At 37.7% G+C, this 144,179-nt stretch overlaps 1 long non-coding RNA gene across 1 annotated transcript; it reads right to left on the bottom strand.

The window, feature by feature from the left end:
- Positions 1–40,088: 40,088 nt before the first annotated feature.
- Positions 40,089–132,783, bottom strand: LOC134479379 (uncharacterized). The gene is made up of 4 exons (XR_010052654.1): positions 132,698–132,783; positions 56,777–56,903; positions 47,681–47,838; positions 40,089–40,532 (listed from the first exon to the last, which is right to left on the bottom strand). It is a non-coding gene; the product is annotated as an uncharacterized LOC134479379 (long non-coding RNA).
- Between the last annotated feature and the right edge of the window lie 11,396 nt (positions 132,784–144,179).

Raw genomic sequence — 144,179 nt, 5'->3', positions numbered from 1 at the left:
TGAAGGAACACCCATTCAGAGCCTGCCCCACATGTGGCCCATACATATACAGCCACCAAACAAGATAAGATGGATGAAGCAAAGAAGTGCAGGCTGACAGGAACCAGATGTAGATCTCTCCTGAGAGACACAGCCAGAATATGGCAAATACATAGGCGAATGCCAGCAGCAAACCACTGAACTGAGAACGGGACCCCAGTTGAAGGAATCAGAGAAAGGACTGAAAGAGCTGAAGGTGCTCGAGACCCCTTATGAACAACAATGCCAAGCAACCAGAGCTTCCAGGCACTAAGCCACTACCCAAAGACTATACATGGACTGACCCTAGGCTCCAACTGCATAGGTACTAATGAATAGCCTAGTAAGAGCACCAGTGGAAGGGGAAGCCCTTGGTCCTGCCAAGGCTGGACCCCCAGTGAATGAGATTCTTGGGGGGAGGAGAGCAATGGGGGGAGGATTGGGAGGGGAACACCCATATAGAAGGGGAGGGGGAGGGGCTAGGGGGATGATGGCATGGAAACTGGGAAAGAGAATAACATTTGAATGTAAATAAGAAATACCCAATTTAATAAAGATGGAAAAAAACTGTGGCTTACATATGAAAACACATACGATGAAAATAAGAAAAGTCCTATTTAGCTATAATATAAATAATAAAACAAATGGAAAGTAAAAAAAGAAGGAAGACAGACCGTGATAGGTAAAGGTACTGATCACCAGGGTCTTTACTTGTTAGGAGTCAATGAAACACAAAAAACTTTAATAAAAAAAAACCAAAACGACAACCCCAAAAAATAACCCCAAAAGTAATATATTTCAAAAGTATTTTGCACACTACCAAAAGAGAAAGGTATCACCAACCCAAACACAAACCCTGCTATCAGCAATGGTAAGATTCCTGCTTGATACAATACTGCGATAGTAGTACAAACATTGTGGATGTTACCAACCACCATAAACATTCATCCACTAGCATTTTACTCATTCAGGGTTTTCTATACTAGCTAAAAAAGTGGACATATTAAATTAAAGTTCATTTTCCTGGATGAATAGAGAAGATTATCAATGTACTAGCTCACATGATTTTGCTTTCTCTAAATCTTTGAGGAACAGGGTTTCCAATAGTTTTTCAACTACTCCAAAACATGCCATTAATCATGCTTAAGGCATCAGGAAGATATTATTCAATATACTAAAATTATGTCTGAGGAAAAACAGGATAATTGAAGTACTTAAAACATACATAGGGGAAATAAAAATTATTTTTGTTGACATGTCCAAGGTGTACAGTGATGATGTGGTTAAAACCTGTCATCTTAGCAAAAAGACAATTCCTTTGTTGCTCCTTTTGACTAGGATAAGAGAAAGTTTGCAGTGTTTCTCACATGTGGACCATACCTTAGAACTTGCAAAGAAAGCAGCTGTTGTTGGAGTGGCTAGAATTAAGTGTATTATAATCTGAATCCCTTTTCAAAAGTTCATTTGTCTTCTTTTTATAACTGATGACACTAGAGTTCTCACTTCTGTATATTAAAATTTTATTGTTGATGATAATCTTGTCAGTTTTATGAACAGTTAACTTTTGGTTTACTTCTGGCATGTGTTAGCCCACGAGCCTGAAAGTCCATGTCAGAATGTTACTAGTCTATTTCAATTGTTTATGCATGGACAAAGAAAGTAACAATGGGCAATAAAAGACATCACAAGGTAAATGCAGTTCAAAGCTCTACATATTACATTGTTTCCATTTTCAGTTAATGAATCATGGTAGCATTCTTATTCTTACAACATCCTAAATACAAGATCATTGATTAATGAAGACATTTAACACCACAGGTATCCTATCCAAACTATCCTTGCCAAGCCAGAGGGGCATATCTTATGGCTGTTCTTTCTTTTTGCCGGTTTTATTGACTGTGTTCACAGTAGGCCTAAACAGGTTGCTATTTTAACTACTCCAAAGAATACATGTAGCAGAGTGCTTTTTTAGTATCTGCTAGGCCCTTCAATTCCCAGTACTGTGAGACAAAACTAAAATGTTTTGGCATTTGGACATTGCACTTTATATCATGTACTTTTCATTGAAAGAAGGCTATTAAAGTCAGTGGGATACAAAAGCTGTTGTATTTCTGTGGAATATGGTCTGCTAGCTGGGCTGCCTTGTCTGGTCTCAGTGGGGAAAAATGCACTTGGCCCCACAAAGACTTGATGTGCCAGGGTGGGAGAATACAGTGGGGAAAAATATATATATATATGTGTATATATGTATACATATATATGAATGAATATGATCAGTAGGGTAGACTTTACTAGGTCTCTAGTCTGCATAAGTCACTAAGACCTCAGGTATATGGGTTCTCTTTGGCCAATGCATACTTCATTGCCTCAAGAAATGAAGTCATCTGGGCCTTCTTGAAACAGTGTCAAATATGAAAGGTTATACATAATAAAATTCTTTTCACTGTGTTAGGGAATTTTCATTAAACAAATCAGTCTATTTTCAAGTGTTTGAAGTAAAACACCAAAAAAAAAAAAAAAACCACAAAAACACTGTATTTCCACCGACTTAAGTAAGTATACCCAGAGTAAAACATTCATCTTGAGAACAATGCTATATTCTGTTTTCATTGGCTTAGTATCTTTTCATTCAATTCTTATGTATTCTCTAGATGTTACCTGATGCAACTTTGTGAAATCTTGGAAATATTTTAAAGTTTTAATAAGTCTCTTCTTGGGTCATTGTTTTCAATGGAAAAGCACAATCTGATTGCCAATCCTTCTGTAAGGCAGATGTTATAATAGGATCAGTTGAAAGAAGAGGCTGTAATATGACACCAAGTAATTGAATACTACTCCCTTTATTGGCCAGGAAAGCACATGTTTCAGATTCTTCTTGGAACACAGAAACATTTCTTTCTCTTTTTTGCAGTTTGTTTATTCATTTTTACATTCCAGATTTTATTCCCCTCTAGATCCACCCTCTGACTGTTCCACATCCCAAACCTCCTCTCCCCAGCCTGTCTCCATGAGGATGCCCTCATCCCTGTGGCCTCCAGTCTCTTGAGGGTTAGGTGCATCTTCCCTGACTGATTCCAAGCCTGGGAGTCTTCTGTTGCATATATGTTGGTGGCCTCATATCAGCTGATATATGCTCCCTGCTTGGTGATCCAATATCTGAGAGATTTTAGGAGTCCATGTTAATTGAGACTGCTGGTCCTCCTACAGAGTTGCCCTTCTCTTCAGCTTCGTCCACCTTTTATACCAAGCCTCAAGGACAGCATTCTTTCCTGACAATATCTTATGTTCAAATAGCATGTTTACAGATGGTATATCCTCAATGTATATTGTAAAATACCATCTAGAAAAACCAGATTATTTTAATCCTATGTTTTAGCCATGTTCACCATGTATTGAAGCTAAGAGCTAAAGAAAAACTTTTGTATAAAATATATTATATGTATTATTATATGTATGCTTATATACATATAATGCAATATATTGCATTATACACAATATATGAAAGTGTGTGTGTGTGTGTGTGTGTGTGTGTGTGTGTGTGTATGTGTGTATACACCCTGGGAAAATCACCTTCTTGCTGATCATGACATTTTCCTAATAAGGAAAGAATGCCCTATTTTGTGCTGGAATTTTAAACCTGAGGCATATCTACACACACATAATTTTAGTAAACTTTTGAGTAATAACAAAAAATAATAGTTCATCCCCTAGTAACTAACATCACTATTGCTGCAGCAACAAATAAATACAGTATCTATGTGTTTTCCTACATGGCTACTCTCTATATGCAATTAAGAACTCCCATCAACCTAAAAGACCAGTGCTTGCTGTGCATTACCCTATGTCAGTTTCCAGTGGGGTTTAAGACATGTTCACAGTGTTTACCGGAAGTCCCACACCCGCGGATCCCGGCCCGCAGCAGCTCTCTGCTCCCAAACCCCGTGGGAGAGAGACCTCACCGCCTGGTCAGGTGGGCACTCCTGAGACTGCAGAGAGGAAGAGACCACCAACACTGCCCACCCCTGCCCACATCCCTGGCCCAAGAGGCAACTGTATAAGGCCTCTGGGTTCCCGTAGGGGAGGGCCCAGGAGCGGCAGGACCCCTGCGCCTGAGACACAGCCGGAACCTGAAGGAAACAGACCGGATAAACAGTTCTCTGCACCCAAATCCCGTGGGAGGGAGAGCTAAACCTTCAGAGAGGAGGACTCGCCTGGGAAACCAGAAGAGACTGCACTCTGTGCACATCCAGACGCCAGAGGAAAACACCAAACGCCATCTGGAACCCTGGTGCACGGAGGCTCCCGGAAAGAGCGGCGCAGATCTTCCCGGTTGCTGCCGCCGCGGAGAGGACTTAGGCAGTACCCCACGAGCAAACTTGAGCCTTGGAACCGCAGGTAGGACCAACTTTTCCCCGGCAAGAAACCTGCCTGGTGAACTCAAGACACAGGCCCACAGGAACAGCTGAAGACCTGTAGAGAGGAAAAACTACACGCCCGAAAGCAGAACACTCTGTCCCCATAACTGGCTGAAAGAAAACAGGAAAACAGGTCTACAGCACTCCTGACACACAGGCTTATAGGACAGTCTAGCCACAGTCAGAAATAGCAGAACAAAGTAACACTAGAGATAATCTGATGGCGAGAGGCAAGCGCAGGAACCCAAGCAACAGAAACCAAGACTACATGGCATCATCGGAGCCCAATTCTCCCACCAAAGCAAACACGGAATATCCAAACACACCAGAAAAGCAAGATCTAGTTTCAAAATCATATTTGATCATGATGCTGGAGGACTTCAAGAAAGACATAAAGAACTCCCTTAGAGAACAAGTAGAAGCCTACAGAGAGGAATCGCAAAAATCCCTGAAAGAATTCCAGGAAAACACAATCAAACAGTTGAAGGAATTAAAAATGGAAATAGAAGCAATCAAGAAAGAACACATGCAAACAACCCTGGACATAGAAAATCAAAAGAAAAGACAAGGAGCTGTAGATACAAGCTTCACCAACAGAATACAAGAGATGGAAGAGAGAATCTCGGGAGCAGAAGATTCCATAGAAATCATTGACTCAACTGTCAAAGATAATGTAAAGCGGAAAAAGCTACTGGTCCAAAACATACGGGAAATCCAGGACTCAATGAGAAGATCAAACCTAAGGATAATAGGTATAGAAGAGAGTGAAGACTCCCAGCTCAAAGGACCAGTAAATATCTTCAACAAAATCATAGAAGAAAACTTCCCTAACCTAAAAAAAGAGATACCCATAGGCATACAAGAAGCCTACAGAACTCCAAATAGATTGGACCAGAAAAGAAACACCTCCCGTCACATAATTGTCAAAACACCAAACGCACAAAATAAAGAAAGAATATTAAAAGCAGTAAGGGGAAAAGGTCAAGTAACATATAAAGGCAGACCTATCAGAATCACACCAGACTTTTCGCCAGAAACTATGAAGGCCAGAAGATCCTGGACAGATGTCATACAGACCCTAAGAGAACACAAATGCCAGCCCAGGTTACTGTATCCTGCAAAACTCTCAATTAACATAGATGGAGAAACCAAGATATTCCATGACAAAACCAAATTTACACAATATCTTTCTACAAATCCAGCACTACAAAGGATAATAAATGGTAAAGCCCAACATAAGGAGGCAAGCTATACCCTAGAAGAAGCAAGAAACTAATCGTCTTGGCAACAAAACAAAGAGAATGAAAGCACACAAACATAACCTCACATCCAAATATGAATATAACAGGAAGCAATAATCACTATTCCTTAATATCTCTCAACATCAATGGACTCAACTCCCCAATAAAAAGACATAGATTAACAAACTGGATACGCAATGAGGACCCTGCATTCTGCTGCCTACAGGAAACACACCTCAGAGACAAAGACAGACACTACCTCAGAGTGAAAGGCTGGAAAACAACTTTCCAAGCAAATGGTCAGAAGAAGCAAGCTGGAGTAGCCATTCTAATATCAAATAAAGTCAATTTTCTATTAAAAGTCATCAAAAAATAAAAGGAAGGATACTTCATATTTCAAAGGAAAAATCCACCACGATGACTCTCAATCCTCATCTTTGATTGGTTTATATACAAGTGTGCAATTTCTAGGCTTGAAAGTAAAATGATGCTGTCTGGTGCTGGATAGAGGAGCCTTATTTTTTATTATGGCAGCTTGCTATTTTTGTAACATGGTGATTTGGTTGAACACAATAAAGTACAGTAGTAACTGATCTCCCCCTCTTCCTGGATGAGTGAGGAGATGATTAAATGTTGATGTCAGCATCCTTGAGCATATTCAGATGAGCTTCTGCTTCTGTTGAAAAGGATGCTGTGTTTGATTGTGGTCCGAAGCTTTGAAGCACTACTTGGCATCTCCTTCCTTGGAGGTCTCACTGTTTAAACATAACAGATTTGATAGCTTGTTGGTAAGGTGAGGTCCAGCTTGTCTCCACTAGGTCATCTTCATGTGAATCCGGTGGTTATCCGTTTTTGTTCTAGGGATATTTCATTTTTTTAATAACGGTTTTAGCTGACATTCATGGAGAGAATGAATCCTTAGAACTGTGCCACTAGTGAAAGGAAATCCTGTCTAGAGTATGTTTCTTTACAAAGCTGTGTCACACCATCCTTTGGGCCCTCTGCTGGAAAAGTAGAATCAAGTCTCAAATAATGCCTTTTAAATTGTATCCTCTAGTATTATAGATGTAGGACAGTACTGTATCATACCTCTGTGGATGTAAAATAGCTTGTACCTGCTTTATGATACGTAGTAGTGACCGTGCTTTATCAGAGCTGTTTTTAATGATGTTGCTCAGAATGTTTTCTTTCCAGATGATGATTGAGAAGCTAATTTAAAAAAAAAATGGTGCCAGGTACCACAAGAGTAACAGAACTGTGCTGTTTTCTCGGGTTTTGTTTTTTTACTTTTTTTTTTTTAATGGAGTATGCTGGATGTCTCTACAGTTTTGTTCAGATGACTGCAGAACCTGGAAAAGCTGTTGCTGCTGTTAATGCATAACACACTGCTATTATTGGTCTTTTTATATAAATATAAATATATATATATATATATATACAGATATATAATTTGAATTTTTTGAAACTTTACCTGTGCTGTCAACTTTGGAAAAAAGTATCCCCGTTTACTGTGTTGAGTTGGCACTGTACAGAAATTAACAGCCATATTGGTCTAGAAATGTTGAACTTAAGTTTTTTCCATTTGTACAGGGGTAACACACTGTATTAAATATGTAAGGTCTTATATACGTGGGTTTGATTACAAAAACTAATAAAGTATTCTCTAAATTAAAAAAAAATACATGTTCGCACTTTAAGCTTCCATTAAACTTCCACATCAGCAACCCCCATGTAGCAGATCTTTTTCAGAGTTTATTATAATTCAGTCTAGTCTTTAAAAGAGCAATGATGGATAGATTGTCAATGACTTACCATCACACCATAATTATAGATGTGCTATAAAACTGAAGGAACAAAAAGAGATGATGATATCATAAAGTGATTGAGGTAGAGTAGAGCCAACACCCCTAGAGCTGGAGTGAAAATGAGAAATCACTTTAGAAGACAAGGGCATCATTTCTCTGCGTTTATTAGAATGGCATAAAGGTTATATTACCTAGTGAGAATCACTGGCAAATACTTTGAGGCCTGTTTCAGAGATAACTAAAGAATTTAGAACCATGGACCATATACCACACAAGAACTAGAACCTAGAAAGAAACCTTATCCCTGAGTAATGAAAATCCTGAAAGGTACTGCTGAGAAAGGCTCATAACATATAAAGAACCTTCTCCCTGACTCTTGATCCTGATGTTCACCTGCCTTAGTGGCAGACTCTAACCAGAAGTCAGTGATCACCAGAACCTGGATGGTGTCAAACAGTGGTTGCAGATTACTTGATATTTTTCACCTTTCCTTTTGTTGATCGGCAATTGAATCTCTACAGTTGCAGGTTGTAGAGCACTTGCTTCTCTTCGTGTTGAATGTGAGTCTTACATTTGCCAATTTGATTAGATATCATATTCTAGGATATTTCCAAACAAACTATCTTTACAGTTTTAAAGGGAATAATTTTAAAGTATTAGCATTTAAAATTAAATTTTAAAATATTAAGTGTTTATTTAATAAAAATATGATTACATCATTTTCCCGCTTCCTTTCTTCCCTTGTTTTCCTCTCATGACTGGTCTATATCTTCCTAATTAATGGCCTATCTCCTTTATATACAAACATACACAAATTAACATATATATGTATATATTTTTCTATGACTGACTCTTGATATTGAACAGCCAGTCCAAGCCCATTCATAGGAAGCACCAATTCTCCCTTCTAATAGCTCATAACTCTTCATGTAGCAGTTGGGTGCCTTTGAGATGTCTTCCATGTACACTGAGATAGCAGTTGGTTTGGCCTTATTCATATTTTCTTCATATAACCATGTTGTTAAGATATCATTGTGTTATTTTGTTGCCAGTAAAAGAAGCAATTTCACAGAAGTCATTCTGGTTCTCTGGATCTTTGTCTTTTAGCCTAAACTCTCTTATATAATGTTCCTGAGTATTAAACAAGGAAATTGTGTTGAAGATGTATCAATTGGGGCACATTTCTGTCAGTTGTTAGCTATATTTTAATTGTAGATTTTTGTAATGTATTTATGTGAAATCATGCATTATATACTAATGAATATATAATACAATATATTATTTTTATTTATATGTTATATAAAGAAACATATATTTAATGAAGTTATACTACTTGGGGTATCATGCTTCCCTCAAGGGTCATAGGCATCTTAAAAAACAAAACAAAACAACAAAAACAGTGCCAGGTATGAGAATGAAAAAGCCCCTTTTAACTTGTCATCAAGGAGAGGCCAAGAGATGACCAAAACAATATAAGCCGTTGCTCATGCCCTTGATTGCCTCCTGAAATCAAAGATAAATGTCTGTCTTTGAAGATACCCCAAACCTTGAACAGAAGGCTAGGAGAATTGTGTTAGAACTAACTTGAAAACTTTTTACCTGGAGACTTATTTCCATTGTACCCCAAGGTGATATACAAGTTAAGCAAGGGAAGCAATCAATAGTTCTTCTCAGCTCTGGGGCTTAGGAACCATAACAACAGAGGGCACAGCAAGATATCCCTAAAGTAACAATAGCAGACTTATCAGCTGCTATGTGGACTTAAGGCTTACTTAACAGTAGAGAAATCATCCTCAGTACTGCAAACTTAGCTAAGTACATGTGGCTAGTGAGGTCATAGATTTTAGAGAAGAATCTTCTATCACCACTTTTTAAACCATTATAATTCCTAATTGCATTTGAAATATCTATCCCTATAGCTGCCAGCAAGCAGAGTTCTCACTACTTGTCCTTATTTGAAGAGTAAGGAGACGATTAAAGAATAAGTGGCTATTAGCCCAAATGCTTGAATTACCCTAGATCCCTAGAACAAACGAAACTCAAGACGGATGATCAAAATGTGAATGCTTCACTCCTTCTTTAAATGAGGAAAAAGAATACCCTTGGCAGGGAAGGGAGAGGCAAAGATTAAAACAGAGACTGAAGGAACACCCATTCAGAGCCTGCCCCACATGTGGCCCATACATATACAGCCACCCAATTAGACAAGATGGATGAAGCAAAGAAGTGCAGACCGACAGGAGCCGGATGTAGATCACTCCTGAGAGACACAGCCAGAATACAGCAAATACAGAGGCGAATGCCAGCAGCAAACCACTGAACTGAGAATAGGTCCTCTGTTGAAGGAATCAGAGAAAGAACTGGAAGAGCTTGAAGGGGCTCGAGACCCCAAAAGTACAACAATGCCAAGCAACCAGAGCTTCCAGGGACTAAGCCACTACCTAAAGACTATACATGGACTGACCCTGGACTCTGACCCCATAGGTAGCAATGAATATCCTAGTAAGAGCACCAGTGGAAGGGGAAGCCCTGGGTCCTGCTAAGACTGAACCCCCAGTGAACTAGTCTATGGGGGGAGGGCGGCAATGGGGGGAGGGTTGGGAGGGGAACACCCATAAGGAAGGGGAGGGGGGAGGGGGATGTTTGCCCGGAAACCGGGAAAGGGAATAACACTCGAAATGTATATAAGAAATACTCAAGTTAATAAAAAAAAAAAAAAGAAAGCCACAACCAATCTTGCTATTTTAAATGTATGTGGTGTTTTAGAATCTATCTCTAAGAACTATTAGTGTGTTATTTTGAGTAAATATGAGTTTAAATATCATGGTTGCTTTACTGTGCAATAAACATAAAAATTGTAGCTTAGGAAAACAAAGAATTGCTGTCAATACTAAAATCACAGAGTTTAGAAGATTTTTATTTGTCTGGGAAATCTACTAAAAAAATAATTTCTTAATGAATTTTATAGTGCTGTTGTAATTTTTGTTTAGGTTTTACTGCCTCATTCCTAGTTATATCTACTAATGATGTTGACAAATGGCTACAGATATGGTATGCTTTCACATTTCTATAAGTCATACTATTGGAATTTCCCTTTTCTTTCCTTCCTTTGAGGATGAGCATCTTTTCCTATGCCAGAGTGCCACTTTATACACTTTTGTCAAACTTTAGCAAGTCTTCCTTTATATTTCCAGTATCATTGCTTTCGATGTTTGCAATACATACAGACAACATAAAGAATATGGAGTTTTTTGACCTCCTTTACCAAGCAAGCCTAGCCAAACGGGGACCTCAACATTACATCTAATATTTAATGCTTTCTATTTCCTCCATTAAAATTTGAGTTCACTTCCAGGCAATAAATGTAATTTGTATTTCTATTTTGAGTACCTAGTTTAATCCTGGATGCATAGTGTGTACTTAAATAATGTAATTTTATTGTATGTCAATGGAACAACGCCAGAGTCACATATTATAATGGTTTTGGGTGGTGTCCATAGTTCAGCTTTTCCTGTTCATTCTGATCTGACAAGGAACAATTTTCTAACCTTTAAAAACACCTGAAAAACATTTTCTTAAAGTTAATATTTCTTCTGAGGCTATTTATTCATTTCTTGCTGACATTTGGTACCCTGAAGAATTGCCTATTATTCCAATTTTATGAGAAGATATTAGTTTTACCTGATTAGCAACTGTTAGATTCAATTTAATTTTAATTTCACAGTCATCATATCAATAATTTATTTAGGAAAAATTACATAGCTTCCTTGAGAAAATTGGCTTTTTTTGAAGGGAAACTTTCAGAGTCTCCATTTTACTACAACTCTTGGTTTGGTACCAATGCCATTCAGGCTGTCCATTATTTTTAATTTTTTCATAAATGCTTTGAGCTGACTGTGAGCCTGTCATGGATAGTAAAGGATTGTAAGACAAAGGGCATTCTTTGTGCCTATGTGGAGAAATCCTTCAGCATTTAGGACATTATACGAAGCCATGAGTATATGTGAATCTCAACTGTATTATCCTTTCAGGCGATAGACAATTATTTTTCCTTAAAATATAATCCTGAAAGGGTTGTTATTTTGTTCTCTTTGATTCCTATGGATTACTTCAGAACAAAGTCTAGAGAGAGAGAGAGAGAGAGAGAGAGAGAGAGAGAGAGAGAGAGACTACTCAGAAAAGAGGAATATGATTAATACTTAAATAATAAGTGTTATTTTCAAATTGTGAAAGCTAGTATGTTACCATAGTGAACAAATGGGCTTTTTGTCTGGGCAAAGCCTGCTTGCCCTTCAAGCTGACTCCTCCCTGCACACTAATGGGTCTAATGCTAATAGAGTCCAGTTGTGTTTCCCAAACTCATTTCTTTTCTCTGCATCTTGACACTATATCAGTTTGAGGCAAGCTGTGACAGGCACATTTTCTAAAAGGATACCCATATTGGGGAGCAACCGCCAAAGGCTCAGTGCCAGGTTTAGCCATTAGCAGTAGGAAGAAAGAAATTCTTGTTTTAGCCTTGATCACTGGAATGCTACCCACTGACATTTGAAATAGCGATGTCCTGTTAATTAAACAAATTGTTTTGCACATCTGCTAGGTGTTTAAAGGATGTGAGGATAATATTTTCAGGTCTTAGGTGCTATTTCACAAGAAGATGTGCATATATTCTGTAAGTATATCTGAAGAAAAGGAAAAAAAATAGCTTTTCTTCCACAATGGTGTTAATGTACTCACTGCACCCAGGAATTTCAGAGTATAATGGGTGGCAGGCAGCAGATGTTTGCTAAATACCAGCCCTTTAGAAGGTGTTCAAAGGAAATAGTTTCAGGAACGATCTCTTTCTTTGTCTCCAAGATATCAATGTGGCCCGAGATATCTAAACGAAAGATAAAGCTAGCAGTAGGGAAAAACAAGATAACTTTCTTATTTAGTCTTTAAGTTACCTGCCTCTGAATCTGTACTTCAAGATTTTTTAAAATCCTGGTTCACTTACCTACCTTCATGGAGAAGAGTACACGTCAGTGTACAAGGCAGATTGGAGGAATATTTATAAAATCTGTAGATGCAGCTTCGTGTATTAATGTTTAACCTATATTAAGAAAAAAGAAAGACGGATGATGTGGTCTTTGGTAGCCAGACATCTTTATCATATCACCAACTACTATATCAAATGGAGGTATTTAAATTTTATCTTTTTTCTTTCTTTCCACTTCCAAATAAGTTCTTTTAAGTTTTACTTATTGTCAGGTCTGATTAAGGACACCACAAGGAGACCAACAGAGTCAACTAACCTGGACCCCTGGGGGTTCCCAAAGACTGAACCACCAACCAAAGAGTATACATGGGCTGGACCTAGGCCCTATTATATTTGTAGCAGATGTGCAGCTTGGTCTTTATGTGGGTCTCCCCAAAACTGGAGAACTAGTGAGGGTACTTTCTCTAGATCTGTTGCCTACCTGTGGATCTTGTTCCCCTAACTGAGCCGCCTTGTCTACCTCCAGTGGGAGAGGCTATGCCTAGTCATTCAATGACTTAATGTGCCAGGGTGGGGTGATACCCAGAGGAGGGTATTCCCTTTCTTGGAGAAGAAAGGGAGTTATCATAAGGGAGGGGTTGTGTGTGTTTGTGTGTGTGAGGGGGACTGGAAGGAGAGGGCTGCCATTGGAATGTAAAGTGAATAAATTAATGAAAATTGGTTTCATCTAAAGAAAAGATTTTACCACTCAATTATTTAAAAAAACAGTGACATATACATATTATATTTGGTAGAATATAGCAAGACATTCTTGTGACTTAAGAACACCAGTTTAAGTTTACTTCTAGAAATATTACTCCAGGGGTAACTGTGCTGTGAGAGACACTGAGCCCTTTAATAGAGTGCCCCCCTTCTCATAATCCTTGTGAAGTTTCCTCAGTTCTGATTAAATTCATGTCCTCCCATTATCATTTACTTGCACTCTCTTGGCCTAAGACCTGCATAGACACTAGGCACCCACTACAGGTGCAGTTTGTAGTGTTTTGTGAGTTGTTGATGTTGTTGCTGCATATAAGAGTAAAACATGATGATCACAGTCAATGTGTGCACATGAGCCATTGTGTTACTGCATCAGCATATATCTAATGTGAAACCATATTTTCTAGGATTCTCTTGTTTGGGTAATTCAAGTTTACAGTGAGCCACACGAAAATTTTATGCAGGATTTGGTCTATGAATATGAAATAGTAGTCATTATATTTGAAAGTATAATTGCCAAGCTGTGATCCAGCTCACTGCCTGCTCTTGTAAATAGCTGTACTGGAACACAACCATATTTGTTTATTCATTTTCTTCATACATTGAGAGATTTGAGTGACTTTCAAAGAAATCACATGTCCTGCAAAATCTATGATGTTTTACTATATTTTGTTATATTTTTAAAATAAGATTGCTGACCTCTGTATTCTAGGTTGTTGAAGGGTTGTAGTTTGTACAGTCGCTTGATCTCATCTTTGTAAAGTGCTTGGATTAACTCCAGGTTCTGTGAGTCTCAAGCCAGGCATGTGCAAGTTTTTACAGCAGTCTGCAGCAGCATTATCTCTGGGCCATCTGTATTATGAAGTTAGGCGTAGTAAGAGACACAGACACATTTTGTCTTGTGAACTCCAATGTGTTTACATATGTTCTACTTTGTCCTTCTGACTTTCCTCTTCTGTTCACTTTTCTTTCTGACTGCTTTCCTTGTTTAATTTCAGTGATTTCCCACTCACCATTAAAAGCAAAGGGGAGATTTTCCTTTAAAAAACTTCCTTTGAGTTATTAGGTCCATGGTATTTTACTTTTCTGTGAACATCCAATCATCTCCTTGCTGACCTGAACACTCTTTCTGTGAAACTAGAAACTAATATAGTATTTCTGGGACTAAGTACCTATAATGAATCTCAGTTCTAACTGGGACTCCTACTGAGTATTGATAATAGAATCATGTTCATATTCATTGAAATAATGTTTCTTCATTCACTTCCATACTCTTTCCAACTGTTAATTTCATACAACCAAACATTTTTTTTCCTTTAATTGTGTCTGTTCCCCCCGCCCCCCGCCTCCTCTGACTCTGTTTCAGAACATAGTTGTGCTTTGGATATGTAATCTGCCCTTTGCCAGATCCCTAAGTTTGACATATTTGTTTTTATCCTATGTTTTTCAACTTGACTTTGATTTCTCTCAAACCAGTCTCATATTGTCATTTCTCTTCTCATACAGACTCCTCCAAGAACCTTCCCTTCAAAGTAGATTTTCTATAAATGTATTACCCTTTCTCTTCTTAGTATGACTTTGATTCATATTGACTTCATCAGTCCAATCAAGCTTTCTTTGACATGCTGAGATAGTGTGGATGTTTACTAGCACATGGTAAATTTCCTGGTGCTTGTTGGGTGGGAGTTTTGTTCTTTGATTTTTAATTCTCTCTGTATTTTCAGAGACTATTTTGAATGAATGTTCCATTTTGCTTGTCTGTTCAGCTGGCATGTTTATGGGGAATGCTTGACTGTGTTGGAGGGTGGTCTTCTTGCAGGCATAGCCCATGGTCGAGCAACTGAGTTGGAGGGTAGGACACAAGAGTGAGGATAAAAGAGCTCAGCAGAAGAGAACCAGCTTTTGGTTCCGTTGTTTCTTTGTATAGTCCTTTTTGTTTCTACTTGGTTGATTTCAGCTCTGAGTTTGATAATTTCCTGCCTTCTACTCCTCATGTATTTGCTGGGTGTATTTGCTTCTTTTTGTTCTAGAGCTTTTAGGTGTGCTGTCAAGCTGCTGAAGTATGCTCTTTCCTGTTTCTTTCTGCAGGCACCCAGAGCTATGAGTTTTCCTCTTAGCACAGCTTTCATTGTGTCCCATAAGTTTGGGTATGTTGTACCTTCATTTTCATTAAATTCTAAGAAGTCTTTAATTTCTTTCTTTATTTCTTCCTTGATCAAGTTATCTTTGAGTAGAGCATTGTTATTGAAGACCAGTTTTAGCCCATGATTTTCAGATAGGACACATGGGATTATTTCTATCTTTCTGTATCTGTTGAGGCCTGTTTTGTGCCTGATGATATGGTCAATTTTGGTTAAAGTACCATGAGGTGGTGAGAAGAAGGTATATCCTTTTGTTTTAGGATAGAATGTTCTATAAATATCTCTTAAGTCCATTTGGCTCATGACTTCTCTTAGTCTGTCTACGTCTCTGTTTAATTTCTGTTTCCATGATCTGTCCATTGATGAGAGTGGTGTGTTGAAATCTCCCACTATTATTGTGTGAGGTACAATGTCTGCTTTGAGCTTTAGTAAGGTTTCTTTTACGTATGTAGGTGCCCTTGTATTTGGAGCACAGATATTTAAGATTGAGAGTTCATCTTGGTGGATTTTTCCTTTGATGAATATGAAATGTCCTTCCTTTTCTTTTTTGATGACTTTTGGTTGAAAATCAATTTTATTTGATATTAGAATGGCTACTCCAGCTTGTTTCTTTGGAACATTTGCTTTGAAAGTTGTTTTCCAGCCTTTATCTCTGAGGTAGTGTCTGTCTTTGTCTCTGAGGTGTGTTTCCTGCATGCAGCAAAATGCTGGGTCCCTTTTACATGTCCATCTGTTAGTCTATGTCTTTTTATTGGGAAACTGAGCTCATTGATGTTAAGAGATATTAAGGAATAGTGATTGTTCCTCTCTGTTATTTTTGTTGTTAGAGTTCTGTTTGTATGTCTTTCTTCTTTTGGTGTTGTTTCAAGGACATTACTTTCTTGCTTTTTCTAGGGTGTAGTTTTTCTCCTTGTGTTGGAGTTTGCCATCTATTATCTTTTGTAGGGCTGGATTAGTAAAACGATATTGTGTAAATTTGGTTTTTTTTATGGAATATCTTGGTTTCTCCACCTATACTAATTGAGAGTTTTGCTGGATATAGTAATCTGGTCTGGCATTTGTTTTCTCTTACAGTCTGTATTACATCTGACCAGGATCTTCTGGTGGTCATAATCTCTAGTGAGAAGTCTGGTGTAATTCTGATAGGTCTGTCCTTATATGTTACTTGACCTTTTTCCTTTACTGCTTTTAATATTCTTTCTTTGTTTTGTGCATTTAGCGTTTGGACTATTAGGTATCAGGAGAATTTCTTTTCTGGTCCAATCTATTTGGAGTTCTGAGGGTTTCTTTTATGTTTAAGGGCACCTCTTTCTTTAGGTTAGGGAAGTTTTCTTGTATAATTTTCTTGGATGTATTTTATTGGCTCTTTAAGTTGGGAATCTTTTCTCTCTTCTATACCTATTATCTTTAGGTTTGATCTTCTCATTGTGTCCAGGATTTTCTGGATATTCTGCTCTAGGAGGTTTTTGCATTTTACATTTTCTTTGATGGTTGTGTTCATGTTTTCTATGGAATGTTCTGCTCCTGAGATTCTCTCTTCTATCTCTTACATTCTGTTGGTGATGCTTGCATTTATGACTCTTGATCTCTTCCCTAGGTTTTCTATCTCCAGGATTGTCTCCCTTTGTCTTTTTTGTTTCTGTTTTGATTTTTAAATGCTGGATGCTTTCGTTCTTTTCCTTCATCTGTTTGGTTGTGTTTTTCTATGTATTTCTTTACATACATACATTTCTTGTTGTGCTTCCTTTTTAAGGGCTTCTACTTGTTTACTTGTGTTGTTCTGTATTTCTTTAATTGTGTTACTTATGATCTTCTTAAAATCCTCCATCATCATAGTAAAATGTGATTCTACATCTAAATCTTGCTTTTTCAGTGTGTTTGGAGATCCAGTATTTGGTTGGTTGAAGAACTGGTCTCTGATGATGCGAAGTAGTCTTGATTTCTGTTGCTTTTGTTCCTGTACTTGCTGTTTGCTATTAGGTTGTCTTTGTTGTTAGCTTGTCTTGCTGTTATTCCCAGTGACTTGACCCTCCTGTAGGTCTGTGTGTCAGCACTTCTGTAGACCTGTTTTCTTTCAGCCTGATCTAGGAACAAAGAGCTCTGTTCTTGGGTGTGTAGGCACTCCTGGTGCCTGGCTTTTAGCTCTAGGCACAGGTAAAAACCCCAAAGGGTCCTGCCCCTGACTGTTCCTAGTTTCCTGTGCCAAGGGGGCACAGACAATACTAGATGATTCAAAAGAGACAAAAAAAAGCCAGAAAATCCTGAACAGAGGTCAGACTCTAAGTGAAAACAAATGCTAACTCAGGCTACTATATCCAGCAAAACTATCAATCAACATAGATGGAGAAACCAAAGTATTCCAGGACAAAACCAAATATCTATCTACTAGTCCAGTCCTACAGAGGATTCTAGGAGGAAAACTCCAACACAAGGAGGGTACCTACACCAAAGAAAAAACAAGATATTAATCATTTCACAATAAAACCAAAAGGAGAGAACCACATGGACGTAATGCCACCTATAAAAACAAACATAACAGGAACTAACAATCATCTATCTTTATTATATCTTAATATTAATGGACTTAGCTCAACTATAAAAAGGCATAAACTAACAAACTGGATTAGAAAACAGGATCCATCATTTTGATGCACACAAGAAACCCACCTCAATAACAAAGATAGCCAAAATCTCAGAGTAAAAGGCTGGGAATAAGCCTCCTAAGCACATGGACCTAAGAAACAAGCTGGAGTTTCCATCCCAATATTCAATAAAACAGACTTTCAAAAAGTTATCAAGCAAACTGGGAAAGGACACTTTATATTCATCAAAGGAAAAACCCACCAAGAGAAAGTCTCAATTCTGAACATCTATGTCCCAAAAGGAAGGCTACCCACATTCATAAAAGAATTTTACCACAGCTCAAAGCACACATTGAACCCCACACAATAATAGTGGAATACTTCAAAACCCCACTCTCAGTAATGGACCAGTAATTGAAACAAAGACTAAACAAAGACATGGTGAAACTTATAGAGGTTATGAACCAAATGGATTTAATATACATCAACAAAGCATTTTACCCTGAAACAAAAGAATACACCTTCTCAGCACCTTATAGTACCTTCTCTGAAATTGAACATATAATTGTCCACAAAACAGGCCCCAACAGATATGGGAAAATAGAAATAATCCCCTGCATCTTATCAGACTAGCATGGCCTAAAGTTGGTCTTTAATAACAGCAAAAACAACAGAAAGCCCACATACACATGGAAACTGAACAAGTCTCTACCCAGTGATAACTTGGTCAGGGAAGAAATAAAGAAAAAAATTAAAGACTTCTTAAAATTTAATGAAAATGAAGGCACAACATTCCCAAACTTATGGGACACAATGAAAGCAATGTTAAGAGGAAAACTCACAGCTCTGAGTGCCTCTGAAAAGAAACAGGAGAGAGCGTACATTAGCAGCTTGACAGCACACCTAAAAGCTCTAGAACAAAAAGAAGCAAACACACCCAAGAGGATTAGATAGCAGGAAATAGTCAAATTTGAGGCTGAAATCAACCAAATAGAAACAAATAGAAATATACAAAGTATCAACAAAACCAAAAGCTGGTTCTCGTAGTAGTCATTAGAGCTTACTACAAAAGCCTATATTCAACAAACCTGGAAAATCTAGATAAAATGGATGATTTTCTAGACAGATAGCACATACTAAAGTTATAACAAGAGGAGGTAATCTATATAAACAGCCCCATATCCCCTAAGAAAATGGAAGATCTCATTAAAAAACTCTAACCAATGAAAGCCCAGAGCCACGTAGCTTTAGTGCAGAGTACTACCAGACCTTCGAAGAAGACCTAATACTGATATTCCTCAAATTATTTCATAACATAGAAACAGAAGAAACAGTCTAATTTATTGCATAAAGTCACTATTACTCTGATATGTAAACCACAAAAGAATGCAACAGTAAAAGAGAACTTCAGACCAATTTTCTTATAAATATCGATGCAAAAATACTCAATAAAATACATGTAAACTGAAATCAAGAACACATAAAAAACCATCAATCTCTATGATCAAGTAAGATTCATTCCAGGAAGGCAATGTTGGTTCAATTTATGAAAATCCATTAATGTATATTAAGAAACTCAAGAAAAAATCAAATGATTATCCTTTTAGATGCCGAAAAAGCATTTGTCAAAATACAACACACCTTCATGTTAAAAGTATTGTAAAGACCAGGAATTCAAGGCCTGTACCTAAACATAATAAAAGCAATTTACTGCAAGCCAGCAGCCAGTATCAATTTAAATGAGATACTTGAAGCAACCCCTCTAAAATCAGGGACAAGACAAGAATGACCATTCTCCTCATATCTATTCAATATAGTACTTGAAGTTCTAGATAGAACAATAACACTACAGAAAGAGATCAAGTAGATCCAAATTAGCAAAAAGAAGTAAAAGTATTTACTACTTGCAGATGATATGATGGTATGGATAAAAGACCTCAAAAATTCTACCAGATTATTTCTACAGCTGATAAACAACTTCAGCAGAGTATCTGGATATAAAATAAACTCAAATAAAACAGTAGCCTTCCTTTATACAAATGATAAGCAGACTGAGAAAGAAATTAGGGAAATAACATCCTTCATAATAACCACAAATAATATAAAATATTTTGGGGTAGCTTTGACCAAACCAGTGAAAGATCTGTGTGATAATATCTTCAAGTTTCTCAAGAAAGAAACCAAAGAAAATCTCAGAAAATGGAGAGATCTCCTATGCTCATGGATTGGCAGAATTAACATAGCACAAATGGCCATCCTACGAAAAGTAATCTACAGTTTCCATGAAATCTTGATCAAAATCCCAGAATAATTATTCAAAGACATGGAAAGAGAAATTCTGAAATTCATCTGTAAAGAAAAAAACCAGAATAGTCAAAAAATTATTAACAATTAAAGATCTTCTGGGGGAATCACCATCCCTGACTTCAAGTTATACTACAAAGCAATAGTTATTAAAAAACTACATGGTATTTTTGATCATTGGAATAGAATTGAAAACCTAGAAATAAAACCACCCATTTACAGACAATTGATCTTTGACAAAGAAGACACAAATATACAATAGAAAAAAGGAAGTAGGACTAGAGAGATGGCTCAGTGATTAAGAGCACTGACTGCTCTTCCAGAGGTTCTGAGTTCAATCGCAACAACCACATGGTGGCTCACAACCACCTGTAATGGGATATGGGTGTGTCTGTAGACAGCTATGGTGTACACATATAAATAAAATAATAAATAGTTTTTTAACAAGGAAGCATCTTTAATGAATGGTGCTGGTATAACTGGCAGTCTATATGTAAAATGAAAATGGATCCATATTTGTTATCTTGCACTTAGCTCAAGTCCAAACAGATAAAGCATCTCCACATAAAATCAGATACACTGAATTAAATAGAAGAAAAATTGGAAGAGCCTTGAACTCATTGGCACAGGGAGAATTTTGCTAAACAGAACTCCAATGGCTGAGTCTTTGAGATCATGAATTAATAAATGGGAACTCATGAAACTGGAAAGCTTCTGTAAGGCAAAGGTCATAGCCAATAGGACAAATCAACCGTCTACTGATTGGGGAAAAATGTCACTATTCCCATATCCGATAGAGAGCTAATATCCAAAATATATAAAGAACACAAGAAACTACCAAGAATCCAAACAACTCAATCAAAAAAAATAGGTTTAGAACTAAACAGAGAATTTACAACAGAGGAATCTTGAATGGATGAGGAGCACTTAAAGAAATGTTCAAAGTTCTTAGTGATCGGGGAAATGCAAATCAAAACAACCCTGAGATTTCCCCTTCACAAATCAGAATGGCTAAGATCAAAACCTCGGGTGACAGCACAAGTTGGCGAGGATGTAGAGAAAGAAAACACTTCTCCATTGCTGGTGGGATTGCAAACTATACAACCACTCTGAAAATCAATCAGGAGGTTATCAGAAGTTTGGAAAAAGATACCTGAAGACCCAGCTATACCATTCTTCGGCATAAACCCAAAAGATGCCCCACCATGCCACAGGTACACATGTTCCACTATGTTCATAGTGACTTTATTTGAAACATTACAGATGTCCCATGACAGAAGAAAATGTGGTCCATTTACACAACAGAATACTACCAGCTATTAAGAACAAGGACATCCTGAATTTTGCTGGCAAATGGATGGAATTAGAAAATATCATCCTGAGTGAGGTAACTCAGAACCAATAAAACATATATGGTACAAACACACTAATAAGGGGGTATTAGTCAAAAAATACAGAATACCCAGGATACAATCCACAGAATTCAAAAATGTTAACAAGTTAAAGGGAATCAAGTGAGGATGCTTCAGTCCCACTTGGGAGGGAGAAGAAAGCAATCACAGAAGGTAGGAGTGAAGAATCAATGTGGGAAAAAGGAACAGGGAGGGGTAGAGGAGAACATAAATAGGTATTGGGTGTGGAGAACAGGACTGAAGCCCTACAGACAAGCAGAAAGAATGGAAACATGCAACCTCTGGAGGCAGAAGGTATAGGGACCCTCTCGAAAGTAGCAGAGATCTGGGAGATGAGAAATTTTCAGGACTCAAAGGGAGAGAACTTAGATTAAATGCCCTACAGTGGGGAGAGGGAACTTTTACAGCCCATCTCCAGTAGAAAGACAGGACATCAAGTGTTGGGATTGTCATTCCATAGTAAAAATCTCTGACTTAATTTTTCCTGTCTGAAAGAACTGCAGGGACAAAAATAGAGAAGAACCTCAGGAAAAAACTTCTAAGGGCAGGCCAAATTTGGAATCCAGCTCAAGAGGAAGCCTCAAGGCTTGACATTATTACTGAGGCTATAGTGTGCTCACAAAAAGGGACCTATCATGACTATCCTCTGAAACACCCAACAAGCAGCTGAAGAGTCAAAAAATCAGATATTAACATCCACTTACTAGAAGTTGTTGACTCCTCTGGTTGAATTAGGGAAAAGCTGGAAGAAAGTGAGTAGTTGGGAGACCTTATAAGAAGACTAGCAGTCTCAATTAACCTGGACCCCTGAGGTCTCTCAGACACTGTCTGACCCACCAATCAGGCAGCATATACCAGATTTTATGAAGTTCCCAACACATATAAAGCAGAGTTCTGACAGGTCGGGACTCAATCAAAGATGTACCTAACCCTCAAAAGACTGGAGGCCCTAGGGAATGGGAAGATCTACTGGGATCTGGATGTAGTGTTGAGGACCTCATCATGGAGATGGGAGCCTAGGGGAGGATCTATGGAATGTATAACAGTCAGAGTTTGGACTGGGAGGGGGATAAAGTTTGGACTGTAAATAAAAAGATAAAATAAAATAATATTAAATACAACTAAATTATACCTGAGTTCTCAGTGGAGATGTTCAAAGATAGAAGTTCTTAGAAAAATTTTCTTCAGACTCTAGGAGACATTAGATGTCATCTCAGACTAACATACCCAGCAAAACTGGTATTCCAGGAAAAAGTTAAATTTAAATGGTATCTGACTACAAATCTAGCCTACAGAAGGGGCTAAAAGGAAAATTTTATGTTAACCAAGGTTTTCCACATACATGAAAACTGAGGAAAAAACAATCTCACATCAGCAAAACCAAAGGAAGGGAAGCACACCCCTACACAACCACCACCACTACCACCACCACCAACATCAACAACAATGTGGTGGTTTGAATATGCTTGGCCCATGGGAAGTGCTATTGTTAGGAAGTGTAGCCCTGTTGGGGAAGTATGTCACTGTGTAGGTGGGCTTTGAGTGTTCCTAGTACTAAAGGTATGCCAAGTATGTAACAACACTCAGCTTTTTGTACAGCACTACGTCTGCCTGAATGATGCCATGCTTTTTCTCATCATAATAAACTGAACCTCTGAAACAGTAAGCTAGCCCCAATTAAATGTTGTCCCTTATAAGAGTTGCTTTAGTCATGGTGTCCCTTCATAATAATAAAACCCGATGTAAAACAACAAGAAAAATAACAGGGATTAATAACCATTGCATATTATTAGCTCTCAATATCAGTGGTCTAAATTCCCCAATAAAATGAACAAGATTAACCAAATGTATAAAACAAATAAGACCCATCCTACTACATATAACAAATACATCTCAACCTCGAAGATTAACATTATCTCAAGGTAGTCAAATGGACCTAGGAAGATAGCTGTTGTACCTGTTTTAATGTCTAACAAAATAGACTTCAAACCAAAATTAACCCAGAAACAGAAAAAGACTCTACATATTCATCAAAGGATTCATATTTATCATTTCTTAATATCTACCTCTCAAAATGAAGGAACCCAAGTTTGTAAAAGAAACACTACTGAAGTTTTAATCACATGTAGACATTTACAAAATGGAACTTAGAGACCGATACCCTGTTAAAGTGATTTTAATTTTTAACCTTTCATTTTTATTGGATTTTTTTTATTTACATTTCAAATGTTATTGCCTTTCCAGGTTTCCCAGCCATAAGCCCCCTATCCCATCTCCCTCCTCTGCTTCTATAAGGATGTTCCCCCTCCCCAAACACCCCCCTTTCTCACCTCCCCACCCTGACATTCCCCTATACTGGGGGGTCCAGCCTTGGCAGGACCAACAGTTTCTCCTCACATTGGTACCCAATAAGCCATCCTTTGCTACATATGCAACTGGAGCCATGAGTCTGTCCATGTGTAGTCTTTGGGTTTGGGTAGTGGTTTAGTCCCTCGGAGCTCTGGTTGGTTTGTTGTTCTTATGGGGTTGCAAACCCCTTCAGCTCTTTCAGTCTTTTCTCTAATTCTACAACAGGGACCCCGTTCTCAGTTCAATGGTCTGCTGCTCACATTTGCCTCTGTATTTGTCACACTCTTGCTGAGCTTCTCAATAGACAGGTATATCAGGATCCTGTCAGCATGCACTTCTTGGCTTCATCAATCTTGTCTAGTTTTGGTTGCTGTATATATATATACGCTGGACCCCCAGGTGGGACAGGCTCTGAATGGCCATTCCTTCAGTCTGTGCTTCAAACTTTGTCTCCATATTCACTGCTATGAATATTTTTGTTCCTCCTTTTAAGAAGGACTGAAGCATCTGCACTTTGGTCGTCCTTCTTTTTGAGCTTCATGTGGTCTATGAATTGTAGCTTCGGTAATTAGAGCTTTTAGGCTAATATCTACTTACCAATGAATGCATACCATGTGTGTTTTTGTGTTATTGGGTTACCTCACTCAGGTTAATATTTTCTAGTTCCATTCATTTGCCTATGAATTTCAGGAAAGTCATTGTTTTTGATAGCTGAGTTGTACTCCATTGTATAGATATTTCTATACCCTATTCTTACCAATAGAGATGCCATCCCATTGAAAAAGAGAAATGATGGAGCTAACCTATGTTATATACCAAATAACCCTAACAAATATTTACAGAACATTCTATCCAAAACAATTCTTTATACAAACTAATTAAAAGACACAGAGAATATCCAAATTATCCAAAATCAGAAACAAAAATGTCGAAGTAAGAATAGTCACCAAGGAAATGTAGAGAATCATAAGGATATGCTGCAAAATCCAATCCTCTACCAAATTAGAAAATCCAAAATAAATGGGTAATTTTCTTGATAGATACCACTTACCAAAGGTAAATATGAGGTGGTAAACAATTTTTATTGACCTATCAACTCTAAGGACATGAAAGCAGTTAGTAAATCACACCCCCTCAATAAAAGCACCCTGGGCCAGATGGTCTTAGGTGGTCTAAGAATACTGTGAGACTTACAAACCAGTCTTATTGCCAGTACTCTTTAAATTTTCTCTAGAATATGAAACAGAAGGAATATTGCCAAATGTGTCCACAGCTAAGCAAATACCTAAACCACATAAAGACCCAACAAAGAAAGCAAATCATAGACCAATATTACTTATGGACATTTGGTACAAAAGTTATCAACAAAATACAAACCAAATCTAAGAACACATCAAAAATATCATCCACCATAATCAAGTAGTCTTTATCCCAGAGATGCCTTCCTTGTTCAACATACTTAAACTGAAATAGATGATCCATTATATAAACAAACTGAAAGACAAAATCTGTACAATTATCTCATTAGATGCAGAAAATGTTGACAAAATCCAACACATGTTTATTCTAAAAATTCTGGAAAGATCACAAATACATGGGGCATACCTAACCATAATAAGTTAATATACAACAATCTGATGGCCAACTTCAAATTAAATGAAGAGTAACATGATCCAATTGCATTAAAATTAGGGCAAGACAAGGCTGTCTGTTATCTACATCTGTTCAATATGCTACTTGAAGTTCTAGCTAGAGCAATAAGATAACAAAGGAAGATCAAGGGGAATCAAATTAAAAAGGAAGAAATCAAAGTATTGCTATTCACAAAAGATATGAAAGATATAATAGTATATATAAGTGATCCCCAAAATTCTACCAGTGAACTTCTACAGCTCATGAACAAGTTCAGCAAGTTTCTGGATACAAATTAACAAAACAATAATAACAACAACAACAACAACAACAACAACAACACCCAGTAGCTTTCTTATATACAAACGATAAACAGGCTGAGGTAAAAATCAGAGAAACAGCACTCTTCATAATAGATACAAGTAATATAAAATAACTTGGTATAATTCTAAACAAGCAACCTGTAATACAAGCACTGTGTGTCTTAGAAGAAAAAAATATAGAAGATATCAGAAGATAGGAAGATCTCCCAAGTTCATGGATCTGTTGGATAAATATCGTAAAAATGGCCACCTAACCAAAAGCAGTCTACAGACTGAATGCAATGTAATTCCTTCACAATACTAAAGAGACATTGAAAGGACAATTCTCCACTGTATGAAAAACAAAAACAAAGTTAAAAAAAAAACAGAATAGCTAAAATAATTCTGAAAAATAAAAGTACCCATGGAGGTATTATCAATTGACTATTTCTCCAACATTATGTTTAAGCAGTGTTCTTGGATTGAATTACACAGAAGCAAACTTTGAGATAGAAATTCCTGGAGAAGACACTTGCTAATGTACTTTCCTCAATACATATCTAAGTGAATAAGTCAAAGTGTTTTCTTTTTTCTTCCTAATCTAGCATATCTTGATCTCAATGCTAAAGAGCATTAGAATGTAATACCGAGATTTAAATCATGACTACTTCTTGTCCTTGGCACAACCCAGTATATCTGTTATTGCCCTTGGAAATACAGCAAAACCACAGTTGCTTTTGGATGTGAACAAGCCAAGAATATAAAGTGCTAGTTCTTTGGAAAAGTTTACAAACACACACTCAGGTTAGTAGGAATTCCCTGAGTGACAGAATGTTAAAAATAATCTTATGGTGGAATTCTCAAGATGACTAAAAATATAATTTATAAAAATAAGTTATCTGATAGCATGCAATGTTTGTTATAGTAATTTTGGGTGAAAATCATTGTAAATGAAATAAATATTTCATTTTTTTAAGATAATAGCAAGTACATGCCCGATGGTTACTGTAATATGCTATGGCACAGAAAAAATGTCTATGTTTCTCTTATGCCTAGATACTAAATAATCCATTCTGTATCATTGACATCATTTCTGATAACAGTGTGCAGTTCCCTTCCTCTCTCATTACTCGCTAACCGCTAGAGAGAATAATGAACTATTTTTGAAACATAATCTTAATGAATTATTTGGTTTCTCTCTTTCTCAAAAGAAGCTATTGTTTCCTCCTATCTATCTCATTGTACTTCCTTGAATGCATATTTTAAAGCTTACTGCATTCCATTGGCTACATTTAAGACTCCACAATGCCTGGAATTGGGTTTTCTGGGTTCATGCTTGTATTGTTCAATTCTGACAGAGTTATGTCATCAATAATGTTCTCAGCAAATACTGGTTAAAGGAAGACATAGGGAATAAACCCTCCCTCCGTTTGGATTTTTTAGTTCTTACAGCATCTGCTCCTTTTTGTGTCTTTAACTCTCAACTAGTTTCTTTCCTTTCATGTGCAAACATATTGAAGAATTTTCCATTTAACATCACATTCATAAAGTTTTCTTTGATGCCATAATTAGATGTTAGATAATTGGAAATACTGATTTATTTTAGACAAGCAGTTATTTTATTTATGACAATGTCAATGCTATAGATGTCTACAATCCTTTGTTCTTAATTCTACAAACTTGCATGTTCCAAATATTTTAAAAAGTCCTTGTAACTTATCTGAAAACATGTGTTAATGATTTTTGATTTAATGTATGTGGATATAAGACTACTTTTGCCAATCTTGCTTATCTTTACATTATATTCACATTATCTTTCTAAAGTCAGAAAGATTCTGAATCCTGGAATACATTAGCTTCAAATATTTGGGATGTTCAGTGAGTCTGTATTACTTTGTTGTGATTTATATAACACATGTATGATCTGTAGAATTTTAGCAGTAGTATATAAGAACTTATCAAATAACAAATCATTACTGTACTGAAAAATGATATAAGTTTAATTGTTGAAATTATTAAATCATCAACAAGAATTCTCTTTGTTACAGTTATCACCTGATATTTGTTTTTCTTAAAGTCATACAAAAGTGCAATGCCTTTAGTGATGATTTTAAAAGTGAGGATTTGGTTGGTAATTAAGACATGAAAGTAAACATCCCAGGAATAGAAATTGTTCCTTCAGAAAAAAACTTCACTCTCTGTCCTGTCTATCATAACCATGAAGTCAACTGTCTATAAGGCAGAAGAAAACCCGAGTTGAATTTCAGATTCCTTGCCACCTCCAAATCAGTGGAACACCAATTCCTGTTGTGGTTTAGGGTCATAAAAATCAGAAAGAATACCGAATTTTCATTCAAATTATCACCAAATAACTGAAGTTTAGCACCATGCTTAAAAAAGAGAATAATTTTACAGTCAAAAATTGGAACATAGTCAGAAATTACAGAATCATTTTAGAATTTCCTGTGTGTATTATTGCTTTATCTGCAATTGTAAGATAGCCTTTTTGATATGTTTGTTTCCTGGTATATTAAAGCCATCTTGTAAAGACAAGGCAGATGTTTGACAATTCAGTCATATATAAAGCTTCACATTCTCCAGGCAGCCATGGAAAATTAAAGCATGACTCATATGTTCAACAATTGTGGATTTCTCCTGAATTTGAGACTAGAATTTCAGCAAACAACTGTGCAGACCTTCAATGACTATGGTTCCATTGACTGCTGGCATGCTTAGCAATGGAAATCAATGGAGTCACTGATGGACTCAATGTTCAAGAACAACTTAAAACTCCTATCATGGAACAAACCTGTGATGTTTTATCTTTCATCTGGTAGCTACAAATTCATTGTGTTGAATTATTCCAACACATCAGAAAAAAAATACAATCTTGTGAACGTATTAGTTGAAGCATCCTGTTAGAAGTGCCAGAGACAACTGACTAAAAATTGAATTGTGGTTATAGAGAAACAGTTTAGTGAACATCTCACTGAATTTCATCAACAATATCAGCATCGTATCCATGCAATGAAATTCAGCTTGTGGATGCTAGGGCTGGAAATCTATAAACTGCTAGTTGACTGTCTCTTAAGCATGGCTTAAGTGAGGTACTACCAGATGCCTCAAAAAAGGCAAAAATGGGAAGAAAGAATGGAGCCCCTTACCTTGTTCTCTATTTATTGCCCTCATTTTCTTTCTCTCATGTTGTTAGCTTAGCAAGATTTCCACACCAGCAGCAAAACATTGTTTTAGTTACAAAGGAATTCACATGTTCTCATTGCACACACCCAGAGATGTCAGCAAGGTTGGTGGGAGACTCCTCTTACAGTCTGAGGTCTTAGTACATAAGCGTCCCTTCTGGTTGTTGGCAATGTTAGCAATGGCTATTAAAAGTCATCTCCAAAATTATCCTCCCCAATTCTCTGGTCTTCTCAGGTTCTAACCTCATCATTTAAAAACCCTCTTGGCAAGATTTGTTTCCTGTACTTGCATGCTGCTTAAAGCCTTAGCATTTCCTTCTTGATTTGGCAGCTTTCTGGTTACCAGGGGAAAACTGTTTATACTCCATTATCCAGCTAAAATAAAAGGTGTCAATTATCTCATCTTACTAAACCTTGATGAACACAATCGCAAAGCCACAGAATAGGACTAAAATATGCCAAAGCATAAGATTAGAATCCAGCTTTTCAATATATCTAACAAGGCAAAGTTTCAAATAGAACATAGAACCTTGATGACTTTTGCCATGGCAACAAACACTGAGACTGATGTAGGTGAAGATCACCAATTTGTGTCATAATTTTTTTCTTATAAACTTCATCTCATAAGCCCTCTTGTTCTTTGTATAAATTATGCTTGTATTGTATCTCAGTTAAATACATTTTTTCATATTTGAAATAGAGCTCAAGTTAATCAAGAGGTCACACTATTGTTTATTAACTAACAGGCTAATAGAGGACAATATTAAATCTAAAATCTAGCTGGGCTCTCTGACCTCTAGACCACATGCTACGTAGACAACATCCAAACAAATTTGCTTGTTTTCTTGATGTTTTACTTTTTCAAAGTGCTACTGTACTTTGAACCATGCTTTAGCATAGATAATCAGAAGCTTATTTTTTTACTATTTCAATATTTCTGGAGTCACGACTTCAAGTTTCAAACTGGTATCTATCTCACTGTGTATATTACTATTGCACATTGTAATTTATTTCTACAATTCCTAGAATTCTAGAATTCCTAGAATTTATTTTTTTTACTATTTTAATATTTCTGGAGTCATGACTTCAAGTTTCAAACTGGTATCTATCTCACTGGTATATTACTATTGCACATTGTAATTTATTCCTAGAATTCCTCAGGTGTGTGGATAATGTCAGAAATGCCATAGAAATCAACTCTAAAGTTGGGTGTTATGTCTTGTAGGAAAACAAATTTTTTGAAGCTTTATAGTCTGGATTTCCTCCTCCTCCTCCTCTTCCTCCTCCTCTTCTTCCTCCTTCTCCTTCTTCTTTTGGTAGGCTGTTCATTAACACTCTTAAATGAGAAGAAAATCAAAGCATGAATCTTGGAATCACTGGAATCACTGCTTCAGCAGAATCGCTTCCCAGTGAGTAATCATGAACAAGGTTAATCCTGCCCAGAATTTCCCATCTTACTGGGGAGTACAAAAAAAAAGAGAAGCCATTTTGCTTTTGTTTGTAATTCACCATAGTTGGTTGTGCTCTTTTTGACAGGCTCCTGTTTTACAGCCCAGTAGATCAGTGAGAAGATAGCCCTGAGCCCCTGGTATTGTTTTTGTGTTGGGTGTACAGCTTATAGTATGAAATCTTTCTCTTCATTCTGTCTGGATAATTTCAGATTAGATCATGCCAATAGAAACTCCAAATCACTAGCACAGAAAAGTTCAGAGAAAAAATTGCATCTCTGGAAAAAGATGTTAACCAACAGAAAGCCTCCCTTGAAACTCAATTCAGACAACAAGCATCTGCAAATGAAGTACTGGCAAAATAGCTAGACTGGCTCTTCTGTGAGCATTAAGTGTGCTTTCCAAACATTCCTTTGAATTCCTGACTATCATTACCTTATAAATAATTTGGGGGAAAATGCCATCAAAAGCTTCTGTAGTTCCCTCGCTCTGAAAAATGCAGCAAAATCTTATTCCTTGCTATCACTGTCACAGAGATTACACACAGGGTGCTAGCAACTGAAAGGAACACACTGCTGATGTAAGGAATATGTTTTCAATTTTTAATGAAGTGTTGCTTGTCCACACATTATCTCTTCTAGGTTCCAGGCTGTGTGCCAGAGATAAACAGAGCCTAGCCTCGTATCTATTTTTTAAATGACCAGTCCTTAGGGGCAAATTCCCCGTTTCTCTCAGTGAATTGATCCAATATTTAGTGATCATCAGATGCTTTATACTGCTTGCATAATCTGACTATTTGTGTATGGGGAAGATTGGTAAGGGACTCTTTAAGAAGTATGCACTGTTTAGGTATCTTGTTCACTGGGGTAGAGACTCTGTGTTTTCGACCTGAAATGATAAACAATTACTCCATGGCTAATATGGAAAAATCTGACAGATACTTAAGCAGCTATCAGAAGGAGAACCATCCTCCATACACATAGTGCAAGTAGCAGAACTTCTAAGCAGCATTCTGTGGAAAGAAAAAAAAGACGATGGCCAAACTTAAGTAGCTGTTTGGTGGAAAGATATAGCTAAAGAAAAGAAGCCAGGCTCAAGGGCAGTTTTTTTACTCTAGAAACAGAGCTATGTGTGTGTGTGTGTGTGTGTGTGTGTGTGTGTGTGTGTGTGTGTGTGTGACTATGGATATGAGCATTTCAAGAAGAATCACAGACAGATAACAACTTCTCTGCAGAGAAAAACATGAATTGCTGTAGCTAGACATTGAATGACTTATTAAAATGTAAACATGATAGTTCCTGAAGTTCACTGGGGTCCAATGAAATTTACACAACTCTTAGAAAATTAACCAGGTAGAAGGACTCATATGATACCATCAACATTTCTCTCATTTGTCCTTGTGGTAAATTTGTGATTCAGTTAGAAAGGTAGAGGTTAGAAAAAGTCATGTTGTGACTTTGATTTCTATCCTTTTCATTTTCAGGGTGAAACTCTTGTAAATAAACAAGAATATTGAGAATATCAGAAAACACCAAAGTTTTATATTTGGAATGATCCGTTAGAATTCTCAGACACTGGAACTAGAAAAGAGATTATGTTTGGCAGTAGACTGCTTTTCAGATTTAAAACTTGAAACCAGAAGTTGAAGGGAAAACATTAGTGAGGAAAAAAGTACCTAGGCAAAGATATTAAACCTTCCATGTGGAGGTAAATGGTTACATCAGAAAATATAATAATAAGAAGAACTCAGAACGAAAGAAAACCAGGGAGAGCATTAGTTCCATATAGGAGTGATGCTGGTCCAGTGTCTATGTTATAAAATGGGCCTTGAGAAGAACAAGCTAAGTATTCTCACAAGGGCCCCATAGTGGCACAAATGAACATAGTATAGAGACACAAAAAGTTTACCTAAGAATTAGGCAAAGTAATACACACACACACACACACACACACACACACACACACACACACACACACACTCTCCAGAAATTATTTTAAGGTAGAAAACTGGTAGAGATATTTGTGTAAAGGTGTACAAAATAATGACTTAAAACAATCTGGGATGGATTTATTATTATAACTTTAAGGTTCATTGATAGTAAGACTTGTGGTTTCTTTTTTCTTCTGGTAGTATATAGAATGCTTCTAGCACTATGAAAGCTAGCCAGAAAGAATTAACTTCTAGGTGAGCATAAACTTGATTTGTCTATGTTCTTTTATTCAAATAATGGTATCTTCAGTTTTGGAAGGCAATAAAGAACAATGGCAATAGCCTATAGTATTTAGGATCTGTGTAACCTCATTGACAACAACTCCAACAGAAGTTACCCTTCCTAGAACTGGGTTTTTTCCTTATTCTTTGGTATCTAGAGGTTGGATTATTGCCCCATTAAAGACTAGCTCAATTGCCTGGCCTCACAAGATAGTCCTACTGGTACAACAGTGGCATAGATGTCTAGGGAGCAACCAACCACTTTATAATTGGATTTAATGCCCATTTTACAAGTTAAAACCCATGCCTGCACAAGAACATGTGGGTAGGCAGGTCATAACTCCTAGGGGAGAACCTGTTACTATCACTCTGTTAAATGGACATAATATTAAGCCAACATCTGGTGACTTTTATTTATACTCATAGATTAGTGCATAATCAGTCTGTATCAGAGAAACTCATTTGTTTTGCAGTAGATGCAGATTAATACATAACTGATCAGTGTGTAGAGATTAAGAGGCTTTAAAATGATTAACCATAAATGAAGCATCACAATCACATTCACTACAAACGACAACAAGAAAGAGGACCCAAGTTGGGTGTGTGTAGAGGGGGACTGGATCTTGAAGAAGCAGAAGTATAAGGTGAATCCGATGAAAATGTACTATACATCATTCTCAAAGAACTAATAAATGTGGGGAAATATTTGGGTCAATTATGCAAATCTATTATAATATAAAATATCAGCAATAGTGGAAGGAGTTCAATACTTTAGATTTCATAGAAGGACCATTCTATTACAAGCAAGACACTAGATGCAATTTTATTTTATTTACTGGATAAATTGCTTTTTCCTTGAGAGGATTGAAAAGCAACTAGAAGCATTGAAATTCTAGATGGTGTTAGTTCCTTGGGGTGACAATAGGTAGGCAGAATTTGTCTTTTTAAAATCTCTCAGATGAACTGAGGATACAGCTCAGTAATGGAGCATGTGCCTATGATTCATAGTGCTTGAGTTCAGTCACCACAGTAAATCTCATACAAAAGCAGTATCACCTCACCAGGACACTCAGTACTCCTCTTTCACCACAGTAGTTTTACTTTAAATCAACAAGCAACAATAGGTTGCTGGGATTTTACAAATAGATGAATAGATGATTGTAACATCTTACATTTAACCAAGTTGTAAGCCAAATGTGCTAGATACTAGAAATACAGATTATAACATATTGAGCAGGTTATCTGTAACTATGCAGCTATTGACATGGTCTTGGCACAGAGCAGACATTTTTTTTTCACTTAAAACAAATTTATTAATTACTGGCAGACAACTATTAGATTCCACTATAGCATATTTCAAGTAAAATTTGGTCTTTGTTGTCTCTTGTTCTCCTTTCTCCCCATTCCCTTATTAAAACAACAATATTATGACTCTAACAACTCCAACATTTGGCATTTCTTTCACTGTTGACCAAAAACAATCATTTGCAAAATAACTTTTTCCTTAAAGGTACCTATTTTTTTTTTATTAACTTGAGTATTTCTTATATACATTTCAAGTGTTATTCCCTTTCCCGGTTTCCGGACAAACATCACCCTCCCACCTCCCCTTCCTTATGGGTGTTCCCCTCCCAAACCTCCCCCCATTGCCACCCTCCCCCCTCCCCTTCCTTATGGGTGTTCCCCTCCCAAACCTCCCCCCATTGCCACCCTCCCCCCATAGTCTAGTTCACTGGGGGTTCAGTCTTAGCAGGACCCAGGGCTTCCCCTTCCACTGGTGCTCTTACTAGGATATTCATTGCTACCTATGGGGTCAGAGTCCAGGGTCAGTCCATGTATAGTCTTTAGGTAGTGGCTTAGTCCCTGGAAGCTCTGGTTGCTTGGCATTGTTGTACTTTTGGGGTCTCGAGCACCTTCAAGCTCTTCCAGTTCTTTCTCTGATTCCTTCAACGGGGGACCTATTCTCAGTTCAGTGGTTTGCTGCTGGCATTCGCCTCTGTATTTGCTGTATTCTGGCTGTGTCTCTCAGGAGCGATCTACATCCGGCTCCTGTCGGTCTGCACTTCTTTGCTTCATCCATCTTGTCTAATTGAGTGGCTGTATATGTATGGGCCACATGTGGGGCAGGCTCTGAATGGGTGTTCCTTCAGTCTCTGTTTTAATCTTCAGAGCAGACATTTTTATAGCAACACTAAAAATTGCATATTTAAAAAATTATAATTGTCACATTATAACATAATTATTACTATCAAATTACAAAAGAGGAGTAAGAGTAGAATGTATTATTTACTAGAACTATTATAGGTAGCCAAGACATAGCCATGGTCTAAGCACATGGATTTTGCTTCAGAGTTCAGACTTTGCCAATGTGACTATATGACCACAAAGAACCAGCAAATGCTCTGTTCAAATATCCTGACACAGATTCCTGAAGAAGTCTTCATAATGACACAGAGTGTCTTTGATGAGCTCATATTGTAAAGGACATATGGCAGAGATGTTACACAGACACTCCCATAAAAAGAAAAATCCCATAAGGGCAATGGCATATGACTATGTAAGGAAGGGCAATGGCATATGACTATGTAAGGAAGGGCAATGGCATATGACTATGTAAGGAAGGGCAATGGCATATGACTATGTAAGGAAGGGTAATGGCATATGACTATGTAAGGAAGGGCAATGGCATATGACTATGTAAGGAAGGGCAAATGCATATGACTATGTAAGGAAGGGCAATGGCATATGACTATGTAAGGAAGGGCAATGGCATATGACTATGTAAGGAAGGGCAATGGCATATGACTATGTAAGGAAGGGCAATGGCATATGACTATGTAAGGAAGGGCAATGGCATATGACTATGTAAGGAAGGGTAATGGCATATGACTATGTAAGGAAGGGCAATGGCATATGACTATGTAAGGAAGGGCAATGGCATATGACTATGTAAGGAAGGGCAATGGCATATGACTATGTAAGGAAGGGTAATGGCATATGACTATGTAAGGAAGTGCAATGGCATATGACTATGTAAGGAAGGGCAATGGCATATGACTATGTAAGGAAGGGCAATGGCATATGACTATGTAAGGAAGGGCAATGGCATATGACTATGTAAGGAAGGGCAATGGCATATGACTATGTAAGGAAGGGCAATGGCATATGACTATGTAAGGAAGGGCAATGGCATATGACTATGTAAGGAAGGTAAATGCAAAGATACCCAAGCCAAAGGGCACATCATTGAGCATGTTCTAAGATAGAAGGGGATATGAAGAGACGAACAGGAAGGAGGAGAAGGAAAGAAGAAAGAAAGAAGAGAGAAAGGGGGAAAGAGAGAACACAGAAGTTTTTCACTCTTCAGGAAAGCATATCTTATCCAATCTGCATATTTTTTCCATATTCTCAAGTACAGTAATAGTATCCTAGTAAACAAGTAATCACAAATGCTAAAACATTTGCATTCTGGTCCTCCCTAGCCTGCTTAATCTTTAACAATCCATGCAGTCTTTCTTCACATCTCAGGTGTCCCATTCTTAATTTATTTCTGGCCATGAACATTGTACTCAGACACAGGTAGAATTTGGTAGAGTCTAATTTATTACTCAAGATCTAAGAAAAATCACTGTGTACTAACAAAGAAATCCACACTTACCTTAATTATAACCAAAAGAAGAACTATTAAAATAACTTCTCTGTGTATATGTATAAGACATTTACTCACTTTAAATGCATTTTGTGACTCTGTATATGATGGGTAGATATGTGAAGTATATTACTTCTACTCATTACAGTGGCAGTATGTGACGTTCTATTCCTTACAATGCGCAATATTAGATATTGTTGGTAAGTCACAATTAAAATCTTAGTCACCAGAATTAGGCAATAGGTGGGATCAGTGTTGTTATTTGTGGAAAAACTGGCTTCTGTGCCTCTGCATGGCTTCTGTCTTTAAAAAGACACATTTTTTTTGTTTCAAATATTGGAAAATAAAACATAAAAAAATTGCTTTCAGTACAACCCTACATTTGATCTTCAACCTCAAGATTCAGAGTTCAGTCCATTGACCAAGCAAATAAGGAGACCTCTGTCTGTCTGGAGAATATTATGGATCCACAGTGTCTTTCTGTTCCTGCATTTTTTTAAACAGACCATACCATTTAGTGGAGCCTCTGTCCCAGGCATTGCTTGTTGCCAGGATTATACTGGACATAGCCTATATTGACCTTTAGGAGCTTATGTCTATAGCAACTTACAAAGGATGCTCATTGGTCCTTTGAGTATTTATACCACAGAAATCAGTAAATTGTGGCCTCTGTCATAACAGTAGCCAACTGTGCCTCTATGGAGTAGGCAAATCAGCTTACTATTTCACTGCAGACTAATAGGAAGTTGACAACCTCAACTTGACAACTCTAAGAACAAAACTTTAGTGTATTTTGTTTTCAAAAGAGTAAGCAGCTGCACAAATCCAATGCAAAAAGTTACATTTTCTTGTCCTCTCTGAAGCTAATCCTCATTTTAAAATTCTTTATCTCTCCAATACAAGCCAGGTTATAAAAGCATTGAGGTTTTTAAATTTTAAATTACATTAATTTTATTTCACGTGTATGAGTGATTTGTCTTCATGTATGTCTGTGTACTTCCTGTAGAGGCCAGATGACATTTCTGTGCTCTCTTGGAAACATAGAGTTACAAGTGGTTGTGAGCTGTCATGAATGCTAGGAATCAACCCTGGGTCTTCTTAACCACAGTGTCTTCTTTCCAGCTTATAGCTTCTGTTTTTTTGTTTTGTTCTTATATGAAATGGCCCACTTGCCAAATGTGGGGTTTCCAATACGAGCTTCAAGTGAGAGTTGTTGCCAAGTTTGCTAAGGACCAATGGCCACTGAGGCACAAGTCCACATTATCCTGCAGCTGGAGTTATGAAACTCTTTCTTTAATATACGGCTTATTGAATTCTTACAGAAGAAGCCAGGAGTGAGGGATGAGAAGACTTGAGTCTAAGCAAAGACTCCGTGGAAAAGAAAGGCCAGGGAAGCCTTACTTTTAGCTCTGCCTCTTTCCTTCACTACAGCGGGTATTTTACTACACAGATTCCCGCTCTTCACCACTGTACATATTATGTGCAGAAACCTGTCTAACCCATGAGTTTTTGGTTCCATCCTGTCCATTTCCCATCCAAGGTCCATGTCCTGTGTTAGGACAAACAGACATTCCAGTGCTGGCTGTGACTAGCTAGGACTGCTCTCTCAGTTTAGGCTCTGTGCTGGAAAGCTGTGAACGTCTCAGGTGTTTTGTCTTGCTCTTCTGTATAGCCTTTATGAACAAGATGAGGTTCTGGTTTCCTTTTTCACACTCTTTACTTTTTTTAAATTGCATTTTTGACTTACATTCAAAATGCTATCCCATTTTCTGGTTTCTCCCCCAGAAACCGGCTATCCCCTCCTCCCCCCACTTCTATGAGGGTGTTCCCTCACCCACCCACCCATTCTCTCCTACCTTCCTGCCCTGACATTCCCCTGCACCAGGGCATCAAGCTTTGACAGGACCAAGGGCCTCTCCTCCCATCGATGCCCAACAAGGCCATCCTCAGCTACATATGTGAATGGAGCCATAAGTCCATCCCTGTGTTCCCATATGATAGTGGTTTAATCCCTTGGAGCTCTGGGCGGTATGGCTGGTTGATAATGTGTTCTTCTTATAGGTTTGCAAACCCCTTCAGCTCCTTCAGTACTTTCTCTAACTCCTCCATTGGGGACCCTGCTCTCAGTTCAATGGTTGGCTGCGAACATCCACCTTCTGTATTTGTAAGGCTCTGGCAGAGCTTCTCAGCAGACAGCTATATCAGGCTCCTGTTAGTATGTACTTCTTGGCACCCACAATATTGCCTGGGTTGGCTCATACTCTTGTGTCTTTTAATGATTTGCTGTCCAGGAAGAGAGGATCTGGCTTTTGGGGGGCCCTTTCAGAGACAAATTAATGCAACCTGAGAAAAGTCACCAAAGCTTTGTTTCCCCCTCAGTTAAAAACTTGAGAGAATATTACACTGTCATGGATCCTTGGCTTACAAAGTGTCCCTCTGCACACCTATCATTTGCTACGTGCTTGGTGTATGTCAGTGCTGCCCAAGGCTCTTCCAGACATTCACTCCCATATGTTGTGGGAAAATCTACAGAGATACAAAATAAAAATAACTTTTACCTTTAAAGCTTTTACAATCTAGAACAACAGTTTACCAATCTAAGCACCATAGAAGGAGCAAGAGAAAATTTAACTTTCTCTTGGAAGGATTAAAGGTGACAAAAGAAAGAGATCTTGCTTAAACTACCTCTTCCCCAAAAGTCTCAAGTCAAAACTAGTTTCCTTTTAAATACTATTAACTCTGAAGCTTACATTAATGAAAAATAGAAATGGAGAAATGAAGAAGCTGACTAACCTTTCAAATACTGGCCTGAAGAAACCAAGAACTTGCTGTTCTAACATTTTGTAGGGCACCAGTGGGCTAAGGCTGCAATGGCAAATGACTGGGGAGACTAGAACAACAGGAATTCCTTTCCAAAGTTCTAGAAGCTCGTACTCTGAACTCAGGTCTGAGTATCTGCTGATCAATTACGACCGGATCATCTCGCCTTGGCTTATGGGTGGCTTTTTACCCCATAATTCTTCATGAGTCATCCCTTCTGCAAATGTCTCTGCTAAACATCTCTTGCTACAAGGATACTAGGCATACTGTATTAGACTCCCCCCATAATGACTGCTTTCCCAGTTGCTTCTGTGCAACTCTAGCTGCAGACAGAATCACATTCAGAAATCCCTGGGGGCAAAGACTCCATACATGGATTTTAGAGAAACAATCTAGTTCAGAATGTCCACCAGCATGGAATTTCTCCTGCATTAGTAAAGAACTTGGCCATGATGCTGAGAATGAACTTTTTATGTATTTCTCAGTCAAATGACCCTTGAGAAAGGAAATTTTTATTTTTTTCCATTTACAGACTCTTCCATTCTGCATATGATGTTCTAATGGTTCACAATGTTTGGAGCTGTGTGACTGACTGTAAAGTGACTAAAGATTGAGGACTCATTACAACTGTTCTCATTTCAACTTAATTATAAGAAGGGATTAAGAATGAGATCTTGATATAATAATGTAAAGACTTTGAACAACATATTTGGGTCATATTCTTTCCCTTCCCCCAACTCTTCCTAGATATCCTCTTCCCTACTCATTTCTTGTCATTTACATTGCTTCAAACAAACAAACAAACCCAAAGAGGCCACTTTCTAAATTATTATTCTTTAATCTTTTTTTATAGTCCAGTCATTATCCCCCTCCCAGTCCACCCTCTGACTGTTCCTCATCCCATACCTCCTTCCCTGTCTCCAAGAGGATGTCCCCACTCTTCGGCTCCACTCCACCAGACCTCCCTACTCTCTGGGGCCTGAAGTCTCTTGAGGGTTAGGTGCATCTTCTCTCACTGAGGCCAGACCAGAGAGTTCTGTGTTGTGTATGTGTCAGGGACCATCATCAGCTGATGTATGCTGCCTGGTTGGTGGTTCAGGGTCCGGCTTAGTGGAGACTGCTGATCTTCCTATGGGGTTGTCCTCCTCCTCAATTTCTTCCAGCTTCTCCCTAATTCAACTACAGGAGTTCTCAGAAGAAGTCAAATTTTTAAAAAGCACTCAAACAAAATGGAATACACACATACATGCACAAACATGCATGCATGCCTGCATACACATATGTACACCCATACACACATGTACATGCAGAGAGACAGAGAGAGAGAGAGAGAGAGAGAGAGAGAGAGAGAGAGAGAGAGAGAAATGTAGTCTGTTCTGCTGTATTTTTTAATCTGTCTCATACTTGCTTATTCTTTCTCTTTTTCTTTGTACATAATACTAAGAACTATGATGGGCTGGGAGGAAAATGGAGAGGCAAATAGCCACAGTAACTGAATTCCTGAAGCTGTTCTCATCTGGCTGTCTGCTTACATTCTTTAAAAATATATTAGAAACTGTTAAAATAAGGCGTTGTAAAAATGGAAAGCTCTTAGCAATTGCTTTGTTTGGGAAAAAAGTCTTTCAGGAAATGTATCTTGCATCTGAAATTATGCAGGTTGAACATAGTACTTATGTTCATTAGAGTCCTATGAATTACAAGTTTTCTTTACCTCATCTATAATATGCCTGCAGAAAAGCTTAGAATTTTTGCCCTAAACTATGCCAGAAGAGACTGAGACCAAGGCTTTTACCCTTCTATCTTTAGTCTTTCCTGTCAACCTTACTCTTTTTATAAAACAATATTCTGCTTTTCTACATTTATTTTAAAATATGCTACCATTTTATTTTTGTTATATAACCCTCTATATAACTTAAATTCATTTTTAATACTATTTATAAAATAGTTTAGGCCCAGGCTCCTTCTCATGGTGTAGACCTCAAGTTGGACCAATCATTGTAAGACCATTGCTACAAGTTCTCCTCCACCATTACCCTTGTGAATTTTGCAGGCAAGACAAACTGTGGGTCGAAGGTTTTGTAGCTGGTTTGATGTACCAGGCCCATTGTAGGAAGTCTTTTCCAGTTATAGAACATAGACAGCTCAGGCTCCATTACTTAAAGTCCTCACTGGGGCCACTCTAATAGGTTCTGGGAAGTTTTCCACTGTACTATGCTTTCACATTGCTCTCCAAATGCCTGCCAATTCTAGTCTTATCTCCAAGTACTCTCCCTCCATACCTCCCCTGCCTACCTGATCTGTCCTCTTCCCATTCCCACACACCAAAGTTCCCACACAAAATCTATTCTATTTTCTTTTCCAGGTAGGTCCATACTTCTTATCTTAAGCCCTCTTTCTTAGCCTTTCTAGGTCTGTGAATTGTAGCATAATTATCTTTTTCTTAACAGCTAATGTCCACTTATAAGTGAATACATGCTATGCTTCTCTTTCTGAGTCTGAGTTACTGAACTAAGGATGATTTTTCTTTTAGATCCATCCTTTTATCTGCAAATTTCATGATGTCATTGTTTTTAATAGCTGAGTAATATTTTTTGTATAAATGTATCACATTTCCTTTATTTTTTGGTTGAGGGACACCTAGGTTGTTTCCAGTTTCTGACTATTCTTAATAAAACCATTGTGAACATAGTTAGGCAATTGTTCTTTGACAGGATGGAGCATCTTTTGGGTATAGGCCCAAGGATGGTATAGATTGGTTTTGAAGTAGCTTGATTCTCAATTTTCTGAGGAACCCCATATTGATATCCAAAGTGGCTGTAGAAGCTTGAACTCCAATGAAGACAAATTCCGTCGCACTACATCCTTGCCAGCAAGAGCTATCACTTGGGTACTTGATCTTAAGCATTCTGACAGGCGTCATATGGAATCTCAAAATAGTTTTGAGATGCATTTCCCTTATGTCTAAAGATGTTCAGAATTTCTTTAAGTGCTTCTCAGACATTGGAGACTACTCTGTTGAAAATTATCTTTTAAGGTAGATTATTTGGTTTGTTGGTGTCTAGTTTCTTGAGTTCTTTATATATTTTGGATATTAGGCCTGGTCAGATGTGGAGGTGGGGAAAAAGTGTTCCCACTCTGTAGGTTGAAGTTTTGACCTATTGACTTACAGTAGTTTTTCAGCTTCATGAGGTCTCACTTAATAATTGTTAATCTTAGTGACTGGGTTATTGGTGTGTTCTGCTCAGGAAGTTGTTTCTTGTGTCAGTGCATTCAAAGCTATTCCTTGCTTTCTCTCGCATTAGGTTCAGTATATCTGATTTTATGGGAGTAGCTGCAGAAACCCACAGCCAACTACTAAGCAGAGCTTAGGGAAATCTGAGAAAAAAGGAGGAGAAAGCCAGAAGACCTAGGGATACCATGAGAATGCAGCCCACAAAATCAACTAAGCATAAGTCACAGGGCCTCATAGGAGCAAAGGCAATAATCACATTCCCTGTATGTGTCTGAGCTAGGCCCTCTGCATATTTGTTATGGTTGTATAGATTGGAATTTTTACACCAAGTTTGCTTGAAAGGCATTTTTTTCAAAGAAAAATGGAGGAGGGGTGGATCTGGATGAGAGGAAAATTAACTGTGTGTGGGGGAGGGGCTGGGAGAAGGGGAAGGAGGGGAAAGTATGGTCCAGATGAAAAATGTATGACAGGAGAATAAATTTAAAAAGAAGAAGAAGAAAAATTATTCATGCATAAATACCTAAAATAAAAAAGCATCCCATTAAGGATACCAATTTTATAGGATAATGTGGGCAAAGAAATTATTCACTTAAAGTCTCATGTAATATCTTTTACTTTGCCATGTGGAACACCTCTAATTGAGACTTATTAGGTATGATCTAAAGCGTGATGTGGATTTTGTTTTTTAACCTCAATATTTTAAAACCACAGTGATAGGAAGTTTTAATGTGGGATGGTCCCTTGTAGACTTGCCTCACCTCATGAAACAATCTCCTGATATTAGGCAACATTAATGACTTAGTATTGTAAATGGCTCTCAATATCAGTGGCTTGATCCTACATGCAAAGTAGAATTAGAATTCGACCTTTTGAATTAGGAAAATAGTTGCTGGACAGATTTGTTTTCTCACTCTGATAACAAAGAGTGTCATTTTGCCTGTGCTCTCTGAAGAGGAAGCAGTTGTGAGTTGGTGAACACACATACTCCGAGCAAATGACAACTTGCTATATCTTTTATTAAAATTGTCGGATCTATTTCACTATATTAATAACACCAATAAAACAATAGTAATTGTCATACTAATATCTAGTACTATCAACTTATTGGCTAGTAGGCACTATGCAATTATTACTTCATTTAACCTTGAAAATGAGAGTGTTCTTCTATTATTCTAACTTATAGAAACAGAAAACTGAAATATTAGAAGGACCAGGGGTCATGCACCTAATAAGTAGCAAAATCAAATGCACCGTCTTTCTCTGAAGTAACTTTCATCATTTTAGCCATTATAATTTAATGGCCAGCAGACACCCTAACATATTATCTATTCATTTGAAAAGGAAATTTGTGATTTAGTATAAAAAAAAACAATTTCTATCTCCAAACTCCTTCTCTGAAACTTTTTTCTTATAAATATATAAAGAAAGGTAATTTTTATAAAAATGTAAATTGACAGGAAAAATGTGTTTCTCAAATGCAGGTAATAAGGGAAATGGGAAATAGGTATTCTGGAAGTAGAGAGAAATTGTGTTACAATATTAAAATTTTAATAATGCTGTATTCCTTGTCACCGATGTCATACATATGCCAGAGTCTTGGAATCACCCTTGGGGGTTTCATTTAGAATTGGCAAGGGAATCTTCCAACTTGAGTTTTTCTGTTTTCTAGACTTCAGTTATTTAGTTTGTCTGATTCTCTTTTTATTCTTTGATCTTTTATAGGCTATTTAAAGCTTTTGATTCCTGTTTTCTTCTGTATTTTCTTCTAAACTTTCATCCCAGAAGACTCCTTTCAGAATATGGGCATATTTTTAAGAAAATTGTTCAGGAGGTATACTTCCTAGAGCTCAAGTCTCAGGAAATGAAGTGGCTCTGTAAAAATCTAACATGAAATCACCTCTAGGTAAAGATCAAAATATAAAAAGACTTTCTGAATCTTTAGTCTGCTACTGCCTATCTTATTATTAATTTGTACTAGTTTTAATTTTCTTGAAAGACTTAGAAGCCTTTGAAAATTAAAATTAATTAAGATTTCAAGATCATTGTATGTTAGTGTCTGCTGGGGTGTACTCCTCCAATTTTGGGTTTTAGTTCATTCCAGATGTAGTCTAGTTGGCCAAGAAGAATAGCCATCCCAGAGTATCATGAGATGATCATTCTCCCTCTGCCAATCCTGTTGAGACTCAGAATATTTATTTACAAAATTCCTCAATAATTTCTGTCTTTGCATTGTTTGGTCACAAAGGAGATTGTGACATTTTGAATTTTCTACATATTTATTTAACCTAAGTAAATAAGCAGAAATTTTAAATAACTATTTAGAATCAACTTAAGTTTTTAGTCTTATACTTTTTTTTTACATCCAATGATTGTTTAAAATAATTTCCATTAATGAACTATCAGGTTTTGGGTTTAAGTCCTGATTCATGCCTAAATATTTTTAAAAACATCATGTCATGTGAAAGTGTACAATTTAGTGTCAAGCTTTACAACTTCCATTTTGAATGTAGTTCTATTCTAACTGTATAAAATTTCATTGAGTTGTATAGACCTTGGATATGGTTGTTTATTGTGTGTGACCTTTTTTCTTTATTAGCAAGTCTTTATACTAATGTTTATTCAATTATTAAAGGTAAAACTATGAAACTTAAAGATATCTGACAAAGCCTTTGAGATATCATTCATTAGGAAAATAAAACATAAACATATATCCCTAGCATTGTTGTTTTGGGTAAACTTGAAACAATAGCTTGGCATGCAAGGTTTGTAATTTAAAGCTTACCAACAGTGCTTCACTTCGATGTATGTTAATCATTATGAGCCATTTCTTTTTCTTTTTTTTAAGTTAGGTTGGAATGGGAATGCTTTTGAGAGGTTGAAGAGATTAAGTTAGACTGTGAGATGAAAAATAAGTATAAGCATATAAAAAACGACTGCAACTTAAAAAAGAATTGAGAGAGGCATCTTATAAACCATTGTTTTATTCATTTGTGGCTGAACTGATTTCATCTTCCATAAACATGTGGGTCTATTCAGTTATTGTAGTCTCCAGTAGTTGTTGACAGCATGGCATTCTTCCCCTTAAATGAGGATCTAGCCATTAATTACTAGAACCGTGTCTGAAAGCTGCTTGATCGAGCACCTGATCTGCTCATGGCTTGTCTCCAAAGCTCTCCCCATGCGCTGCATTTTACAAAGTACAACTGTAACAGCATGGCAGGTCTCCAAATTGCACTCAAGTATAACCTTTTCTTTTTTTTTTTAAATACCTTTTTAACAAATGAAAACTTAAAGCTAGTATAATACCCAACTATTGTTTTTAAAGTTTACTATCTATGTGGATTAATACAAGCCTCTTTTTTTATAACAATATATAAGTATATTATATGTGGATATACAATACAGTAGTAAAAATAATTGTTTTTAAAAGTGAGGTTTCTGTTTATTAGCTGTGTGAGTATTGGCATTCATGACCTGACTAACATCTCATACATACCTTGTGGTTTTTCTTTGAGAATCAGGTATGAAAATGTTTCAAAAATATTCTATCAGGTGAGGAGTGTTCAAGCATTTGAATGTTGACATCTTGGTTTCTGAAGTAAACTCATGAGAACGCCATACTAGTATGTTGATCTTTTAAATTCCACAGGGAATTAGTGTCCTTGTCCTCTTGGTTCATATATCATAAAAACTTAAATTGGCATTCCTCTTTTGTCTTTAACACTCCATCTCCTCTGCAGCACCACCCCCAAAACATCTTAAATATTTACCAGATGAAAGTAATTCAGGAATCAGGACAAGGTTTTCATGGATGAGGAGAAACACTTGAGCTTAGTCTGTCAAGTCAATTGCAGGACAATTCACAACTTTGATAATTTGTAACTGGCTAATAGTCTCATTTGGTTTCTTTTGAAAACTTTTGTAACAGTAGGATATTTGGGCAAACATACTTTTGAAATAATTAGTCATAAAATTATTCCTAGCAAGTCTCATTTCCTAAGGATAGGAGGAGTACTTGCCATGTATGAATAGAAACAATGTCACTTCTCACAAAATCACCCCTGATACAATATTCCCAGCTACATCAGGCTGCTGAGCTTTCTGTAGAAATTGTTTGAACATCATTCTTTCTCATTTCTTTGTTTTTCTCTGCATGATCTCCCCTTTGCTACCCTTTGTGCCTTAGATTTCGATTACACTGCTGTGTTATTCTTCAACCTTTTTACATATTTATTGTTCCATAAACCTAGATGTTGATTTTCTTTCATAGTTGATTTAATTTATTTTGTGAGTTTGTGTTCAATTTATGGATTTTGAGATAAATCTCTCACTGGTTCTTTACACTATAGACTGCATAAAATCTGATTTATACAAGTTCACTTTGTTTTTGATGTGAAGGCAAATACTGCATTTGATTTGCCCTTGGTCACATGGGGTTATCAAGAAGAAGGAATGTTCTTGATACTGGTTAAATTGGTCCTTTTTGATTTTCAGTTGAAGCAAAGAAGAAGGGAATTGACATTTGCCTGAGTTTGATATTTGAGCTGACTCTAATCTTTGATTATTTTCAAATGTTTATGTAAATTTGGGTCTCTCTAAGCAATCAACATTTACAGCAGAGCAGGCTTTGTAGAAAGAAACTACTATACTTAAAGAGAACAAAAAGATTACCATCTCAAATTTACAACACTCTTCTGAGTATTGTACATAGACAGGTGCCAATGGGATAGTATACCATCTTGGGGACACATTTTTATCATTTGGGCCTTAAATGTTGACTAAAAGTTGCAGTCTTTCTGTCCAATTTTCAACAATTTTCCCTGAGCCTTAGATACAAGAATGTTTGGGGATGTTATTTCTACCACTCCCACCACTTTTCTATTATCTTGATCGCTATTTTCTCCCTAATTTGAGCTCCCATTTTTCCTAATCTTTCATTAAATATGCTTTCATTTTCGTAAACATAGCATAGCTTAGAGAAATGCAAGAAAGGCAAATACAAACTCAAAATGTGGTGTTTTTCTATTTGAAGAACTGAAAATATATTTTCTAAAATAAACATCTAGGCCATCCCATTGTTCAGATGAATCTGTACTTCACAGCTGGAGTCATAGTGTACCAACATGATATTTTTGTATATGTATTTAATTTTGTCAAACAGGGTCTCATGGAGAATAGACTGACCTGCTGCTTGCTACGTAGCCAAAGGTGATCTTGAACTCCCAGTCTTCCTGACTTTACCTTCCAAATGCAAAAATCACACAGCGTCAGCATGTCTGTCTCAGGAGAACATTCTTGAAGGCGACATCAGGGGTTTGGTGGGAGTAGAGGTTGATAAAATGCTGAAGGCCAAATAGTAAATTCATGTCATTTTTAGCTGGTAAACAAATAGAAGGGATAAACTTATAAACATTCTCAGAATCCCCTGATCTGGAATCTGAAGACAATTATCAGAATATTTCCACAGGTAGCTAGTGAAACAGTAGCAGCTTGTAAGGATGCATATCTGTAGATTTGCTTATGCCTGAAATGATGATGGAATTGATTTACTTTGTGTGCAATATTGCCTCTCACCTGCAGCAAGAAAAAATAAAGTCCCTCCTGAGTCTCTCTCAACTAGATCAAATTCCTAACAGTAAATGTTTGACTGTCACATTGTGAAGAAGCTTTCTGAATGCAAACTCAATTTTTACACTAAGATTTCTCAACGGATACTCCACTGTATTTGTGATGTCTAAATTGCTCCTCCAAATGAAATTTGCTTCAGAAGTCACCAATGTTGGCTTCGTAAGGTCACTTGAAAATTTTATTTTCGGGATCCTTTTGAAAAGAGGGGTTTCCTAGGAAATGGCCAATGTGTGTTGGCATGTGGCACTCTGGCTCAGCGGACATGGTGCTCTTTGTCTCCTAGCTTGCCATCCTGAAGCAAACACTGTTTGTTAGAAAAGATAGTATGCTGCTTCAAACTTGAAGGGGAGGGAAGGAAGAAATAGCATTTTCTCAATATAACCCTCTGTGATAACACCAAAATGTGGGACTTTATGAATGCTGTTTGAGAGATTCCATTTTTTGATAACTTAGAAATTGCATTTTTGGCAGGGTGGTTTCAAAGAGGGAACGCCGGGGCTTTGATTTTGTCCTCCGTTTCTATCTGCAACTTTAATCTGTATAGGGAAGGCTCTCTTTGACATTTGTAGCAGCATTCCTGAGATTGATGCTGCTGTCTATTATTACACAGGAGAAGATTTGATACTAAAGGTTCCCGCAGCTCCCGTCAGCTTTCTATAGCAGGTCTGCTCTCCTGACATTTAATGTCCCTTAAGCCCGATATGGTCTGATAACTTCAACATGCCAGCTGCTTTGTGAGGAAATAAAGAACCACCGTGTCCTTGATTCTTTGTAGGGACTGTCACCACCCACATCACCACCTACCCATCACACTTCCCTATAGCATGTGCAAATTAACAAGTACAGGGAAAGTGCATTTCCCTTGCATTCCTGCTGTTGTGAACCAAATGCACCAAGAAGAGATCAGGCAAGACAAAAGTAATCTCCTTACATTTGACTAAAGAACCTAGCATGAATTAATCCACTCTCTGAGGCATCTAGATAATCTTCCTGAGGTTGAACTTTGCCTGAGCTGAGATGGAAGAAATATTCCTACACCTCAAATAGCAATGTTTCCATGACTTTTTAATTCCTGTGTCCGAAAAGATGTGCCATTTCTGTAATTGTCTTAGCTAAAAGGAATTAAGGCTATCCTTGTAACAGTTACTGAGACGCTAAGTTGGATTTTTGTGAAACAAACCTGCCTCTCCACACTTCTGAAGAACTGTCATTTTATCGACTAGTCTCCATTCAAGGAATGAAAATTCTTCAATATCCCCAAATAAAATTTTCCAGAACATGTAATTAATTTAAAAAACTAAGGTTTTTTTATTTTATTGTTCATAATATGCTGTTGTATGTGTGTCTGAAACATATCTGTTTATATTCATGCAAGAAAACGTGGGACATACTTAAGAAAACAATGAGAGCATTGACCAGAAGAAAGCAAATAAAAGAGGAGAATCCTGAGTAAGATAGAAATCAGAACACTTGACTTACATTATTTTTACATTACTTTTAGTTGTTTAGCAATTTGAATGTGCATGGCCATGTTTATAGGTTTTTTTTGACTGCAATGAATATTTATTTGCAAACAAAGATGGACAGATATATATATAGTGGGACACGCTGTGACATACTATAGCTTCTACAATGAGATGTGTCCTATGCTTTAAAGTGTTGTTTATGCTTTTTATTTTCATATTTACTAAATTGGGTATTTCTTATTTACATTTCAAATGTTATTCCCTTTCCCGGTTTCCATGCCATCATCCCCTTAACTCCTCCGCTTACCCTAATATATAGGTTTTCCCCTCCCCATCCTCCCCCATTACCGTCCTCCCCCCAAGAATCCCATTCACTGGGGGTCCAGCCTTGACAGGACCAAGGGCTTCCCCTTCCACTGGTGCCCTTACTAGGCTTATTCATTGCTACCTATGAGGTTGGAGCCCAGGGTCAGTCCATGTATAGTCTTTGGGTAGTGGCTTAGTTCCTGAAGTGCTGGTTGGTTGGCATTGCTCTTCTTATGGAGTCTCAAGCCCCTTCGGCTCTTTCAGTCCTTTCTCTGATTCCTTCAATGGGGGTCCTGTTCTCAGTTCAGTGGTTTAAAGATGGCATTCGCCTACGTATTTGCCATATTCTGGCTGTGTCTCTCAGGAGAGATCTACATTCAGTTCCTGTCAGCCAGCACTTCTTTGCTTCATCCATCTTATCTAGTTTGGGGGCTGTGTATGTATGGGCGACATGTGGGGCAGGCTCTGAATGGGCATTCCTTCAGCCTCTGTTCTAAAACGTTGCCTCTCTATTCTCTCCCAAGGGTATTCTTGTTCCCCTTTTAAAGAAGGAGTGAAGCATCTACATTTTAGTCATCCTTCTTGAGTTTCATATGTTCTATGCATCTAGGGTAATTCAAGCATTTGGGCTAATAGCCATTTATCAATGAGTGCATATCATGTGTGTTTTTCTGTGAATGGGTTACCTCACTCAGGAAGATACTTTCCAGTTCCATCCATTTGCCTATGAGTTTCATAAAGTCATTTTTTTGATAGCTGAATAGTATTCCATTGTGTAGATGTACCACATTTTCGGTATCCATTCCTCTGTTGAAGGGCATCTGGGTTCTTTCTAGCTTCTGGCTATTGTAAATAAGGCTGCTATGAAAATAGTGGAGCATGTGTCTTTTTTATATGTTGGAGCATCTTTTGGGTATATGCCAAAGAGAGGTATAGCTGGGTCCTCAGGTAATGGAATGTCCAATTTTCTGAGGAACCTCCAGACTGATTTCCACAATGGTTGTACCAGTCCGCAATCTCACCAACAATGGAGGAGTGTTCCTCTTTCTCCACATCCTCACCAACATCTGCTGTCGCCAGAGTTTTTGATCTTAGCCATTCTGATTGGTGTGAGGTGAAATCTCAGGGTTGTTTTGATTTGCATTTCCCTTATGACTAAAGATGTTGAACATCTCTTTAGGTGCTTCTTTGCCATTAGACATTCCTCAGCTGTGAATTCTTTGTTTAGCTCTGAACCCCATTTTTTAATACGGTTATTTGTCTCCCTTCGGTCTAACTTCTTGAGTTCTTTGTATATTTTGGATATAAGGCCTCTATCTGTTGTAGGATTGATAAGGATCTTTTCCCAATCTGTTGGTTGCCATTTTGTCCTAACAACAGTGTTCTTTGCCTTCAGAAGCTTTGCAGTTTTATGAGATCCCATTTGTCGATTCTTGATCTTAGAGCATAAGCCATTGGTGGTTTGTCCAGGATATTTTATCCAGTGCCCATGTGTTTGACTTCCTCCCCACTTTCTTCTATTAGTTTGAGAGTATCTGGTTTGATGTTGAGGTCTTTGATCCACTCGGACTTAAGCTTTGTACAGGGTGATAAGCATGGATCGATCTGCATTCTTCTACACGTTGACCTCCAGATGAATCACCACCATTTGCTGAAAATGCTATCTTTTTTCCATTGAATAGTTTTGGCTCCTTTGTCAAAAATCAAGTGACCATAGGTATGTGGGTTCATTTCTGGGTCTTCAATTCTATTCCACTGGTCTATCTTTCTGTCTCTGTACCAATACCATGCAGCTTTTATCACTTATGCTCTGTAATGTTGCTTGAGTTCTGGGATAGTGATTCTCCCAGAAGTCCTTTTATTGTTGAGGATAGTTTTAGCTGTCCTGGGTTTTTTGTTATTCTAGATGAATTTGCAAATTGTTCTGTCTAATTCTATGAAGAATTGGCCTGGAATTTTGATGGGGATTGCATTGAATCTGTAGATCACTTTTGGTAAAATGGCCATTTGTACTATATTAATCCTGCCAATCTATGAGCATGGGAGATCTTTCCATCATCTGAGATCTTCTTCAATTTCTTTCTTCAGAGGCTTGAAGTTCTTATCATATGGATTTTTCTCTTGCTTGGTTAAAGTCACACCAAGGTATTGTATATTATTTGGGACTATTATGAATGGTGTCGTTTCTCTAATTTCTATCACAGCTTGTTTCTCCTTTGTGTAGAGGAAGGCTACGGATTTATTTGAGTTAATTTTATACCCAGCCACTTTGCTGAAGGTTTTTTATCAGGTTTAGTAGTTGTCTGGTGAAACTTTTGGGATCACTTAAATATACTATCATATCATCTGCAAATAGTGATATTTCGACTTCTTCCTTTCCAATCTCTATCCCTTTGATCTCCTTTTGTTTGCTGATTGCTCTGGCTAGGACTTCAAGAACTATATTGATTAAGTAGGGAGAGAGTGGTTAGCCTTGTCTAGTCCCTGATTTTAGTGGGATTGCTTCACATTTCTCTCCATTTAGTGCCTCTGTCTTCGTCTTCCCAGAGGCCCTATATAGTTTCCTCTTGAGCCAGAAATGTGGACAAAGGTGGGCAGGAGTGACAGTGTCTCCTGCCCTACAGTCTCAGGAGTGCCCACACGTCTGGGTGATGAGCTCTTTCTCCCACAAGGTTTTGCAGCAGCATGTTTATAGTTTTTATTAGGAATAAAACTTCTTATTAGGTATCTCACATTATTAGCTAAGATCTTGGAGACTGGGGTTACTGAGTTAAGCCACAGGTCCATGAGTTTTACAGCTGAGTCATAGAGTGACCCTACTGTCTGTGTAGAGATGTTTTTTATCTCATCATAAATCATGGAGGATGCTCAGTGATAAAGACTTACATGTTCAGCTCAAATATTCTTCCAGAGGAACGTGATATACTTGAAATGAGAGCAAGAATGCTGCCCCAATTTCTCAGCATGAAGACTGATTATTTTTTAAATTTTCTGATATTATAAACCCAAGATAACAGTTTATAAGAATGCTGTTTTTCAGTCTATTGCTCAAGAGGAAAATTAACCTTTCTCATTTTATCAGCTTGAGAACTATTCAAATCCAATAACAATGAAATAATAGGATGTGAATTTTCCAATGTTATACTTTTGGCATTATGTTTTTTGTTTTTTGTTCTTTTTTAAACATCATTGCACTGTAGTCAACATGAAAAGAATGCATGAGTTGTACAACCCAGCATGATAGAAACATGTCATAAAGCCTTTGTATAACCAGATGTGAAAAGTGACATATCTTTGAATAATATGTACTAAGAAATATAGTACCATGAAATGAATTAGTAACTGATTGATAAGCTAAAAAAACAAAACAATAACAAAAATAAATATAACAGGGGTTAGTATTTATTTAGCAAAGACATCATACCAAAGAAGTTCTATAAAAGTGAATTTAGCCCAGAAAGTTGTCTGACTCACTCTGTAACAATAGCACCCGTTTTTTGTTTTTTGTTTTTTCTTTTGTTTTGTTTTGTTTTTTGAGGGATCATAGATCTCCCTGGACAAGCTAAGCCATAACTGATACGATGGCATGGATGGCTTTACTTTGGTTTTTTTGAGCTAGGTTCTTACTGTGCCACATAGAGATCCTTGAACTTCTACCACAGCTTCCCAAGTGCTGAGGTAACAAAGCATGCAGCACCATGTCCTGGTACTTTCAAATTAAGTCTCTAATTCAGGTAACATGGATCAGTGGTTAGTTTGTTCTTGGTGACATTATAGCACCAGCCTGATCATTCCACAGACTTTATCAGCTTGGTCCCTAGTATAAAGAAAGACATAGAGTCAGGAAAGACACATGCTACACAGTTTGAAAGGACTGGGGAGGTAGCAATCGGATGTAAATCATAATTTCAGTGGGTAACTTATCCACTGGTGTATGTAAGAACAAATTATTTTCAGGGTTTTAAAGTTTTAGAAGGAAAGAAAGAGGGAAAATATCACAATATTTAGATGAGAGGCAGTTCCTTCCTACTCTTTCCAACATACCAGGTTAGATTGTTTCAGTCCTGTTCCGTGAAATACTTTCACAGCCCCATTTCTATGGGGAACATGGCTGCTGAGGAGAGTTTGCTGAATGACCCCTTCATCCAGTTCTCCTGCCTGGCAACAGAGGTCTGATGAATACAGCTTAATCCTGATGTTCCTGTCACCCTACTCTGCTCCAGAACTCTGCACATTCCAAAGGGAGATCATGGGGAAAATAGTATGGAATTTATAATCCCAATGCTTCCTTGGGTCCCCCTCATTGGGATGCTTTTGTGCTTCCACATCAATTCACAAATGAAAGACGAAGCCAGGGAAAAGGCACCAGCTCTGACCCAGTTCTTTCGGCTTACTCCGCCTTTGCTTTTTAGATAACCCTAATGAGGTAATGTTTTTAGGCGAACAGAGGAGTTTCTAAGTTCCACAGCTATATAAATAATTTAGCAACCTTTAAAATGAGTTTGTATTAATGCAGTCAGGGCTCCCTGAGTGTCGATAATAGTAATTTTACTTTCTCTACATTTCTACTGCTCTAAATCTCCTCTGTTCATTACTATACAGGGATTGTGTTTTAAACTCAGAATAATTCTCAGCCATTTCCTGCGATCTTTTTGAGTCTTCAAAAAAATCGTTTTGGTATTCATATAATATATATACATATACATATATACATATATTCCAATATATATCTCCCCATATATATATACATTCCTATATGTATTTTCATGTATATATTCCAATATATATTCCTATATATGTGTTTGTGTGTATGTATGTATGTATGTATGTATGCATATGTATGTATGTATGCATGCATGCATGTATGTATGTATGTATATTCCTTCAGATAAACTACAAGTTGGACCTTCCTGTGTGGTGCCTGGTTTTGGAGTTCTTATAGGCCCTTAGGGCTATCCAAGAGAACAGTAATTCCCCCCTAGGGTTTCAGTCCTTTACCTGGACTTATTCAGTGTTTTTAAAGACAATTTGCAGATGAGACCACTGCTCTCCCTTTAAAGTGGGTTTATTGGCCTGGCATCCCAGGAATTTGCCCAAGTTACTTTGTGATGGTTGTCTGATGCTAGCCCTCACAGTGGGGTTTCTCAGGTATAATAGAATTTTACTTCTAAGGTGGCAGACAGGCTGCCTAGCAAAGACTCGTGCAGAGAGGCTGCACTATCCTCCCCATCCGATGTCTGTACTAGGAGTCTTTGATTAGAGCACTGCAGCTGCTGTACTTCATTATTGTACATTTTAGAGTCAAGTTCGACTCTGTCAGTGGGCTACCCCCTAATGCGCAGTACTCACTGTGATAATAGCTAAGGATATCACAGCCAGGAGGAGTGTACACTGCCTTCAGAGTAACACTATTCTCAGGTTTACGTGCAATTCTAAAGAAGAAGAGTGCTACCTTACAGATTAGCTGTGAACCATGGTTCCTAAGGGTTCATGTGAGAGTCAGGGGTTTGTCACTATGATTTATGCCAAAATTCCCATTGTATTTTTTCAGTCCCAGGAGAGCCAGGGCTGAGCACTATGGGATTGATTGTAGCACATCAAAGCACCATTTATGTCACTCCTGCAATCCTTCCCTTCACTCACAAACATTGGGTGTTTTGGGAAAGAACCCTAGGATTTGCAATATATGTTAAGTCTTTACCAAATCAGTAATTTTAACCACTCAGGCAATGAGTATGAGAGAAGTCACATCAAATGGCCAAGATAATAGGCAAAGTATGTCACTTAGCAATGACATGGCCAGCTAGAACCACGGGTATCTCATTTTTTTGTTGTAGCTCTGTGTGAAACCTCTTTGTGTTCCTGACTTATGACAAGAAAATGCGATTTGCTGAGTGATGAGCCTTTTAGGACTATGCTTTTCAGAAGGACACAACAACCCCTTTCCCTAAGCTGTACCTATCTTACCCTCTCCTTTAGAGTATTCGTTTTCTTCTATGTTCTTAGAAATCAATAACTGTGTTCAGGCTACACACTATCCCCAATGTCTCTTTCTTTGTATACATGTGTGTGTGGTAATTCTGTATTCTCGAGACTTCTACATAAAAGAGAAATATGTAAGTAATCAGTAGTATATCTAGCTACTACTTGTCTAATGAGTTCTAATGACAATTTACACTTACTAGTATTATGTATTGGATATCCTGCAAGGATTTTATATTATAGCTATTTTTAAAAACTACTCAACAGAGGGTTTGTTTTTCTCATTTTAAATATCATGAAACTGAAATCTACAACTGACACAGTTTACATAGTTTGTTCAGAATATATCCTTTCAGAATATACCCTTGAAACAATGGGATTCTGTTGTTTGCTCTTTTTGGTCTTGATTTCCCATCAATATGTCTAAACTTATAAAAGATGTTGACCCTGGCTTATTCTCATTAAGTTTCATAATTCACCATAGCATTGGTATACACAGTTGATCTAAATGATGACTTCATTTATACATCCACTCAAAGGATATGGCCTTAATTTATTAAGACCTCTGTTGCATATCCAGTGAGTGTTATTCCACTCTCAATAGCACCTCCTCTCCCAGAATCCTATTGCTTCTGAATTATATTCCGTCTTACAATGAAACCATTACCTTAGTCTTCACACTTACACATTTTCTTCTGATAGCTCCATCTTTGGCCCATCAGGTCTGTAGTTATCAATGTCATCATTGTCATCTTTTTACCCCCCCCCCCCAACTTTTTATTAACAAGACCTTTTACTTTCTTGTTGAGCGTACTCTGAAAGATCAATTTTTGTGTTTCCACATTTCTTCAGTCATCAATTGTCCCCAATATTAGTCATCTAGAGGAAAAGAACTTACAGAATGAGGTCGAGATTGCCCAAAAATGGCTTTCTCTCAAAAGAAGGTCCAAGAATCCAGTAGTTGATGAGTCCATGTGGTTGGATATCTCAGCTAGTCTTCAGTACAAAGTGGAATCTTGAAAAGTCTGGGAGTGAGAAAAAGAAAAAAAGCAAAAGGGGAAGGAATGGAATTGCTAGGGAGAGCAAGAGTAAACAAACAGGGAGAGAGTAAGCTTCCTTTTCCCATGCCTTTTATGTAGACTGCCAGCAGATGGTGTGGTCCTGATTAAAGGTGTATTTTCCCAAAAGCTCGATATTATAAGTGGGTCTACCCACTTCAAATGATTTAATTAAGTCAAAAGCCCACACATGTCTGCCCAGCCATTTGGGTTTTAGTTAATTACAGATGTAGTCAAGTTGACAGCCAAGAATAGCCATTTCACCCTTTAATTCCCATTTACCATGAGTGTTTCCGCTCCGCTTCACACCTTAGACTTCTGGTACAATGGTGAGCCAGTTTCTTATGCCCTCTCAGTAGCCTATTTCTTCATAGTACTTGTCCCTTGTAGTAATTATTCGGTTGATGGTTTCCCTTCCCTAATGTTTAAGCTATCCAGAAGTATGTGACTGTTTTCCTTATATATTGGTCTTTCTTATTTCTAGATCATTACCTACCCCTAGCCCAACTCTCCTGCAAAATAAGATCAAAACAAAATAAAATATGCCTGTTTCTTTGTCTGGTATGCATGCTGTATGGCCATATGCTCTTTCCTCTGTTGCCTTTGCTGTGTCAGACTTGGAATGTGTCCATGCTATCTGAAAAGTAATTCTGGTTCACAGTCACTCTCAACATGCCTCCAATTCTTGCCATTTGTGTCCGAATTACAAAGGCAAAGGGGTCATGTGCGCCTCACCCTGTCTGCCTTTCCCACTTAGCCGTTAAGCACTACATCTCAGTCATCCACTCACTTGCCATTCCCTGTATCTGGTCAACATGTAGAAATTGAACCATCTCCAAATTTCAGTTATGAATAGGAAACCTTTACTTCTGGTCTTACCTTCTTTTATTCTGCCTGTTTACCTGTGCAAGTTTTGCTCCCACTACAAGGATCTTTGATGACATCTATATTTGATCCTACAGATAAATTCTCCTACTAAAATTGTTATGTTCTTCCTTCTACCAGGATTATACAGACTTCTTCTGTATCCCTAGTTCTGCCATCTCCAGTCCTTGTGCTCAGTTTCTAACCTATGGGTGTACTTACCAATTATTCCTCTTGCACCTGAATGGTATCATCTTAGTTACTAAGGAGTTTCATTTTAAATTTCTGTCACAGTACCCAGCCTTTCAATTCTTTCTGGAATTTCAAATACATTTCTTTAGTAAGTTTACTGTCCCACTTTCAGTATTAACTGTTTCTTTGTTTCTCCAAAGCTCCCATACTCTTTATAACGTCTCATTTCTACTTGGTGATTTTACATTCTATTAAATTCAGAAATTAGAAGCCATAAAATGAAAATGACTCCTCTATGACCAAAATCTCCACTATCATCCTCTTACTCCCAAGTGATGGAAGCCTGCTCTGCTCACTTCCTTGAAAATGTATCTCATACTTTTGTCTGAGTTCTATCTTTTCTGACCTGTTTTAGGTACTTGCTTCTACGCTACTTTTAAAATTCTTTCCTTCCATATAGATTGTTCCTAAAATGTCAGAAAGCACTGTCTGATGGCTTACATCTTTATAATCACCTTTAATATTTTAGTTCTTTTTAACTACTTCTATTAGTGGCAATTCACTAGTGTGGAAACTGATATTGTCAACAAAAAGCATTCAGTTTTCCTCACTGTTTTTCTTTTCTGTTCTCATTCTGAGCATATTTGTCTCTATTTGTATCCATTCTAAGCTTTTTCCTTTTGGATACCCAAATCTCCAATTTCCTCATCCTTATATTTCTTTTCCTTTACCTTGTTTTTCTCCACAAAGCATCTGGAGAATCCTATGTCTCATAAACACATTGGATTATATTATTCCCTAGTTTAAAATATCCAATTACTTCCATTTTGTGTAAAAACAGTACTGTTGTGCTCTTATCGAAACATTAATAAAGACGGAGAAAATGAACCATAGACATTTCTGTACTCAAAAGACTTAAAATGTTTGAGACACAATTGTATTCAACAGATATTCACAAAGATAATCACCATCATTTGGAGTATAATAAGATGAGAATCTAATGTGATTTAAAGAATATTATAATAGTTATTTTTCTTGTAGAATAATACTAAGCTTGGGTTCTTGTGGGAGAATCATAGAAGTGAAGTTTTGAGGCATCTGAGAGCATTGATGAAGGTCTCTTAAATCATTAAAGTCAGGTTCATGGGTCTGGAATGTTCAGATTTTGATGGATAATTCTGAGGTACTACTGGAGAGAAAGATAGTAGATAGTCTGCAAAACTCCAAAACATGTTTAGATTTTATTCTATAAACAAGTGTATATAATTGAAGGATTTTATTTAAAATTAAGTTTATCTTTTAATAAAACATTCTGCAAACTACATGAAGATGCAGACATTATTTATTATAGAGTTCTGAGAAAGAAGATACATGGAATTTAGTAGAAATATAAGACAATGTCAATGAAGACATTTTAGAAGTTGGGTTGACAGAGCGTGATGGTTGATTGTATTTTGAAGACTACTGTCAGGAATAACAAATGAGTATGTATCTCAAGTTTATTATGGGAGTATGTGGTGCTGGCCTGGAGCTGAGAAGGGGTGGATACATGCCTAAAACCCTGAATTGTCTCATCCTGAGACTGGCAGATGTTTGGCTGCTCCCTTACCTCGCTTGGGCATCAACAGACCCCAGCAGATTGGCTTCACAGACCCAGATATGCCCGATGCACATTGCAACTGATAAGCTGATGTATCTCCAGGGTTATGAGGCCAAGTTACTGTTTATTTGACTACTGCAGCTGGAACACGCTGGGCTGGACTTCCTTCTCTATGACCTCATGAGGCTCCTTTCCCTAGATCCTGCTGTCCCTGAGTATGTAAATGAAGCATCCTCAATATTTTTGCCCCAGCCAATAAATTATCACCACTTTAGTCCAACTGGCCATTCTTCCTGGGTATAAATAGCCCCTGCCCCCTCTTAGTAACTGAGCTATCTTTTAATATAATTCTCTTGCATATTTTCTCCCCCATCCTACTCATTAACACTGGATCCTTGGATTGGCCAGTTTCTGAAGTTTAGCACAGCAGAAGCTTGTTTGAGAAATATAGTAAGTTATTGTTCAGACACTGGCATTAAGATTTTGTAAAATATCTGTATATGAGATTAAGGCATAAGAAATTTTTGACATATCATCTTCCCCAAGCAAACACATAGTTTATCAAATGTGACTCCAATTTTTAAAGTGTTCTAAATCTAAAAGTTGCCCATGATATCTCCTAGTTTTATCATAAACTAAAGTCTCACTATTGCTCTTCTAGGTTACTGTATTTTAATCCACTTCTAATCCTCTTAATAATCTCTAAAGCAGATAGAGAAATATTTTTAAATATGAATTCTGCAATCCCACATCCTTGTTATACCTTACTGTAAAATACATCCTCACCATTGAAAAAGTGTTCTAAGAGCCTCTGTCTTCTTCCTTAAAACTGTATCTTATCTCTCATTCCATCATATAGGCCCTGCTCATTGAACTCCTTCCTGTTTATTAAGTCTTTGCTCCATTATCTGCCTTGTCCCTCCTACCGTCTGTGACAAAGTATCTAAATGACACTTGGGTGACTTTGTTGGTAGGTGTGCTGTGATACTCAGAGTGGAGTTATTTCCAGGCATATGTATATGACACACAAGAGAATGTACTGGGTGACTTTTGTTTGTACATGAGAATGCAATTTTGTGCCATTACACATTCTTTGGGAGCTATGATGCAGAAGTGGTACACCAGCAGGAAAGGGGGATATTGCTGTATGAATAAAAGTGCTTTATTGCTTTGTTCAGAGGAAACAGCTGCTGGTTAACATATGCCTCCTGATCTTGATTGATTGTGGAATGACACTGTGAAAATTGTGGCTGTGATCATTTCAGAGCACTGAGTAAAGAGAGAGCTATCAAATGAAATAATCCTTGCTTTACCACACTTGACATTTCTGGCTTTTGAGGTGAAAAGTAGCCACTGAAGATTTTACAGCAAAAATTTAAAGCTCTGTTAATGTGGGTGTAATAAGACTTTATTAGACTTCACCAAGAAGTACACCTCAGCAACATTAACAGTGCCTCAGAGTTGCAACCTATTACTTTTAAGGTACAGTTTTTAATGCTGAAAAATAAAAAGGTCTCAATTAAAGCAGAGAAGCATGAAGAGTATTTGGAGAAATTCAGTAAATACGTAGTTTAGAATTCATGAAATTCATTGAATGATTAGAAGCATAAATTAGAGAGTATAAGAAAATTTTCTCAACCAAACCTAGCATTTCCACTTTAGGAATCTCATGAAATGATCCTAAAATGACCATAATAAGATCTCATTTCTGTACATATTCAATGCAGTGCATGGTTACTTGCATGAAACTCACATCAAAGTGTCCAGTAAATTTCATGGGGGAACCAGAACTCAAAGAAGCAGAGAAAATAATATGTTCATGAAAGAAAACAGAAAAATAGAGAAAAATGATCACAGCAAAGATCATTAATGTGAAAAGTAGGAAGTGCTGAGAGATGGAGTTTGTGAACATATTATGCATTCTGGATGCATGAATATATGAGGGTGGGGTGCTAGAGGCAGAGCTAGTTAAAGATATGGGTTGCAACATGAGGGAGAACAAGGCAGTGAGAGCAGAAGATGCCAATGAATTTGGTGGCTAGACTTGAGTGATATTAATCTAAAGTTAAAATCAAAAAGAAAAGAAAAGAAAAAGCTGATTGAAGGTAGCAATATACTAATCATGATTTTCTTAATGGGAGGAAGAATCCTCTATCCTTTTCAAGCTTACAACAACTTAACTCCTAAAATACTATGCCTTTTATAAACATGGAAAAGTGTGGTAACATCATAAGTAAGTAACATAAAGGTGCCTGACACAGGCAGGCTGTGTGTGTGTGTGTGTGTGTGTGTGTGTGTGTGTGTGTGTGTGTGTGTAGGGAGAGAGAGAGAGAGAGAATGCCTTTTCCTTATGTGGCAAAAGGGTATGGGGCATGTTTTAGGCTTGGAGAGTGGTGAGAATTTAACGGGTAATTATCTGCATTGAGAAAATGGCTTTGTAGTTCTCAGTGCACTCAGGTTCTTGGTAGATCTAAATGTGCTATGAAGTGGTTAATGAAGTGATTCAAATGGAGAGAATGCATGTCTGTGGAGCAACCAGCCATAAATGGGATATCTTTATCATACCATTTTTTCCTCGAAGTTCAGTGACCACCACAGAACATGGGGCTGAAAGACCATAAGGTCTAGAGATCTGGAAAGACTAAACAGCGACAGTGTCTCCTGGACATAATAGGACTGCTGCATTCACTAACTCATAACGGCAGTGGCTCTCTGAACAAGATCTGTACAAGATCAAACCAGTCAACATTCCAACATGGAAAAGAGGATCTCACTACTCCCCAGTTCTCACTGAGGAATTACAACAGTTCTTGGCTCCTAGGGGTAGGAGAAGCAGTTTTTTCTTTAAAGGATATAGCCTCTGGTAACTTGACCATGCCACATTACACAATATCAATATATATTTAAGCAAAAGAAATTTCACTCTTTGAATTAATAAAACAAACAAACAATCACAAAAGAGAACATAAAGTTAAGAGGGACCTGTGGAAGGCGGGAAGGCAGCAACTAGGGAGAGTGGTATGGATTAGCAAGCTCAAAATACTTCTTTTTTTTTTTTTTTACTTCTTCTTCTTTTTTTTTTTATTAACTTGAGTATTTCTTATATACATTTCGAGTGTTATTCCCTTTCCCAGTTTCCGGGCAAACATCCCCCTCCCCCCTCCCCTTCCTTATGGGTGTTCCCCTCCCAACCCTCCCCCCATTGCCGCCCTCCCCCCATAGACTAGTTCACTGGGGGTTCAGTCTTAGCAGGACCCAGGGCTTCCCCTTCCACTGGTGCTCTTACTAGGATATTCATTGCTACCTATGAGGTCAGAGTCCAGGCAAAATACTTCTTATGCATATATAAAATCCTCGAAGAATTAATGAATATACATTATCAAGGCCAGTGTTATTTCTCTTTCTCATTTAAATTGTGTGGAACCACATATTATAAATATGAACAATCACTTGATCTTCCTGTTCTGCTGGTATAGGCCGTATCCCTTGCACAAGCTCACCTTACATGTATGTTTTAACTGACACAACCTCCAAGGATTCCCTTGAATGTCCACTTCAAATTCTTGTGTATCAGGAAATATCCTCTTCTGTCTCTGCTTCTCCTTATATTATCTCTGTCTCTTAATCCCTTTCATGAAAGTATAATATTCTTCTGTAGGCTTTGCACTTAAACTCTTCTGCCATTTATATTGTTATGTTTGCTTTGCGGGTGACTTATGTTCTCTAATAATTCTATAAATTAAATTCTTAGTGTCTTCCTCCATCTGATGCTGTTTAACAATACTTGAGCTCTGTGTTATAACCTGGTGTTCTCAGCAGTGAATACACAACTAAAGAACTGATGCCTTCCTCCAGGATCCATCAGAAGCAAATAGTTCAGAGTTGGGGAGCAGTGCTCTGTGAGTCCCTTCATCCCTGACTGATTGTTGGGAGGCTTTTGTGTTGAGCCAGGACAGGTAACTATAGTTGTGAGTTAGTGACTACAATGGGGGCAAGGGGTCTAGAAAATGGTACTTCGTAACGGTATTTCACCTTATCTTCTGCCTCTTACATGATTCCTGCCCTTCTTCCTTAGATGAGATATAGCACTTAGATGTGATCAGTAGTCTTCATTGTAACTTGATACAGATGAAAAGAGAAAAGACCAATCAAAAAATTGCCCCTATCAAATTGGCATGTATGTATGTATGTCTGTAAGGTACTTTTGTGGTTATTGATTGATGTGTGAGAGTCCACTGCGAGTGGTAGCCTCCCTGACCTGGTGGATGTAGAGTGCATAAGGTCCCCCAAACAAGCATGTAAGCATAGTTCCTCTATGGATTTTGCTTCAGTTCTTGCCTCCAGGTTCCTGCCTTGCATTCCTGCCGTTGCTCCCTTTCACAATGGGCTGTGATATGAAACTGTAATCCATATATACCCTTTCTTCCCAAAGTTGTTATTTATTACAGCAAGAGAAACCAAACTAGGCAGAAGGGTATGTGTGTGTGTGTGTGTGTGTGTGTGTGTGTGTGTCTGTGTGTGTGTGTCTCTGTATGTGTATCTGTGTGTGTGTGTGTGTGTGTGTGTGTGTGTGTGTGTTTAACTTGTTTAAAGGTGGAGCCATGGCAATTATTTATCCTGTGAATCTTGGGGCTCCATGAGTCTCTGCATTCACCATTACTCATTCTGAGGGGAGGCTTCTACGATTAAAGCTGGGGCCATTTTTTTCTATGAAAAAAAAAGTGCAAGTACTTAAAGGAAGGCTTTTTGCTATATCTATTTGGTTAACAATTAGAAATACAGTGCTCACAAAGAGCCAAATATCTCCTTAGACCCTGGGATGTTTGCTAGGCTTACAGTACTAGGCACTGTTCAGAATATACCTTTACCATGGAGGAGTCCTCAAATACAGCCAGTGGGCAGGTGGTTACCCTCACAGCAGAGAGGCTGCCATTTCACATGTGAGAATAGCTTGCTTTCCAGATGCTTTCTTTACATTTTCTTTATCACAGTTAATTCTCCCCCTCATCCCAGACTGTCATCTCCCCAACCCCTTTCCCTTCTTACCTAGTTAAACCTTCCTATGGGCAGTATTTGCCCTTCTTTGCAAAACAAAAACAAACCAGAAAAGTAGGCTCTACTACTCCTCTGTGTTAAGGCCACATTTCCATTCTGTTCCTTCTATACAGCGTCCTAGAAATACCCAATATTAGACATTGAATTACTGTGTCAAAACTATGTATGGTCCTTCTAGGAGAAAGGATATGAGCATTTGTTCTTTAGGTCCTGTGATTACACAAAATGATGTTTTTCTAATCCCATGTATTTCCCTGTAAATTTCGTAGTCTCTTTGTTCATTACACATGAGTAATAATCTATTGTGAACTACATCTTCATTATCTTTTCATCAGTAATTAGGCATCTACACAACTTCCGACTATGGTTAATGAGGCAACAATTAACATGGATTTACACACACACGTACACACACAGAGAGAGAGAGAGAGAGAGAGAGAGAGAGAGAGAGAGAGAGAGACAGATAGAGAGAGAGAGAGAGAGAGAGATATCAGTTACATTGCATCATTCATTTAGATTTTAGAGACATTTCCAGTTATATCCAAAATGGCTTTTTAAGGTTAGAAATTCTGAAGTAAAGCCTGTACTTCTACTCACAGCATTTATTTTAACTTAGCTGTCATTCCTATCCACAGTATAAAAGGGTTTCCATTTCTACATATCCAGGCCACCGTTTTTGTATTGGTATTCTCGATGATCAATATTCTGATTGATTTGAGATAAATCTTCAAGTGGTTTTAATGTGCATTTCCCTGGTGCCTAAGGATGGTGAATACTTATTATGTGTTTCCTAGCCTCTTCTTTCTTTCTGTTTGGTTGCATAATAGGTGGGATATTTTATATAGTAGACTCTTAATTTCATAATTATTCTCTGATTTTTGCCTATTTTGACTCATCTTATTTTTCATTTTACAGATACATGCATAGGTCCACACATGTGTGCAATCTACATGTCCCAGAACACTCTTAAGAAACAACCCCATTTCTACTAATTTTTCTTTTCTTGTTTTTTTTTTTTGTACTGGTTATTTTGTTTATTTATATTTCAAATGTTATTCCCCTTTCCGTTTTCCCTCTGGAATGCCAGCAGCAAACCACTGAACTGAGAATAGGACCCCCGTTGAAGGAATCAGAGAAAGAACTGGAAGAGCTTGAAGGGGCTCGAGACCCCATATGTACAACAATACCAAGCAACCAGAGCTTCCAGGGACTAATCCACTACCTAAACACTATACATGGACTGACCTTGGACTCTGACCTCATAGGTAGCAATGAATATCCTAGTAAGAGCACCAGTGGAAGGGGAAGCCATGGGTCCTGCTAAGACTGAACCCCCAGTGAACTAGATTGCTGGGTGGAGGGCGGCAATGGGGGGAGGGTGGGGAGGGGGACACCCATAAGGAAGGGGAGGGGGGAGGGGGATGTTTGCCCAGAAACCGGGAAAGGGAATAACACTCGAAATGTATATAAGAAATACTCAAGTTAATAAAAAAAAAGTAAAAAAAAAAAAAGAAAGAAAAACCACCATTGGGCAAACGTAAAGAGGTATTTTCTATTTACAAAGAGATTTAGTATTTAAATATTATGATAGAGGAGGTACTTTGAAGGGAGTAGAGGAGACATGATAGCCAAATACAATTATTGTTTCTAATTGGATCTACTTTGTAATGTGGCAATATTATTGCAGACTTTAAAAGTCAACTAAGTACAAAGGAGTCTTACAATCAAATAATCATAACTGTGGATATACAAGAAAATACCACAGTTGTTAAGTAATACAAATAAAAGAAGAATTGAAGGGAAAGTGCCAGGTATGTGTAAAACTCAAAAACTTTGGTAAAAACTGAACATTAGTAAATGATTATTTATTTAAATATTGGGGAGATTTTCAAATTGTCTCATTAAAATTTATATAAAAAGAAAAAAAAAAGAAACCCCTCATTCCACCCCTCCTCCTCTGCCTCCAGGATGGTTCCCCTCCCCCACTCCCCACTCCCACCCCAACACCCAATCATTCCCTTACTCTGGGGCATCAAGCTTTCCTTTTGCTAAACAAATAATTCCACATCCGTGAGCTGGAAATTTCCCATTTAAGAAATGGTAATGGCGATAGTGAGCAATCCACTGTAATGCTGTGTTATTGTATGAAATGTTTCAATCACTGAGATCTACACAGGCAGGTAGGAGTTGTGCTTTTTTGCATCTTTTACATCCTTAATAATGGCCTCTAATGCTTAATCAATAAGCATTAGGTGAAATAAAAGGATAATGTATTCACTTCCAGAAAGAGATTCTTCTCTAAAGTTTTCCTTTTCCTTTCAATTCATTTTCGCTGCCTTACTTTTTTCTCCTTTTCCTGAATACTCCCCGCTTTCTTTCCTTTCACTGGTATGTCTTCTCAGTCACACTGGCTTCTCTTTCTACTTCTTTTGACTTTGAGGTTTCTGTCAGTAACGCTAAAGTAACTATGTTTAGATTTTTTCTTTTCTTTTCATTTTTTTTTCCGTAGCTGGGGACCGAACCCAGGGCCTTGCGTTTGCTAGGCAAGCACTCTACCACGGAGCTAAATCCCAAACCCCCTATATTTAGATTTTTGCATGAAGTTGACTTAGTCCTCCATGCTGTAGAAGACACCAACAAGGCTGTCAATGAATAAAGCCTTCTAGTTGTTTGATTTCTTTAGTTTATCAACAATAAAATATCTAATTTTTATGGGCTTCAAAGAACTGAATAGACTTCAGAGGATTGTGTAGAAGGTATAATTCAAGCTTCATTGTGGGAGAAATTTCTGTGAGTAATCGTACAGAAAATCTTATATCAAAATTAATTGTTCTTTTTTTCACAATATCTTTTAGAAGAAATTAAGCCCATGTTAATTAAGAATATATTTTATGTTTATATGTTTCATTATCTATATCTATACAAATTTAACTGATTCTAACTAATTCCCTTGTTTACATAGATTATTTTGATAATGAATCAGGATTTATAGTCTAGTCCTTCAACTATAATAGTAAATTTTGTTACTTTCATTAACCCTAAACATCATTTCACCTTAACTTTGTTGAGAATTAACCAAAATCATCTGTTCACTACATATTATTTTACAAAATTGATAGATTGTTCTTCTTTTTAGGAAATGAAATTAGCTGTGACCATAGAAATATTTTAATTCATTAATATGCATTAATATAGATTGAATTTCCAGAAATATTATTACACTATGATACCGAAGGTGATTGTTTAGTCTTTTATTGACTATTGTCATTGACAGACCTTGGGGCTGCTGTGGTATTTATTGTACTTGAACCTGGAAGGACTTGATCCAAACTGAGTTTAAATACTTTTACTAACATTTTCTTTTAGCTGTTTTGACAAATGAAATGATAGCACAGAGTCTCAACTACAAGTTTGTTTTCTCCTTTGTTTAATGGAAAAGCTGGACTATTATAATTATTACTTTGTTATGAGCTTTTTTTTTTTTACAGTTTTTAAAGCAGCTGAATTTATAGGATATAAGACAATTTAGCTGTCCAAACTGCTTCAGTCAGAGCCTTTGAATCAAAGCCATTTCCCAAGGCAGCATCTACTTGGCATAAAGTGAAGGAGTGATTTGGCAGTTATTTATTTATTTATTTATTTATTTATTTATTTATTTATTTATTTATTTATTTTTATTTGATCAGTGTAGCTAGTCTTAGCTTTATCTCCCAGCTGAACTGTCTGGTTTGGCTGTCTACAACAATCAAATCAGATGGATAATTGTCGACTCTTTCTGCATGTCTTATGAGCATAGCTTATAGTGAACAGGATTTACGATACTACAGACAATGATTGACCATCCTGCATTCTTAAGATTATTATTATGATATTAACTGGTCACTTGCCCATGGTCAGAATGTTCTCTCTGTTAGCTTATGATTTGTTTTAATTTCACTTACTGTAGTCCAACTTGCTTATTCAGAGATATTTAGCATCTCGTTTTAGACCAACTGTAAATTCTAAAGATGTTTGAACTGAAAGATATCATATAAACAAGGTACTACCTGTGTTTCTGTTTCCTAAAACACAGCTGCTCATCTCTCCAGGCCATTGAACAGCTCTGGTCTAAGAGCCACAACACAGCTGTACTGAAGGAGAATTAATACCTGATGTTCATTTGAAATCCTTGAACAGAAATGCCAGTGTGGTTTTACCACTAATGTTCTAACTCAGTACTATTAGCCAAACTGAAGTTCCCATTATAAATGATAGTTCTAAAAAATAAAAATACTATCAAGTTATACTCTTTTTATGAATGGTGAGTCAAAGATCATTTAAAACTCTTTTTCTTTGCTTGTTCAATGACCCATCAGAGAGAAAATTCTGATCAATGCTGGTTTGTATTCCTGTTGGAAATGTTGTCTAATGACTGGTGGGAGGAGGACCATGAGATTCTAAATGATTTTGCTCCTAGAAACCAACAGCAGTAGCTATGCTGTCTCATCCTGAGAAAGGCAGAGAAGTAAATGCCTTCTCTAGGAAGAGCTGGTATGCTTCAGAGACAGTGAGAGGAATCTGATCACTGTTCTTTACATATAGGCTCTGTCTACTGGCACAGTACTGATGGGTGCCCTACTGGACCTAGAGTCATGATCAGATGTCTCATGAACAGTTTGATGCAGGACAGAACTAGAATGGGACAGTGGTAGGCACTTGTAACTACTCTTGTCAATTTGATTAACTGATAAGAAACCTAGGGCATTAGGAAAGCAAAACTATATGTATTTCCAGATAAAAAGAAAACAAAAGAAAACACTGTGGGTAGAATTGGGTCTCTGGGGGATGCCTTTGTAATATGCTTGGCTCTGACCATCTATCTTACAGTTGTTTGATTACCGGCTTCCATGAAATGAACAGCTTCTTACACAAGATCCTTTGAAAGGATATTCTGCCTCACCTTAAGACCAAAGCTTGAGTAGTATACTGAAATGATGAGACAAAACAGACCATTCTTCCTTTTAATCATCCCATTCTCAGGTATTTGCAACAGTGATGAAAAAGAGTTCACAAAAACACTGATTTGGGGATTTTTTTCTTCTTGTTACACACACACACATACACACACACACACACACACACACAGAGAGAGAGAGAGAGAGAGAGAGAGAGAGAGAGAGAGAGAGAGAGAGAATGAATATCATACATTATACATTCCAGAGTTTTTGGTGTTTTGTTTTGGAGACATCTTCCGATGTAGCCCTTGAACTCACAATGCCTGGGCCCAGAACTCTTTCTTATTCTTTCAACTATTTCTCCTCCCTTCAAAATGGGTTCAACACTGAGTCACCCTTTCTGTACTCTCTCCTACAACCAACCTCCTCAGCTCCTCACCTAAGTCCCCAAACTTAACTTGATACTATGCAGGCAAAACTGGTATGATATCTTTTATTTGTTTAATTTTGTTTTTTAAGACAAATTCTCATTCCATAGCTCTAACTAGACTAGTAACTACTATTTAGGCCAGATTGGCTTCCAACTTACAGAAATCCACCAGTCCTTCCCAGGTATTAATATGCTTCTATATAGGTTTGGGAGTTATTATTTATTCCCCCAAACTTCAAAGTAACCGAACTGATTTCTAACTCTTAAATAATAGAAAGGTTTTAGAGGGTCTAGTCCAAGGAAAGGTGGACTCACAGCTTTGGGACCGAGGTAAAACAATATCCTTGTGGTGGATTCTGTGTTGGGGAATTCTACTCAAGGAAGGATTCAAACAACAGTGACAGAAAGGACTAGGGCCAAGTATACCATTCAAATACATCCTTCAGAAACCGAGTTTTACCCACAAGCTTCAGTTATCTCTGGAAACGCTCTCAGAGAAATGCCCTGAGTTGCACTTCACTACTTTCCTGGGGTTCTGGCTTCAATAAGGTTGACAATAGTAGCCACAAGTGCCCAGTTATAATCACACTGCTGTGAGAAAGGAATCAAATGACAGTAAAACACATTTCTCATTTTCTGTTTTGTAAACTGAGGAAGGAGGCCAATAAACCTCGATTTCATACCAGAAATTAAGTGAAAGAGAGATGTTTGGGTTTGAGGTTTAGATCAGGACTTCATGTGGACAATATCCTGGTGAGACTTTCCCTCCTTTCTTGTTTTCATATGAGTCAATATTTGTATGTTAATCAATGACAGAAAGTGTTTAGGAAAAACCTTGACTAGACTCTAGGTAGAAAATCTATGACAACTAAGCTGGTCCTCCTCAATTCTTTATGTATGGCATAGGTAATGAGTGGACATTACATTCTTTTTTAGTGAGCCAAAGTGAGTCCATCTTTCCAGTCAACATGACCTTCAGTTCTGCAAAGTGGAATTGGTAGAGAAACCTCTTTTTATCCCTAACTTCTTCCAACTCCAGAATGGATCTACTTATATTTTGTCTTAAAATTAAAAATTCTCCAGTAGGCTTGCAATTCAAAGTTTGGATGATCTTTATTGGTGCCTCTTGGGAATGTTACATGTCTCCTGAAAACTTAGGGAAACTCTTATGCTTTCACTTCACTCCAGAACATCTGTTCATACTAGCAGGTATCTGGCGTTCTGTTTTATTCTTTATCATCAATTGTCTAGGGAAACTACTAACTTCATATGCCGTCAGGCATGTAGCATATGCTTTGTGCTTGTTAAAAGCAGCATTTGCTGGAAATTAAAAGAAAGCAAATGTAGGTAGATTGTTGTAGATGGTGTCACAACATAACATGACACACACAAAAACTCTATTTTTAGATCTACTCCCTCCAGTTTAAGACTACTAAAAATAATATTATTCCATGTGCATAGCAGATATATGAATCTAACTTATACTATGAAAAATACACAGTGAGGCCATGTGGCCTGATGTTTAACTGCTTAACACCAAACTATCTTGAGTTGAAATCTAATGCTGCTATGCATAGGCGAAGAGGTACAGGGTAGATTAGTTATCTTGATGCTTCTCTTTTCTTATATGTTAAGAAAGATATTAATAGTACTTGCCTTCTAAGATTATGTTGAGCAATTGTTGGTTTAATTCATATCAAGTATTTATAATACAGATATGTGATATTAAATATTATAGCTATACAGCTGATACCGAATTAGCCACACAATGCTATTCATAGCTACATTCGATAAGCCATTTACATCTTACTCACTCTTTAGTTACTTTAATATGACCTATTTAACTCCACAGACATTCATGATTTTAAGATATTTTATATGTGTCTTATTTTAATACAATAAACTTATTTCAAGCATATGACAGCATATATACTACCTGTTGGTTGATGTCATAAGCCAAATATAGTATTTAACATCTATCTAATTACTCTCCTGTATTATAATAAGAATCTCAGTCATAAATAAAATAAGACAAAAAATGCTGGTGAGAATGTAAACAAAAGAAAACTTTTATACATTGCTGGTGAGAATGTAAAGTAGTCTAAAGACTATGTAAATCACTATGAAGCTTTCTTGATAATTGAAACTAGACCTTCAATATGACCCAGTTATACCACTCTCAGATAGTCAAAGTTCACCAATTCAATATATCACAAACATACCTGCACATTAATTTTTGTTATACTGTTATTATTTACAATGAATAAGGTATAGGACAAACCTAGGTGAATTTTTTTTTTCAGAAATAAAACATGCAAGATATTCTGTTCCTAGCAAATTGGGTTCAACTTGAAAGAATTATATTAAGTAAATTAGGACATTTATCCTATCATACGATGTATTTTGTCTCAATTATAGTTGTTATATTTCATATAGCTAAATAAGGTCACATATGCACCTATATAATGAAAATAGAAATGAAAATCTCTAGAGAAAAGGAGAAGGCAAATGAGAGGAGAACTAGGTATAAAGAAAAGGTGTTCAATGTACAGTATATTACACATATGAATGTTTAAATTTAAAAAACTTTAGGAGGGATCAGAAAGCACAACAAACAGAGGCTCAGAAATTACTCTAATACACTTGCTTAGAATAGATACAAAAATCTCACTGCTTAAATCTGTTTATTCTTCTCACTTCCTCTTTTAATAAATAGTATATGGAAATGTTTCACTGCAGACTTCCTGGTTTTCTGGATCTGACCATCTTTCACATCCTTCTTTAAGATGTTGCCTGAGTCATATTGCATATTGAGTCAGTTGATGTATACACAACAAGCAGGAGTTGTGATGTAGATGTAACCATCAGGAATGGGCTCTTTGTGATCCAATGAGCTCTGTATTATGACTAGTTTTAGTTTTCTCTGATGCTTTCCATTTACTGTAAAGAGAGACTTCTCTAATGAAGAGTGGTAGCCACATTTATGTGTGGTTATCAGAATAAGATTTAGAAAGCAGTAAAAGTATTATGCTGGCTTTGCCAATTTGCATCAGTAGATTCTTTCTAAAGCCCACCACCTTACTAGTCCCTGAAGTTGGCTGGAATTCCAGTACCACGTATGATTTTCTTCCTGTTGAGCTGTTGCTTGTCATCAACATGTGAGTGCCACTTACAGCACCTTTAGGTATATATTGCCATGCTGCTAACTGTCTTGGTTCATAGATGTTGAAACTAGAAGGGGCTATTTAATTGACACCTTTCCTTAACAGCTTGCCTAGAACCATGGAAGCTATAGCACAAGAAGGAGGCTTTTGGGGTAGATCCAGATAAAACAATTTGAGTTTTGCATCCTAATTAAGTTCTGTCTTCAACAGTAGGTGCCTACCTTCAATTCTTGAGAATCAACCAAAGACTACATTGAAAATCGATATTGTTTGTGAGTCATGGAGTCTACCCTGAGTAACTGTTCAAAGAAGGTTTCCTGTTCCTTGTTCTGGGCTTTCTGTTAGTCTATGGTTAGATAAACAAGATTTTAACAAAGACAATATCAGTGGAAATGTTAATATGGAAGGGGGAAAATTTCATAGATCCACACCCTTAGACAAAGAACTATAAGCTACTAATGAAAACTGGGAGAAAGAGAATTAGCTTTTGTCTGGGATAAGTCTCTTTAAATTGGCTATCCAATGCAGACTACTCACTGTTGGAGCTACACATACAAAAACAAAAAAGAGAGACTCAGCACTTATGTGAATGTACACACACACACACACACACACACACACACACTCACACACTCACACATATGGAACAAGAATAATAAAAGTAAACGAGGCTATCAACTTGAGGAGTGCATGGGAGGCATTTGCTGTAGTGTAGCTGGGAAGGACAGAAGGGAGAAAGAGTGGGCAAATGATGTAATTCAAGTTTTACTAAAAAAGTATTTGAAAAGAATTACCACCTTGCTGAACTTGAGCAAAAATCACACTAGCTCTGCCTACATGACCTTGGGTATTGCTGTTGAGCTTGATGAAATGGTGAGTTAGAAATTGGGCAAAAGACAGAAACAGTGGAGAAAGGATGGATAGCATTGAGCTCAGATTTGTAAAAGGGCAGAAGAGCAAATGAAATCAACATACAAGCAGCACGTGCGGTTATCTTCCAACTTCCTTTTCTTCTCTTCTTCCAGTAGTAGAGGTTAAACCTATGAGGGCCTTGTTTATGCTAGATACCTGTTAGGGTTTCTATCTTGAGTGAGGGTCCCTACAGTTAAAATTAACCTGAGAAACACTGTCTCCCATGCTTCTTGTAGTATGACACATTAAGCCTCACTTAAAATATTTCACTGATTTCCTAACCCAGAATCTCAAAGTTCATATTCCTCCAAATAAAAACATGGTCTGACTAATCACAGCAATATCCCAGTCCTTGGTATCAATTTCGTAGGGGTTCTACTGCTGTGAAGAGATACAGTGACCATGGCAACCCCTATAAAGAAAAACATTTCATTGGGGCTGGCTTACAGTTCAAAGATTTAGTCCATTATCTTCATCATGGCAAGCATGTTGGCACTTCGGCATGCTGGCAGACCTGATGCTGGATAAGTATCTGAGAGTTCTACATCTTGATCCACAAGTAGCAGAAGAAGACTGTGAGCCATTGAACCTGGGCTTGAGCATCTGAGACCTCAAAGTCCACCCCACAGTGACACACTTTATCCAACAAGTCTATATCTACTCTAATTCCTTACCTCCTAATAGTGCCATTCTCCCTATGGGCCAAACATTCAAACACATGAGCCAATGGCAACTGTTCCAGCTGCCATAGAATCATTTTCTAAGTTCCTTTATAAATGTTATAGTTTTAATATCCAGACTATCACCATTCTTCCTCCTGATACAATTTAAAGCTTATCTCTCAATATGCAAATTATGTCTTTCTTCAAAAGCAGAATTTCTTTTGTGAAACTTTATGCAAAATATCTCTGCAAAGATTTTTATTTTTATTTTTCCCACAAATAAAATAATAGCCAATAGCCATTAAAATAAATTGGAAATTTTAACAAAACAACTAGTCCTTGATATCGTTGGGAGATGTATTCTTAAATTCAACCAGGTTTGGATAAAAGATATTTAAGAGAAAATTGCATCTGTATCAAACATGGGAAAACAGACATTGTCATACTCTTTAAGGATAGTATAACAGTGAAATTTTCTCTACAGCAAGTATTATAATACCTTAGGGATAACAAATTATACCAGAAAATGTCCCAGGGTTATACAAGCACACTACAAGTCTACACAAGAAACTTCAGTGCCTGTAACTTTAAGCATCTACAGATGTTCTGTAACTAAGCCCCATAGACATTAAGGGCAACTTATTTTCTTGATAAATTGTGTTTTATAACACACTTTTTTTTTGCTTAACTCTTGACTAATTAGAATTTTATTTTATTTTTTTTTACATCATGAGGCAAAAGAAGTCCTTTAGAAAGGGACTTGTGTTTATTGTAGTACAGTATGGATCCTTTTTTGAGCTTAGCTTTTCTGAATGTGTTCTCCCTACCATCCAGTGCCAATGTTTACACGGGTTAAAATAATATCAACTGTATTACAATATGTATATCAATATGTCCTTCAAATATCAGAGGAAGGTAATTGGAGTAGACTGGAGAAAAGGAGTAACTCTTTCACCTACAGACCCAATTATTTAAAAGCAGAGCAAGAACTTATAATGTCACACTATTGTCTATGAAATAAAGAAAGCAAGCAGAGGGCTTGGGCTGCAGCTCTAGTAGAGCTCCTGCCTCCCATGTAAGACTCCCCTTCCAATCATCAGGACTGCCAGAAAAAAGAAATCAAAGAAGGCTATTTGATGTGGGAGAATAAGATTTATTTGGGGCAGTCTTTGTAAAGACATAAGATCAATTTACCAAAGTCTATAAAAGGAGACCCAAGTTTACACAACAGAAGCTTTGCCAAGCACAGCAGAGAAATACCTTATTCTTTTCACATTTCTTTCTTGTGTCATTTTGTATGTGTTTTCGGCAATATTACTGATTTTTGCTTTGAAGTTACTCATGGGACCCAAAAGGCTGTGCGTCTGTGATACTGTGTGATAATGCACTATGACAGCAATTTGCCTAATTCGGGTTAGTTATTCCATTGACTTGCTGTGCTTGTATTTTAAGCAATTCAAAGTTTTATTGAATTTGTTTTTAGTGGAGCCTTTATGGATGCAATTATATAATACAATAATATAATATTTACATATTCTGCACACATTTACTAATTAGCAAGGTACTGCTTTTTGAAGCTCAGGTTTTTCTTTTGATTTCCTGTATTACTTCATTTTTGTATTAAAATACAAGAGCCTTTATTTCTAGACCCATGATATTCCTAAGATTTCTCACAAAATACAAACAAAATGATGTCTTCCTTAGGATAGATTTTTAAAAAATCAATCCATTATTATAACTCTTATTATTTCATTTAAACATAAGAAAATATGAACTTTTCTTTCTTATACCTTATATATTACATAGTGAAATGAATGAATTTTTTTAAATTTGAAGTTTTATATTCATATTAAAGTTTGAAAAGTATGTCTAATAAATTAATTACTATATTGATATGAACATCAGATCATGTGAATATCTTTGAAGATCTCTGTGTCTTCAGTACTATTTCAATGTGTGAATATGTTGTTTGTTTGTTTGGTTTGGTTTGGTTTGGTTTTGTTGGTTCAAGACAGAATTTCTCTGTGTAATTGAGTTGTCTCGGACCTTGTTTTGTAAACCAAGGTGGCAATGAACTCACAGAAACTCACCTGCCTCGGTCTCCAGAGTACTGGGATTAAAGGGGTGAGCTCTTTCTTTTTCATGTTTAAGGGATGTCATGGATAAATTCTACAACTAATGCGCTGTGTATTTCAAAGGTAAAATAAAAGATTTTATATGTTTTCAACATAAAAAAATGATAAATGCTTTAAGAGTTAGCTGTATTTGCCCTGATTTATAAATATGATGTATTTATATGCGCATATATAATATTAACTATCATGTGATTTATCACAAGTTAGTACAATTTTCTCTCTATGAAACAGTTATATTAATAAAAATGTATGTTGTATAAAAATTGTAGCTATCATGTGACATATAGAAATTGAAATTTCTGTATCTGGAATCTTAACATGTAGGCTCAATTTTCTTATTCTGTACTTTGTATCCTTTTATGTCTTTTATCATTTCCTCTTGGTCCCTTCTGTGCTATCTTCTCTCCACGCTAGTTAAGTTCTTTGTACCTATGTCTAATTTTATCTAATTTGTACATACAATTTTAAATTTTCGAACATGATAACTTTTATTGTAAAAAGCTCAGTTTGAAAGTCTTTGAAAAGTCTTGATAGTCTCATTTTTCTCCAGCTCATGACACCCATGGTGCATCTGTCTTTCCTGTCATGTCCTGTCTTCTGTGTCTCTATTTCTTTAAGTATGTCACACAATAGCATGGCAGCATTAGTTCTTATCTGATAACCGGATTCAAGGTACGTTAATTCTTTGCTTTAGCATGTTCTTTTCCATGGCTTGTCACTGAATTTGTCCACTATTCTTTTCACTGTCTTTTCCAGTGGCATTTTCAATGGTGACTCACATCTCACTGAGTTCTGTCTGCAGAAATTCTGAGGACATAAAAGGAATCCTTTGACTTTTGAGAAGTTTTGTGCTCTGGAAGTTTAAAAGCAAGTGCTGATGTGGGACCACAGGCTCTTTTTTATGCTTTTATGATTAATGCACCAGTTTGAAATTTTGTCTTCATCTCACTTGGGGCATGGATGGCAGAGCTGATGAAGGTTTAGCCTCCAGTCAAATTTCCCTTACAATTCCAAGCTCCATTTACCTCTATTGTTTACTGATTTTCACTGTAGTTTCAGTTTTCTCATTTTGAACATTTCTTTTCTGTTTACCAAATTTAGCAATTTATTAAAGCTTACATTTATTTTAACTTATCTGAGCTCTAGTTACACTTTACCTGGTGGAAACTTCTGAGCAACTAATTCACTTTCTGAAAGTCTGCCTTCAATTTTATAATGGATCTTTAATATTTCTCCATTTAAATTTCAAAACTATATCATAGGCAATAGTCTTGGTAGCAATTATAAATTGAAAAGCATACATTTGAGGTAAGATATATATCATATTTAGTTTGGGTTTTTCTTGTTGTTCTTGTTGTGGTTTGCTTGCTTTTTGAGGAGGGTCTCACTTTGTAGCTCTGATTTTCTGGACCTCATTATGTAGAACAAGCTGACTTCAAACTCACTGAGATTTGCTACCTCTCTCCTAAGTGTTGAAATTAAAGATGCTGACCACCAACACTCAACCCTTCCTACTTAATGTTTCAATTTGAATGCTATAAGGAAACAGTCTGGTCAAAACAGCTAAAGGAATATATATTTAGTTTAGTTTTAAATATATTTCCAGATTATAGTTAATCACTATAATATATATACCAAGCTATATTTCTATGCATTTGTTCCATGTATGAATAAATGAATCAAATGAATATGATGTGCCAGTGTGATGGCTTGTATATGCTTGGCTCAGGCAGAGGCACTATTAGAATATGTAGCCTTGTTATAATAGGTGTGTCACTGTGGGCATGGGCTTAGAATCCTCACCCCAGCTGACTGGAAGTCAGTATTATGCTTTTAGAACAAGATGTACCACTCTCAGTTCATCCTGTACCAAGCCTGCCTGGATGTTGCCTTGATGATACTGAACTGAACCTCTGAACCTGTAAGCTAACCCCAATTAAATGCTGTCCTTTATATGACTTGCCTTGGTCATGGTATCTGTTCACAGCCATAATACCCTAACCAAGACAGAATTTGGTACCAGGGACTGGCATATTGCTATGATAGGCCTGACCATGTTTGTGTTTGGAAGTCTCTGGATTTTGGAACTTTGGATTTGGAAAACCATGGAATGCTTTAAGTGGGCTTAATGGGGCAACATAGTAGGAATGTGGAAGACAGTGGTGGTGAGGGTCAATTGAACTGTATAGGCCCTCTAGCCTAAGAGGTTTCAGTGGAGAAGAACTTTAATATGTAGTCAAGAGACTGTTTTTGTGATGTGTTGGTGAAGAATGGGACTGCTTTTTGCCATTGTCTGAAGAGACTGCCTTAGGCTACGGTAAAGAGATTTATATTAATTGTATCGACAAAGGAAGTCTCAAAAAAGCCCAACAGAGACTTTGTTCTCTGGTTAAGTCTGAAGAAGTTCATTTTGAACAAATGTAGCAAGCTGAGAAAGGAAAAATACAAAATATATAGTTTGAGTATTAAAGGGACACCAGCAAGTGAAATGGAGCTGAATCCTGTGTTCAAGGATATTAAATTAAATTAAGGAAGTAGTGACCATGGGGCAAGATTCCACCCAGCTAAATTTAGGTCCAGGCATGGTAGTACAAACCTTTAATCCCAGGGGGCAAAGATTCACAGATCTCTGAGTTCAAGGCTAGCCTAGAACAAAGCAAGTTCTAGATGAAGAAAAACTTAAATCCAGGTTTGGTGGACCAGACCTTTAATTGAGTACTTAGGAGATCATGCAGATCTCTGAGTACAAAGTCAGACTACAGAGCAAGTTCCAGTATAGTCAAGCATAGGCAGTGAAGGAGTTGGAAAACAGAAATCTGGTGATAATGTAATAGAACAATGGGACCGTGTTCCAGCTCCAGCAAGCAGAATTCAGCAGCTTTGGACATGTGGTTCTGGCTTTAGAGTACTACTACTCTAAATAGAAGGGACTACTGGGATAATTGATGCTGGCTAACTGGAGCTAAGAAATTAGTGGTGATTAAGAAGAGACCAGCCTCACTGAGCTGAATTCTTCTGGGAAGTTTTCTGAGAGCACAAAGAAGCTGTGTCCCAGAGATAGCCAAGGTTGTACTTCATGCTGCAGCTGGTCTTGATAATGTATAAGAGTCACCCAGGTGGTTCTGGTTTTGAAGGCATGAAGAGGTCATGAAGCACAGCTGAGGCTTGGCACTGTGAGAAACCAGGAAGGCCAGTGGTGAAAGTGCAGCTTCAGTTGCAGTTGACAGCCCAGGACTGAAGGGGTCATGCAAAGAAGTTGAGGCTTGGAACCATGAAGAGGGGCTATTGATGAAGCCTGGTTTCAGTGGAAGACCCCAGAGTACTGTAGATGCCAGTACCACAGGATAATCACCAAGAATAGCAGTGACAGTGGAGTGAATCAGCTTGAGCTCAGAGTTCTACAGAGGGCCGAGCTGGAGAAGTGACACCAGGCTTTTGCAGGAACTCAGAAGATCAGGTGTGGATTCCAGACATTGAAACAAGAAGCTGTAACAGTGAAGTTGCCTTGAAGACTCCAAGAATTTTGAGATGCCAAAACTGTGGACTATCTGGTGAGGAAAGCTGCTAACAGGGAGTGGAATCAGTCCAGGAAAAGAGAAGTTTGTTGTAGTCAACAAAAATGAAAAAAAGAGTTGGAGATCTGAAGATTACTTTGACATCAGTCATGCAGATGCAGAGTTTGGAGTTTGCCCAGCTAGTTTCCTGTCTTTCTTTGGAATTACAGTTCAGTGATTAGATGAATCTCAGAAGAGACCTTGAACTTGGGAATTTTATCACTATTGAGACTACTATAGACTATGGGAACTTTGGACTTAATGTATTTTGTTATTATGCTATGGGTAGATATGGCCCCATAAACTCATATGTTAAAATAAGCCTAAGGAAGCCAGGGAGTGGAATGTGATAGTTTGTGTAAGTTTGGCTCAGGGAGAGGCACTATTAGAATGTGTGGCCTTGTTATAGTAGGTTTGTCACTTTAGGCATGGGCTTAGGACCCTCACCCCAGCTGCCTGGAAGTCAGTATTCTGCTAGCAGCCTTTAGATAAAGACGTAGCACTCCCCACTCCTCCTGTACCATGCCTGTCTGGATGTTGCTTTGATGACACTGAACTAAACTTCTGAACCTGTAAGCCAGCCCCAATTAAATGTTGTCCTTTATATGACTTGCCTTGGTCACGGTGTCTGTACACAGTGGTAAAACCCTAACTAAGACAGCCAGGTCATTTTATGTCAACTTGACACATGCAAAAGTCATCTGAGAGGAGGGAACCTCAAATAACAAAATACCTCCATAAAATTAGACGTTAGATAAGCTAGTAGGACATTTTAAGTAGTAATTAATGAGGGAGAGTACAGCTCACTATTGGTGAGTCTACCTCTGGGTAGGTCTTACTGGATTCTATAGGAGATCTGGCTGAGCAAGCCATGATTTGGGAGCCAAGAAGCAAGACTTCTCCGTGGTATTTTGTTGGTGTATTTGCTTTATTAGTTTCTTATATGTCTGCTTTCTTCTAATCCTATCCCACCTTAATCCCTTCCAACTTCCCAACACTAGGTAGTAAGAAGGTCAGAGGGGAAAGGGGGCATCAACCTCTTTCAGTCAATAAAATAGGCTACTTCCTTCTGATTAGGGTCACAATGTTTCTTTGTGTAAATCCAATCTGTGTCATCAGAATATCCAGCAGTCCGGCAGCCCAGCAATTCAGCAATAGCAAACACGACAGCAGCAGGGCAGCAGCCAGGGAAGCAGTAGCTGCCTCCATCTTCAGAGGATCTCCACTGGGGCTCTGGTATGAATCCCTTCTCCAGAGGCCCCAGAATTAAAATACCTGCAGCTAGCAAAAGTCATGCCACTCCCCTTTTGCAGAACATGAGGTTATTATAGTTAACTGAAGCAGCCCCATATCCCACACCTGGGTTTTAAACAAAAACATATTTACCTAACATAACTGGGTTTTTTAAGAAACCAAAAATTTCACTTCAGCTTCTGCCTCTAGGCCCCTGCCCTGTTTGAGTCTCTGTCTGATTTCCTTTGATGTGGAAGAGCCAAGCTAAATAAACCCTTTTCTCCCCAAGTTGCTTTAGTCCTGATGTTTCATCACAGAAATAGTAACCCTGACTAAGACAGATACCTAGAGACAAAACATATTTAGAAACACATTAACAATCTATGTCAAGAGATAATCATTTTAAATGCAATTGAAATTAACAGTATGCAAATTACATATAAAGCACATTTCTTCCTGCCACATATATATGTCTGACATGACATGTATACTTGAATGCCTTACAATTTAATAGCAATAGAATTGCCCACTGAGAAGGTTTTCACTGGTGCATAAGAACCTTTCAATAGTGTAATGAAAATAATAATAAAGAATATACCATCTTAAAGTGTTTGTGTTCATTAATTTCTGAACTCACTTGATCAATTTATGCTAAAGAGATAAGAATATGTCATATGGATGAATGAGAAGTTGATTTCTTTTAAGATAGAGTTTAAATGGTTTGCAAAAAGGAGGTAAGGGGGATTGCATACTGGATGACTTTTAGAGTTTACTATGCCGGACAGCAGGGTTCAGCTGTGAGCACTGCATTGTGCTTTCCAAAGCCAAGCAGGCAGATGGGCTTTCATTATTTTTTTTGACTTTTTATATTTGTTGATAATTGTTGTAATTAATTTTTAATCTGAAGACTTGTAAAGCAATACTTGGGGATTTAAAAACCAAACTTGTGTTAATGAAGCCCACACTGTCCAAATACTCTTTCCAAATCCATCTTCACTAAGCAGTAATAACTTTTTCTTGGTCAAGGGTTGATCCCAAGGCATCTGGGAAATAATAAGATAGCATCTGTCATCTTCTATGAACTCCTGTAATCGTGAGCAGAGGAGATCGATTTATCAAATCACAGCCACTTCTCAACATGCTCTATTTTGAAGCAAAACCACTATTGTTCAGTCAGTGCCTACTTACATGTAGGGTTCTAATTACTGGCTTAGAATAGTAAAATTATCAAGGAGCACACTAGAAGTAAAATTTGGGCTGTCAAATTAATTCTGTAACCATTTCTACAGATTCTAGACTTGTCGTTGTTACCCATTTGTATATACTCATACTGTGTATTCTAACATTGTCCATTTTTCAATAAGCAACACAAAATTTAGCAACATCTCTGAAGTCACAAATTTCAAACCAGGGTCATCATTGTTCACTGGCAATTTCTAATGGAGCTCCTCTGGTAAGGAGACATTTCTGTAGACATGTTGACTAGAGAAATAGTAACCACTGCCATCTATTGATAGCTAGTGTCAAACTGTGCTAAAGGCTACAGTGACATGACCATTTATATAGTTCACACATTTTTGTTTGTCTATTTGAGAAAATTTTTCTTGGTGTAGCCCGGGCTGTCCTAAAACTCTCTCTCTTTTGTAGACTAGGCTGGTCTTGAATTCACAGAGATTTATCTGCCTCTGCCTCCCAAATGTTGGGATTAAAGATGTGATTCCCTACCTACTGGCTAATGTACATAGCATTTGTAATGGAATGGAAGTTAACTTGAGAGAGAGAGAGAGAGAGAGAGAGAGAGAGAGAGAGAGATCTGAATCATAGAGAGAGTAAACAACTGACAAATGCTTGCATAATCTGGATATATTAGAAATGGAACTATACACTTAATAAATTACAGACAAGTTTTGCATGTCTTGAGGTCTATGTCCAATATAACTTAATATATGGCATCTTCAGAATGACAATGTACACATGAAATATAAAAGACACAAGTTCCCTAACCAGCCACTTTATAGTACATTAACTTTTTCATAAACTACATCATGCAATCTGAGGTCAAAGGAGAGGCTCCTTGTGTGACAGATACAATGATATGAGTTGATATAAGTTGTTTTCCTAAGCCTGGAGAAGAGCTTTGGCAAATGCAATAGATACAATTCGTCAGCTGGATGGTGAAAGACCCAAGAGGTCAAGAGAAACCACTGACCCTTGCCACCTTCTTATTTCTTTCCTCATCTTCCTGTCAAGGAACGGCTCTACTTCATGCTTCAAGTAGCTTTCTAATCCTTGTCTAGAAAGCCACACATTCGCATATCAAAAGACTGACTCCACAGCAGCCTTGCTTAGGAGTCCGTTCCTGAAGACAAATGGGATAAATGCATCTTCTACTGCTTCTGACTGCACCATTACACAAACCCCTTTCTTTGAGAACTTTATGTGTGTTCGTCAAACTCAGGTAAGAAAAAAATCATATGTGGATTGTCATCCTGCTTGACATGGTGTGAATTCAGACTTGGTGCGATCAGATGAGGACTACATGAAGGTCAAGAAATAACTTGGTGCATGGAACAAACGCTGTATCTTTTGAGATACAGGCAAGCAAAATTGAAATATCTTATGAAACAACTCATTTCCACCTCCAATAAGACAGTTGATTTTCAAAGAATAGTTGTATAACTGATGGTTGTTCTCTGATCCCAGAAATGGATATGAAGATTCACTGGAGAACCATTTGAAGGGAGATCTAATGAATCTCTACCCATTACTAAAGTGTAAAACAATGATCAAAACAGCATTAGGCATTTCTTTCTTCAAAATACATTAGATACTCACTTTGGCCAGTGTGTTTTTTGGCAAGGAATCTACAAAGTCAAGAATATATGCTATTCTTTCTAGCTCCCCAGTGTCCATCATTCTGCCATGCGTTTTCAGAATTATGCAGAGTAGAGCATTTGAGGGCAGTGATGTGTGACATGAGTATTAGGAAACAAGTTATACTCTGACATGTTGTCTCTCCTCAACATTCATGGATCAATATCTAATCACCAAAGCAATTGTGTTATGAGGATGGCCTTAATAAGATAATGGGTCATGAGGGCAGAGCTCATATAAATGAGTTTAAAAGGATAATTTATTGCCCTTTAAAAAAAGTTTATTCACCTTTTTTGCCCTGGGATGATGCTACAAGAAGAGAGTATCTATGAGGAATAGACCATTACCAGATCTTAGATCTGGTAGAGTCATAATGTAGGACATTCTAGCCTATAGTATTATGAGTTATATATAATACATTTCTCCTTAAAGAATAACAAGTTGTATAGGTTAATCTTGATTCTCAAGTTGGTGGGATTTAAAATTTTCTGTAAGATAAGACAATGATTGAATATCTGTAATAAAATTTAGACATTGAGTTGGAAAGACCGACCCTAAATGTGAGAAGTGCTAGCCTATGGGTGAAATCTTGTTTTGAATAAAGAGAAAGCAAGTTGAGTATGGTAGTCATCACTGTCTGCTTCCTTTGAATGAACATCTGCCCATGTTTCTGCCATTATGGCAGCCCTGTTATGAACCTTCAAATGGAGCCAAATTAAACTCCTCCTTTCTAAGTTGCTTTTTCAGGTATATTGATGTAGCAATGAGGGAAGTAACTAGCCTAAGATGCTTTTTGATGCCTTACCCACCCCTCACCCTCAAATGCTGAAAATCAACCATCCAAAGAAAAAGGAAAGATTTAAGGATTGAAAGTGTAGCAATGCTGAAACCTGAGCTTTCTACCACAGGTACATGTGGTAAAAGTTAATGCATGTACACAATAGACAGACCTTGGAAGACGGAGAAATTTCTATAGCTCTCTAATGCTTAGAAACTCTCCAGCCTCTGACAAGGTAGATACATATGTAAAACATGTGGATCCTTTTTACCATTGTTAAAACTAATATATTCAAAGACCATCTCTATCTATGATATTAATCTTTTCACAAATTACTATAACTTTGTTTTTTTATACTTGCTTCTGACATACAGGCATTGGTCTCAGCAGTTTTGCAAAATGATCCTTTGGATGAAGAGAGAGTAGACTCCCTCTACCACTTGAACAGGGAGTATGTGTTCTTTGGACTCTTTCAAAGGGCATAAAACATTGCCTCTGTCTATCGGTGGTGGTGTGTGTTGCATTTGTCTGGCATTTGACTGTGACTCCCCACCACGTCTGGAGGTGTATTCAGCACATCCACCTGTGTGCACACAAAGAAAGATCAAGTAGGCCTTCCCCTGTCTTTGGAACTTCATACTCACTGATCTCAGTGGTGTGTCACTGTCCTCTCTGTGACAGCCCCTCATTTCTCAGGCCTGCTGGGTTTCCAGACTGACTTCCTATTGTATGTGTATATAGACTGCTTATGAGTTCCCCACTCTTCCCCCCCCCTTTGTGCAGTGTATTATCTCTGACAGATGAGTGCAATAAAATGAGTCCATTTTGCCCTCTTTCAGGCAGCAGAGTGAGTTCTAACCAACAAAGGCACACCGAGGCAAATCTTTAACAGTGTCACCACATTGACTTTCATCGTTTCACCTTTCCTTTTGCTGGTTTTCATCTCTGCAGCTGTAAAACACAGTTCCCACATTGTGCCTGTCCTCTAGTCCTCAGCAGAATTAGTTACACAGACAAGAGCAGACTCTTTCATAGATACTCCATCACAGCTCGGCCTGACTTACCTCTCTGCACAAACTCTATTTTATAGATAAAAGCTCAGAGTTTCAAAAGATGAGAAACTTTCATAAAAAAGTCAAGCTTTCATTTTTGAAAAATAATACAGTACTGAGAAACTATTGAAAAATGTGATGGAATATTTAATAGGGAAGGAAAACGCTTCCCACATGAGAACATTTTCAAATGGTATGTATTTGCTTTTATAAATACTTCTTATTTTACATGTGTAATAAATGCATACATTGTTGATTTTTTCTTTTATTAATAAATATATTTGATTTTATAATCAGATTTAAAATCTCTTAAAGCAAAAGAATAATGGACTGAACATGCAGGATAATGGCACACGGTTCTTATCTCAGGATATTCATCCTGATAAATAAAATTCGATTTGAAGGGAAAAGATTTGTGATAAGTCTGTGATTTTATTTGGTGTGCTAGGTGCTTTGGGATATAATGGCAGAATGTCACAAACTGGGTGACATAAAATTAGGTACTTAGAAATGTATTTCTAGTGTCTGAGAAGAGAATATCAAAGAGTCAGAGAATCAGAAAGGGTGAATGGGATCACCCTTTCTAGTTATCAGAAGTTCACAAAGAGAGGAGGACCTAATTAAGCATTGAAGATCTTTTCTGTAAGCACAGATTTTGATTATAAAACTTCTATATTCATGACTTACTCACCCCATAATGATCCTACTTACTAAATCTTCAGCGTAAAGTTAGGATGGTTATCTCTCTTTCTCTCTCTCTCTCTCTCTCTCTCTCTCTCTCTCTCTCTCTCTCTCTCTCTTTCTCTCTCTCTCTCTCTCTCCAAATATATATATCCTAACTTTAATCCTATACCAGTGGAGGGAGGGGCAAACATTCAGGCATTCAGACTACAACATTGTTTGTAACACTTAAAAAATGATATTTCAGAAGTAAGAATGTATACAAGCGACAACCTGTCAAATAACATAGTGATTTCTACCTTTTGGAGCTTTTTAAACATTTGATTTATTGTTTGTGTGAATATATGCCACATGTATATGAGTGTCTGCAGATTCCAGAAGGGGACATTGGATCTTCTACAGTTGAAACTACAGGTTGTTGTGACTACTGAATCTGGGTGTTGGAAATAGAACTGGGATCCTCTTGAATAACAGGATGTTTCCTTATGGGTAAGTCAACATTGTAGTCCTTACTTTCTTTCTTACATTACAGGCCGTTTAAAAGCAAATGATACTCTAAGAAAAGATGACCTTGAGAACACATTTACAGAAGACCTGTGAAAGGAAGTACTTAGATGGAGCATAGAGAATCTCATTGCTATTTTCTCTTCTTACAGGATTGATATCATTTTCTCTGCAAATATTTAGTAATTCCAAGGACAATTATTATGTTGATTCTATGCATCATTTTTCTTGTTGTTCAGTTAACCAACCAGTAATGGACACTTTGTTCTTATTCAGTAAATCTTTCCCATCATCTTCATTAATCATGAATCTAACAGAAATGATGACAATAAGAAAACTTTCAGTTAGGGAGAAAGGGAAATGAACTAATAAAGAAGCATTGAAAGCAGATATTCTGAAATTTAAATAACTGAAGTAAACAGAAACCGTGCTGTAGTACAAAGGTCATATGAGAAGGGGTAATTTTTGTTTACAGGAAAGAATTGATCTAAGATCAGTATAATATATGAAGAAGGGGTGCTTTGAGAAGAAACTGATGCTCACACAAAAGAAACGGTGAATAATTAATTAGCAAAAGGCAAGCAGTAAAATTTAGGCTGTCAGAAGGACTCTCTTGGAAGGGATGAGAACCAAAAACTAGCTCATGTCTCCAAGGTCTTGAGATTCAGTCAAGAAGATATCTTTGAAACTGATTAGTGGATGCTAATGTTTTTAGGATTGATTGATTGTGTCAGTCCTTGATAGACAGCCATGTTCATAGATATTAAAATGGAAAGGCTATTGGAATTTGTTGTGTGTACATTTGAAAATTGAGGTACTTGGAGATAGATGACATATGCCAATAAATTTCACTTATAAGACATTAAAATTAGCATAGCTGCCACGCCAGAAAGTAAAAAACACGAGGCTCTTGGTATACATTTTAAATAAAAGCAAATAGTGTGCAGTATGTCCCATGCCATATGAGGAATATGCTTAGACTACCTGATGTTTACTTGCAATTCAAAGTTAACTGGGCACCTTGTATTTTATTTGGTGCACCTATTTATGAATAGGAAACTAAATTTGAGGTTGGAGTTATTACTGTAGAAATAAGGACAACAGAAAATGAAGTCAGAGGAAGCAAGAATGAAGAGAAAGAGATGGGAAAATAGAATAAAGGAAAGGGGGGCTGAAATGTTCTAAGTGAAGGATTCAAGTTATGCCCTTACAAGTCTAAAAATGTAAAAGAAAAAATGAAGATGAATAGTCATGTCTTTTACCACATAGAATGCATTTATCAAAATTATTTAAAAATAGTACTAAAATTTGATTTAGTGGCTATATTTACAGCAGGGTTTAGAATATTCTAAATACCACTTTCTTTCTCTCATGAAAATTTCAAAACATTTAAGCAGGACAGGACTCAGGGTAATGGATGCACTTCATTTCAGATTTAACACATTTTTTTTTATTTTTTTTTTTATTAACTTGAGTATTTCTTATATACATTTCGAGTGTTATTCCCTTTCCCGGTTTCCGGGCAAACATCCCCCTCCCCCCTCCCCTTCCTTATGGGTGTTCCCCTCCCAACCCTCCCCCCATTGCCGCCCTCCCCCCATAGACTAGTTCACTGGGGGTTCAGTCTTAGCAGGACCCAGGGCTTCCCCTTCCACTGGTGCTCTTACTAGGATATTCATTGCTACCTATGGGGTCAGAGTCCAGGGTCAGTCCATGTATAGTCTTTAGGTAGTGGCTTAGTCCCTGGAAGCTCTGGTTGCTTGGCATTGTTGTACTTTTGGGGTCTCGAGCCCCTTCAAGCTCTTCCAGTTCTTTCTCTGATTCCTTCAATAGGGGACCTATTCTCAGTTCAGTGGTTTGCTGCTGGCATTTGCCTCTATATTTGCTGTATTCTGGCTGTGTCTCTCAGGAGCGATCTACATCCGGCTCCTGTCGGTCTGCACTTCTTTGCTTCATCCATTTTTAAACAACGTTCTCCCTTACTTCAGTCAGTTTTTTTTAAGTGTAGTAAGTAACCTCTTAATTTCATTTTGTTTATTGACTTTACTAATTGTGAATGTGTGTGTGTGTGTGTGTGTGTGTGTGTGTGTGTGTGTGCGCACACGTGTTTCAGTATGTATGTGTAGTACAATTTTTGGCAGTTTTACTATCTGTCTTGGTAAGTCAAGGTCTTTCTTGCTCCTTTTGCACAATATGTTCTGATCTTCTGCATGATCCTTTTGAACCCACCACCCACCTCTCCTGAGGAGTGCTGGGATTACAAAGGGATGTTATTGTCTCCAACTTTTTGCGTATGTTCTTGGGATTGTACTCAACTGTCAGAGTTGCAAAACTTTTGAGCCATCTTTCTGATAGAACTTCTAATAAGTTTTGTAAGATCAGAATTAACTGGAACCTGTTAGGTTACCCCCAAACAGTCACATAACCATTGTACTAGTACACATTTTGCCTGACAAGTTGGTGTTGCTGCAAGGAAGGTCCAGCGTTTCCTAAATCCATTGATGTCTTGTATTCCTCCAAGAGGCTTAGACAACACTATTTGGCATTATGAAATATAGCCAAGCAAACTCTCAGTGTAGGTGGAGCAGATTATCAGCTTATAACCAACACTGAGGAGCATAGGTAGTAATAGTTGCTGGGAAAGAGAGATCCATTCTTTATTGAAAATATAGACACTGGTGTGTTTGCCAAGCTCTAGTAGACGGCTCCATACACATGGACATATGGGTAACACTAATAGGACTTAATTGTATTTATAAAAGCAAAAGATAAAAAAGCATGAAGTAAGTACAAGAATGTGTTGGAGATAATATGGAGAAGAAAATGGGTAGCATATGTTATTGTGTTTTATTGTATACAATACAAAATAGATTCAAAAATAAAGACACATATTTAAACAAAGCAGAACAAAGGATTAGCCACAGTAGAAGAGAAGATTGCAGTGACTTGTGTTTTAATAAACATCAATTTAAATCTTCATTCACTATGGCCAAAATACATGGTATATATGAACATAAATGACTTTTGAAACCCATTGCTTGTACAATGAATATACACTAATAAGTTTTTTAAAACAGCTGTGAACTATGTTAATAACATCTTTCAAGATTCAAGTTTTAATAAAAAATGATTTTGAAATGAAGAAACAACAAAACAACAAAAACCTGAACTTGAGCACATGTGCCTTCCAGAGTTTTGTACCACTTGCTTCCTCTTAATATGTCAGTCATCTTCAGTACTGTGTATTCTTCTTGACAAGCACTGTGAATTTTAGCATACAACATATATGTATAAAGAGACCCATGCATATACTATTCATATAGTAGTTTGGTTTGATGTATACATTAAAAGATTTCATAAAAGTTATCTTTTTAACAGTTGCCTTAAGCATGTTGTTAATAATTAAACATTTTAATGTGTGAATATTGACACATTTGAAATTATGATTTATTTACATTTTATATATTTGCAATAGAGACAATTGAACTCAGACCTTTCATGTGCCAGGCAAACACTTTATTTAACAACAGTAGCCCTGGCGAGACATTTATTTTAAACTCCATATATAGCAAATATATCATAATTTATTACATGCAATACAGGTTCTTAAGCTATGTCCAGTTCATAACTGTTACAGAGTTACAGTGACTATTTTCATGCATGTGACATACTTAAGTATTTTCTAAGTTGATGTGTATGTCTGTGTGTGTGCGTGTGTTATTGCTAGATTATAGTCTATGTGCATCATTGTTTTTACCTTGAAAAAGGATTAACAAATTTAATTTTCAATTAATAACAAGATACTTTTTAACATTTATATCATGTGTTATTCTCAAAATGATCTTTAATTTTTCTTCTAATGATTCTGTAAGACTAAATATATTCTTGTATAGTTATTTTGCTTTCTGATATCCTTGCCAATGTTTTATTTTGATACACTAGTTGAGTTATCTATGCATGCTAATACCACACTCTCCTGCTATCATTAAATACATTTAGAAAGCCCGCTCATTTGGGTTGAATTCTGCAGTAAGTGAGAGGCCAGACCAAGCTAGGTTCACCCCACTGAAGTTTCACATCCCTAAGTGGAAACTGAATGGTTTGTCTGACTTTCTAAGAAATCAGAAGGGTAGACAACATCCAAGCCCCTCTGCCTTGATGCTTACAGTAAAAGCTATTTTTTTCCAGACAAGCAAGCACTGGTGAGTTTGTTGGAAAGCATTTTAGTTTCTAGAATGAAATGCTATGGGTAAAAATCACAGAGAAATGTTACCTAAAAATTCTAAACTAATTTCTATTTATTTATTTATTTCTATTATTTTTCTGACACTGCCTTAGCTGGGTACACAGAACAGAAGAATGAAGTGACTGAGGGTGAAAACCCAGGAAAAGCTCAGGGAGAGTAGGGACCTCAGATGAATTGGAGCAGAAAGCTCTAGGGAGACGGTAGCATGGACAGACTCTTCTACCCTAGCTAAGCAACTTCAGTTGCACAGCAGGTTCTGCCTAGAGGGGGAGATTGAACTCTCAATTCACAACAGAAGGTCATTGCTCCAGCTACACTGCGTGGCTGCAACTTCTAGAGACCACAAAGGGCAATCCTACAGGTAGGCAGCTTGGAGAAATCAGTAGTTAGCTTCAGCAATCCCACAGCTAGCAAAAAGAATTTCTGAAAGGCCAAGAGGCTCATCGTCAGAGTTCAACATTTATTGGTTAGTGGAACCATCTTATGATTTTCTTCTCAAAACAACTGATCACTCTTGGATCTACTTATCCATGAATATTTCAAAGTCAGCTCTTCAGTTTTTATACAGACTTGGTATTCATTTGGCCACTTTTATTCAGTAATGAGTATATAATATTATGTTTATATTTTCTGTTCATTTTCATAGATTTATTTCCAGGGACTTTAAATGTGTAGTCTATTTACATATAATTTCTAATTGGTGGTTTCTGATATATAGAAATACAGAGATATATTTTCTAGTCAGCTGAAAAAAGGCATTTCTTCTGCAAAACCTTGCAGTGGATAGGAGGTCAAGAAAAGTGGGGAAGGATGATCAGGCTATGTTGTGTTCTTATTTTCAAGCTAATAGTTTTCAAAGTTTCTCCATAAGATTGTCTATAAGATAAGAGCATCATAATTAAGTGTTGTCTTGAAATATGTATTCTGTTGCTTTAGCTGTCCTATTTCTTGTTTTACTTCTTTTTAAAGGGGGAATAGTAAAATTTTTGTTTTCTATGTTTTGTGAGATGAGTATCTTCTGCTCTAATTATTAAGTGAGTTTCGTTGGCTTCTCTTATAATAATCTATAATTTTATTCCTGGTATCAAAAGTCAGTTATAGAATTGTCTTTTATTTGTCTACTGGCTCATTGTTGAATTTGATTTTCTAACAACTCATTCAATAAGTTTGGAATCAAGCTTATAGGTAATCTGAAAGAGGGGAAGGATGGGTGTATGAGAAGTTTAAGACAGAGGAAAGGGAAGGGGGAGTGATAATTATAAACAAATAAAAGCAGTTGTATGTATAAGCAATTATACATGTATGTTTGCATTTATGTAGATATAAAAGCTTACCAGTGCTTAGCTGAATTTTCTGAGTCGAGATAACTTTTTCTATAAATATCAAGATATACCAATTTTTTATTAGATATATTTCTTTACTTATATTTAACACATTATTCACCTTCCCGATTTCCTGTCCATAATCACCCATTCCCTCCCCTCCCCTTCCCTCATATGGGTATTCCCCTTATACATCCCCCTAATTGTCCCCCAATTCCAACCTTGGCAGGACCAAGGGCTTCCCCTTCCCATGAGGCCACAACAGGATATTCTCTGTTACATATGCAGTTGGAGCCGTGGGTCAGTCCATGTATAGTCTTTCAGTAGTGGTTTAGTCCCTTGAAGCTAAGGTTGGTTGGCATTGTTGTATTTACGGAGTTGCAAGCTCCTTAAATTCTTTCAATCTGCTCTCTGCTCCCAAACCCCATGGGAGAGAGACCTCACCGACTGGTCAGGTGGACACTCCTGAGGCTGCAGAGCGGTAGACCACCAACACTGCCCACCCCTGCCCACATCCCTGGCCCAAGAGGAAACTGTATACAGTCTCTGGGTTCCCGTAGAGGAGGGCCCAGGAGCAGCAGGTCTGCTGCGTCTGAGACACCACCAGAACCTGAAGGGACCGAATGGATTAACAGTTCTCTGCACCCAAATCCCGTGGGAGGGAGAGCTAAACCTTCAGGGAGGCAGACACGCCTGGGAAACCAGAAGAGACTGCATTCTGCACAAATCTCTGACGCCAGAGGAAAACACCAAACGCCATCTGGAACCCTGGTGCACCGAAGCTCCCGGAAAGGACAGCGCAGATCTTCCTGGTTGCTGCCGCCGCAGAGAGCAAATAAGCAACACCCCACTAGCAAACTTGAGCCTCGGAACCACAGGTAAGACAAACTTTTCTGCTGCAAGTGACCTGCCTGGTGAACTCAAGACACAGGACCACAGGAAAAGCTGAAGACCTGTAGATAGGAAAAACTTCACGCCCGAAAGCAGAACACTCTGTCCCCATAACTGGCTGAAAGAAAACAGGAAAACAGGTCTACAGCACTCCTGACACACAGGCTTATAGGACAGTCTAGCCACTGTCAGAAATAGCAGAACAAAGTAACACTAGAGATAATCTGATGGCGAGATGCGCAGGAACCCAAGCAACAGAAACCAAGACTACATGGCATCATGGGAGCCCAATTCTGCCACCAAAGCAAACACGGAATATCCAAACACACCAGAAAAGCAAGATCTAGTTTCAAAATCATATTTGATCATGATGCTGGAGGACTTCAAGAAAGACGTGAAGAACTCCCTTAGAGAACAAGTAGAAGCCTACAGAGAAAAAGCGCAAAAATGCCTGAAAGGATTCCAGGAAAACATAAATAAACAAGTAGAAGCCCATAGAGAGGAGTCACAAAAATCCCTGAAAAAAATTCCAGGAAAACACAATCAAACAGTTGAAGGAATTAAAAATGGAAATAGAAGCAATCAAGAAAGAACACATGGAAACAACCCTGGATATAGAAAACCAAAAGAAGAGACAAGGAGCTGTAGATATGAGCTTTACCAATAGAATACAAGAGATGGAAGAGAGAATCTCAGGAGCAGAAGATTCCATAGAAATCATTGATTCAACTGTCAAAGATAATGTAAAGCAGAAAAAGCTACTGGTCCAAAACATACCGGAAATCCAGGACTCAATGAGAAGATAATAGGTATAAAAGAGAGTGAAGACTCCCAGCTCAAAGGACCAGTAAATATCTTCAACAAAATCATAGAAGAAAACTTCCCTAACCTAAAAAAAGAGATACCCATAGGCATACAAGAAGCCTACAGAACTCCAAATAGATTGGACCAGAAAAGAAACACCTCCCATCACATAATAGTCAAAACACCAAACGCACAAAATAAAGAAAGAATATTAAAAGCAGTAAGGGAAAAAGGTCAAGTAACATATAAAGGCAGACCTATGGGAATCATGCCAGACTTTTCACCAGAAACTATGAAAGCCAGAAGATCCTGGACAGATGTCATACAGATCCTAAGAGAACACAAATGCCAGCCCAGGTTACTGTATCCTGCAAAACTCTCAATTAACATAGATGGAGAAACCAAGATATTTCATGATAAAACCAAATTTACACAATATCTTTCTACAAATCCAGTACTACAAAGGATAATAAATGGTAAAGCACAACATAAGGAGGCAAGCTATACCCTAGAAAAAGCAGGAAACTAATCGTCTTGGCAACAAAACAAAGAGAAGAAAAGCACACAAACATATCCTCATATCCAAATATGAATATAACAGGAAGCAGTAATCACTATTCCTTAATATCTCTCAACATCAATGGACTCAACTCCCCAATAAAAAGACATAGATTAAACTGGATACGCAATGAGGACCCTGAATTCTGCTGCCTATAGGGAACACACCGCAGAGACAAAGACAGACACTACCTCAGAGTGAAAGGCTGGAAAACAACTTTCCAAGCAAATGGTCAGAAGAAGCAAGCTGGAGTAGCCATTCTAATATCAAATAAAATCAATTTCCAACTAAAAGTCATCAAAAAAGATAAGGAAGGACACTTGATATTCATCAAAGGAAAAATCCACCAAGATGAACTCTGAATCCTAAATATCTATGCCCCAAATACAAGGGCACCTACATACGTAAAAGAAACCTTACTAAAGCTCAAAACACACATTGCACCTCACACAATAATAGTGGGAGATTTCAACACCCCACTCTCATCAATGGACAGATCATGGAAACAGAAATTAAAGAGACCTAGACAGACTAAGAGAACTCATGAGCCAAATGGACTTAACAGATATTTATAGAACATTCTATCCTAAAGCAAAAGGATATACCTTCTTCTCAGCTCCTCATGGTACTTTCTCCAAAATTGACCATATAATTGGTAAAAAAACGGGCCTCAACAGGTACAGAAAGATAGAAATAATCCCATGCGTGCTATCGGACCACCACGGCCTAAAACTGGTCTTCAATAACAATAATGGAAGAATGCCCACATATACGTGGAAATTGAACAATGCCCTACTCAATGATAACCTGGTCAAGGAAGAAATAAAGAAAGAAATTAAAGACTTTTTAGAATCTAATGAAAATGAAGGTACAACATACCCAAACTTATGGGACACAATGAAAGCTGTGCTAAGAGGAAAACTCATAGCGCTGAGTGCCTGCAGAAAGAAACAGGAAAGAGCATATGTCAGCAGCTTGACAGCACACCTAAAAGCTCTAGAACAAAAAGAAGCAAATACACCCAGGAGGAATAGAAGGCAGGAAATAATCAAATATCAGAGCTGAAATCAACCAAATAGAAACAAAAAGGACCATAGAAAGAATCAACAGAACCAAAAGTTGGTTCTTTGAGAAAATCAACAAGATAGATAAACCCTTAACCAGACTAACGAGAGGACACAGAGAGTGTGTCCAAATTAACAAAATCAGAAATGAAAAGGGAGACATAACTACAGATTCAGAGGAAATTCAAAAAATCATCAGATCTTACTATAAAAGGCTATATTCAACAAAACTTGAAAATCTGCAGGAAATGGACAATTTCCTAGACAGATACCAGGTATCGAAGTTAAATCAGGAACAGATAAACCAGTTAAACAACCCCATAACTCCTAAGGAAATAGAAGCAGTCATTAAAGGTCTCCCAACCAAAAAGAGCACAGGCCCAGATGGGTTTAGTGCAGAATTCTATCAGACCTTCATAGAAGACCTCATACCAATATAATCCAAACTATTTCCCAAAACTGAAACAGATGGAGCACTACCGAATTCCTTCTATGAAGCCACAATTACTCTTTTATACCTAAACCACAAAAAGACCCAACAAAGAAAGAGAACTTCAGACCAATTTCCCTTATGAATATCGCTGCAAAAATCCTCAATAAAATTCTAGCAAACCGAATCCAAGAGCACATCAAAACAATCATCCACCATGATCAAGTAGGCTTCATCCCAGGCATGCAGGGATGGTTTAATATACGGAAAACCATCAACGTGATCCATTATATAAACAAACTGAAAGAACAAAACCACATGATTATTTCATTAGATGCTGAGAAAGCATTTGACAAAATTCAACACCCCTTCATGATAAAAGTCCTGGAAAGAATAGGAATTCAAGGCCCATGCCCAATCATAGTAAAAGCCATATACAGCGAAACAGTTGCTAACATTAAACTAAATGGAGAGAAATTTGAAGCAATCCCACTAAAATCAGGGACTAGACAAGGCTGCCCACTCTCTCCCTACTTATTCAATATAGTTCTTGAAGTTCTATCCAGAGCAATCAGACAACAAAAGGAGGACAAGGGGATACAGATTGGAAAAGAAGAAGTCAAAATATCACTATTTGTAGATGATATGATAGTATATTTAAGTGATCCCAAAAGTTCCACCAGAGAAGTACTAAAGCTGATAAACAACTTCAGCAAAGTGGCTGGGTATAAAATTAACTCAAATAAATCAGTAGCCTTCCTCTACACAAAAGAGAAACAAGCAGAGAAAGAAATTAGGGAAACGATACCCTTCTTAATAGACTCAAATAATATAAAGTACCTCGGTGTGACTTTAACCAAGCAAGTAAAAGATCTGTACAATAACAAATCAAGACTCTGAAGAAAGAAATTGAAGAAGACCTCAGAAGATGGAAAGATCTCCATGCACTTGGAGTGGCAGGATTAATATAGTAAAAATGGCCATTTTACCAAAAGTTATCTACAGATTCAATGCAATCCCCATCAAAATACCAATCCTATTCTTCAAAGAGTTAGACAGAACAATTTGCAAATTCATCTGGAATAACAAAAAACACAGGATAGCTAAAACTATCCTCAACAGTAAAAGACCTTCAGGGGGAATCACTATCCCTGACCTCAAGCAGTATTACAGAGCAATTGTGATAAAAAAAAACTGCATGGTATTGGTACAGAGACAGACAGATAGACCAATGGAACAGAATTGAAGACCCAGAAATGAACCCACACACCTATGGGCACTTGATTTTTGACAAAGGAGCCAAAACCATGCAATGGAAAAAAGATAGCATTTTCAGCAAATGGTGCTGGTTCAACTGGAGGGCAACATGTAGAAGAATGCAGATCGATCCATGTTCATCACCCTGTACAAAGCTTAAGTCCAAGTGGATCAAGGACCTCCACATCAAACTAGATACACTCAAACTAATAGAAGAAAAACTAGGGAAGCATCTGGAACACATGAGCACTGGAAATAATTTCCTGAACAAAACACCAATGGCTTATGCTCTAAGATCAAGAATTGACAAATGGGATCTCATAAAACTGCAAAGCTTCTGTAAGGCAAAGGACACTGTGGTTAAGATAAAACGGCAACCAACAGACTGGGAAAAGATCTTTACCAATCCTACAACAGATAGAGGCCTTTTATCCAAAATATACAAAGAACTCAAGAAGTTAGACCGCAGGGAAACAAATAACCCTATTAAAAAATGGGGTTCAGAGCTAAACAAAGAATTCACAGCTGAGGAATGCCGAATGTCTGAGAAACACCTAAAGAAATGTTCAACATCTTTAGTCATAAGGGAAATGCAAATCAAAACAACCCTGAGATTTCACCTCACACCAGTGAGAATGGCTAAGATCAAAAACTCAGGGGACAACAGATGCTGGCGAGGATGTGGAGGAAGAGGAACACTCCTCCATTGTTGGTGGGATTGCAGACTGGTAAAACCATTCTGGAAATCAGTCTGGAGGTTCCTCAGAAAATTGGACATTGAACTGCCTGAGGATCCAGCTATACCTCTCTTGGGCATATACCCAAAAGATGCCTCAACATATAAAAGAGACACGTGCTCCACTATGTTCATTGCAGCCTTATTTATAATAGCCAGAAACTGGAAACAACCCAGATGCCCTTCAACAGAGGAATGGATACAGAAAATGTGGTACATCTACACAATGGAATATTACTCAGCTATCAAAAACAACGAGTTTATGAAATTCGTAGGCAAATGGTTGGAACTGGAAAATATCATCCTGAGTGAGCTAACCCAATCACAGAAAGACACACATGGTATGCACTCATTGATAAGTGGCTATTAGCCCAAATGCTTGAATTACCCTAGATCCCTAGAACAAAGGAAACTCAAGACAGATGATCAAAATGTGAATGCTTCACTCCTTCTTCAAATGAGGAAAAAGAATACCCTTGGCAGGGAAGGGAGAGGCAAAGATTAAAACAGAGACTGAAGGAACACCCATTCAGAGCCTGCCCCACATGTGGCCCATACATATACAGCCACCCAATTAGACAAGATGGATGAAGCAAAGAAGTGCAGACCGACAGCAGCCGGATGTAGATCGCTCCTGAGAGACACAGCCAGAATACAGCAAATACAGAGGCGAATGCCAGCAGCAAACCACTGAACTGAGAATAGGTCCCCCGTTGAAGGAATCAGAGAAAGAACTGGAAGAGCTTGAAGGGGCTCGAGACCCCAAAAGTACAACAATGCCAAGCAACCAGAGCTTCCAGGGACTAAGCCACTACCTAAATACTATACATGGACTGACCCTGGACTCTGACCCCATAGGTAGCAATGAATATCCTAGTAAGAGCACCAGTGGAAGGGGAAGCCCTGGGTCCTGCTAAGACTGAACCCCCAGTGAACTAGACTATGGGGGGAGGGCGGCAATGGGGGGAGGGTTGGGAGGGGAACACCCATAAGGAAGGGGAGGTGGGAGGGGGATGTTTGCCCGGAAACCGGGAAAGGGAATAACACTTGAAATGTATATAAGAAATACTCAAGTTAATAATAATAATAAAAAAAAGAAGGATCTGAGGAAATCTGGTGGTGGGGGAGAAGGGAACAGTATCAAAATATCTTGCATGAAAAATTAAGATATTCAATGAAATGAAAGAGGCCATTAGTTTGACTGAAAACAAGGAAAGGTGTGTGGGAGGGATTTCAGGGAGGAAAGGGAAGGGAGAAAGGATGTAGTTTAAACTCAAAAAATAAAAAGTGTGTGTTATATAATATTTATAGATATCTGTCTATAGACAGAGATATTGATAGATAATATGTTTTATTTATTTATTTATTTATTTATTTATTTATTTATTCATTTATTTTTGAGACAAGGTTTCTCTTTATAGACCTGGATGTCCTGGAACTCACTATGTATATAAGCTTGCCTGGGACTCACTCACAGAAATCTATCTACCTATGCAGATGGGACAAACTTTCTTTCTCTTTTGAGTTTTGATCTGATAGAGTTCTGCCTGTCTCTGCCTCCCTAGTGCTGGGATTAAAGTCTACACCACTTGCCTAGCTCCTTTCTGTTTTAAAGATGAACAATTTTTTTCATTCTAATACTATGAATTCTTGATTTTTTTCTGCTCTGATTAATCGTTTATATTTTTGAAGTTACCATGATGATTTTTGAAACCATAGTTGTCAGTTTCTAACACACCTTTTAAATTTCTTTCACTGTTTAATGTATCTGTAATTATAGTACAATTACATTGTAAACAGTATACTGTTCAGATTGGTAAGTGAACCTGCTAAGTTGTTTATCATTAAAACTATTGAATAATAACATCTTTGCTTCCAAGAATGGCAGCCATTGTTATGGCTAGTTTTCAGTCAGTTTGACATAAATAAGAGTCCTTGGAGAGACCGAGAAGAGGAAGCCTCAGTTGAGAAAATGCCTCCATACATCAGGGTATAGACAGTCCTGCAGGGCATTTTTTTAATTAAGTGACTGATGTGGGAGGACCCACGTCATTTTGGGTGTTGGGTCTGTGTTGTAATCAGCTCCTGCCTCTAGGTTACTGCCCTGTTTAGTTTTTGTAAGGACATCCTTCATTGATGACCTGTAATGTGTAAGATAAGCAAAGTAAACACTTTCTTATCCTACTAGCATTTTATCACAGTGTTTTATCACAGTAATAGAAATCCAAGCTAAGGCAGCTGTGTAAAAATTTTTATTTATCTACTATTGAAAGCAATATCTTCTCACTTGGACAGTATTTCTCTCTGTACTGCGTTATTTTCTTGTTTTTTTATTATCAATCGGTTTTTGTCATTTATTTTATGTGTCTACTACGGAGTTAATGCATCTTAAGAATTTTAAAGGTTTATTTTTATGTATATGTATATGCCTGTGTAAATGTATATGGAGTATGGGAACACATCCATCCAGTTGGGGTTACAGGTAGTTCTGAATTGTCTGACATGTGCAGTGGGAACAGAACCAGGAAACTTGGGAAGAACAGCGAATGCTCTTAACCACTGAGCAGAACATTACCCAGCCTCAGAACATAAATATTCATATATTCGTTCTTTCCTTTCTCAGGTGTAAGGCCAAACCCAGGGCTTTGGGCTTAGTAAGCAAGTATTCTACAACTGAGCTAAATCTCCAAGCCCTTGATATTTTTATTTTCATTTAACCTGAGACTCTGCTTGTAAAAATCCTATATTGTTGTTTATTATGTTTACTGACATACTTGAAATATTTCTACCATTTCATCCTCTTTTATAATTTTTACACTCCCATACTTTTATATTTACTTTGAGGTTTTACTTATTTCTCTTATCTTCATTAGGTAATATATCTATATCTATATATATCCTATAATTTCTTTCTCAGAAATTAGGTATTATACCTCTATATTTTTGGATTCTAAAGCTACTTACATTTTAAATTGACAAAACACCATGTTTTATTTTATAAGTATTTTATAATATAATGCTTCAAAATATATAAAACAATTTTACTTCATAAATAGTGAGTAATGAGACTTTAGACAAAGATACATAGTCACAGTTGAGAGCAGGAATAAATTTCAAGTTGCATTGATGAAGTACACTGTCTACAGGTAATAGTAAGGTAGGTTTTATTCTTGGAAAATTCTTGGAGTAAATAACTACAAGTCCTAATAAACTTCTTGTTTATTAGGACAGTCTTTTTTTTTAATCTTTATTAACTTAGGTATTTCTTATTTACATTTCGATTGTTATTCCCCTTCCCGGTTTCCGGGCCTACATCCCCCTAGCCCTGTCCCCTCCCTTTCTATGTGGGCTTCCCCTCCCCATCCTCCCCCCATTACCACCCTCCTCCCAACAATCACATTCACTGGGGGTTCAGTCTTAGCAGGACCAAGGGCTTCCCCTTCCACTGGTGCTCTTACTAGGATATTCATTGCTACCTATGAGGTCAGAGTCCAGGGTCAGTCCATGTATAGTCTTTGGGTAGTGGCTTAGTCCCTGGAAGCTCTGGTTGCTTGGCATTGTTGTTCATATGGGGTCTCGAGCCCCTTTAAGCTCTTTCAGTCCTTTCTCTGATTCCTTCAACTCGGGGAGGACAGTCTTAAATATACAAGTAATTATTATATTAAAATTTCCAAATTTCTCTCCTCTAGATCTTCCCTCCACAACCTGTAATACTTTATCTTTGTCTTCATCTGAGATGACCATTCTGTACCATGCTCGTCAATGTCCCGTATCCACACATTCTTCTCGGCTCTTTCCTTCCTAAGTTGGGGGCTTCTGGAGGGCTGTAAGTAGTAGTCTTTCAGGATATATTTAAATAGAGATAATTGTGCGATTCCGTTATCTTAAGCAGTTACACATGCAGTGGATGTTGCATAGTAGTTATTTTTCGTCAACACTTGGAGATATTCATCCTTGATTCTAGTCAACTGGTCATTCCTTAGTGGTTGTCTGACTTTGTGTGGGAGGCACTGCTCTTCCACTCCATAACTAGGATGTATTTTCTAAGCTCCTATTGTTTCCTCACGCATTTATTCTCTGAGCATTCTTGATTTTATTTATTTCTGTAAGAGTTGTATGCATGTGTATAATTCGTGTGGTTTTTTCACAACTCTTTAATATTTTTCCTGAAAATTAAATTACGCTTATGTATTTACTCAATTATTTATAGAAAGACTCCTATTATGCAGCCCATTCTGGCCTTGCAGAATTCTGCTGTCTCTGCCTTCTGAGAACTGAAATTATAAGCCTGTATCACTACACCTGGCTATAAATTTTCTCATTCTTTTATCTTTCATGTGTGTGTAACAAAACATATATATTTAACCATAATTAACCTAATCTATCTGTCCCCCTTGCCCCACCCCCAACAGATATGTCAAAACACTTGTTATTTAGGGAATTCTAGACCCTGTCTAGCTGACAGTAATCAAAACTAGGTGTATATGGTGCATAAAATATAGTTGATATATAGCAATGTAGATCTTTTTCTTTCAAAATTCCTTTCCTACCTCTAGCTTTTGGCTTTTTTCTTTTTTTTTTTTTTTTTTTTTTTTTGGTTCTTTTTTTTCGGAGCTGGGGACCGAACCCAGGGCCTTGCGCTTCCTAGGTAAGCGCTCTACCACTGAGCTAAATCCCCAGCCCCTGGCTTTTTTCTTAGTTCATTTCTTTACTTTTCTTTAAGGAAGAGTGACCACAAACCTCAAACTTGTTATGTAGCCAGGAGTAACCTTAAATTTTGATAGTTCATGCCTCCACCTCCCAAGTGCTGTAGTTGAAGGGCTTCATATGTGTTAACCAAGCACTCGGTAACCTTACTCCCTATCTCTTTAGCTTTGACTAATTTGCTATTTGATGCACCAGGGTCAGTATATGTCTGTGTCCTTGTTTCATTGCAGAGATGGTCTACTTGACAAGTCTTTTGGTGTGTTTTTCCAAAGTTGTTGATTTGAAAGAATAACAATTTTTTTTCTGTGACCATGGTTACTTCTGTACCATTTATGTTCTAGTTTAAAGATTGACATGCTTTCATTGCCTCATGTAGTAGGATGCTCAGGTCTATATATGTGTGTTTTATTCAGTAGTTTTCTCTTATACTAGAATTTTATTCTATGGTGGGTGGAAGGCGAGAATTTTAAAGTCACCTTCAGTGCCCTGTGCATGGGTGCATGTGAAATTCATTTTTCTTCAAAGTGATAAATGCTTTCCTGTATATATATTTGTTCTTTTGACAAAGTTGTTACAAAAATGTTATGTAAATTTTTCTACTCTGCTACTGAATATAAAATAGTCGGGAAATAATTTTGTGGTTATTAATAGGGACCCAAGGCGCTTAGTAGAGGTTTCTGGGATCAAATTAGATTCAATGTGAATACCCCACAGTTGTCCTATATCTTGAAGCCCTGAAGTGCTCAGGTTCAGTTCTTATTCCTTTACTGGCATTAAATGCACAGACTCCCTTCTTTTGTTATTAGGTATCAAACAATGATATTCTTTCTCAACACATGAAGCAGAAGAAATGGGCAGGGGACAATGGATTTACCTACATTTACCTACCAAACATCTTACTATAAATGATGATCTTGATCTCGTTGTGTAATAAGTTATCAGGCATGTTTACAAATAAAGTATAAGTTGTAAGAACTTATCTTGCTTCAAGCCAATCAGAAAAATGTTTGCTGGACATGTTCCTAATCCAAACATCATGAGAATTTTAATAAAGAGTAATGGTTTTTGTACAGCTGAAGCATGTGTGTGATAAATTTTGATCTTGCATTCATATGTACCTGTAACCTACTGCCTTAATTTTTCTTCGTTCATGGTTCAAGGCAATTTCTAAGCTTACATTGATCATCCAATCTACCAGGTCGGATTTTTTAATTAAGTTTTTCAGATACCGTGTAGTTAATTAATCTGTATAATCAGATGTAATTGCAAATCTGATCCCCTTTGCACTGCATCTGTTTCTTTTGTATTGTTTTTTATCGATAAACCAAAATTTTGAATGTTAAATTTAAGCATATTATTTGTAGCGTGAAGCCTATCCACATCAGTAAAAATGTGGACAAATTGTAAAAGTCAGCACTTTTTAACCACAATGCTGGTTTGTTTTAACAATTCCATACAAAGATCTATCCCTACCGAAATAACTAAACAGTAGTGGTGTCTCAAACAACCAAAAACATATCTGTTTGAAAAATTGTTTTTTAAATGATAAATTCATATAAATTATAAAATACTCTGTTGTCAGTAGGTGGGTGTGGGAATGGGAGCATAGTTGGCAAAATCTTACCAAAGGAGAATTAAAATGTATTTGAGCTCTTCCAAACAAATAAACAATATTGTATTTCAAGACTTATTTATAATTGTATACAGGTCTTACATTCTATATGGAATGTAAGAAGTGTTTATTTTAAAACATAAAAAAGACTCTAAACATTTCACTAAAATATTTGACTTCGGACCTCTCTCTCTCTCTCTCTCTCTCTCTCTCTCTCCCCTCTCTCCCTCTGTGTGTGTGTGTGTGCATATGATATTCTCCATTTATGAGATAAAACTTAACTAATGCTGTATATTCTTAGATTTGTATTTTCTTTTACAACTTATAGACTACTATTATACCATCTCTAGCACAGATGTTGGAAGGTACCTATAGCATCCCTGTGAAAATTTCATCATCCTGAAGAGAAGCACACAGAATAAAAATAAAAGCAAAAATCTCTAAAGCAACCTTGATTTTCAAGAAATCTGAGGTGGAACAATAAGAACTTCCTCTTTTCTTTGACAATAAATGAAATCAGTGGCAGTGCAAGGAACGCCTGAAACAAGGAAACAGAACAGTATGTAGGGATCCAGTCAGCTTACTCCAAAAGGTTGTCTTGAAGATCATTGGTCGATATTTTCAGGAGAAAAAATTATCAATTGTTCCAATAACCTTTTTTTCCCTAATACACACATTCATTTAATATATTACATTTCTATTTAGCTAATTGAGAACTAAATAATCTTCACATGTACATGATACTTCATACGATACTCCAGGACAGGAAACTAACAATCTACCATGTACACAGACAAAGCTAATCATTAGGTAAATCATGAGGATGAGAAATGGCAATGAGCAGGTTTTTTGTCTTAAAAAGCCTAGTTATTTATGCATTAGAACACAACATTTTCACGTAACTTAATGTTTAAAGACTTCTTTCTTTCAGGCAACATGTTAAAGCAGCTTGAAGATAAGGTCAGCAATCATCTTGGAAGATGTACAATTGAAACAACAATTTGCATTACTAGATTTCAGCAAGAAAGGGTTATACTACACAGATATAGTGGAGATTCATACAATGGAAATATGGTGATCTGGGAGAAATCGGATCTAACAGACTATTTAGAAAGTATCACTGATGGTATCTGGACTCAATCTGTTGTTCTTTTATTAACAACATCTAGATCAGAGATCCTTAAGGTAGTCTAAGGGACCATGTGCTGGAATCTCTGATTATGAGATTTTTTTTTCTTTTAAGCTAACTGGTCTTGTGCATTTTGTGACAGTTGTAGAAAACTATTGATAATTTGCATTTCCTTTCATGAAGGATGTGCATGAGACCCAAGCTAAATGAATCAAACCTTTTGTTTTGCCTTAAATCTTGAACAAATGGAAGGTGGAAAAATGACAAGACAGATGAATGATGGCATTGGGCTTTTTGGGAGAAACCTATTTTGTGCCTACTCCCATGAATTCCTGACTTTCTGTGGTTATTGCAATGTCTGAACCAATGTCTGAAGCTCTCTCTAATTTGGGGAGATGGGCCATATTCTTTCAATGACCTACTTGTTTATATAAGTTGGTAAGTTGTGAAATTATGAGAACACCCAAATAAGAGGTTATTTGAACTAAGCTATTATATTGACTATGAAGAAAAGGAAGTTAATTCTTAATCTCTTTTATTCTATAGCACTTTGAGATTGGCTGTATTCAAGATGTCATAGAATTCCAGGATTTAGAGCATGTACAGATGACAAAAACTTGGTGGAAAAGACATGAGAAATTCATTGAAAAACTTAGTTTGAGTTTAGTATGAGCGGGGTGAATAAAGAGGCTTTGTCCATAGTCAATAGCTAGAAAGAATATGCAGGGAGCTTGTAGAATAAAAATGAGTAGTTAACTGTCAGATTCTGCCCACCATTCTATTACCTACTCAATTCAAATGTAAAGATTATTATGATAGAATGATACACTTGAGAGATCTCTGAATCACCATTTCTGGCAAGAAGAAGGCTTCATTAAAATCTTCAGTTATGGGTCATTGCTTAAGTATCTGCTGGCATAAATCACATGGAAATGAAAGCATAGTCTGGCATGCTAAGATTATGCTGTTGTGTTGCGGTAGTTACTTTGCTCATTATTGTACCAAAATGTGAGACAAAAGGAAGTGAAAGAAATAAGGGTTTATCCAAAGGGATAAAGTCCACTGTGTAGGAACACATGGCAGCTGGAATATGTGTGAGGATGCTGGCTAAGCTACATTCTCAATCAGAAAGCAGAGAGATGAATGTTAGTGCTCAAATTGCTTTCTCCTTTTGATTCAGTCTGGGAACCCAGCCCATGATAGATGGATGCACCCACACTCAGTCTGGATATTTCTTCCTCAGCAAAACCTCTCTCAAAAGGTCCTCACAGCATACCCAGAAGTGTGTTTCAGAGGAGAATCCTGATCAGGTCAAGCTGATAATAAAAATAAACAATCATTCATTTATAGTAATTAACTATCAAACTCACTAGCAAGTGAAAATATTCATCTATGTAGGTCAGAAATTCAAGGCTCTGATGCTCTGGGACAGGGTTAGCAGATGTTGGCTAATATATCCCAAGAAAATAGATGGATTGTCAAGACTGCTATCAGTTTGAGATATGTTTGCTCATACATCTTGGTGGCACATGACCTAGGATAGCTTATCTATCATCAAATCTATTCCATGTATCTCATTTTTATCTTTTGCTGGAAAATGAGCACAAGCATATTTGCCCTGAGAAGAACTGATAATAGACAAGCAGAAGCAGAAATATCTTCTGGAGAACTGTGATCAAGGTTGCATCTGTCATATTCTATTGGCCCAAGTCAATCAAAACCAAAGTGTGAACTTGTGCTATACACTATGGCTATAGAGAAAGGTGAGTCATTGGGTCCATAAAGAGAATCTATTACCTACAGTGGTTTTTATGACCTTCCTCTAAGGCATATGAGACCTTGTTACCAAACAGGCATAAGAATGGTAAGGTTGAATGAGCTCAAACCCCAGGAATATCAGAATTGAGAACTGCAGGAATGGAGCCATTCCGTACTTGATTGTAACTGCTATGGAACAAGTAACCACGTCACCCCAATGAGGACCATAGGCACTGGTTTGCATAGCTAAATACCTCTGGTTTTCCATGTTGATGAGGTATTTTGGTAGCCCTTCAGCAGTCAGCCAATGAGCTTCCCTTCCTGTGCATTCCTCCCCACAAAAGATATTTAATCCCTGGTTCACACCCAATAAAATTTATGCATTCAAACCCACCGTCAAATAAACCAGTATGAACAAGCAAATATCATCTCTTTGTTAAGGATCCACCATGGGGCAGACATTCAAGTTAAAGTGCCACATATAAAACTCTCAGGGAGTTTTCTCTCTTCCAGCCCCCCACCCCCATATTCTTGACACTCACTCTGATTCAGACCAGGTTCTGCCTGTCTTGGGCTCTGACTTCTACTTCCTGCCCCAGCACATGGACTTTCTGAGATGAAGCATGAACAGAACCCCTGCTCCTGATTCCCAACCACAGCATTTGTCCCAGACTCAGCTGTTTCCCATTCCAATTCAAGGAAGGAGAACATGGACTGTGGGTCATCTGGTTCAGATTTCATTCTGCCTCCCCTGAGCGGTATGCCAGCAGCCCCCCAGACACCAGCAGCAGAAGTCAGAATGTGGTATGACATTTCCAATGTATCTATGACTGCTTACCACAGAAAGGTTGTTGCTATCTATCTATAGGCATGTGTTAAACTTTAGTAATATCGAGTGTTAATGTTTTACTTTGTGAACATTACTTTAATGCTCTCTCTTCTGGGAGCAATTTTCTGCACATCCACATTATTTCAAAAAGATATTTGAAATATGGCTATTGATTTTACAAACCTGTTGTTTCCTTTTTTATCAATCCTAAAGGCTTGTCTTCAGTTGGCATGGAAGATGAGTACCATTATTAGACTACTCAAGAAGAAGTCAACTGTATAATGGGTTTGGGAAGCAATTTAATATATAGGGACGAAGCACCTCATCCTAATAATGTACATGACACAGCTTTTTTTTGTAATAATGATGAATATGCTAATGACATGCCAATGACCCCTGCAGAATAACAAAGGGCAAAGTCACTGCATGTCTTGGCAAGTCACACTTATAATGATAAGAAAAGGCAAGAATGATGACATACTAACTTGTAACATTTCTAGTTTTATTTAGTGCAGCTTCTTGGTTAAATTCTTGCAAAACTTAGGGACAATGTTGGAGAAACTAAATATCATCTGAAATATAAAAAATATCAACAGAGGAATGAATACATAAAATGTGGTACATCTGCACAATGGAGTACGGCTAAGCTATTAAAAACTATTTCATGAAATTCATAGGCAAATGGATGCAACTAGAAAATATCATCCTGAGTGAGGTAACTCAATCACAAAAAAAAAAAAAAACCACACATGGTATGCATTCATTGATAAGTGGATATTAGCCCAAAATCTCGGATTACCCAAGATACAATCCATAGACCACATGAAGCTCAAGAAGGGTGACCAAAGTGTGGATGCTTTAGTCCTTCTTAAAAGCAGGAACAAAAATATTCATAGGAGGGGATATGGAGACAAAATTAGGAGCAGAGACTGAAGGAATGGCTGTCCAGAGTCTGCCCCACCTGGGGGTTCAGCCAATATACATACAGCCACCAAACCCAGAAAATATTGTTGATAACAAGAAGTGAATGCTGACAGGAGACTGATATAGCTATCTTCTGAGAGGTTCAGCCAGAGTATGAAAAATACAGAGGCAAATGCTAGCAACCAACCATTGAACTAAGACTAGGGTCCCCATTGGAGGAGTCAGAGAAAGGATTAAAATTGCATAAGTAGCAGAGGATGTGCACCAATGGGAGGAGAAGCCCTTGGTCCTGCCAAGGCTGCACTCCCCAATGTAGGGGAATGTCAGTGTGGGAAGGCCAGAAGGGGCGGTGGTCGGGGAGGGGGAAACACTCTCAGAGAAGAAGGGAAGCGGGATGGGATAGTGGTTTTATGGATAAGAAACTGGGTAAGGGGATAACATTTGAAATGTAAATAAAAGTCCAATAAAAAAAACTAAAAAAAAAAAAAATTAGCCATGCCTACCAGTGAAATGGTACTTTGAAAGTTCAGTCAGGCTACAAATACCAAGCTTTGGACTTGACCTGATAATTTAGACAATAGCGCAATCTCAGTTGGCCAGCTTACAATGTGTAGGCTATAAGCCAGTGCTCCAGCTCTGTTCATAGAGTCTACTCATCTTGCTTCTTCTTCAGGATTATTTATCTCCATACTTAAGGTATGCAAAAGCCTTCAAGTTATATGCAGATATCTCTAAGGTTAAAAAGAGTAGGTACACTGTGTTGGTATCAAAGGAAATAAAATATTTTCCAGAAGTCTTTTAATCTCTACCTAAAGTAGATGGCAGAAACTCTATTTGTCTATAACCTGCTTAGGCCTTAGTTGTCTAGTGCTTTTGCCATTTACCAAGATAGGCAAGACCTCCCCTTAAGGAACTTATCATGCACCCATCCCACACTAGCCTTAAAGTACACACACATCATCCCTTTGAAAAGTATAGTTTTGTCCTGATATATACTTTAAATAAATGTAATTATAAGCTTGTTGGGTAGCTTTGATTTTTTTCAGTATTAAATTACAGTAGAAGAACCCTCTTAGGATCACCAGACAATCATTTTGCTGTAAGATGTATATGGCTAGGCCCAAAGAATGATGAAGACTCATATTGGGTTACAATAAACTCCGTTCAAGGTATGTACTTTCCAAATAACAATTTTACCTAAGATCTCAAAGATTTATTTCGGGTTAGAAAATATTCCAATTGCTCCCTTAACAGTAGAAACTCATTCTCAGTAGGTAGCGAACATGACAGATCTTACAGGAGCGTACCAAAGCTAATGTTTAGTCAGTTTTGAAGGTTTTATTTTATTATTTCTGTGTGTCTGTTCACACAGTCCTGCAGAAGAAAGAAGTCAGTATCAGGCCTTTGAAGTTGAGCTGCCACATTTCAGTCACTATAAACCAAACTCTGGTTCTGTTACAGGGCATAGCATTCTTAACTGCTGAGTCATCTCTCAGGCTCTAGGGTCATTATGAGAAAAAATGGTAAGCAGTATTTCCAAGGTTCACTATCTTGAATACATCTACTCATTGGGCCAAATTCACAAGCTGAAGTCCAAATCTATATGCTGGAGGGTTTATGTACATTGACAGACATGTTAACAGTTTCTTGTAACTCATTATCTCTATGTTCTGTATTTTAAGGTACCATCTACTCCATTAAGACAGGCCACCTTAACGCTCCTCTGCAGGTGGACTACAACAGTCTATCTTCACTATTGGTTTTCCTGTTACCCATGTCAACTTTTTTTCTGAGAATTTTTAGAACCCTATACTTGTTATTCTCCTTCAAGGGAGATATTTTTCAACTTAGTCACTTCGTCTCATATCTAAAGTGCCTTAGTGGACTCCTTTTACTTAGAAGATAAAAATTACACATCTTTACCCTGCTTAGGACTCTTTGTGGGGCAGGTCTTAACCTCTAGCTAGAATCTCTAGCCTTATCTCACACAATTGTTTTCCTCAAGTAGAATTTTGTATTCCTCCAGGGATCTTTCTATTGGGAGCATCAGAATTCATCTTCTGCCAGATAAAGATGCATTTTTTTGGCCAATTTATTTAATGGATGCGTTATACAAACAATGACAGTCTGCTGAGACCAACTCCCTCAGGAGATCCTACAGTAAGGAAGAGCGGAAGCATTCATGGATTTAGTGACCTAATCAGCAGTTTGATGATCCTCTACTGCTTGCTTCATGGCTGCTTTTGTGTCTTTTTCTTTCATTCTCATTCAAATGTTCTCAACATTTTCACTTGTGTAGACATCCATAGGCATGTTTTATTAGGTTTTTAAACCAAAATTCAACAAAATATGATATTCTTTCCTTCTAATTTAGAGTAATAAGCATTTTCTTCATTCATCAGTATGGCCAAAGTACACCAAGGCCCTAAGAGACAATTATTGTTCTTGGTGTTACTTATTTTTCTGTTGTCACAAGCACTACTGTTGTATTTCCTAGGTCTCTTCTTTAATAGATATTTCTTATTCCTGTCAATATATGTATATATATGTATAATGTATATATATGTGTGTATGTGCATGTGAGAGTGTGTTTGTGTTTGTGTTTGTGTGTGTGTGTGTGTGTGTGTGTGTGTGTGTGTATGAATGTGCTTTGTTTTAGTCTAATTGCTGGTATGTACTACAAGTAATTTTAAATTTATACAATCTCTTTGCTTTAACAGCTTTCTAAGTGAAACTGCATTTTTGACTCTGTGCTGGACAATTTCACCCATGCATTCTGATTTCAGTCTCTGTGAAAGACGAGCAAATATGTGCATATAATCTTCAGATAAATCAAACATCAATAATAATTTTGACTTTCCCACTCTACATTTTAAAGTCTGTGCAACAGTTACATGGTATTCATTTGATATTAGAAAAGTGATGTCTATGACTTTCCGTGAAATGTTTGAATATTTTTATTTATAAAGTATTTGATAGTTTATAAACGAAGCCAAATCAGTTTTTCCTAGTGTCCCAGTTTTTAAAGTATCTTTCTCTTTCAAAACTCATAATTAATAATATTATTATAATATAATAACTCATATTAAGAATTCGTTTGTCAGAATAAGAACCTATATATTAAAATCACTGTCAGTTTGAAAGAACTAATATGTCTTTAAATGTAACTGCAGGACCATCATAAATATTTTGTGATACTACATGTCTCTAAAACTTTACTCAGTTTTAGAATTCCTGAGTTTGGGGGCACAAGTATGACAAACAGCTGCTTATTTCTCTATAGGGCAGCCATGAAGTAAAGTTATTTGTATAGCATATAATTTACATCTGTGGTAATTCAATAGCTGTGCAATGATGGAGGATATATCATAGAGAAAAATATGCATCACCATCTGAAGAGTCAGCCTTGAACACTGTCTTTGTTTTGGTTTCTACGCTAGCTTTTTATTCTCTTCCCCAAGTACTTTCACTATAGCACATTCCTCTCTGATCTTCTCCACAATGTGAATTAATTTGTAGGAAAATTATATTTATGCTTAGAGAAGGTAAGAGAAAATTGATTGGCTCTTTTGTCCATCTCAAGTCCTGGTGATCCCTTCTGTGGTTTGGTTTCACTTCTAGGATTTGGATCTGTAAATTTGTGGGAACTGCAAAGCCAGCTTTCTCAATTTATTGACCTTCTGTTGAAAGCAGACACAATTTAGCCAACATCTGGTCAGTATTTGTCAAAGCCAAATGTTTCCCAAATCCAAACCAGAGAATAAGTTGGTGCATTCTCTAGCTAAGCTAATTGATGGGTAATAAAAACCAAAACCAAAAATAATCTGTCTGCTTTTAGTTTCACACTTGGTTTATTTCTAGCAAGGCATTGTTAGTCAGCATTAACCAGCATACACACAACACATTTTCTCTTTCTGGTTCCTTATAAGAAATGTTGTACCTGAAAAATACTCTAGAACCTAGTTTTGTCCTATTTACTAAACTCTTTCCTATCTTGGACACTAGCTAACGCTTGTAGCTGCCTTATCACTTTCACATGTTATCTTTCCATCTATTTTGACAATCATTAAAGATTGTCAGACAGACTTGGTAGATGTGATAAGTGGAAGGCCCTCCAACTGCATTATTGAATATGTTATAGAGGGTAAATGGGAGCTGAGAACCAATAGTTGGAGAAGAAAACTTGTATTACACAAAAGGTAAGTGAAATGAAAGCTGAAGTTGTTTATGAGTAATGTAAACAGATTCTAGACATAGGAAAGCTAGGCTAACTGAATATCTAGAGTGATTTAAATTTTTAAAAGAAGCAGACATTGACCTTTTCCCTCAAAGTCTTTTTTTAAAAAGAGATAATATAGTAATGCCCCACCCCCACCCCTCAATTTTACTTTGGAATGGAAAGGTTCTCAATTATGTGAGCATGAAATATATTCTAGTTACTTTTGTGTTGCTATGACCAAGTACTCTAATTAAAAGCCACTTAGTGGGAGACAGGATTAATTTGGCTTATACCTCCTGATTGGAAGTCCATCACTGAAAGGAAGTCAAGGCATACAAGCAGGAGCTGGAAACAGGAACAAACCATGGTGGACTAGCTCGTACTGGTTCACATTGACTCTCTCAGGCTCATTCTGAGGTAGTTTCCCTGGAGAGCTGGAGTCACCTGACCAGGAAAAGGTACCAATGGGGACTTTTGTTTCCATTTCAGTTGATACTATGTTTTGTTCAGTGACAATGTTAACTAGGATGGAATGTTATAATACTACTAAAAGCCATTTGACACATGCAGAGCACAGCACAGTTTTGAGATGTTGAGAAAATGATTTGATCAATTCCACACAAGGTATTTTTACAACAATAATATATCAAATGATTATTGGTTTGTTACCAGTTTATATAAGGTCACATTAGCTGGAAATTGGATAACACGTAAAATTCCCTGTAATCTACTGTGCTATGTGACTTAATTTTTCACCAAAATATCACTCAAATTTGGTCTTTTCCTACTACTACTATCTCTCTCTCTCTCTCTCTCTCTCTCTCTCTCTCTCTCTCTAGTGTGTGTGTGTGTGTGTCTGTGTGTGTGTGTGGTGTGTATGTGTGTGGTATGTCTGAGTATGTGTGTGTGTGTATGTGTGTGTGGTGTGTATGTGTGCATGTCTGTGTGTGTGAATGTGTGTGTGTTGTGTGTGTATATGTGTGTGGTGTGTGTGTGCGTGCTGTGTGTGTGCATGTCTGTCTGTGTGTGTGTGCATGCCTGTGTGTGTGTATGTGGTGTGTGTATGTGTGTGTGCGTGTTGTGTGTGTGTTGTGTGTGTTGTGTGTGTGTGTGTATGTGTGTGTGTGGTATGTGTGGTGTGTGTGGTGTGTGTGTGTGTATATGTGTGTGCATGTGTGTGTGAATGTGTGTGCATGCTGTGTGTGTGTATGTGTGTGTATGTTGTGTGTGTTGTGTGTATGTTGTGTGTGTTGTGTGTGTGTATGTGTGTGTTGTGTGTGTATGCGTGCTGTGTATGTGTGTGTGCATGTCTGTGTGTATGCATGTGTGTGTGTATGTGTGGTGTGTGTGCATGTGTGTGTGTTGTGTGTGTGTTGTGTGTGTTGTGTGTGTTGTGTGTGTTGTGTGTGTGTATATGTGTGTGAATGTCTCTGTGTGTATGTGTGTGTGCATGTCTGTGTGTGTGTGTGTGGTGTGTGTGTGTGTGTGTGTGTGTGCGCGCGAGTGCGTGGTGCTGCGCCTAATTACTTGGATTTTGAAGTGGAAGTTCATGAAAAGCCCTTGCCACTGAATTCCAGTTCATTTCCCAAAAAAGTTGGGCTTATCATCTTAGAACTGATTGGATGATAGGGGATTGGGCTGAAGGACAATAGACAACTCCTGCTTCCCTCTTTGTGTTATTCAGAACAGCCACTTCATTAGAGACAGCTGAAGGAAGTAATTTTTTTCTTCAAAATCTCGTTTTCAGTTCAGTTGCACATCTGTCAGGTCAAATATTTAAACCAATGTTTGTAAAGTTAACTAGCTATAAGATTCTTTTACCATAATCTTATCAAACGGTTTTAAGACAGAAATCAATGGTAGTCTCCTTGAGAAGGATTTATTAAGAGTATACTTGGAGGCAAATCTTTCTTCACCCTTTCTTTGTGGATTTCTTGAAAAAATGTATTTCAAAGTCTCTGTACTGACTAATATAAACATTTTTTACAAGATGTATCATGATGCTTAGCCATAGAGGATGGGATGGAAGAAGAGGTGAATTTTCATTTATTCTGTTTTATTTTATGTGCATTGATGCTTTGCCTGCATGTATGAACTGGAGCTACAGACAGTTTTGAACTGCCATGTCCCTGCTAAAAGTTGAACCCAGATCCTCTGGAAGAACAGTGAGCTCTTAATCACTCAGCCATCTCTCCATCCCTGACTAATCTGATGTTAATCTATCTCCAAAACCTGTTCCAACCCACCTAGTCTGAGTTTTCTCTATCCACCAACCATGATTTCTGCCACAGCAGAGGCATAGGTTTCATATTAAAGAGAAGTATAGAATATAGGGACATTCACCAATGTTATGAAATAGCCATTTTATAAAGTTCATGGGGTTCTTTTAAAGAACAGTGAACCTTTATATTCACATCTGACAGAGCACATAAAAATTGAATATTGAAAGAAGTCGATTGTTTAATCAACAAATGTGCAGAAAAATTCAGATCTTTCCCAGAAGTTAAATCTGAAAATATTCAATATAGTATATTATTTGGGTTTCTAAAATATTATTTACTAATCTTCAGAATTCAGAGTGGTGATTTTTAAATTTTTAATTCCATGTTTCTTCTCGCCACATGCATTGCCTGTCTAAACTTCTTTTGAAATTGTTAATCTCTATTATACTTCTTTGAATTTAACTGAAGACAAAATAGCTTGCTTTTGGATGTCTCCATATAATTACAATTTAATTTTGTCTGGTTGATATGCTAAAGATAATGGCTTCTATTTTGCAAAATGAGACCCAGCTCCATGCAGCACCACTGCCAGAGCCTCTCTCAGATGCAAAAAGCCAACTGTTCCCTCAATCCTGTAGACTGTGTGCTTCCAGAGTTTGGCGGTATTTCCACAGCTAGAACAGAATAAAAAAATCCCCCCTATGTCTATAAAAATGCTAGCTTACCTCTTCAGTGTTGTTCACTGAGCAGAGTCCTCTGTGATTCAATGGGACAGGCAGCAAGCTGAAGGTTCTCAATTGCCTCAAAACTGGTACTAGACTGGAGAGCACTTGATTTTACCTTGTTCACTCTATTGTCTTTAAACGTACTGCCATTGCTCGGCTACAATCCCTGCCACAAATTGGGATTTTGAGGGCAGTTGCTTGTCCACCACTAATAAATATTCAGCACCATCACATCTTTGTCTCATAATCTAAATTTCCCACAGCAGACTCATAGCTCTCATATTTCCAAACACCACATAGACAGGAGTGTTGTTTTCCAGTCAGAAAAGGTCTGTCTTTTTCTACCTGAGCCTTGTCTTGGAGCTGTTTTTGTTGGAATTACATGGCTTTTGATTTCCACATTGGTTTGTCTATGCCTGTGAATTGAAAAGGCACTGCCTATAGATCTAGAAACGGATTGTCGCATTTGAAGGCACAGCAACACTGTTGCCAGATGAAATCCTATTGAAATGCATTAGGAAAGGAGACAGAAGACCATCTAACCCCAGGCTTGAACAAGGAATGGTCAGACTTCAGGTAACAATGAACAAAATTAAATTCAAATTTACTTTCATAAATTTACCTGGATGATTCTACAAGAATTTAAAGCTAATCAGGAGTTAGTTTATTCTGGAGCTCCCCCCACCCCATCAATTTATTTATCTCTTCTTTTCCTCTCTCTTAACCTGGCTTTGAGGTAATATTTCTTTAAAGGTAGCACTAACCTTAATAAAGGGAACTTTATGAAATCAGGTAACCATAAAATTAGGAAACATACTGAAATCTACAAATACCACATTCTTAATTGTCTGCATTCACTAAGATCCACTTACTTGACTACATGTATAATTATGACGAAGGAAAGAAAAGACATCTCCTAAGATTTCATCATCCAGGGAGAGAGAGAGAGAGAGAGAGAGAGAGAGAGAGAGAGAGAGAGAGAGAGAGAGAGAGAGAGAAGGAGCAGAGAACAAGTCGAGAGTCCCATGTGATGCTGGCATAAAACAGAAGGAGCATATGAAGACTCTGGCAATAAGGAAAACCCCAGTGTGACAACTGTCATTCACTTGCTGATTGCAGCTGCTTCCAGAACCTTCTCCTTTGACCTGCCCATCACCAAGGACTGTGGGTCAGAATAACCCTTCCTTAAATTACTAAAACAAAATAATCAAACAAGCAAAAACCTCTTATATTTTAAAATAATTTCATCAATCTTAACTTAGAACAAAGTAGGAGAACTAGATTAAATTGGATGACCATCTGGAAGAAGGGTAAGTGGTTGCGTTGTTAACTAACGGCTTAATTTCACTGCCCCTTTCTCAGTCTTCTTGGTACTGATTTCTGAGATACAATAAAAGCCCCAAACCTGGTCTATTTTCCTCTATGCTATTTATAACCTAATAATTTGTCAAAAATGGTTTAATAACTCTACCTCTTTTTCATCATTACATTTGACAGGTGCCAAAATGATAAAATGGCTCAAAATATGACCCACGTGATAATTGTTTTACTCTCACTAGCTTGAGAAATAATGTGATAAAAATTATTATTTAAAATTCAGAATAGAGCTTGTGAAACATGGTATCAAGTACTATATCAAATGCTTGAGCATGTTTTTAATTGGCAAAACTTTAATGCCATTAAGAGTTTTGCATATGCTTCAGCTAGCTTTTGTGCAGTTGAGAAAAAAAATCAATACCCATCTGTCACTGTGAGTGGAGCACATATGGTAACAGAAGACCTTAAAATACATCAGACGTGGCTTCTATTATCCAAGTCTCTTTGGCTCCAAAGGAAGTTCAACCACCTTGATATTGCTTTGGCTTTTAGAAGTTTAATTTTGCCAATTAAAATTGTTATTTTATGTGTAACTATGACAATTCCATTTCTGTTTCTCTGCTGTTATTAATAGTCATTAGGAAAAATTCTGAGCTCATGTAAACTCTATCTAAATTCATGTTTTGAGCTCTCAGAGGCAATGGCTTTGTCTTCAAGTAGTCGTCTTTCTCAGATGGGTAAGTGATCAGTGTCTGCAGGGGCCATTTGTAGGTGCCTTCTGTCCTTTCTGGAACTATCCTAGTTTGACTTACAGTTTGTGGCATCAAACTTGAATGAAGAAATGATCCAGTTCCACAAATATTTAAAGCCAAAGCACTAAAGTGAATTTTATAAAAGTATTTTTGACATGAGGAGGGAGTTGTACAATCAGGCCTTCCTTCATTTAACATTCATAAGTAGCTACTCCACAGCAGATACTATACTTAAAAGTACATTGAAGAAAGAGAGACTCATGACATTTAAACATAAAAATGCTGTGGAGGCTATAGATACACGAACAGGGCAAAAAAGAGGCTCCCTGTGGACACACAGTACAGAAATGACTCCTGGGGGAAGGCAACAAAGACTTTAAAGGAGAGGAGTGGAAAGTCATCTTAATCAACACAAGGAGAATTGTTACTGCTGGAGTGCACCATGGTGCAGCTTCCATGAGGGGGAACTGTGGTGATGCAAGTGATTTAAGCAATTCCTCATTCAATGCATCACAAGTAGCAATCCCAGAAGTGCATTGCTATACACACAAGTGCACGCATGCTCTCACACATACACACACACACACACACACACACACATGTGCGTGTGTGTGCACGTGTGTTAGAGAAAGAGAGGGAGAGAAAGAGCGAGTGAAGCACGGGGGGGGGAAGAGAGAGTTTTTTAAATTTTTCTTCTGTGTTTGAGGCTCTATTTTGAAGACACTGGGGATCTCCAGAGTATGTCTGAGGACAGATATAACTGAGTTTCCTTTTTACTCAGAACATTCTGCTAATAGTACTTAACTTTCCTAATGCTGTGACCCTTTAATGCAGTACCTCATGTGTGGTGACCCCAAAGCATAAAATTATTTACATTGCTATGCCACAACTGTAATTTTGCTAGTTATGAATCATAATGTGCAGGCTACTGTTTTACTACCATTACGAATCTGATATGCAGGATCTCTGATATGTGACCCCTGTGAAAGGGTCATTCCACTCCAAATGAGTCAGGACTCATAGGTTGAGAACTGCTGTTCTATCTGCTCTGGCTTAAGTAATGGGCTCTGAAAAAATAAATTTATTTTGAGAGCTCCTAAGAGGCAGTGGCAGTGGGTGGTAGAGGACGGATAGATTGGAAAAATGAACCTTCAAAATTCGTTCTTAACTTTGTTTTGTCTACCAACTGGGTTTACAGTTTAATGTTCATGCTTTGTTATTGAAACAGAAACTCACAAATTGAAGGTAGAGTGGGGGAAATTGGGACTGCTTTTTCTTTCTAAGTTTTTATGTATCTATTCATTAATCTATCTGGTGTTGTTGGGGACTGAACATAAGACCTTGCAATTGTTAAATAAGCACTGTCATAACAACTACATTCTCAACATCCACAGATCTGACAGACATTTTAAACATTACTTATTTTTCTCTCAAAAGAATCATTACAACTTAAGCTTCTGCTAACTGCAATACTCCTAGTACCTACCCCCAAATGCTCTCTCTCACTCATATCCACCCCACCTTTACCCTCTCCCCAGGAACGAACAGGCCTCTGAGAACATCTACTAAACAAAGTAAACACACACACACACACACACACACACACACACACTCACACACACACACACACACACACTCACACACACACACACACATACTACAATAAGACCAGGCTGGACAAGGCAACCCATTAGGCAGAGCAGGGTCTCAAGGGCAACCGGAAGATTCAGAGACAGCTGCACTCCCACTATCAGGAGTACCTAAAAGCACCAAGCAACAGCCATAACATGTATGCAGAAGGCCTAGCACAGACCCATGCAGGCTCCATGATTACCACTTCAGTCTCTTTAGAGCCCCTATGAGCTGTGCTTAATTGGTTCCATAGGCTTTGCTCTTCCAGTATCCTCAACCCCTCTTGGATCCCACAATTCTCCTTCCACCTCTTCTACATAGTCCTCAAGCTCCAAGGTGAGGGAACCATTGCAGAGTTCCAACCTGGGCTATCTCTACATCTAATGTTAGGTTGTAGTTCTCTGCATTTACTCCCATTAGCAGCCTGAAGCAGCCTCTCTCATTCAAATAGGACTAGGCACCAGTCTATGAGTATATAAAATGTCATATATTTTAGCTCCAATCATTTGCCTGTGAATTTCATTAAATCATTGTTTTTAATGATTGAGTAGTACTACATTGTGTAAACATACCACAACTTCTGGAACCATTCTTCTGTTGTGGGACATCTCGGTTGTTTCCAGCTTCTGGCTGTTCCCAGTGAACATGATTGTTGGGGGGGCTGTAATGGGGGGAGGATGGGGAGGAGAGCACCCATATAGAAGGGGAGGGGGAGGGGTTGGGGGATGTTGGCCCGGAAACTGAGAAAGGGAATAACAATCGAAATGTAAATAAGAAATACCCAAGTTAGTAAAGATTAAAAAAAAAGGCTGCTATAAACATAGTGGAGCATGTGTCCTTGTTATATGTTGGAGCATCTTTTGGGTCTGTGCCCAGTAGAGGTACAGCTAGGTCATCAAGTAGAACTCTTTTCATCGTTCTCAGGATCCAACAGATTGATTTCCAAAGTGGTTTTATCAACTTACAATCCCAACAGAAATGGTGGAAGAGTTTTCCTCTTTCTTTACATCCTTGCCAGCATATGCTATTGACTGATGACTAAGGATGTTGAACATTTCTTTAAGTGCTTCTCAACCATTTTGAGATTCCTTTGTTGGGAATTCTTTGTTTAACTCTGTACCCCATTTTTAATAGGGTTATTTGCTTCTCTGGAGTTTAACTTCTTAAGTTCTTTGTATATTTTGAATATTAGCCCTCTATCAGATGTAGGGTTGGTAAAAATCTTTTCCCAGTCTGTGGGTTGCTGCTTTGTCCTATTGACAATGTTCTTTGCCTTACAGAAGCTTTTCAATTTTATGAGATCCATTTGTCAACTGTTGATCTTAGAACATGAACCATTGGTATACTGTTTAGGAAATGTCCCCGTGTCAATGAGTTTGAGTCTCTTTCCCAATTTCTCTTCTAGTAGATTCATCACATCTGGTTTAATGTGGTGGTCCTTGATCCACTTGGACCTAAGATTTGTACAAGGAGATAAGAATGGATCAATTTGCATTCTTCTACATGCGGACCTCCAGCTGAACCAGCACCATTTATTGAAAATTCTTTTTTTCCAGTGGATGGTTTATCTTCTTTATCAAAGATCAAGTGACCATATGTGTGTGGGTTCATTTCTGGGTCTTCAATTCTATTCCTTTGATCCACCTGCCTGCCTGGTATATGTACCAATACCATGTTTTGTTTTGTTTTCTATCATAATTGCTCTGTAATACAACTGAAGGTCAGGGATGCTGATTCTTTTATTGTTGAGAATAGTTTTGGTTATCCTGAGTTTTTTGCTATTCCAAATGAATCTGAGAATTACTCTTTCTATCTTTGTGAAGAATTGAGTTGGAATTTTTATGGGGATTGCATTGAGTTTGTAGATTACTTTCAACAAGATGGCCACTTTTACTATGTTAATCCTGCCAATCCATCTTTCACATACCAAGATATTTTAAATTATTTGTGACTATTGTGAAGGATCTTGTTTTCCTAATTTCTTTCTCAGCCCATTTCTTCTTTGAGTAGAAGAGGGCTACTGATTTGTTTGAGTTAACTTTATATCCAGCCACTTTGCTGAAGTTGTTTATTAGCTGGAGGAATTCTCTTGTGGATTTTTGAGGGTCACTTATGTATACTATCATATCAGCTGCAAAGACTGATGTCTTGACTTCCTCATTTCCTATTTGCATTCTTTTGATCTCCTTTTGTTGCCTAACTTCACTAGCTAGAACTTTGACTAGTACATTGAATAGATAGAGAGGAGCCACTTCATTTCCCTGATTTCTGTGAACTGCTTCAAGTTTCTCTCCATTTATTTTGATGTTGCCTATTGGCTTGCTGAATATTGCTTTTATTATGTTTAGGTGTGGACATTGAATTCCTGATCTCTTCAAAATATTTACCATAACCAGCAGCCTTATTTATAATATCTAGAAGTTGGGAAGAACACAGATGTCCCTCAACAGAGGAATGGATACAGAAATTGTGGTTCATTTACACAATGGAGTACTACTTAGCCATTAAAAACAACGACTTCATGAAATTCTCTGGCATATAGATGGAATTTAGAAAATATCATCATGAATGAGGTAACCGCAGATTCAAAAGAACACACACTGTATGTATTCACTGATAAGTGGGGTTTAGCTCAAAAGCTTAGAATACCAATGATACAACCCACAAATCATATGCGGCTTAAGAAGAAGGAAGACCAAAGTATAGATGCTTCAATCCTATATAGAACAGGAACAAAATAGTCAGAGGAGGTAGAGGGAGGGAGAGACCAGGGAGTGAGAGAGGAGGGGGAAGGAAAAAGGGGAGCAGATATTGGAAGGGACAGGAAAGAAGTACTTAGGAAGATGAAGAATTGGGGTAGCCACTGGAAAGTCCCAGACTCCAGGGAGACTGCAGGAGGCTCTAAGGAGTTAATGACTAGCTGAAATATCCAACAAAGAGGAGACTCAACCTGTAGAGACTACCTCTAGTAGATAGGCATGGCCCCTAGTTGAGGGATGGGACCGCCCACACATCTCAAAATTTTAAACTCAGAAATGTTCCTATCCAAAGGAAAGACAGGGACAAAAAAATGGAACAGAGATTGAAGTAAGGGCCATCCAAAGACATAGGAATCCATTCCATCTGCAAACCTTGACACTCTGGCTGATGCCAAGAAGTACTTGCTGACAGGAGCCTGAAATGACTGTTCCTTGAGAGGTTCTACCATCACCTGACCAATATAGATGCAGATACTTACCACCAACCATTGGACTGAACTCAGGGACCCCAATGAAAGAGTTAGGGGATGGACTGAAGGAGCTGAAGAGGATTGCAACTCCAGAAGGTTGCAATATCAACTAAATGGACCACCCAGAGCTCTCAGGGATTAAACCACCAACCAAGGAGAATACATGGAGGGAGCAAGGACTCCAGATATATGTGTAGCAAAGGATGGATTTATCTGACATCAATGGGAGGAGAGGATGCTAGACAGGTCCACCCCCTGGTCCCAGCAGTAGCTACCCTCTTGTAATTCTCTGCCACTGCTCTGTTTACATTCCCAACATCTGCCCCCTAATACTTATGGTATAAACTCTCCACAACCTGTTAAAATCAAGAATCAAAAAACTGTAACCCAACAATCCGATTTATATGTTAAATTCTCTATCCACAATACAATCACACAATAAATTTACAATGAGTTGTTAAGCATATAAATCGCCCACTTAGATAAGAAAAGTTTGCCTACAGAAATCCATCCCAGCTACCTTGGCAATTCAAGACCATCCGGATCTGGGTCATCCTTCCTGTCTCAATCTTGACTCCTTTCTTCCCCTTCTCTCTCACCTTATAAAAACTTTGTCTCCACATTATTATTATTATTATTATTATTATTATTATTATTTACTATCCAATCATGTCTTGACCTAACTTGTGCCAGCCCTCACCTGTATATTGACATCAACCTCTTCTGAGCTAAAATTTTGAGATGTTTTTGTTTTTAAGTGCTGGAGCCTTTCAGTTGTTAGTAGGACTAAAGTGGCTCTTGAAAAGAACTGAAGATTGCTCAGTGGTTAAGGGTTATTAAGGGCTATAAGTGCAAAGGACCATGTTTGATTCCTAGCAGGCATTTGTAGCAGATCATAAATACCTGTAACTCTATAACTGCTCAAATCCAGTCAATTCTTATGACCCCCAGGCACACATACATACATATACAGTATATATATATATATATATATATATATATATATATATATATATATATATATTTAAGAGTTTTTGTGGGTAGGACCATCATGATGACATCAGTATTTTTATTAGCAGAACAAGGGATAGACACACTACACTTGCTTTCTGGAGCCTCTACAAAAAGATGATGGATCAGGAATGTCCTTTACACATGCTGGACCCAAGTCAGCAAATTGTAGTTTCTAAGATGAGAAAGGTCAACTTTGCTTCTTTAAAAATATAATTATCTTTGTTGCATTGTTAGAAAGTAGCAACACACACACAGATACATACACATAAACACAGACTCAAAATGCACACAGACGCACACACACATGAATACACACGTATACACAAACACAAATACACACACATACAGAGACAATTCACACAAAATATGCACACTCACAAAACACAGAAATATGGAAACTCAAGTACACACACAAACACACACACATATGCTCATATCATATAAAAACACATACCTATAAACATGCACACATACATAAACACACATACACATACTTTTATACACAACAACACACTAAGGCACACTTTCATACCCACAAACATACAAACACACATGCAAAAGAACATAAATATATACAAACATATAAACAAGTATACACATATACACATAAGCATACACATATAAATACATACATATACATACAAACAGTATACCCACTCATAGAAGCACACACACATATATATATTATACAGACACACACACAAATACATGCACTTACACAGAAACACATATACACATAAACAGGCACACACAACACATGCAAAACACACACATACAGATACACACACACACACATATATACATATATATACACACAGCCACAAATATACATACATATACATATGAACATATTTACACATACATGCACCTATATATACACACATAATACACATACATATATGCACACAGACTCACATACTTCATGGCCTTGGACCTCCATGCTTGTGAGTTTGTTGTCTTTTCCAGAGCCATGGGCTCTTTCTGTGCTGGCCATCCCATCTGTTCTCCCTTATCTGCACCACCAGAGTAAGCTGTCTGGCACTGCTCTGGCTAGGACACCATCAGCAGGAAGATGGGTCATCACTCTCCCTCTTGTGCCCTCTCAGTTGACTCATTCCCATCTAAGCCTCCAGAACCAGCTCCACTGTGCTGCTCATTCCAGAGCCCACTCTCCCAAGTGCTGCAGCCTTTGAGGGACTGGGGCAACTGTTTCTGCCCTTACACCCTCAGTGGTTGGCTCACTAGTGCCTTTGACATCAAGGCCAGCTCCACTGTGTTGCCCAGGCAAGGTGCAGGGTCTTTCTCCCAAGTACTCCAGCCTATGAAGGATAGGGACAGCTCACTTGCTGGTGAGAGGGAAGACGGGGGCATGACCCCATACCCATACTACCTTAATACAGATGAATGCTGGAACAACTTTCCTTCACTTTCACCCTCCATCCCCTTGACCAGAGAAAACATAGTTCTCAAACTTGAGTGATAAGCAAACTTTTATGTAACCTTAAATGTGCACAGAGGCCATCTAAGCTTCTTCCTGCTATTCATGCTTCAGTGCTGTATCATAGTTGGACACTGATTCAAAGTGATATAAACTTGCCAGGTTGTTGCTGTAGGAGACCAGCCTTAGCAAGTACATGGATCAGTCAGATAAAGGTGCAATTTTGGAATCAGGTATGATTTAGGTAATAGGGATATCCAAGTGAACATCCCCCACCTTGTGTGTGTGCACACTTATTTGTGCTGCAATAGCAAAATGCTTGAAATGGGTGATTTATAACTAATCCACCTTTATTTTTACAGATCTGAAAGCTGGCAAGTCCAAGAACAAGATGAGGATGCCAGAAGGTTTGGAGTCTGATATGGCATATTCTCTGCTTCCACACACGGAGAAAGGAATGGAGTGACTAGAAGAATGCTACCCCCATTCTCTCCTGTGACTCACTAATCTATTTGGGGGGCAGAATCTTTGTGTCTTAATTGCTTCTCCACAGGCCCTGCATAGGAATACAATTATATTTGATATGATCTCTAACACGAGGATTTTGAAGGTCACCTATACATAAAAAATGTAGTAGTGAGCATGTGACTGAAGCATCACAATTTACATATGTATACTATTGGCCAATACATTTGCTGCCCGTGTTTTAAATTTAACATTACTTCTGACTTCATTCCCTTCTAAAAGATGTGAACATATTTTTCTTCTTATTGTTGCTTTGCTGGTTAAAGTGGTTGGGGAAAGGTCAGTTCTCTATGGATGAAACTTATCTACTGTGTAACAAGCTTTCCCTCTTAGCTTTGTATCCTTCAGTCAACCATATTATGTCTCATGACCCAAAGGATGCTGTGGTAGCCCGGCTCCTGGAGGAATTAGCACAAGTGAAAGCGTATGGCTCCAGGTAAGATGACCGAAACAATTATCCTACGGCAGCGAGAAGTAAAGTTTTAATTCAAGCTCACTTAACTTTTAATTGAAAAGAACGTTAAGGTAATTGGAAAATATATAAACTAGAGAAAATATTAAAATATTTAAAAGTTTAAAAGGGTCAAAAACATCAGGTGCCATACTGCAATTTGGTAACATCATGGAGAGACTGATGTCCACTGACTTTGAGAGCAAGAAACCAATTTGTGCGGATACCAGTACGTACCAGAATTCATTTTCAAGGAGTGGCAGAGGCTGCTTTGTATCTAAATGAGATTAATAATCATGGGGGAATAGACTGGAATCTAGAACCTCATTTGGCATGGGCTGTACATACACTCCACTTCTAACAATGTACTTTGTAACCAGGAGTTTTGCCTACTGTTGTTGTAAAAATATAATTAAACAGTCTTTTTACCCACTCTAGGTCCGGCACCACAGTGCCCCAAGATATCTGAGAGGTATCTTAATCTCTGTCAGCAAAACGTCTCACCTGCTCTGCTCCATCCCATATCACACTGCCAAAGGCCTCACTCTGAGCCTGACAGTGATCTCTCTACTTATCTAGTTCCCAAGGCAGGTTTCCATGCCAGAAACACACATCCCAACTCTGTGGCATCCCACACACTCTTCCAAATTCAATTCTTCACATGAAAGAACACACAACACAATAACCTTTGATCCAATTGATAAGATATAATTGCCCACCTTAACATACAAAGCCCTGTACACAACCATCCCTTAAGAATATTCCTAACTACCTGTAAAGGAACCGTGTGGAATCTTAAAATCAGCCTCCATGTTCTCTCTGACATTTCTCCTTCTCCTTCCGTTCCCCTCTCCTCTTCTTCCCTCAAACTTTTCTCCCTCCCATCCTTCCTTCTTGTCCAGTGACAGGCCTCATCCTATCCTGTACCGATCAGCACCTGTATTTTACAAATTAAATAGGGAGAAGATTCTGAGGAAGTCACCTAAGTCCTGAGTAAGACAAGGCAGCAGTCCTTGGGGCAACAGAATTAGCATCAAAATACAGATAACTCCAGGGCAAATCGTAACAGCCTACATGTACAGTGCATACCACAGCCCTATCAATATTACTTGCAACATGTTAACAACTTAGGATCCTGGCCTACATTAGGCTTTAGATACAGGAGCAAAATCGCTCCCCTTCACAGCCCCTTTATAACATCCTATTTCTATTCAAACATATCTAGGAAACATCCCAAAAACCAAAAGAGAATGGCCAATCTGGCTTAGACTAGTTTTAGCTGCATGCATGGTATGCCCAAGTTTATCATCTGAAAGAACTCTTATGGAGAATAATCTATTTATCAACTTGTCCCTAAGTCTCAGTGGGAAAAGATATGTATAGTGAGCAAAGGCTTACAGAATGCAAACCTGTCAGTCAAAACAGACCTTCACCTGTGCTACATTCCTTAGTAACCAAACCCCTCCTCTTGAATCCCATTTTAAAAAAAGTTCCAGACAATAAATCAGGCCTTTGAGAATTCTCACCCATCATTTCTGATAACGTAGGGAGCCTTTTAGTGTTCTTACCTCTTTGCGTTTATTTTAGTTCCTTGTTTTTAGGTTAAGAACCTGAAAACACCCACCCAGAATCCAACAACTGGTCATTTAAGTTTGCTAATTATAACTAAGCTTCCCACTCTAACATGTTAGTTTCCAATTGCCTTTACATGCAGAGTATTCTTACAGCTTTAATCGTATACTTTCTTAAGAGATACTGCAGTATCATTTCTAAAGATCACATCTTTCTTTTCCCTGAAAATCCGTCTTTGATGCCTCTGAATCTATGCTGACATGTATTGCTTGCCTTATTTTTGTATTCATATTGTTTTATTTTGTTTTCATTTCAAATAAGGATGTAAATCTCTTGCTGCTGGGTATTGTGGCACACACATGTAATCTTAACACCAAGAGGCTGAGGCAAAAAGATGACTAGTTAACCAAGGCTGGTCATCCTGTGTTGGACAGAGAGGCCTTGCTCATAAATAGTAAACACAAGAATTAACTCCTTGTTACTCTGATAGATGAGTGGTTTTATACTCGAAATTCTAATGATGAAGCAAGTTTCAACAAGAAAGTATCTTGACCTTCAGGACAGCCTTTAAGGTTATGGAAAAGTGATCTAGATACATGAGTTTGAAAAAATATAATTTGTGAACTATGTAAAATATAAGGATGCAGTATGAATTATGAGGGGCTTCATGAATCTGAAGAAACACTAGAACACCATGAGCCAGCTTGTCACAAAGATACGAAGGCCAGTGGATCACTGAGTTCAAAGTTAGCCTAAAACAGAGTGAGATTAGGTCCAGGTGTGGTAGAAGTGGTAATTTCAGGGCAGGGTCCCACCCAACAAGCTTACCATTTGTTCTTCACAAAGGTAAAAAGATCTCTGAATTTTGTTGCACTGTTAAGAAAAATGGGGGTTGGGAATTTAGCTCAGTGGTAGAGCGCTTGCCTAGCAAGCGCAAGGCCCTGGGTTTGGTCCCCAGCTCTGTAAAAAAGAAAAAAATGTATGCTTGCTATCCCTTAAGAAGTGGAGTAAATGACTGGATTGATATGTGAAATAAAAGACTGGACCTGTGTTGTGTGTTCTGCAGAAGATGAGTCATCCAGAGAATTTATCACAATAAGAAGAGAGAGCTGCTTGGAGAATATTCTCTCTTTCTCTCTCTCTCTCTCTCTCTCTCTCTCTCTCTCTCTCTCACACACACACACACACACACACACACACACACACACACACACACACACCACACAGAAGCAGCGCATAGACAGAGAGATCTCTTAGAATATCAAGCAAACAGAATATAGGCAGAGAAATATCCAGAAAGAAAGCAGACCCAGAGAGAGAAGTAGACTGGAAAAGCTGTATCAAGCAAAGCACAGGTCATCAGCCTGGATCCATGATTTGACTTCGAATAGTTTTTTTCTCAGCTCACAGACACCTCTCCTCTCAGACCTCCTCAGCATGCTGAGGCTGGTCCTTGGCAATCATTTAATATCTTAAACATACTATATATTTAAATGTACATATACATAGATATTAAAGGCATGCTTTATATTCATTGATTTCAATAAGCAAGGGTTTAAATATCTAAAACGTTACAGCTTACTGAACATGTACATATTGTGCTCTCTTATTTTTCCCCTAATATTACAAGGCACCAGATAATTTCATAGCACTTCCATTGTTTTTGGTTTTATAATTTAGAGATGATTAAAAGTATATGTTCACAGGGTGTAATTTGATACATTATTCTGTACAAAAGACTGGAATATCTGGACTTAACCCTTTGTGGATACTTAAGGTTCATTGTCATTGATAAAAATCCATTCCCTTATAAGAGCTACAAACTGTGTCTACCCCTCATGCTAAAATTTCAACCACAGGCAAAGGTGTGATTTTACCAAGTTTCACTCAGAGAAAACAATGAATCTGTTAGGTTTACTTCCAGAGCAATGGGTGAGGGCTTTCTGTTGGGAGCAGAGATGGCAGCCACACTGGAAGGTCTGAACCCAGCAGAGATGATGGCCTAATCAAGGATACTCTCTCCTCATCCTCCTCCAGCTGCTCTAGACCCCTCACAAGACCATGGACAATTAGGGCAGGATTGTATACACCTGGTTGGGAGAGGTGGCTGGGTACTTAGGTGAGGGTCTCTCACCCTCCATGCTTCTACAAGGGAGGATAAACAATGAATAGGCCAAGCTGTCTTTCAGAGCAAAATCCTGGAGATGTTTGCGGTTTAGCTTCACAGAACAAGGCTGCATGGCATTGTGTTGACACAGTGAGTGCAATAGCAGTTTGAATGTGACTGCAAACTAAACTGGCTAAAAATCACACAACGGCTTGGTGCTCCCCAAAGGCTATGTGGACCTCACAGTCCCTCCCTTCTTCACCACAAAATCTGAGTATGTTTTATACTTCAGGTATGACCTCTAAAAAATGGGTCCCTATGACAATACCTGGCAAGTTTTGTAATTCTAGCAACACGATAATTGTGTAATTGGTTAATCTTTATTATTTTCGTTTTGACTTGCTCTCAGTTCACTTTGGGCATTCAAGAGAATGTGGAACTCACCAGGCCGTGCATTTAATTGGCAAAAAAAAATGATGAAGTAACTCAGAAACTTTGTCAATCAGCATCAGGGAACTTTACTGCGAATAGGACACAGTCAATTTGTAAATAGAGTTTAAGATTTAAAAAGTATTTTGGAAATTGGACAAATTTATTCTTTTAATGCTTTGTAAAGTTCTTGTTGAATTTGCTATAATTATTTTTTTAAAGGGCTGGGGTATTAAATACTTAAGAAAAATCAAACGGGGCCTAGTGGTTCAGGTTTGGGATCCCAATGTTAGTAGAGGGTTAGGGAGGAAGGGATGAGTTCAAAACCTGTCTGGAGAAGACTGGCTCAAAAACAAAGCAAAACCCTCAAATAATTACATTCAGAATTTTAATGTCATGGGTTTGCTTAGTCAAAAAACATCTTTCATTAATGATTGTCAGGAAGAAGTAGGTTTTTTCTTAGAGAGAGAGAGAGAGAGAGAGAGAGAGAGAGAGCGCACACACACACACACACACACACACACACACACACACACACAATCTTGCATCTTTAATGACTGAGTTGTTTATTTTGGTCCTTTTTTTTTAAGGTGCATAAAGCGGTGGGAAGTGAAGCGCCTGGCAGCCTGGCAGCCTGGCAGCCTGGCAGCCTGGCAGCAGCAGCAGCAGCAGCAGCAGCAGCAGCAGCAGCAGCAGCAGCAGCAGCAGCAGCAGCAGCAGATCCTATATGCCATTCTCTGAGGCTGTCAGGCTCCAGCACTTCAAACATCAACGAGGTTCCTAGCCCAAGTACCTGCGAGACCCGGAGACACAGTTTTTTCTTCCTTCCCAGGGTGCGGGAAGCTGGCGTCCCTGGGCGGCCCTGATGACCTGTCCACCCAGGCCGGACCCGCCCTACCCACCTTACCCACCCCCGCGCGCCGAGAGCTGCGCACCACGAGCTGTCAGCGACCACTGATTTATACAACCGATTTACCTTCTGCAGAGTGTAATTATGCTCATAGTTAAGAATTAATCAGGTGAAAGAATTATGGAATAATTATTCTCCGGACTTTGAAGGACAAACTAAATGGAGTCGCACGGCGCTGCGCCCGCCCGCCCGAGTTCTAGGGGGAGTTTTCTCAGCTCTCTGTGGCCTTTGTATAAGAGAGATCTCTCCATAAGGATGAGTACTGGTCAGGAAGCATGAAGGGGCGTGGGGACGTTACCAAAGAATCAAACAAAAGCCAAAGCAAACCTTCACAGGGCCGGTTATCTGTGCGTGCTTCTCTCCGCAGCAGCCCAGCGGCGCCACATGGCGCAGTTCGCATTGCGGAGCACCTCATTGTTTGCGCTCGAGGTCTGCCTCTCAAGAGTGGCTTGGCTGATTTTCATTTTCAGAACAACCCACTGATTAGATGCTCAGTCCTGTACTTTTTTCTTTGTGGTAAGGGGTCTGCTAGCTAGTTCAGTTTATTTCTCAAATAATGCATTGTTCTCCCCATACATCCATTTCAGAACTAACGTTTCCAGTTGGTAGAATTGTGTGTTCCTCTGAGAACTTCTAGGAGCCCCATGACAAGGACCTTACAATCAAATCGCATGTTTTTCAATAAACGTGACTGTAGCAGAGTCAGGGAAAGGAGCAGTCGGAATGAGATTATCTGTATTCTTATGCTGTACCTGGGCAGAGCATACTGTCTCCCTGACAAGTCAAGATAAAAATCCTCACAATGGTTCCTAATCAGAAGGAAGAGCCTCCACCATCCATACCCTCAATCGCTTGTTTTGTTAATTATTCAAATAGGCACAACAGAAGAGATCTAGTCAGGTGGCTTATGAGTAAAGGTGCTTGTCACCATGCCTGAATACCCGAGAGTCCCTCCCTTGTACACACACATTGTAAAGAAAGAACTTATTCTTTGATGCTCACATGTGAGTTGTTGCAGACAGTAAATAAACACATAATCTGAGCACATAAACAGCATATACATTCTGAAATGCCCAAAGCAGTCATGTATGGCATCTTTCTTCAGCTTTCTGTCTCCTCCATGTCCTTTCCTTGCTTCTCTTAGACCTTGGATTACCCTTCTTGGAAAGGCTGAGGAGATTCTCAATTGGATGGCTCGTGGCCTCTGAAAATATCTTGTTCTCATGAGCTGATCATCAGTCCTCTGTTCCCTACCAAGCATAACTTATAAACTAAAAGGAAATTAAGAAATCTCATGGAGCTGCCTAAAGGCAGAATTGGGATATTCAAGTATTCCACTGAACAAAGGAATGTCCCTGTGTATTTCTTTTGTGCACATGAAAGAGAAATGAGAAAATTTGGTGCAGGTTTGAAAGAAACAAACACAGATGCTTCTACAGGCAATGAATCTTAGAGCCTATTCCTCAAAGTCGCTATGAGGTCACTCTCCCATCCTTAGCTCCGGAGATTGAAGGGTGAAAGCCCACACCCATGACTGGCTTTCTGTCCAAACATAGGACTCTGCTTTGAATCCTGCCAGGTGGGTGCTCTGGGAACTGCAGTCTACCATAAACCCTATAGAGATCTCAAAAATGGAGCAAGGGGAAAGAAAGTTATTTTCATAGAGTTTTGACACCAGAGACCTGTCAAGAAGTCTCAGAAGCAGATACACTATGAAGGATGGCTCCTGTCTTACCATTTCTGCCTCCTTAAATTTTTTATTCCAGCATACCTGTCGTAGACTTTTTTATTTTCTTCTATTCCCTCTGCCATGCTGTTCATGCAGGCAGGAACCTGTACTCATAAGGCATGGTGGAAGGACTGAGAACCAGGAGCCAAATTTTGGTTCTAATTCTGACTCTGATTCAGGTGGCCTCAAGCATGCTATCGCCTCTTTGGACCTTGGTTTCTGGGCCAGAACAGTTTCTGTCTAGAATCTAATGCTCGTGAGAAGGTGCCATGGGCAATTCTATACTTTCTTTCTTCTCAGGAACTTGCCATGCATGTGGATGCCTATGGACAATGACATTTTATACACTTGACTTAACTGAAAGTTACTTCATCGGATATGACAGGCAAATATGTTAACTTTTTTAAGTATATGGCCAAACATAGTGGAGAAGCAACATTCTAAGGAAGTCACTGTGGTAAATGCAAGACTCAATGAACCTTCTCTAGGTTTATTTGGTTTGTCTCGGCGTATGGGATCTGTATCTACCCAGACTGTGGAGGAGCAGAAAGCACAACATATTGTTTTAATTATGTGTAATTATTGTGTCATTATACTTACTGGTTTCCTGAGCACTAATGAAATATATGAAAGTAAACAAGATAAGATGTATGTTGTTTTGGCGAGACTAGGCTTTATGTGCAGAGCAGGCAGCTGTGGAACTTGTGTCTTCTGACTCAGTGTCTTGCCATTACATCCATTTTTCAATAAGACCCTGTCTCAGACCAAATGATCATCACCATACATGTTTGTCATTGTTGACGAGCAAAGCCATTCAACTGACATTAAGATTTCATTTCTGCTACTCATTTTTTCAAGTATTTTGTATCTAAACCTTACTGACTGAAGAATCTTTCTCAAAACAGAAAAGCATTTTAAAAACACCAAGCAGCAACAAAATGTTACAAATAAAATATATTCAAATATTTCATCATATTTATCAAAATGTTTAAAAATATGTGTGTGCTTTTAGATGATAACTTTACCTACCAGTGACTTTAATACATGCTATAATGCCAAAGTGCTGGACATAAATTTCTGTGAGACCATAATTTTTAAATGGACAGATTATCAAATCCATAATTATTGTGTTTATTGCAGCCTACGCTTCCCAAAGGTAGGCACTAACATGAAGGAAGAAGCTGGAAGATGGTCCAGGCCAGGTCATCCAGTCAGCCACAGCCTTTGTATCTGCCCATGCTCACCCATATCATTAATCAAAGGCAAACCATCCATACTGTCTTCTGCACAAATACCTGACCTAAACGATAGATAAAGAGATGTAAGTTAATATTTGTTTTATGCTGCTAAGTTCTAGAATGTTGATTTTAAAAATGATAACAATAATACTGTAAAAAAACCCAAATATATATCTAAAAATGACTGTTTTTTTTAACTATTCCAAACCCCTTTATTTTTTTCCATTTTTATTAAATTGGATATTTCTTGTTTACATTTCAAATGTTATTCGCTTCCCTGGTTTCCTGTCCATCAGCTCCCTAACCCCTCCCCTCCCCTTCTATGTGGGTGTTCCCCTCACCATCCCCCCAACAATCCCCCACCTACACTGGGGGTCCAACCTTGGCAGGACCAAGGACTTCCCCTTCCACTGGTGTCCTTACTAGGCTATTCACTGCTACCTATGCAGTTGGAACACTGAGTCAGTCCATGTACATTCTTTGGGTAGTGGGTTAGTCTCTGGAAGCTCTGGTTGGTTGGCATTGCTATTCTTATGGGGTTGCAAGGCCCTTCAGCTCTTTCAGTCCTTTCTCTAATTCCTCCAATGGGGGTCCCTAAAATGATTGTTCTATGTACAATTCTAAGGCTCAGCATAGGAGATATAAGAGAGGACAACGTCCCACTGTCTATCTGGGTAACTGAGTGGATAGTGATACTGTTTGGTGAGTTGCAAAAGAAAGAACCAGATAGAATTTTGAGCTCAAGGAACATACGGATTGTGAGATTTATTTAGGCACATTTTACCCCTGTGTTTTTGAACTTTTACTCAAATGATAAAAATTCAGATCAATAGCCCAAAAAATAAGAATAAATTTGAATTAGAGATGAAGCTTGGGAATAGCTGGTGAGTATGGAGTGAAGAAAGCCTTTACCTTGAAGGGATTGCATAGCACATAGACAACTTGGCAAGAAAGAAATCTGTAGAGAGTTTAACTGAAAGTTTAGAAAAGAGAGAGAGGAATTGTGGAAGGACTATACACATATGTATGTAATCCTTCACATTCTCAGATATTTTAATATTTTACACCAAGAATATTTTCTATGTGTGCAAATAAGTTATGGGAAGGAAAAGAAAGGCTGAAAAAAATCATAACTGGGCTAAAATAGATGACTTTAAAACACTGATGGTTCTAGCAATTAGGAAAAGTAAGTCATCTGTCTTTCCTTTCCAAGAATACTCAGAAAGCTTTGCTTTTATCATCATGCCATTGATGACTTGATGAACATATGATAGCCAACTCAGAATTAAATTGCACCCTTGGGATTGTGGTGGTAAAGCAGCATAGTTTGGTTTTCACAGATCAACTCATCTGGTGGTTGTGTGGTTGACTGCTTAGTGGCTCTCTATGCCTGTCTCTCAGGGGCTGTTGTGGTTTGTGCTCTTCCCCACATACTGGTTTTTTTTTCTCTCATCGGTTATACAACTCCTTTCACTTTAAATAGTCCTTGCAGCTGTCTGTGGGCCTGCTTGGAGAACCTGACTGTTCACTGTAGGGGTTCATACTGGCTTCTTGTGTTTTTAGTGCCCCTTCTGTGTGTTACAATTTTCTCTATCAGCTACAACAAGTCACTGTGCTCTTAATGGCTTAAAAATAATCCAAAATCTCTAGCTTACAGATCTAAAGGTGAGAAATTTGATGTGGTTCTCATGATCTAGGTGTCTGTGGTTGCTTTTTGCTGCATATAATCTGTTTTCCATGACAGCTTCTACTGTCTGTCAACATGGCTGTACTCCTCATGGTTCCTAAATCTTCAAAGCTAGGGCTACTGGCGTTTTCTGCTCCCACTTTGGTTCTTGCTCTTCTATTCCCTGCTGTGCTTGCACACTATGATGACATTTGTCAAGCCAGTTGATCTACAAAAATTTATACACATTAAAGTCAGTTGATCAGTAATCTAACGTCTTTCTGTAATCTTGATTTCTCTTTGCTGAGCAACAAAATATTCACAGGTCACAAGGAATAAGATATGGCCATCTTTAGAATTCCTCATCCTGCCAATTTCACCCAGGAAAACAGAAAAATTTTCCAAGAAAAATAAAACTATCAGCGGCAGTGTAGAAAATTATCTTAATCTTTTCTATATTTCAGAAGACTATAGCTCTATATCAAAACATGCTTGATTTGGCAGCATTTTCTCTCTTGAAATTTCTGGAAGGCTGAATTTTTGTGTATGTAGTTTTGTTTTTGAAGGGCGATTTCTGAGCAAGTTTCTATACCAAGTAGGAGAAAGATTTTTTAAAGTATCCTATCAAAAGCTAACAAATCGATGGTAGATCTCAATGTTCCTTATAGATCTCTGAGACCTACTTTTTCTCTGTTTGAAGTAGACAGTGCATATACAACACTACAGGGCCATCTGAAGGACTTCATGTTGAATCTAAATTAGCATCCACTTTCTCTAAGAAGTTGGCATCAAGAAGGATGCATTTGCTAATTCTGCTTCAGGATAGAGACAGAGCAAAGGACTGCGTAAGTCTGCAGAACTAGACAGTGCTGTAGTCATCGGTGGAGTGTCTTACACTTCACATGAAGACACTAACTGTGCCTTTTACTACTTTATTTCCCAATCCTTGGATAAGTCTAAAACAATTTTCTAATCCAGAAGGATAAAATGTATTTCAGTCTTTAGAAAGGAAGATTGATTGAATTGGCATTGGGTATATTGGGGTCCTTTCTTGAAGGGGCAGGCAGTGTCATGACAAACTAATTAATGAAAGCCTAGCTTATATCTTAGCTTTATCTTAACTCCAGCCACTGGCATGTCCTTGATAATAATATGGATATAAGTATATGTGAATTAAATGTGACAAAAATCACATCATTTCAAATATCATGCTACTGCACTGTGCAAAGAAGTGGTCTGAAACAGGCAGAGAAGGTTGAAGGCATTCATTAGGCCAAGCCTCTTATTGCCTCTGAGCCTCAGGGCTGCCTCAGGCTTGGCGGATCTGTTATATTTGATCTGAGCCTCAAGGAGTCTGAAGCCTTGCTGTGTCTGGTTTTCCCTCCTTTTCTTACTCCTACACATCAAAATTGTTATTATAAAGTCCTTCATCCTGAGCTCCCACTTTCAGGTCTGCTCTCTCTGTCCCAAACTAGTCAGCACCTATTTTTCTTGTCTCCCTCGGGAGTTTATGATTTGACAGAAGTTTAAACAAGAAATAAGACTATATCTAAGTATGAGAATTATAGAATATTATTTCTCTAAAGCTCCACTAAGATCCACCAACATACCCTCTTTGCAGACCTCTATTACCAACCTCATTGAAGTTTCTGAAATTCACAAGCCAAGCTCTACAGTCTCTAAGAGTTATTAATTGTGTGATAAATTATTTTGAATATGTTAAGACATGTATAACAAGGATTTAAAATAAATATCTAATTAAAAATTAACAAAACACATCTGGAGGGATATATTCTGGTGCCCTCTTTCAGTGTTACTTAGGAAAAGTTTGAGATCATGGGTCTAAATTTCTCACATTCTAGATTAAAACCAATATACAACAAGATTAAAGCTTAAATTTCCCACCCCGGTCCAGGCTGTGTCCCTCTAAAATATGCCAGGGACTTTCCTTTTTCTTTTGCAAGGTCCCTGTCACGTTCTGGGGAGAGCCCTTTGCGACCCCTATCATGATTAATGTGTCTTCTGAAGCAAGCGATCTGATTATGACCTGTGTTGTTATATTTAATTACAAATCTCATTATGGCCCTGGCCATGGCACTGTGCCGCTCTCCCCACAGTCACCTTTGTGGATCTGACTGCCTCAAGGTCTATCTTTATGATTTACTCTAAATTGTTTTAGAATCATAGACTTCTAGAGCTCGAAGGGAGGTTAGAGACCATGAAGTTCAATCCCCTCATTTTACAGATAAAATTACAGAGGCCCAAAGAGAATAAGTCATCATTCAAAGGTCATTTAGTAGATAAGGAAAAGAACACGGGATGCTGATTCCCCAGTGACTGTTGCCTCTATACCAGGCTACCATGCTGGGCACAGTGTGTACAACACTATCTGCCCCTTCTCTGGCTTTTTGCTATACAGCAACAGCTTCATATCACCCCTGGATTGTATTGTACTAACTTTCCAGAGCTAAGTTAGTCACAGATTCAATCATAATTGCTGTGGTTTCTTTTGGAGTCTGGGAGATATTTGATCAGATTGTTAGCCTGTGTGGTCTTGGCGTTTACTGATAGATTGTTGTAGACTAAGCTGAAAAGAAGAAAAAAGAAGACATGAACTTAAGTGAAAATATGAACTGTCACATAAAATCAAACCTAGCCTTAGGAACAGAGAAAATCTTTTTAAAGTTGCATCGCTATGGAGGGTTATTGCTGTAGGCAGGAGGGGCTGCTACAGTGGTGGAAGAGTACATAGGGGCGTGCTTATGTTTAGAAGAAGCACCTAAAACATCATCTGGAAAAAGGCTTTTGTTGGGTGGAACGGATCAAGCTAGAAAGGACAGGGTATTGAGTATAAAGAGGGCTTGCCCGTTGTTCAGAGAGTGTTTCTGTTGTTGTTGGTTGGTTGGTTTTGTTTTCCAGTGGCCAGCTAATGTTCAGGAGGGTTCACGGGAACCTCCAATGTGGGCTTTAGATGTGTGTGTGTGGTGACAGGTGGCGGTGGGGGGCAAGGACAATGATTAATTTTGAGTGCTGTGTGAGTCCTCTGGTAACTAGTAGGTCAGATTATCAACTATTTTGTCCAGACATATTTTGGTCACTGAAGACAAACAGTTTATTGTAAAGTTCATAAGACGAGTAATAGAAATTTGACTGGTTTCTGCCTAACTTTGTCAGAAGTAAGCAAGGAATTTCCATAAGAGGGGAGGCATATCTGGGTCAGAGGGAGGTGGAGGTGGAAGGGTGTTTCTTTGTTGCAAGTCATTTCCTGGAACATATACGAGGTATGCTGCTTATTCATCACAGCTCTTCCCAGAAGTACAGGTTCGACAGGCCTGTGATTAGTAACATTCATTTTTTTTCAGTAAATTTTTCTCATATCACACTACATTATTTCTTATTTTGCACAGAAGATATAGTGGTGAGCATTGTATGTGAAAACGTTAGAATAATAATTAACATATGGCAACTCTGTCCCTTACCTTCTTAACATATACCCAAATGCTCACTTAATCCATGGAGTCTACGATGAGCATCTAAAGAGACATTGATACTGTATTTATTTTCTTCATTTGTAACGAATAATGCCTAGAATTAAGTTGAGGGGGTAGGCTCTAAATATGTGTGAGCTTTTGGCTGTGCAAAGTACATCGTGCCCTTGAATTTGCCTTAGAAATAGGCCAGCCATGAATACTAATTTATGATATCGTCTTGCAATTGCTATGCATTAAGTCCTATATAATGTGAGGCTGCGGAGTTCCTTGCAGCTAATTCCATGGCCAGGAGGGTGAGTTGACAGCACTGATTTTACTTTTGTAAAAGTTCTTTAGCAGTCATCAGGGGAGTCTTGCTGATTCCCATTGCTCTTAGCTTGCTCCTGAGAATCACCATGGAGAATCTGCAGTTATGTAAAAGATGTTTGCTGCGGTGGTAAAAATGTATAAAGCGGCAAAGTGACTACTAAAGGTCAGAAAATGAGACAGTCTGTTCCAGCTTTGATCAAATCAGCCCCTGCCATTGCTAAACACAAGGTCACAAAGTCATTTGCAAAATTAGTGACTGAACTGAAGTGGGCAAAAATGTTTAGGACTAGCTTAATGAATGCTGAATAAATGCTCCCTTATTTATTGCATAAAAAATAAAAGCAACACTTTTTTTAAAACAAAGGACAACTATTTTCCTATAAAACAATCTCTGCAGCCAAATTTAACCCAGAGATAGAAAAAAGCAAGTTAACATTTCACCTTCTCCTTAGAGCTTTCATAGCACCCCTATGCGTTCCCAGATAGTACTGGTGCACTTTCTGGGCTGTGTAGAATGACTTGTCTTACCTAAGACTAATTAGATCATTACCTGACATGAAGATCCTTCAAAATGTTTTGCCCAAGGCCTGCCTGCAATTCTACCAATAGATTGATTCCTTTCATGAGATCTAGCACCAAAATACAAAGTAGTTGAAGAAAAAAGAATGTTGAAAGAAATTAATGCATTAATAGTTCAGGATTCAACTTGGTGAGGAGGTTCAAATTCTGTGTAGGGTAGAGAAGACATACTCTCTCAAGTAAGAAGCAAATGGTAAAGTTGCTTGGAGAAGTGATATGAACACAGAAGCTAGAAACACAAATGATGGGAAAATATCGTATGCCAGGTTGAGGAGGGATGGGGAACACATGAGAAGAGACGAAGAGTTTAGCCTTAGGTAATTCTAGGAATTGCTAGTCTTGCCTAAGGTCTACTACAGTCTTGAGTAGGGACTAGGGACATATACAGTTTAGTTATATGACTTTTCTCTCAGATTTCTTCTGCCCTTTTCTTCTAACCAGTTTTTAGAATTTATCTCTGTCCCTCAAGGAAAGAGAAACTTCTGTTTACCTGAGGCTAACCTCTTTGCCTCTTCTTCTGTGTTCCCCTTCATTCACTTAGTCTTACTTGTGATATTTTCCCATCATTTGTGTTTCTAGCTTATGTGTTCATATCACTTCTTCAACCATTTCTTTCCTTCAACTTTAAAGTCAGTACAGATATGTCACTTTATAATAAAGAAGAAAACAACTACCCGACTGTCCACATATTTAAAAAAAGTTCATTGTCTGCAAGTGACTGTCTCATAATGCTAATAGACAGGCATCTTAGAAAAGTCTCTATGAATAATTTACACTGAATAAATTACATGAGAAGAATTCCAACCATTCAAGCCTCAGACTGATAGATGTCTTATGAGGAGTGAAAGAAGATCTAAGAAGGCTTGAGTAGGTCTTTCGTGATCTCGACACAGATATGGCTATGCCAAGGGACATAACCTTGTACTCATAGAAGTAAAGGTGAATGCTGTCCCCATGAGGTTGATGTTCAGAAGGATGGCAAAGACTGATTGTATGTGCAGAATATATCTGCCATAACATTTTTTCTCTAGATATTTACAGCAGAAGATTGTTCCCCTACAGAATCTGCTTCTATAAAAAATAAACTCACATATACCTGATTGATTCAGCTCTGCATAACAATCCTACTTCCTTGTTCAGCTATATGTAAGCACCTCACTTCTCTATTCATCTGTACATGGTAAACACATTGAAACTTCCAAGGTGTTTCAGATGCTCAATCAGAGAGCCCAGCTTCTTTCGGTCCATGTGTGTCTTTTTCAATTCCCTGACCAGATATGATCCATCAAGTCATGGATACAAAGGGATTATTCTTTGTGTATAATTTCATGATTGATACTAATAGACATAGTTCATATTAAGTGTCACAATTCAGCATCTAGAATCACCTGGAAGATGGGCTTCTTGGCATTCCTATGCTCAAATATCTTCACTTCATTAACTAAGTAGGAGATCCATTCAACACAGGTGACATGGGTGACAGCATTCCCTGACTGTGATTCTGGATGGGGTAAAGTACAGAAAGCTAGCTGTTCTGTTTTTAAACTGTAGATGGAATATTACTAGCTCCCTCAAGTGGAAAATAAGTTGTTGTTTTTGTCACGATACACACACACACAAACACACACACACACACACACACACACACACACGCATGCACAAAGAGGTCAAATCACAGTATTATGGAGTCAGTTCTGCTTTCTATGATGTTGGGCTGATGATTGGTCACAGTTGGGCTATGGCCTTTAGATTCTCTTTGGTGTTTTGATATTGTTAACTCTTGTAGTACACCCTCTCTCATAGTTCTCCACTCATGTTTCCTCTTGTGTTTGGCTCTTTTCTGTTTCCCAAATTGTCTTTTTTACCTCATCTTTTCTTCTTCCAGAGTCTTCCCACTGTATGAAATATGTTCATGTATAGAAAATTCAATCTAAAGAAATCATAACAAATGACATGCTTTTTAACCAAAGGTCAATTTCACTTGCTGCCTTGATATTTAATATTTAATTTGCCAAAGACATTTTTAAAATGGATTATAAAAGTTATTTTGGGGACCTGAAACTAGTTTGTTTGGTGTGAGAATTATAGTGATGTAAGATTATTTTTATTAAGTAGCTTTCAGAATAGTAAAAAGAAATATTTAATCATTTCTCTTCAGCATTGTAAGAAGAAATGTTTAGAACTCAAAGACACTTTTGTATGCATCTTTTCTGTTTCTGAAAAAGAAAATTGTATAGGGATGTTGTATTTATAGAGCATTAGGAGACACAAAGACTTAGAATCCAAATCTAATTGTTCAATACATAGTTTGTGAAACTAGTGCTCTGAACCTCTTGCATAGTCTTCTCCACTGTGTAGAAATGCAAATGTTTTGAGGACATGGTAGAGAAAACATAATGTACCATTACCAGTAACTGCTAAGTTTAAAGTTAACATTGATTTAATTATCAGAAAGCTACAAATGAGCTGTAAAGAACAAACAATCCATAAGCCCCAGGTGAACTGATAGGTTAGTCAACACATGGTGTTCATTGCTGTGAAAGTTCTTAGCTCATACACTTTCCAGAAATCTATGAATATTAGTTTCATAATATGTAAAACAAACTTCAAATAATGATATGTCTCATCTTTCCAGTTTTTGGAAGAAAAATGAAGAAATATCTATTTTTCCATGTTTGACTTATCTTTTTTAAAATTGGATTTTTTATTTACATTTCAAATGTTATCCCCTTTCTTGGTTTCCCATCCATAGACCTCCTATCCCATCCTCCTTCCCCCTTCTTCTATGAGGGTTTTC

This window comes from Rattus norvegicus, chromosome 6 (genome assembly GCF_036323735.1).
Source record: "Rattus norvegicus strain BN/NHsdMcwi chromosome 6, GRCr8, whole genome shotgun sequence".
NCBI lineage: Eukaryota > Metazoa > Chordata > Mammalia > Rodentia > Muridae > Rattus > Rattus norvegicus.
This window is presented reverse-complemented; position numbering and strand designations above follow the sequence as displayed.